The following is a 144,179-nucleotide window of genomic DNA, read 5'->3' on the forward strand; positions in this document are numbered from 1 at the left end:
GGGACTTTTAACTGTCAGTCACACAAATAAGCGAATCACAACAGAGGGCCTTTAACCCTGTCACTCTCACAAAAACAAGTGTAGAATCCCTTAGAAAAGTAAACTAAGACAAAACATGATTTAACTTTTCAAAGGAAAGCTTTTCAAAGCAACATATGAGCCCCATGGAAAAACATTGGTTTATACAGTATGTCACACAATCTCTGTCTAACCCTGGCCTAAAACATGCTGACCCTGGCCTAATACATACTGACCCTGGCCTAAAACATACTGACTCTGGCCTAAAACATACTGACCCTGGCCTAAAACATACTGACCCTGGCCTAAAACATACTGACCCTGGCCTAAAACATACTAACCCTGGCCTAAAACATACAAACCCTGGCCTAAAACATACTGACCCTGGCCTAAAACATACTGACCCTGGCCTAAAACATACTGACTCTGGCCTAAAACATACTGTTGTTGATTCTGATGTGTGACTGTATCTGAGAATCTGCTGGCTGTGTGTGTGTGTGTGTGTGTGTGTGTGTGTTGGTGTGTGTGTGTGTGTGTGTGTGTGTGTGTGTGTGTGGTCCATAGGAGAAAGCCAGGAGCCCTAATGACAGATTGCTGTCTGCAGCCACACAGAGATCACTGAACAGGAACAAGAGGTGGGGGGGTGGAGTCCTGTGGGACTGGTTAGATGGTGGATCTATAATGTGTGGTCCATAGGAGAAAGCCACAAGCTCTAATGACAGTCCTGTGGGACTGGTTAGATGGTGGGTCTATAATGTGTGGTCCATAGGAGAAAGCCACAAGCTCTAATGACAGTCCTGTGGGACTGGTTAGATGGTGGGTCTATAATGTGTGGTCCATAGGAGAAAGCCACAAGCTCTAATGACAGTCTTGTGGGACTGGTTAGATGGTCTATCTATAATGTGTGGTCCATAGGAGAAAGCCAGAAGCTCTAATGACAGTCCTGTGGGACTGGTTAGATGGTGGATCTATAATGTGTGCTCCATAGGAGAAAGCCACAAGCTCTAATGACAGTTAGAAGGTGGATCTGTAATCAAACCAGATGCCTTAATTGAATTTGTACCAGGAGATCACGCTCCTCAGCCCTGAGCCTCCAGCAACGCTCTTCAGCCCTGAGCCTCCAGCGACGCTCCTCAGCCCTGAGCTTCCAGCGACGCTCCCCAGCCAGGAGTCTCCAGCGACGCTCCCCAGCCAAGAGTCTCCAGCGACGCTCCCCAGCCCGAAGTCTCCAGTGACGCTCCCCAGCCCGGAGTCTCCAGCGACGCTCATCAGCCAGGAGTCTCCAGCGACGCTCATCAGCCAGGAGGCTCCAGCGACGCTCCCCAGCCTAGAGTCTACGGAACGGGAGCTACGCCCAGAGCCAGAGCCACCTCCGTATTGGGAGGATTTGGAGGGGGGGGGGGGGGTGTAGCACAGGGACCATTGTTGACGGTGGCCACCCTCCCTTCCCTCCCTTTAAGTTTGGGGTTGTTTTGTGGGGTTTTTGTTTAAGGTGCATTCGGGGTCTGCACCTTTGGGGGTTGGGGTACTGTCACGTCCTGACCAGTAAAAGGGGTTATTTGTCATTATAGTTGGTCAGGGCGTGGCAGGGGGGTGTTTGTTTTGTGTGTTTGGGTATTGTGGGTTTAGGTTCTAGTTTTCTTATTTCTATGTTTAAATCTAGCTTTTCTATTTCTATGTGAGTTTTGGCAATGACCTCCAATTAGAGGCAGCTGGTTGTTGTTGTCTCTAATTGGAGGCCACATTCAGTTGTGTTTGTTTTCACTTGTGTTTGTTTTCACTTGTGTTTGTGGGTGGTTGTTTCTAGTATAGTCTGTGCACCTTACTGGACTGTTTTTGTCGTTTGTTTAAGTGTTTTCTTTAATAAAATAAGATGAGCACTTTACCCGTTGCGTTTTGGTCCCCCTTCAACGACGGTTGTGACAAAGTGCTTTGTTTTGTACATTGATATAATAAATGTAGACCAATGAAAATGAATTTTAATCATGTTGAAAATTGGTATTTATCATGTAAATACCGGGCTCCAGAGTGGCACAACGGTCTAAGGTACTGCATCTCAGTGCTAGAGACGTCACTACAGACCCTTGTTCGATTCCAGGCTCTATCACAACCAGCCGCGATTGGGAGTCCCATAGTGTGGCGCACAATTGGTCCGGGTTAGGGTTTGGCCGGGGTAGGCCGTCATTGTAACTGACTTGCCTAGTTACATAAAATAAATAAAAAAATGTAGTAGCTATTATGTCAATACAATCATTAAACCCCAAACACCACACCCTGTTGTTTTCATGTGAAGGGAATCACCACACCATAACTATTTATAGTCATTATTTATTGAGAAATAAACCCATAAGAGGACATGATTTTCAAACTTCACCTTTCCCCGCAATGGACATCGCAGGGAATCATTCAACAATACTCAACAACACTAAACAATACTCAACAATACTCAACAATAGAAAATTAGGTTATAACAACATCATTTACGCATTTTGGTTAAATGGTCATTTGGAAAGAAACATATCCAGATATTGTATTTCTGCATAAAAACATGTATAAAATGATTAACCAATATTACTACACAAAAGGTTTAAAAAGTCAAGCATGAAACAATAGACACATCAATCCCTTGAATTAATGAAAATAAACCATCAGCATATGATTGGTAAACTAAAATAAAAATAAACAATTGAATAATTGTAATTGCTCAAGGAATATGCATCCATTCAATAGCAGACATACTTTTCAAATATCTGTGTAATAAAGGACTTTGTGATAAGATATGAAAATTCAGACCAATTCACTAAACAGAAAAATACATGACAACACCCAAAATTGCATATAATGTTCTGACTACACCATTTCAAGAGAGGCTTGCTATTCCAAAAGTAGAGTAAGGCAACATTTCAGAGAAATAGAATGGAAATGTTGGTAAACAGCAACAATTGGACAATCACAAGGTTAAAGTTTTTCCTCTAGGATTACATTTTCCCTCTATTTAGTAATTTATTAGGATCCCCATTAGCTGTTGCAAAAGCAGCAGCTACTCTTCCTGGGGTCCACACAAAACATGTCATAATACAATGCGTCAATAGACAAGAACAGCTCAAGGACAGAACTACTCATGGTGGCTACCACCAGAGAACAAGAGTAGCCAGTCAGAAACATACAAACTGGACTATTAATAACATACACCCTTATAGTTCAACGCATTTGTAGAAACTGGATGGCATTAAAAGTCAACATTTCAACATTAAAAGAGTAATTTATAATCACCACATTAATAGAAGTAAATGAGAAAAATGTGAAAATGCACCACCCAATCTAACGACGAAGACACAAGACATTTAAAAATGAACATGGTTACAAATTATTGTAGGACACACTACTAGGCTGAAGAAATCTGGCGTGTTTGTGATAACATTCCACTCCTTGTGGGAACGGTTGTGCATTTATCAAGAAGGCACACCAGCGCCTGTTCTTCCTCAGGTGGCTGAAAACCTGGCATGGCCCCTCAGATTCTCACCAGCTTCCACAGATGCACCATTGTGCTGCATACTGACAGGCTGCATCACCGCCTAGAACGGCAGCTGCACCGCCCTCCACCGCAAGGCTCTACAGAGGGTGGTGAAGTCTGCACAGTTCATCACTGGGGGCGAAAACCCGGGTCTACAGGATATCTACACCAGGCGGTGTCTGAGGAAGGCCCAGAAGATCACCAATGACTTCAGTCACCCTAGCCACAGTCTGTTCTCTCCACCACCATCTGGCAGACAATACCGCAGCATCAGTTCTCGGAGCAAAAGACTCTGAACAGCTTATCACTCTTCACTTGCTGTCCACCTGCAATCACTCTACACACACCACTTCACACATTCCCACACCTACATTCATTAATTCATTCATTCACACACACACACACACACACACACACACACACACACACACACACACACACACACACACACACACACACACACACACACACACACACACACACACAATCCTGTGCCAGTGATGAAAAAAACGTATATTTGATTTTGACTGATTCTTGTCATGCGATACAGCCAGACTGTTTGGCATGACAAGAAGTTTCAAAGATTGGAATGTTAGCACAAACACACTGGATTTCCAGTCTAACAAACTACTATAGCAGACAATAGATTTCACAGGAAGCTTTCACTTTAAATCATCATAGAATTTCTGCTGTCAGTCATATCTCCCAACACTCCAATGCAGATTAGGAGCATAGTGACTGTAGTATTCTGACATCCTGCTCTGGAAGAGGGACCGCTTGCTGCCCTTTGTTCAGCGGCCGAGGACCAACCCAGGCCATCCCATTCATCAGTGGTAAGCTGCTGCTGCCATTGGTAGAAGAATGGGATTAGACATGTTACTGTACATACTTCCCATCAAAATACATACGAATACACACTATAGGAATACACACTATGAATACACATATAAGAATACACTCTCTGTCCACCAAACTGCATTGAACTCTGCAACAATACCTTACAATACTGTAGCAGGAATTATCTGGTAACTGATCTTTAAATGTATTGTATGATGTTCGTAAGAAGGCAGTTATTGTTTATGCAACAAAATAATTAAGAAGTTTAAAGATCAAAGTGGGGGAAATGCAATGCACTCAATCCTGCAATACTCCAAACACGCTGAAATTAAACTCAGCAAAAAAAGAAATGTCCAAACACTGTCAACTGTGTTTATTTTCAGCAAACTTAACATGTGTAAATATTTGTATGAACATAAGATTCAACAACTGAGACATAAACTGAACAAGTTCCACAGACATGTGACTAACAAAAATGGAATAGTGTGTCCCTGAACAAAGGGGGGGTCAAAAATCAAAAGTAACAGTCAGTATCTGGTGTGGCCACCAGCTGCATTAAGTACTGCAGTGCATCACCTCCTCATGGACTGCACCATATTTGTCAGTTCTTGCTGTGAGATGTTAACCCACTCTTCCACCAAGGCACCTGCAAATTCCCGGACATTTCTGGGGGAATGGCCCTAGCCCTTATCATCCGATCCAACAGGTCCCAGACGTGCTCAATGGGATTGAGATCCGGGCTCATCGTTGGCCAGGGCAAAACACTGACATTCCTGTCTTCACGCACGGAAAAAACAGTATGGCGGTGGCATTGTCATGCTGGAGGGTCATGTTAGGATGAGCCTGCATGAAGAGTACCACATGAGGGAGGAGGATGTCTTCCCTGTAATGCACAGCGTTGAGATTGCCTGCAATGACAACAAGCTCAGTCCGATGATGCTGTGACACATCGCCCCAGACCATGACGGACCCTCCACCTCCAAATCTATCCCGCTCCAGAGTACAGGCCAGTGTAATGCTCATTCCTTTGACGATAAACGTGAATCCGACCATCACCCCTGGTGAGACAAAACCACGACACACCGTGAAAACCACGACACATCCCCCCGGCCTTCCCTGTAGCTCAGTTGGTAGAGCATGGTGTTTGCAACGCCAGGGTTGTGGGTTCAATTCCCATGGGGGGCCAGTCCAGAGAAGAAAAAAAAAATTATGAAATGAATGCATTCACTACTGTAAGTCGCTCTGGATAAGAGCGTCTGCTAAATGACTAAAATGTAAATGTGAAGAGCACTTTTTGCCAGTCCTGTCTGGTCCAGCGACGGTGGGTTTGTTCCCCTAGGCGACGTTGTTGCCGGTGATGTCTGGTGAGGACCTGCCTTACAACAGGCCTACAAGCCCTCAGTCCAGCCTCTCTTAGCCTATTGCGGACAGTCTGAGCACTGATGGAGGGATTGTGCGTTCCTGGTGTAACTTGGGCAGTTGTTGTTGCCATCCTGTACCTGTCCCACAGGTGTGATGTTCGGATGTACCGATCCTGTGCAGGTGTTGTTACACATGGTCCACTGCGAGGACAATCAGCTGTGCGTCCTGTCTCCCTGTAGCGCTGTCTTAGGCGTCTCACAGTACGGACAATTCAATTTATTGCCCTGGTCATATCTGCAGTCCTCATGCCTCCTAGCAGCATGCCTAAGGCACATTCACGCAGATGAGCAGGGACCCTGAGCATCTTTCTTTTGGTGTTTTTCAGTCAGTAGAAAGGCTTCTTTAGTGTCCTACATTTTCATAACTGTGACCATAATTGCCTACCGTCTGTAAGCTGTTAGTGTCTTAATGACTGTTCCACAGGTGCATGCTCATTAATTGTTTATGGTTCATTGAACAAGCATGGGAAACAGTGTTTAAACCCTTTACAATGAAGATCTGTGAAAGACAGGGTCCTGAAAAAGGGACATTTCTTTTTTTGCTGAGTTTAGTTCAACTTTTGATGGACAGACAAACACTTTGTGTATTCTGTGTGTACAAGCCCTAAGTGCGGGCCGTCTATATGAAATATTAGGGTTATTTTGGGAAACTTAGCAAGTTACATGGCCATTCTATGGTCTCTGCATGATTACACTTACAATATCAGACGCATTTATCCAAAGGGACTTACAGTCATGCGTGCATATATTATTACGTATGCGCGCTCCTGGGAATTTAACCCACTATCTTGGCATTGCAAGCACCATGCTCTACCAAATGAGTGAGAAAACGTCAGGGTAGCCTAGTGGTTAGAGCGTTGGCCTAGTAACTGAAAGGTTGCAAGATCGAATCCCCGAGCTGACAATGTACTAATCTGTTGTTCTGCCCCTGAACAAGGCAGTTAACCCACTGTTCCTAGGCCAACATTGAAAATAAGAATTTGTTCTTAACTGACTTGCCTAGTTAAATAAAAAAATAAAAAATGAGCTACAGGGGACAGGAGGAGTTCGATCTTACCCAGGTCCTGGACAAGATGAGGTTCATAGATTTGGAGAGAATTGTAGATGGCAGATTTCACTCTTCTTCCTCCTCTTCGTGCAGCATCAAAAACCAGTCTCATTTGCTCCTGACTAGTAGATTTACTGCGGATTATTGTGTACATTTCCTGTTGCATCATGTTCTCAGTAAACGGGTAATCTGCTACAGGCAGCACCATCGTGACCCTCTGAATGAGATCAGCCATATGTTCATCAACAAATTCTTCACCCAAGAGTTGGTTCAGGTCTGCCTCAGCACCTGAGATTCATGTCAGAAAATGCATACACAACCAGGTCTTATTATTAGAGACATAATTAACTAAAACCCTCAAGAACAACTGTGTTCTACATAACAAGCCACTAAATACAACAAAACATATTTGTCTCAATGTGTTTCTTTTAACAAATCAAATGAAATTGTATAGGTTGAATACACATATTTAGCAGATGTTATTGTGGGTGTAGAGAAATGCTTGTGCTCATAGCTCCAACAGTGCAGTAAAATCTAACATATATCTCTACACAACAATACACATAAATCTAAAAAGTAAAATAATGGAATTAAGAAAAATTAGGAAGAGCAATGTCGAAGTCCAGAGTATAAATATATACAGTATATACAAGACTGATCACTTGATGCTGATATTACAAGATCTAAAATAAAAGTTTAAAAAACAATGATGGAATCCTTTGTGTGTCACGCAAACACATTCCATATCAGACATAAAGACATTGACAAAGAAAGAGAAAACAAATCCCTACCTGGATTAGGGTTGATTGGATTGACTTGAGGTGGTTCAAAATCTGAAGACGTGGAGAAGAAAATCTCATCAGATTTATTATATCCTGTGTGTTGAACACAGTTTAAATAAGTAGGGGGTGAGGGGTGTAAAGTTTGTTGTATACTGTTTAAATAAGTAGGGGGTGAGGGGTGTACAGGGTGTTGAATACAGTTTATATAAGTAGTCGGTGAGGTGTGTACAGTGTGTTGTATACAGTTTAAATAAGTAGGGGTGTAGAGTGTTGAATACAGTTTAAATGTATAGGGGGTGGGGGGTGTACAGTGTTGAATACAGTTTAAATGTGTAGGGGGTGAGGGGTGTACAGTGTGTTGAATACAGTTTAAATAAGTAGGGGGTGAGGGGTGTACAGTGTTGAATACAGTTTAAATGTGTAGGGGGTGAGGGGTGTAGAGTGTGTTGAATACAGTTTAAATGAGTAGGGGGTGAGGGGTGTACAGTGTGTTGAATACAGTTTAAATGAGTAGGGGGTGAGGGGTGTACAGTGTGTTGAATACAGTTTAAATGAGTAGGGGTGAGGGGTATACAGTGTGTTGTATACAGTTTAAATGAGTAGGGGTGAGGGGTGTACAGTGTGTTGAATACAGTTTAAATGAGTATGGGTGAGGGGTGTACAGTGTGTTGTATACAGTTTAAATGAGTAGGGGGTGAGGGGTGTACAGTGTGTTGAATACAGTTTAAATGTGTAGGGGGTGAGGGCTGTACAGTGTTGAATACAGTTTAAATAGTTAGGGGTGAGGGGTGTACAGTGTGTTGAATACAGTTTAAATGTGTGGGGGGTGAGGGGTATACAGTGTGTTGAATCCAGTTTAAATGTGTAGGGGTGAGGGTTGTACAGTGTTGAATACAGTCTAAATGAGTAAGGGTGAGGTGTGTACAGTGTGTTGAATACAGTTAAATGTGTAGGGGTGAGGGGTGTACAGTGTGTTGAATACAGTTTAAATGAGTAGGGGGTGAGGGGTGTACAGTGTGTTGTATATAGTTTAAATGAGTAGGGGTGAGGGGTGTACAGTGTGTTGTATAGAGTTTAAATAAGTAGGGGGTGAGGGGTGTTCAGTGTGTTGAATACAGTTTAAATGAGTAGGGGTGAGGGGTGTACAGTGTGTCGAATACAGTTTAAATGAGTAGGGGTGAGGGGTGTACAGTGTGTTGAATACAGTTTAAATAAGTATGGGGTGAGGGGTGTACAGTGTTGTATACAGTTTAAATGAGTAGGGGTGAGGGGTGACTGTGTGTTGAATCAAGTTTAAATGAGTAGGGGTGAGGGGTGTACAGTGTTGAATACAGTTTAAATGAATAGGGGTGAGGGGTGTACAGTGTGTTGAATACAGTTTAAATGAGTAGGGGTGAGGGGTGTACAGTGTGTTGAAAACAGTTTAAATTTGTAGGGGGTGAGGGGTGTACAGTGTGTTGAATACAGTTTAAATGAGTAGGGGGTGATGGGTGTACAGTGTGTTGAATATAGTTTAAATGAGTAGGGGGTGAGGGGTGTACAGTGTTGAATACAGTTTAAATAGTTAGGGGTGAGGGGTGTACAGTGTGTTGAATACAGTTTAAATGTGTGGGGGGTGAGGGGTATACAGTGTGTTGAATCCAGTTTAAATGTGTAGGGGTGAGGGGTGTACAGTGTTGAATACAGTCTAAATGAGTAGGGGTGAGGTGTGTACAGTGTGTTGAATACAGTTTAAATGTGTAGGGGTGAGGGGTGTACAGTGTGTTGAATACAGTTTAAATGAGTAGGGGGTGAGGGGTGTACAGTGTGTTGTATATAGTTTAAATGAGTAGGGGTGAGGGGTGTACAGTATGTTGTATAGAGTTTAAATAAGTAGGGGGTGAGGGGTGTTCAGTGTGTTGAATACAGTTTAAATGAGTAGGGGTGAAGGGTGTACAGTGTGTCGAATGCAGTTTAAATGAGTAGGGGTGAGGGGTGTACAGTGTGTTGAATACAGTTTAAATAAGTATGGGGTGAGGGGTGTACAGTGTTGTATACAGTTTAAATGAGTAGGGGTGAGGGGTGACTGTGTGTTGAATGAAGTTTAAATGAGTAGGGGTGAGGGCTGTACAGTGTTGAATACAGTTTAAATGAATAGGGGTGAGGGGTGTACAGTGTGTTGAATACAGTTTAAATGAGTAGGGGTGAGGGGTGTACAGTGTGTTGAAAACAGTTTAAATTTGTAAGGGGTGAGGGGTGTACATTGTGTTGAATACAGTTTAAATGAGTAGGGGGTGATGGGTGTACAGTGTGTTGAATATAGTTTAAATGAGTAGGGGGTGAGGGGTGTACAGTGTGTTGAATACAGTTTAAATGTGTAGGGGTTGAGGGGTGTACAGTGTGTTGAATACAGTTTAAATGAGTAGGGGGTGAGGGGTGTACAGTGTGTTGTATACAGTTTAAATGAGTAGGGGTGAGGGGTGTACAGTGTGTTGAATACAGTTTAAATGTGTAGGGGGTGAGGGCTGTACAGTGTTGAATACAGTTTAAATAAGTAGGGGGTGAGGGGTGTACAGTGTGTTGAATACAGTTTAAATGTGTAGGGGTGAGGGGTGTACAGTGTTGAATACAGTTTAAATGAGTAGGGGTAAGGGGTGTTCAGTGTGTTGAATACAGTTTAAATGAGTAGGGGTGAGGGGTGTACAGTTTGTTGAATACAGTTTAAATGAGTAGGGGTGAGGGGTGTACAGTGTGTTGAATACAGTTTAAATGAGTAGGGGTGAGGGGTGTACAGTGTGTTGAATACAGTTTAAATAAGTAGTGGGTGAGGGGTGTACAGTGTTGTATACAGTTTAAATAAGTAGGGGTGAGGGGTGTACAGTGTGTTGAATACAGTTTAAATAAGTAGGGGGTGAGGGGTGTACAGTGTTGTATACAGTTTAAATAAGTAGGGGGTGAGGGGTGTACAGTGTTGAATACAGTTTAAATGAGTAGGGGGTGAGGGGTGTACAGTGTTGAATACAGTTTAAATAAGTAGGGGTGAGGGGTGTACAGTGTTGAATACAGTTGTTTAAATGAGTAGGGGTGAGGGGTGTACAGTGTGTTGAATACAGTTTAAATAAGTAGGGGGTGAGGGGTATACAGTGTGTTGAATACAGTTTAAATGAGTAGGGGGTGAGGGGTGTACAGTGTGTTGTATATAGTTTAAATGAGTAGGGGTGAGGGGTGTACAGTGTGTTGTATAGAGTTTAAATAAGTAGGGGGTGAGGGGTGTTCAGTGTGTTGAATACAGTTTAAATGAGTAGGGGTGAGGGGTGTACAGTGTGTCGAATACAGTTTAAATGAGTAGGGGTGAGGGGTGTACAGTGTGTTGAATACAGTTTAAATAAGTATGGGGTGAGGGGTGTACAGTGTTGTATACAGTTTAAATGAGTAGGGGTGAGGGGTGACTGTGTGTTGAATCAAGTTTAAATGAGTAGGGGTGAGGGGTGTACAGTGTTGAATACAGTTTAAATGAATAGGGGTGAGGGGTGTACAGTGTGTTGAATACAGTTTAAATGAGTAGGGGTGAGGGGTGTACAGTGTGTTGAAAACAGTTTAAATTTGTAGGGGGTGAGGGGTGTACAGTGTGTTGAATACAGTTTAAATGAGTAGGGGGTGATGGGTGTACAGTGTGTTGAATATAGTTTAAATGAGTAGGGGGTGAGGGGTGTACAGTGTTGAATACAGTTTAAATAGTTAGGGGTGAGGGGTGTACAGTGTGTTGAATACAGTTTAAATGTGTGGGGGGTGAGGGGTATACAGTGTGTTGAATCCAGTTTAAATGTGTAGGGGTGAGGGGTGTACAGTGTTGAATACAGTCTAAATGAGTAGGGGTGAGGTGTGTACAGTGTGTTGAATACAGTTTAAATGTGTAGGGGTGAGGGGTGTACAGTGTGTTGAATACAGTTTAAATGAGTAGGGGGTGAGGGGTGTACAGTGTGTTGTATATAGTTTAAATGAGTAGGGGTGAGGGGTGTACAGTATGTTGTATAGAGTTTAAATAAGTAGGGGGTGAGGGGTGTTCAGTGTGTTGAATACAGTTTAAATGAGTAGGGGTGAAGGGTGTACAGTGTGTCGAATGCAGTTTAAATGAGTAGGGGTGAGGGGTGTACAGTGTGTTGAATACAGTTTAAATAAGTATGGGGTGAGGGGTGTACAGTGTTGTATACAGTTTAAATGAGTAGGGGTGAGGGGTGACTGTGTGTTGAATGAAGTTTAAATGAGTAGGGGTGAGGGCTGTACAGTGTTGAATACAGTTTAAATGAATAGGGGTGAGGGGTGTACAGTGTGTTGAATACAGTTTAAATGAGTAGGGGTGAGGGGTGTACAGTGTGTTGAAAACAGTTTAAATTTGTAAGGGGTGAGGGGTGTACATTGTGTTGAATACAGTTTAAATGAGTAGGGGGTGATGGGTGTACAGTGTGTTGAATATAGTTTAAATGAGTAGGGGGTGAGGGGTGTACAGTGTGTTGAATACAGTTTAAATGTGTAGGGGTTGAGGGGTGTACAGTGTGTTGAATACAGTTTAAATGAGTAGGGGGTGAGGGGTGTACAGTGTGTTGTATACAGTTTAAATGAGTAGGGGTGAGGGGTGTACAGTGTGTTGAATACAGTTTAAATGTGTAGGGGGTGAGGGCTGTACAGTGTTGAATACAGTTTAAATAAGTAGGGGGTGAGGGGTGTACAGTGTGTTGAATACAGTTTAAATGTGTAGGGGTGAGGGGTGTACAGTGTTGAATACAGTTTAAATGAGTAGGGGTAAGGGGTGTTCAGTGTGTTGAATACAGTTTAAATGAGTAGGGGTGAGGGGTGTACAGTTTGTTGAATACAGTTTAAATGAGTAGGGGTGAGGGGTGTACAGTGTGTTGAATACAGTTTAAATGAGTAGGGGTGAGGGGTGTACAGTGTGTTGAATACAGTTTAAATAAGTAGGGGGTGAGGGGTGTACAGTGTTGTATACAGTTTAAATAAGTAGGGGTGAGGGGTGTACAGTGTGTTGAATACAGTTTAAATAAGTAGGGGGTGAGGGGTGTACAGTGTTGTATACAGTTTAAATAAGTAGGGGGTGAGGGGTGTACAGTGTTGAATACAGTTTAAATGAGTAGGGGGTGAGGGGTGTACAGTGTTGAATACAGTTTAAATAAGTAGGGGTGAGGGGTGTACAGTGTTGAATACAGTTGTTTAAATGAGTAGGGGTGAGGGGTGTACAGTGTGTTGAATACAGTTTAAATAAGTAGGGGGTGAGGGGTATACAGTGTGTTTAATCCAGTTTAATTGTGTAGGGGGTGAGGGGTGTACAGTGTGTTGAATACAGTTTAAATGAGTAGGGGTGAGGGGTGTACAGTGTTGAATACAGTTTAAATGAGTAGGGGTGAGGGGTGTTCAGTGTGTTGAATGCAGTTTAAATGAGTAGGGGGTGAGGGGTGTACAGTGTGTTGAATACAGTTTAAATGAGTAGGGGGTGAGGGGTGTACAGTGTTGAATACAGTTTAAATAAGTAGGGCTGAGGGGTGTACAGTGTTGAATACAGTTTAAATGAATAGGGGTGAGGGGTGTTCAGTGTGTTGAATACAGTTTAAATGAGTAGGGGGTGAGGGGTGTACAGTGTGTTGAATCCAGTTTAATTGTGTAGGGGGTGAGGGGTGTACAGTGTGTTGAATACAGTTTAAATGAGTAGGGGTGAGGGGTGTACAGTGTTGAATACAGTTTAAATGAGTAGGGGTGAGGGGTGTTCAGTGTGTTGAATACAGTTTAAATGAGTAGGGGTGAGGGGTGTACAGTGTAATAACAAACTGGCATTTGATCTAACCTGTTGGAATTAGACACTCCCACACTCTTTGGTCGTTACTTCCTCTGTCTAAAAGACTCAGTCTGATGTTCTCTGCACCCGACATGCAGTCCAAAAACACCTGAAATGTGGGGTGGAAGTTTGGGCTGTAGTCATAGTCAAACTGCCCACTCTGCAACACAAAATGAAAAATAATATTAGCCAAATATAGACAGCAACAGAGAGCTAGAATTACTGTAGCTGGTCATATAGCACATAGAACGTTTTATCCTGTGGGAACTTCATGGTGTCAGGTACATGCACATAAAAACCACCCATCATACCCAACACCACAAACCAATAGTAGCACATCACAAAGGAATACTCTGAAGGAATTACATCACTGCAAATATAGGAATATATGGTTGTATGTGATGACCATGCTTACTTTTGGCTGTATGGTAGTATTTGCCACCAGTTTACAGCAGAGACCATATTTTCCTCTAGGAGTCAATGTGCAGTTGGAGCTGGTTTGAATGAAAGTACTCCCTTTCTGTTGATGTTCCACCTTCAAAGAATAAAGGTGCATTACTTCAAGGCAAACTGATCAAATACATTCACACTAACAGTTCTGAGAGAAATCAAGTAATGGTAATGAGCCATTTTACCACCATTTATCCAGCTAGAGCAATATACTTCAGAAAGTATTCATACCCCTTGACTTATTCCACATTTAGTTGTGTTAAAGCCTGAATTAAAAATGGATTAAAACAAGTGTTTTCTCACACATCTACACACAATACCCCATAATGGCAGAGTGAAAACATTTTTAGAAATGTTTGCAAATGTATTCACACCCCTGACACCAAGGGCCTCATTTCCAGGTGAGCCCTGTGTACACAATACACAGTGTGATACAATATACACATTTAAACTATACATCCATAAAATACATGTTAAAATACACAAAAAAAGCAAAGGTCTACTAGGTCATCAATCAACATGAAATTGCCTGGGTGGCACCAGAGCATCACATTTTAATGAGATTTGCAGATTGTTTAAAACTAAAAGCAGATTTACCTAATTTGGTGGAGACCCGAGGAACCTCGAGTTAACCAACCCTGTGAACGGGTTTGGTAACTTGTGTTTTTATACTTCAACAATGAAGTTAGGTAAGTCAGAAGTTTCTCCAGTAAAGTTTTGTAAACAAAGAGGGAGTTATGAAGTGACCTATGGGACATTAATGAGGAGCAGTCAACCTTTTGATACAGGACACAGTGATGCGTATTAAACCTGTCACCTGTGATAAAGTGAAGGGTGCTTTGCTACCCAGCACCCAAAGGTTTAGGAGTAGTGGTTGCTGCTTTCCGATAAATGGGGCTTAGAATGCAGTCAAGAACTGTCAGGAAAGTTGACTGCACTGTCTGCCTCCTGCTGTCTAGAGAAAGGCATGATCTATTACTTTAAAAGACCCTACTTTAAATCTCAGCTTCTTAACTAGCCTGTCCATGTGTATTTTAATGTTAAACGTGTCACGGATCCTCTAGGCACTGAACTGTGTCTTTACGCACACCTGGTTCCAATTCCTCACTGATTGTATTTGTATAAATGTGCCCTTTGTTTCTCCATTGGGTTGTTGATTATTGTTCCAATGTCCGTTGGTCGTGTGAGTACCTGTGTCTTGTTGTTTTGGCTTTCGTGCCGCTTGTATTGTGCAGATGATTAGGGGTCTCGTCCCGTGTTGTATCATTGTGCGCTAGTGTTTTCGGGTCTCGTCCCGTGTATTTATTCGAGGTACTCCTCGCTCTTTGGGCAATGGGACAATGTTCACTGGTGCTCTCTTGGACACAATCTAGTCAGCTTAGTATCTCTAATGCAGGAAATGGGACAATGTTCACTGAGCTCGTTTGCAAAGATTCCATTGGCTGTATACTTATGAGGGGCGTTTGTCAGAATGATATCCAAAATAGTTGATTTAGGGTGTTTTAAGTTGGGGCGGGTTGATTTAGTTATATTTAGCCCAGTACAAATATATTTCAGTCTATCTGATACTGGCATCAACCAGTCCAGGTTAAAATCACCAAATATTATTAATTAGTATAGTTAGACAGCAAGTTAGACAGCAAGTCATATAATTTGCTAAGAGCAATTGGGAGGGCGATAAACTCCAAGGCCTTCAAATTAAGGACAGAGGTGGAAATACACATACTAACATTCAAGTTGTTCTTTATGAATATGGCGACACCTCCACTTCTGCCAGCTCTGTCATATCTACAAACATTATATTCATTTAGAGTCTGGCACAAACTTTTTGAAGTCTCAGTAATTGTCAAAATGTCAGAGTTAGTTTGAGAAGCCATAATTTCAATAAGATCCATTTTCTAAATCAAACTTCTGACATTTCAATACATGTTGAATCACCTTTGGCAGTGATTACAGCTGTGAGTCTTTCTGGGTAAGTCCCAATGAGCTTTGCACACCTGGATTGTACAATATTTGCACATTATTCTTTAAAGAATTATTCAAGCTCAAGTTGGTGGTTGATCATTTTCAAGTCTTACCATAGATTGTCAAGCCGATTTTAAGTCAAAACTGTATTCAGCATGTGCAAACATATTTGCTATGGTGACAAGTGGAAACATGCAGATCCCAAGAAGAGTACTAACCTAAACCCATCTGAAAATGCACCCCTAGCCTGCTGTGTGAAAACCTCAATAGCAACAGCACTTGAGTACATACAGTTGAAGTCGGAAGTTTAAATACACTTAGGTTGGAGTCATTAAAACTCATTTTTCAACCACTCCACAAATTTCTTGTTAACAAACTATAGTTTTGGCAAGTCGGTTTAGACATCTACTTTGTGCCTGACACAAGTAATTTTTCCAACAATTGTTTAGGCAGATTATTTCACTTATAATTCACTGTATCACAATTCCAGTGAGTCAGAAGTTTACATACACTAAGTTGACTGTGCCTTTAAACAGCTTGGAAAATTCCAGAAAATTATTTCTTGGCTTTAGAAGCTTCTGATAGGCTAATTGACATCATTTGAGTCAATTGGAAGTGTACCTGTGGATATATTTCAAGGCCTACCTTCAAACTCAGTGCCTCTTTGCTTGACATCATGGGAAAATCTAAAGAAATCAGCTAAGACCTCAGAAAAAAAACTGTAGACCTCCACAAGTCTGGTTCATCCTTGGAAGCAATTTCCAAATGCCTAAAGGTACCACGTTCATCTGTACAAACAATAGTACTCAAGTATAAACACCATGGGACCACGCCGCTGTCATACCGCTCAGAAAGGAGACGCGTTCTGTGTCCTAGAGATGAATGTACTTTGGTGCAAATCAATCCCAGAACAACAGTAAAGGACCTTGTGAAGATGCTGGAGGAAACGGGTACAAAAGTATCTATATCCACTGTAAAACGAGTCCTATATTGACATAACCTGAAAGGCCGCTCAGCAAGGAAGAAGCCACTGCTCCAAAACCGCCATAAGAAAGCCAGACAACGGTTTGCAACTGCACATGGGGACAAAGATTGTACTTTTTGGAGAAATGTCCTCTGGTCTGATGAAACAAAAATAGAACTGTTTGGCCTTAATGACCATTGTTAATTTTGGAGGAAAATGGGGGAGGCTTGCAAGCCGAAGAACACCATCCCAACCGTGAAGCACGGGGGTGGCAGCATCATGTTGTGGGGGTGCTTTGCTGCAGGAGGGACTGGTGCACTTCACAAAATAGATAGCATCATGAGGGAGGAAAATTATGTTGATATATTGAAGCAACATCTCAAGACATCAGTCAGGAAGTTAACGCTTGGTCGCAAATGGGTCTTCCAAATGGACAATGACCCCAAACATACTTCCAAAGTTGTGGCAAAATGGCTTAAGGACAACAAAGTTAAGGTATTGGAGTGGCCATCACAAAGCCCTGACCTCAATCCTATAGAACATTTGTGGACAAAACTGAAAAAGAGTGTGCGAGCAAGGAGGCCTACAAACCTGACTCAGTTACACCAGCTCTGTCAGGAGGAATGGGCCATAATTCACCCAACTTATTGTGGGAAGCTTGTGGAAGGCTACCTGAAACGTTTGACCCAAGTTAAACAATTTAAAGGCAGTGCTACCAAATACTAATTGAGTGTATGTAAACTTCTGTGCCACTGGGAATGTGATGAAAGAAATAAAAGCTGAAATAAATAATTGTCTCAACTATTATTCTGACATTTTACATTCTTAAAATAAAGTGGTGATCCTAACTGACCTAAATCAGGGATTTTTTACTAGGATTAAATGTCAGGAATTGTGAAACTGAGTTTTTAAATGTATTTGGCTAAGGTGTATGTAAACTTCCGACTTCAACTGTAGGCAATACACTATCTTTACTATTAGCAAACATCAATCCATCTGCTGTTTTAAACTGAAGGGTTGTTACATATACAGACATTACAAAACTTCATTTGAATGCTAACATACACGCCAAATGCTGCTATTCAAGGCGATATGGGCTGGAAACCAGTGGCGATGCCAAAATAACGTCTATGCAAGGTATTATGTGCTTGCAATGTTGCTACTGCAAAGAGATGTTATATACAGTACCATGTCAAATCCTTTTTTAACTCCATCCATATGACTCAGCTGATACAGCAATTACCGTAATGCTTTTGAATCAGCACATTTAGAAAGCTTTGAACTAAAGTGGTACCAACTGATAAACAATCCTGAAAGTAATAAAACTGTCCACCTACTGCCTGTTTTAATGAACTTTTTGGACAGAACCATATTTACATATTGTCTTATCCAAGCAATATCGAAGCTCGTATAAGAAAGGCTTGTCGATACAAAACACTCCTCTAGATAAACGTATATGTACTTTTTGTAACGATGGTTTCAATTATTCTAACTTAAATTGTCAACTGTGTCCATGAAACTAAAAGAAAATATTGCAGTTTTAAAATGAATTTCCTGCAATTCTACACTTTTTGCCATTGGACAGAGGAAAGCATTTGTTTTACAGCTAATCTCATGCTTTTGTTCACATTTTGCCATGAGGCTGAGAACATTTTGCAGTTTTAAAGCTAATTTCATGCTATTCTTTGGAGTTTGGCACCTTGATGGTAATACACTTCACAAGCGGCCAATACTGTCTTTTAAATGTATCACTCTGTGTGTCACTCCGTGTGTAACAAGTTATCTTTTCAGAGAGTTCAGCCTGCAATTGTAAAAAAGCATCATTACATGCATTGATGAAAAACAAAATATCTTAAAATAACACTTTGGCAAAAATCATAGAACCTAACAGATGTAGTAATTTGCAATCAGACCTGGTTGCCGACCTAAAATGATTTTCTTAACCATATTATTTTTTCACAAAAGCACACAATCTTCACGGAAGTGAACTTGCATGACACTAACTTACTGTGTTACATTTAAATATTTTCTTGACTGATAAATGGAACTCTGGAACTTCTCTGAAGTGCTTCCTGTCCATTAATTCTTCTAAGGTTGCCCCACTTCCATCTTTTCCATACAAAGCTGATATATTTTCATCATCATTGTCATCATCATCATCATCCATTTCCTGGTCTTCATTTCCATCCTTGTAAGATCTGTCTCTGAAGATGGATTCTAGCACCTCTTTCCATTCCTGATAAAAATGTAAAACCATAACAAATGTGTAATTGTTAAAGGAATTTTATATCTTGATGATAATAATCAATAATCAATTCGCCTTGACTAATGCCCAAGGTTTGTAAGACAATGAGTTAAAATAATTAGGCAAGGATTCAGCTTTCTGCAAAAGGTTTCTGTAGCTTTATTCAGAGAACGTTCTGAGGTCAGGATAACAAAACAGTCCTTATATATCTCTTGCTTACTTACGCACATGCATTTACACACAATCTGTTGGTGACCTGCAACCCCCATTGACTTCTCACGCTGTTTATCACATTCTGGCTCAGCCTGTTCCTTTCCTTCAAGGTTAGGAACTCTTTGAAGTTTTACTCCCTTGGCCATCTGCTTCTGTAGCTCTCTATACTAATTGCATACACACATTTCTTTCCCTCTCCAGTGGTTCCTGGACTTTCCGGAACTAATCAGACCAATCGATCCCTACATTGATCATTACATTGATTATTCATTAACCATGCTGTAAGACTAATAATTCATCATGGTTTATTGATTCATTTACCTTTATTAGATAATTATCTTATCAGTAATACATGCTGTATCTCTATTTTCCAGCTAAGTGTTACGAAACCACCTAGCCAGCAACACTAGCAATGCAATGTCTAGGGGTCCCAGGCCATATGGAGTTGTTTTTAGATGGTCATACCATGGATCATTTAGCATTCTTCTTCCTTTATTTTTTGACTGCTGTAGGTATAAAAACATTAGCTGGCACATCGGCGGTACCGACTTCAGATGAGTCCTGTGAAGCTTGTGGGGGTGGTAGAGCAAACCGGAGAACACTGTCGAGTTTTTAGCCCAAACCGTTCAGACGCTACAGACGTTTTTGAGAGAAGACCGATTTTCGGATGTCTTCTGGTATGGCTAGCACTGTTGTAGCTCTTCCACCGAAGATGCAGAAAACCGACATCGGCGGATAAAGTGGATTGAGACACAGCCCATGCATCTCTAGCTTAAACAGACAGATGTTGATGGGGATTTTTGTCATGATAATCGACAAGCCTGGCACAAGACCTGGACCCGGTTGCTACTGCACCTAGAGATGAGGTGTGAAAGTGTAGTGTTGTCATGACTCTCGCCCCTTTCAGTGGATCGGCTAGGCAGCAGAGATGTGACCAACACCCCCCCCCCCCCCCGTTAGGTGGGGGGGCAGCTTTATGACTTTACAACAACTTTCATAAGCCTACATAAATTCCTGGCAGAGACTCTCTCTCCCCCTGGACATGCAGAGAGGAGCCTTTGTTAAAACAGACCCTTCCCGCCAACTCCAACATCCTAGAATGAATGATTGAACAATATTTCCAACATAGAGGAAGTGGCAAACGGTCGGGAGGGGAGGGGGGGGGTGTTGTATGCCGAAAGGGTTTGGATGTGAGACGTCACTAGTAAACCCCTTTCCGTATTATATGTGATCCTGTTGTGCTGTGGGAACAGTATAAAAACAGCTAGCTGTGCACGAGATGCTAAAGCTAACAAAGGAATAGCAGACATTTTGTTTTCCTGTGACATTCCTGTGTCAAATTGGAACTCTTCTGCCTCTGTACTTCCGTTCGAGTTCAGCTTTGTGAGATCAGTGACCTCTAGTGGTGAAGAACAGCAAGTAATACAACAAATATATATATTCTATATATATTCTATTTGAAAGCAAAACGTGTTCTCATATGGTGTAACTACGGGATACACTTTGGCTGGACTATCATATCTCAATTGTTTGGATATCATTGTCTCATTCAATTTAATAAGTTAAATTGTCAAACATCCCTTTTCAGGTTCTTCCAATTAAATTAGACATTTTTTACTTTTCCATATGAACCTAGACGAACCTACCTCTCAGGTTAATTAAAGTTTAATCCGCAGATAGCCTACCCAGGTAGGATTAATCATTATCATTGACGTCCTACTCCCACATTACTGATGCAGTAGTGACAGTTCATTAACGTTTTGCAGCTTCCAACGACTCAAACCCCAAAACTTACATTTTCTAATAATGTGCAAGCTATCAGAGGGGGTGGTCCCCACTCCCACGCTAATTAGTGAACCCTCACTCATAAACGGATTGATTGCTGACCTCAGCAGCGATACCAACCCTAACTACCCATTCGAATAAAAACAGTGGAAATCGCGACAAACGCTCTCCAAAATCAACCATCGGGCGCAGGCCTTGTAAAGGTACTCTCCAGTTTAGCCCTGATGTCCTGCCATCCGAGATTGGATTTGGTCCAATACAGCGGTGCACAGCAGGAAATGGTACACATAAAGGGACAGGTAGAGAGAACCGGGAAGCTAATGACAAAAGCAGGAAATGCTGCTAACTGTGGAACTGAGTTTGAAACTGAACAATTAAAAGTAATTGCAAAAATGTATGACAACGAATGAGCACAAAAGCTTCAACAAAATCATCTTCTACAGGAACAAAATCGTCTTCTACAGGAGCAACTCGATTTAGCAAAAACTAAATATGACGAAATTCACACCAAACTAGATAAATCTGACGAGTTATCTACAAACAAGAGCTTGCAACTTGATAACATGCATGTAGTTTTGTTGAACGTTACTCAAAGTAACAATGTTCTAGTCCAAATGCTGCAGACCAAAGACGATCAGTTAATGAACACAGTGACCAAGTTGGATGACAAATCAGCAGAACTCATTGAAGTCGCTGACCAATTGAATGATGAGAGAACTCAGGTGATGAAGATGGAAATATTGATTTCTAAGCAAGCGGAGGAAATCTCATTACTGAATCTCTCACTCCGTACTCGAGACCTCTACCTGAAAACCATGTCAAATAAGTATGAGGCCGAATGACGCAAGTGCGACACCCGCGTGTCTGAAATAAGTACTCTAAGCGCCCAAGTGGACTCTGCTATGCAGCAGAATACCACCCTTAGGTACCATCTGGAGGAATTCCAGAACAGTTCCGCGCTACAGCATGACTACCCAACAGAGCAACCTAGCCCGCAAGCAGAGCTCGGTACTTAGAGGAGTGAAGACGACAGAAGGTTTCAGACTTTGCCTCTTGCAATTGTCCCTCAGTCTTCCCCTCTTGGCTGTTTGACCCAGGGTAATAGGGCACATCCTCGCCGTCAAAGCTACGCTTCTCCTCTTGGCCTTCCGGCCCATTAGCCTTCACAGGATGAAGTAGATGCTCCCCGCGCACTTTGCAGGGAACACTTTGACAAACTTGTCAAACTTCCGCACCTTTGACCCTGTTCCAGGCCAGCCAAACAACACTGAGACGTTCCTAGCAGACATGGAGGATGCATTGGATGGCTACCCGAACGCTACGGGTGCTGACAGACTTTACCTGTTAAAGTGATTGTTGAATAGTCACGTGATAAGGTTCATTCGTATCCAACAGCAACACGTGCAAAACAACTATTCTAAACTTGCCACAGCTTTGAAAATAGAATTCAGAGGTTCTGCGACTCGCAAACACGACAGCTCGCTGGCTAACACTGTCAAACAAGCTCGTAATGTACACCTACAAGCTTACTATCATAGGCTTCGTTCAGCTTACTTTGGCCTACTTACTGAAATAGGAATGGAAGAGCTGTTACCATTCAAATGTTTCTGTCGAACATATATCCCCACTTCATTACCTACTTGGGCCCTACAGCCCATGTTGGTTTGCCAATCTCAGAACTCAGAGAGCTTGAGAGTACAGCTTTTGAGGCATCAAAAGTGCGCAGCTCTGAGAGCCCTGACATCCCGGTTCTGAAGTTTGAACAGGAGCACTCACTCCAGTTAGAGGGTGAATTATCAGGTATTGAAGCATCGAGATGACGCACAACAACGGTTTCTATCACAAAACCACAATACCAATACCCACCGCGGTCTAAATAACTAAAGTACGTCACCAGCGAATCGACTACCGCTACAATCAACCGGATCGCTACGTTCTCGCACCCCATCCACCACAGTGTCAGAACACATCGGTGACAAAGGGTTCAATGATGACCAAAACATGTGCAAATACTCTCTAAAAGCTCTGCTAAGAGAAGTAAAGATGCAAAGAAAAATTGATAAACCAGACAAGTCACTATGACTAGACGTGGAATTGCCAGACAACAGGTCCGCCCAAATTAACACCCATAGCAAGGAAGTTAACAATCAAATCACCCCCGCTTTCACTCGAGACCCTATCCAGGGCCCACTCGATCAAGACACAAGCCCACAGGCTGTGCCTATAGAAAAAGGTTGCAAAGAAAAAGGTCAAACTTTGCAAGAGCCAATTCCACTCGAAAACCGAGAAGTCAATCTGTCTTCGCCATGAACAGAAATGACACATCATGTCATATTGAACGACCACTCCACTTTGTGGGGTATATCATAACTCAAGGCGCCCATACCTGGAAACAGTCCTGGAGGACTGCTTAACCTGTCATGCACTAATTGATTCAGGAGCTACCATGTTGCTCATCTCTCAAACGTTGTTCGATGATCTCAAAAGGGCTTTGAACCCAGCTAAACGTTTGTTGAAAACAGAACGATGTGATACTTTCCTTCGAGGTTTCACTCAGGCTACCTCGCCTCTCAATGCGACTCATGCGGAAATTTCGATTCCAAGATGTATCGCTTGTTCACGCTGTGTATGTTATCAGCCTCAAATCTGAACTACTGCTACTCGGAACAGACTTGAAGGATCGTTTGATCCCTCTGATGGATTGGAAGACCAACCAAGTATGGTCACAGGCACCTGTGCAGTCTCCACAGACCATACTGTCGTCTCCTACTGCTGACTGCAACAGTCACCCACAAGGACCATCTATCAGAAGAACCCCTTTTGAAAGAGATGTCTTGACACTTCTCAGTGCAGCATCTGACCCAAGGAGATATAACAATATCTTGTCACATTCAATCAGCAAACCTGATTGACAAGTCTTTATATGATTTCGAGCCAGCAGTCTCTGACCAACTTCCCGCCACCATGGAGTCACGCGATACTATTGCTGAGATGAACTTCTCTTGTCCTTCAGACACTTCCGCAAGCACTGCGGCTATCTCAGGATTAAAAGCATCGACGCGCAGAGTGTACTCTGGTTCCGTTGATACATTTTCCGCTTTGAGGGGGACCGCTTTGACTTTACGACAGGTCATAAATTCCTGGCAGAGACTCTCTCTCCCCCTGGTTATGCAGAAAGAGAGGAGAGAGGAGCCTTTGTTAACAGAGACCCTTCCTGCCAAAACTCCAACATCCTAGAATGAATGAATGAACAATATTTCCAACATAGAGGATGTGTCAAACGGTCAGGGTGTGCATAAACGACCATGTCAATTTTTTTTCATTTTGTGACTTCATGAAAGACAATAGGACAACATAACAGTATCTCTTAATTTCCCAGCTGTCAGGTTTACATCTGAATGTTGTATAAGATGAATGATTAAGAATACTTTTGAAAAGATAACAATGTGATTTAGTCTTCTGAATGGAAATTGGTTGTTTTATGGTAACTTATGCATAGTCAGTTGCCACGCCCAGGTGGACAAAAACATGATGAGACGGCCCCTTTTCTATCCAAATATAAAAGCCCCCGTGATGCAATTCCCACCAGACCACGTAAACCATGGTGTAAGCTAAGGTTGCAAATGGTTGAATTTCTAATTCCAGATGGATTGGAAGACCAACCAAGTATGGTCACAGATGCTCCACATGTTTGAAATGGTTGAATTTCTATTAGGCCAGTCTACACACGGTGTAAGCCGGGTGTTACAAATGGTTTGAAACTACAACTCTAACAAAATACCAGACGGTGTGGAGCGCCGAACTATTGATCACTAAAGAAGTGAATCCTAGACTACAGCCCATATCAGTCTGCAGCTGAAAATGTGCGCAAGTCTAGTCTGAGAACACTGACGACAATGCAGAAGCATCTATAAAGTGAGATGAACCTCTCACACCACTATGACCCGGAAGACTCTACAAAGGACAATGGCAAACCAGAGTCTTACCACATCGACCAGCTATTGAAGCCAGCTTCATGTAAATACATTGCATTACTTTTTCAAATGAGCGATTTATTAGTGACATATGTATTTGTATTTCCATGAGCGTAGGTTCCCCATTCTCCTAGATACCCATTCCTTTGTCTCCGTTCCTTCCCCCCTTTTCTCTCTGTTTCTACCGTGTTGTAACCAAACTGTCATGTTTTGTTAAGTCCTCTAGGGACGGTATTTACTGTATAATATTAGGATGTTTTATATATTCTGTAATTGTGTAATTAGCTAGTAAATAAATAATTGAGCCAATTTGTGTATGGATGATTCATCAAGTAAAGTCTGGGTTTGTGCAGACTACAAGGATTTACGACGTTGAAGAACAGCTGAGATAGGATAAGATTCCAAACATTGACCTTGCATGTAATTGCAATTACACCTGGTATTACTTGCAATTACAACTGTGTTCAGATCTAACTTTTCCCTCCAATTTAAGACATCTGTATGCTTGGCATGACTGTATGGGCATAGCAAACCATTGGATATTCCCTTAAATATTTTGATGTGCAACCTGGAATTAAAATTTAAGAGGACCAGTTTTTATAGCGAGATACATTGTATTGTTGTTTCTTATATTGTTTCTTCTTTTAATACAAGGTGTATATTGGGTCAATGACTCAGATTCAGATCTAAGTTTTAGTTGCATTGATATGTTTGAAAGAAGCTTTTAATTAATTTTACTATTCCTCATGACACCACTTCCAAAACATTGTGAGATTAGGAAATAAACAGATGAAACAGATGCTCTTACCTCCTCTGTCATGAACTCAATCTCTGCGATGTACTTCGAGTCTGTCATATTGGCCTCAACCTGAATCATGACCGAGGTGCATGCCCCTTGGTTTCCAGAGGGCAGCAATTTTGTCTCACCCAAGATGGTGTTAATCAAGAAGCTCTTACCAGCTCCAGTCTTCCCAAAAACACCCACTATCTCTTTTTTGTCTTTCTCCAATGTTTGGATCTTACCTCTGTTAGAAATGAAAGACGAAAACAATTAAAGCAATTTAGTGGCCTGTATGAGTCTTTCTCCATGTGTTTTCTCTTCACATTTAAAAATTCATACCTGAGGAAGTCAATGAGTTTTGTAGAAGGCAGATCATCAAGTTTGCTTTTGACACATTCCATGATCTTCTTCACCTCTGTCTTCGTTTCAGTTTCTGGAGGAGTTTAACACAGGTCACCAACCAGCTATAACCTTGTTGTGTCAACATGTTTATAAAGGTGGAAAACATATTACAAGGAAATAACAAGAGGAATGCACAGTGGCATTCAGTTCTGCTATATCATAAACTGAGAACATTTTGCTGTGTGTGGATGTTAGAAGTGTCATGGTTCCACCTGTTACCAGGGGGCAGCAGAGACCGCCCTAGAGACATTAATGACACTCCGGTGTGTCCTGTTACTCATTATGATTTCCCTGTTAAAAGAGGTGTGTTTTCTGGTTTCCTTTGTAGAAGCTAGAATTGTTTCGCTATGTGCGGTTGTCTCTTGAGTGAGTTTTTGAGACATAGTGTTAATTGTTTTTCCAGTGTTCCTGTGATCCTTCGGTTACCGGTTCTCAGTCAAGTATTTATGTTTATCCTTAACCACTGATTCCTCATCTGGTCTCTTCTCTGCACCTGGGTCCAACCTCACCATGTCACAAGAAGACTTTATAGCATGTGTTGAGTTAAAGGAGTACTCCACTCAAATAACCATATATTTACTACTGTTAGAGAGATGGCTACAAGAGCAGAGCACTGGATTCTATAACTCACTTTTGAGGTCTGAAAACATCTGAAAACTTAGATTTTGGAGTGAACTGTAATTGTAGCTTCTCCAACTGTGCAACCTGTAAACGGTGAACTGTCAGTCATGTACATTTGTAGGATTCTCAATTAGTAATGTCTACAATAAATTAACTTAAATGGTTTTCAAATTAAAATAGTTATTAGACCTTTACACTTGTACCATGTGTTGAGTTAAAGGAGTACTCCACTACATTGAAAATGTCAGATTTGGACACTGATAAGTACCTAAGTTGTATCTCAGTGGCTGTACAGTAACATGCAATACATGACGTCAGAGCTCGGGGTTTCCACTTCATAGCTCTGTAAGGGTTTTGACTGACACCCATTCTGAACTTGAGCAACAAGCGGGGCAACAAGTTTCCCCCATCCCTCCCGCTAATTGGGCAACTTTTGCAAAACAAAAGTGAGGGAAATACAGTAAATTAAGAAGACGATGCTTATTGAAAAATCAGATGTTGAGGATGATAATAAATATCGCTTTGATATCATACAAGCAAGCCAAACACCTGTGAGTCCAAATGTGCACTTCGCATTTCAGCCTTATATCATAAACCTCATTTAATGTACAGTGTCAAGGTTAATGATCACTATCTTTGATGTACAGTTACAAGAGTACATTACATTATAACCTGGGTTTTCCTGAACAGAATGAGCCTGTGTTTGTATTATGAAGAAATCTGAATGCCTAACATTGTAATATCGTATTTTATAATTAAGCTAGTCATGTTGGCAATAGAAAAAGCTTTCAAATGATGCCAACCTGACCCAGACTGTGATTTATAATGGACTGTTTTTGGATCGCGTAAACAACAGTAATTGTGTGATCATGGGGATGAAGGGCTGTTTTTCAAATCAAAACAACTACAAGTGTTGTTTCGGCACAGATAGCAGAGCAAAAAAAACACCTTATTGTTGAAGACTCTTCTTTCAGTCATAAAACGACATCAAAATTACTTCTGAACTGTGTACACTTTGGAGAGGTGTGGCCACTTGGAGACACCAGTTAGTCCTCTTAGTCATTTTGTTTGTCTTCTGTTTATTTTATTTTATTTAACCTTTTAATTTGACTACCCAAGAATAAATTCTTATACAATAACGCCTACCAAAAGGCAAAAGGCCGACTGTGAGGACGGGGGCTGGAATTAAAAATATTAATAAATTAAATGAAAATATACGACAAAACACACATCACGACGAGAGACAACACTACATGAAGAGAGACCTAAGACAAGATACTGTAGCATGGCAGCAACACAGGACAACACAGCATGGTAGCAACACAACATGACAACATGGTTATGCAGCACATGGCAGCAACACAACATGGTAGCAGCACAAAACAGGGTACAAACAGCACAGACAACAGCACAAAGGGCAAGAAGGTAGAGACAACAATACATCATGCAAAGCAGCCACAACTGTCAGTAAGTGTCCATGATTGAGTCTTTGAATGAAGAGATTGAGGTAAAACTGTCCAGTTTGAGTGTTTGTTGCAACTAATTCCAGTCGCTAGCTGCAGCGAACTGAAAAGACGAGCGACCCAGGGATGTGCGCTTCGGGGACCTTTAACAGAACGTGACTGGCAGAACGGGTGTTGTATGTGGAGGATGAGGGCAGCAGTAGATATTTCAGATAGCGGGGAGTGAGGCCTAAGAGGGTTTTATAAATAAGCATCAACCAGTGGGTCTTGCGACGGGTATACAGAGATGACCCGTTTACAGAGGAGTATAGTGTGCAGTGATGTGTCCTATAAGAAGCATTGGTGGCAAATATGATTGCTAAATGATAAAGTACATCTAGTCACTCGAGCACCCTTACCTGCCGATCTATAAATTACGTCTCTGTAATGTTGCACCTACCCCAAATTTTCCAAGACTATTCTTATCACATTATCAACAAATGCGGCAAATAGTACAGTAAATGTAAAATGCATATAAAATCAATCAGTGTAATGTTTGGATTCAGTCATGTGTCAGGTGTACTATTGTGTCATCTCCTTTAGACTAATCATTTTCCCATCATCTCCAAACTGTTTTAACCTCTTCGCTATAGGGGGCAGTATTTTCACGGCCGGATGAAAAACGTACCCAAATTAAATGGCCTACTAATCGGGCCCAGAGTCAAATATTTGCATATTATTAGTAGATTTGGATAGAAAACACTCTGAAGTTTCTAAAACTGTTTGGATGGTGTCTGTGAGTATAACATAACTCATATGGCAGGCAAAAACCTCAGAAAAAGTAAACCAGGAAGTGGACGCTCTGAGAAATGTAGTTCTTCTTTCTAGTCCCTTTCGAAACAACAGTATCTGTGCTGTTACGTTGCACTGTCTAAGGCTTCCATTGGCTGTCTAAAGCCTTCAGAAAGTGGATTGAGCCTTCTCCTGTCTCTGGGCAGAGTATAGTAGCTCAGTTTCTGAGTGGTCTGCCTGAGGACAAAGAGATTGGATATGCGCATTCACACGAGCACGCTGTTTTTTATTTTCCTCCTTGAATGACTACACTATTGTCCGGTTGGAATATTATCGCAATTTTACGTTAAAAATACCATACAAATTTATTTTAAACAGCGTTTGACATGCTTCTAAGTACGGTAATGGAACATTTTGACTTTTTGTGTATCGAATTGCGCTCGCGCGTTACCCTTTGGATAGTGACCTGAACGCACAAACAAAACGGAGGTATTTGGACATAACTATGGATTATTTCAAACAAAAACAACATTTTGTGGAAGTAGCAGTCCTGGGAGTGCATTCTGACGAAGATCAGTAAAGGTAATACAATATTTCTAATACTAATTCTGAGTTTATTGGAGCCCTAGGAATTGTCACGTTACAGCTAAGATCCTGACTCTTCAATAAACAGAAGCAAGAACAACAACACCTTGTCAGACAGGGTACTTCCTGCATGAAACCTTCTCAGGTTTTTGCCTGCCATAGGAGTTCTGTTATACTCACAGACACCATTCAAACTGTTTTAGAATCTTTAGGGTGTTTTCTATCCAAACCTGAACAATAATATGCATATTCTAGCTTCTGAGTTGGTGTAGGAGGCAGTTAAAAATGGGCACATATTTTTTCCAAAATTCTCAATGCTGCCCCCTAGCCCGTAGAGGTTAAACTTGAATTACCTGAGAGGTTGCTTCATCCAGGTTAATAATATGCAAAGTTTAAGTTGTCTCATTTAGTTGAAAGAACCTAGAAAGGTATGTTTGACAATTGAACTTATTAAATTGAATGAGACGATAATCCATACAATCTCCACTGATTGGATATCATAAGTGTAAACCATAGGTCAAATGTTGGGACCCTTCACCACTAGGGTACGCTCCTCCCTGGGGCTGAAGCCACATGGGATTCACTCCTGTCAGTAATGGGTTTTACTGAATGTGCTTTGCTAAAGAAGATTTGACTAATTAATCTATTTATGATAAATCAAACCTGTAAAGGCTATCTGGGAATTAACTTTCAATTAACCTGAGAGCCTTGCTTCATCTACGTTAAGTTTGGAAAAAGTTAATCATGTGTCATTGTAGAAGCCCAATCAATTTTGGATATTATTTAAAAGATCCACTTGAAAAGGTAAATCTGGCAATTTCACTTGTTAGTTAAATTGAATGAGACGTCAATTGCGATTGTCTGGATATCTTACCGTGATCCACGTTTGGATTTCCCCTAGAGATGTTCTGGCAATTCTTCACCACCAGGGTATAGAATGCTGAAATTAAACGGAAGTATAAAGGTCTGGACTTCCGTCACGCTAGCGGAGGAATTTTAAACGTGGTACGGGGAGGGTAACATGTTCCCTCTCTGTTAGCTTGCCCGTAATGCTAAGCTCTTCCTAACTTTGTTCAGGAGTATCACTTCCAAGCCCCAAAATAGGGTCCTCTCACATTGGAAAGGGTTGGGTTTTCTAGTGACGTCTCACCTTAACCCCATTCAGCATATTCTGCTAGCGTTTATGTTGACCGGAGCGACACGGTACTTAAATACAGATACGCACACGGTCTGCCCACACTGTCTTAGTGCGGTAGGCAAATTATTTGGCTCGGTCACCGGACAGTTATCTTCTAATTTCTAACCTTACTCTAGAAGTTAATATTGACCGACAGAAATAGTACCGTTTGGCCAAACGGACTAAATCTGGAATTTATCCCTCACTGCTATCGACGTACGACCAGAGCCACTCTAAATAGCTTCTCCCAATGGAAAGTACACACAATCACCTTTTGTATAGATAGCAGGCTGTTTGTACAATTCTGTTCGCACAATTGATATATAGAATTTCACAGCAAAGTCCAATTCTATCTTAGATTCCTCGCACGGGGGCTCCATATATGTTGTGTCTTTGGGGCACCATTAAACTGAAGACATGTTTATCAAAATAACTCCCTGTTATTATTATTAAGCGATTAACTGATTAATCGTTTAACTGTAATTAACTAGGAGATCGGGGCACCAAGGAAAATATTCAGATTACAAAGTTATAATTTTCCTAATATAAATTTCCTATATTATAACATTATATATTATATTATATTATATTATATTATAGTATAGGCCGATTATCTTCTGGTTTAAATGGTGTATTTTACCTCGCGTCCAGTCTCACTCCAAACGTCATAAATTGTTGTTTCTGCACGAATCCAGCCTTTACTAAAGTCATCCATACATCAATTGTCTTAAAATCATTTATTTACTAAACTAAGTAATTCACAGAAAGCATACAAAAAGTAATTATCGTCACAAAGAATTGGTAGAGCAATGTGCCCTAGTGGGCTAAACAGGCATGGCTGGTGTCTTGTTAAAAACAAAGGCTCATAAAGGGCAGCTGAGAAGGCACACAGAGTTGATAAATATTAACAATTGATATGCTAATCCTTTGCACATGAACGCTCACTCATTCGGAAACAATTGCAATCAATATATATATATTTACACTCAGTGTGTCGTCGTGATCTTCGTTGGAAAGGTCGTTCTGTTGGAGAGTTCTCTCTCTCTCTCTCTTGGTTAGAATGGATCTTTCAAAGAGACATTCATTAATGTCGTTATAGATTGGATGTTTCGTCGGTCTTCGCGTTCAATGATATAATTTACTTAGCTGCAGACTAATAATTAATATCAAAGACTTGTTCTTATTCTGTCGGTATCGGTAGTCTAAAAGTTAACTTTCAGTAGAGGAATTGTATGGTCAAACCTATTGGCCAACTCGCAATGGAGTGGAGGCCTGGTCTGAAGAAAGTAAATCAGGGTGGGGTTTTATACGTGAACATAGAACAGGCTTGTCACATGACACCTGGTCCTGTCTGTGTCCCTGGGGGCGTGCCGATGACTGATTTAAGCTTTGAACAGAAATACATTCTATCACATTAACATCAGTACATAGCATCTCAACGTATTACAAATAGCTTTATCCTTATTAATACATTTTATACAACCATTTAGATGCAAGTCCCATAGCTGAGGCTATTATATAAACAGTATTATGGTAATATTGTCTCTTCTGAGTATCACAAAATTGTACCAAGCGGACCAGTTCGTAGCTGGATTCTTCACCAATATTTATACCTTCTCCAGAACATAAATGTTGTTTGGTTCCCCAATTCTGTGAGTTGGAAGAATTTCCTGTGTCTCTCTATGAAACCCCTCTGTGTCTCAACTGGGCCATGCGGCAGGAGATTCTCCTCTAGAATTTTACCACCCCTTCACACAGGGCCTGGGTGGGGGAGATAGGTTGGGGGATGGTGCAAGGGGGAGGGGGTCAACTGTCCTCCCTGTACTCAAAGAGGGCAACGTCATGACATACCCCCCTGGTGGTTTGGATCTTGTTTGTCCTGCAAGTTACAAATCAACATAAAATCATGACCACATGATGTCCCGTTGGTAGATCATTGTTGCAGTCCCCTCTGGTGGTTGAACTTGGTATGCTCTCTGAAAGCGGAGCAGTCCACCACAAGGATGGGCAGTGATGTCCGGTTGGGGGTCGCTGTTGCGGTCCCCGCTAGTGGTGTACCTTGGTAGGTTCCCTGGAAGCTGCAAAGTACCCCAGGAAGGGCCAGGGGATGTCCTGGTTGGTGATCACGTCAAAAAGTTATACAGCTGCACTATTGAGAGCATCTTGAATGGCTGCATCACCGCTTGGTATGGCAACTGCTCGCTATCCGACCGCAAGGCGCTACAGAGGCCCAAAACATGTCATAGACTCCAGCCACCCAAGTAGACTGTTCACTCTGCTACAGCATGGCAAGCTGTACCGGAGCACAAATTCTGGCCCAAAAGGCTCCTGAACAGCTTCTACCCCAAGCCATGACTACTGAACAGGTAATCAAATGGCTATCTGAACTATTTACATTGAATCCTGTTATTATTTATTTATCTTAATTGTTGTTGCACTGACACTCCAACACACACATGCACACTCACACATTACATACTCATTACATACTCTCACACAAAAAACATACACACACATGCATACTGACGCCACACACACACAGTCACACAGACACACTTTCATATACTTTACATACACTGCTACTCTTTTTTATAATATATCCTCACTGCCTAGTCACTTTTACCGCTACCTACATGTAAACTCAGCCAGAAAAGAAAGACCCTGTCTGTCACGCCCTGACCTGAGAGATCCGTTTTTCTCTGTTTGGTTAGGTCAGGGTGTGATGTGGGGTGGGCATTCTATGCTATCTATTTCTTTGTTTTGGCCAAGTATGGTTTCCAATCAGAGGCAGCTGTCTATCATTGTCTCTGATTGGGAATCATACTTAGGCAGCCTTTTTCCCTCCTTCAGTGTGGGATCTTGTCTTTGTACAGCTCAGTAAGCCTGCAGAACGTGACGTTCGTTTTCCTTTGTTTTGTTGTTTTGATTTAGTGTTCTGAGTTTAATAAAATATAAATACGAACACTTACCACGCTGCACCTTGGTCTTCTCCCTATGACGATCATCACAGAAGATCCCACCAAAAACGGACCAAGCAGCGTGGGCAGGAGAGGTGGACATGGGAGGACATACTGGACGGAAAGGGATCCTGGACGTGGGAGGAGATCCAGGCCGGATGGGATCGCCTCCCATGGGAACAGGTGGAAGCAGCGAGAGAGGAACAGTGACGAGACCGGGAGTCACGGCAACGACGGAAGCCCGAGAGGCAGCCCCCCCACACGGGGAGATTGGCAGAGTCAGGGTGGAGACCTGAGCCAACTCCTCGTGCTTACCGTGGGGAGAGTATGACTTATCAGGCACTGTGTTATGCGGTGAAGAGCACGGTGTCTCCAGTGCGCAGCCACAGCCCGGTGCGCTCTGTGAAAGCTCCCCGCAGTTGCCGTGCTAGAGTGGGTATTCAGCCAGGAAGGATTGAGCCGGCTCAGCGTTCCTGGTCTCCGGTGCGTCACTTCGGCCCAGGTTTTCCTGCGCCAGCTCTACGCACGGTACCCCCAGTTCGCCAGCATAACCCAGTGCGGCCTGTTCCAACTCCCCACACTTGCCGGGCTATGGGGGATCCAGACAGGACGAGTTGTGCCAGCACTGGGCTCTAGTCCTCCGGTGCTCCTCCACGTTCCAGTGTGTCCTGCGCTGGCTCTACGCACTATGCCTTCAGTGCGCCTTCATAGCCCAGTGCGTCCCGTGCCAGCGCTCCACACTCAACGAGCTAAAATGGGCATCCAGCCAGGGCAGGTGGTGCCAGCCCTACGCTCCAGACCTCCAGTGCGTCTCCCCAGTCTGGTGAGACCTGTTCTGGCTCCACGTAAGAAGCCTCCAGTGATGATCCATGGTCCAAAGCCTCCAGTGATGATCCATGGCACGAAGTCTCCAGTGATGTTCCATGGCCCGGAGCCTGTAGTGATGATCCATGGCCCGGAGCTTCCAGTGATAATCCATGGCAAGAAGCCTGTAGGGATGATCCATGGCCCGGAGCCTGCAGGGATGATCCATGGCACAGAGTCTCCAGTGATAATCCATGGCCCGGAGCCTCCAGTGATGATCCATGGCACAAAGCCTCCAGTTACGATCCATGGTGCGGAGCCTGCAGCGACAGTCCCCAGTACGGAGCCTCCAGCGACGGTCCCCGGTCCGGAGCCTCCAGCGACGGTCCGCAGTCCGGAGCCTCCAGCGACGGTCCGCAGTCCGGAGCCTCCAGCGACGGTCCGCAGTCCGGAGTCTCCAGCGGCGGTCCGCAGTCCGGAGCCTCCAGTGGGGGTTCCCAGTTCAGAGCCTCCGGCGATGGTTCACGGTCCGGTTCCTCCTCCGACGATCCACGGTCCGTTGATACAAAAGCGGAGGGATCAGCGGGCGGAGCGGGGGCTACGCACCAAACCATAGCCGCCACCATGGGTAGGTGCCCACCCTGACCCTCCCCTATAGGTTCAGGTTTGCGGCGGGGAGTCCGCACCTTTGGGGGGGGGTACTTTCACGCCCTGACCTGAGAGATCCGTTTCTCTCTGTTTGGTTAGGTCAGGGTGTGATGTGGGGTGGGCATTCTATGCTATCTATTTATTTGTTTTGGCCGAGTATGGTTTCCAATCAGAGGCAGCTGTCTATCGTTGTCTCTGATTGGGAATCATACTTAGGCAGCCTTTTTCCCACCTGTGTTTGTGGGTAGTTGTCTTCTGTTTTGTATAGTGTACCTGACGGAACTGTTTGGCTTTTCGTTTTGTTATTTTTTGTTTGAGTGTTTTTTTGATAAATAAAATCATGAACACGTACTACACTGCGCTTTGGTCCCCTTCTTCCGACGAATGCCGTTACACTGTCTTTCAAAGATAATTCGTAAAAATCTAAATAACTTCACAGATCTTCATTGTAAAGGATTTAAACACTGTTTCCCATGCTTGTTCAATGAACCATAAACAATTAATGAAAATGCACCTGTGGAACGGTCGTTTAGACACTAACAGCTTTCAGACTGTAGGAAATTAAGATGCCTTAGGCATGTTGCAAGAAGGCATGAGGACTGCAGATGTGGCCAAGGAAATAAATTGCAATGTCCGTACTGTGAGACGCCAAAGACAATGCTACAAGGAGACAAGATGGACAGCTGATCGTCCTCGCAGTGGCAGACCACGTGTAACAACACCTGCACAGGATCAGTACATCCGAACATCACACCAGCGGGACAGGTACAGGAGGGCAACAACAACTGCACGAGTTACACCAGGATTTCACAATCCCTCCATCAGTGCTCAGACTGTCCGCAATAGGCTGAGAGAGGCTGGACTGAGGGCTTGTAGGCCTATGGGTACAAACCCACCGTCGCTGGACCAGACAGGACTGGCAAAAAGTGCTCTTCACTGACGAGTCGTGGTTTCGTCTAGGACCATTCCCCCCAGAAATGTCCGGGAACTTGCAGGTCCCTTGGTGGAAGAGTGGGGTAACATCTCACAGCAAGAACTGGCAAATATGGTACAGTCCATGAGGAGGAGTTGCACTGCAGTACTTAATGCAGCTGGTGGCCACACCAGATGCTGACTGTTACTTTTGATTTTGCCCCCCCCTTTGTTCAGGGACACATTATTCAATTTCTGTTAGTTACATGTCTGTGGAACTTGTTCAGTTTATGTCTCAGTTGTTGAATCTTGTTATGTTCATACAAATATTTACACAGTAATATTTACGCAGTTAACAGTAAGAGGACGTTTCTTTTTTTGCTGAGTTTACATGCTGTACTACCTTGTACCCATGCACAATGACTCGGTATTGGTACTCCTTGTATACAGCCTCGTATTTTTATTCCTTTTTTATTTAGCAAGTATGCATTCACTGTTAAGTCTACACCTGTTGTATTTGGCGCATGTGACTAATACAATGTGATTTGAAATTTGTGATGTATAATACATTGTGTAATAAAAATAAAATTATTGATTGGTTTTATTTCAATAATGTATGTATTATTGTACATTGCATTATTATACATTAAAGTAAAGAGATTATCACCTCAATTGTAAACACAAACACTCCCCTAAGTGTTTATTTGGACATTGAAGTGAAAACTATATTTTTTTCTCATCTCAGAGTAGGAAGATAGAGAGGCCCCCTCACTGGGAAAGAGGCTCATATTTTATAAATTATGATGATCATCAAGACTCAGATGGAGATAACTTTAGCTGTGAGATGTTACACCGCAACAGCACATGGGCCCCCAGTGCCTCCTGAAGAGGAAGTGCTGGCAGTTTCAAACTCTGACAGACTGCTACAGGAAGCTGGGTTAACGCAACCACAAGCGGTACCCATGACCACCTTGCTCTTGAGGAAGCACTGGGGGCCCATGTGCTGTTTGCGGTTTAACGTCACAAAGCCAAAGTTATCTCCATCTGAGTCTTCAGGATCATCATAATTTATTTTTATTGTTCTGCTTTTTACAGACGATAAGTGACATGTCTAATACTTTAGCACTGATAGCCCTTTATTATGATATTTTTGCTGACTATTTCACTCATATTCTTTAATTCTAACACTTTGATTGTCATTAACACACAAAAAAACCATGAAAAAACTTTTTCTTTTTACTTAAAATCCCTTTCACAGAGGTTGTTCAATCCTACGGTTACTTATTTAATTTCATGGATTTATTGTATATGGCTGAGATCGATTCATCTGCTTAGAGATATCTGATTGATTCATTGATTAATTGATTTAATTTATTACATATATAAAAGTAGCAGGCTGCTCCAGCCAGAGACAAGATTACATGCATTAAACATGAATAAACATTATCGAGGATAAAACACAATGAATCCTCTTAGACAGTGAGATGGCAGGTGTACAAGATTGACCCATCATACTCAATGCAATTAAAAACAACAACAGTATCATTAATTATGATTGATGATTGATGAAGGAGACAGGAGACAGGGTTCGTTCGAGCCAGGGTTGGGGTTGATTCTGAATTCCTGAATTTAATTCAATTATACCCATTAATTAAAATTTAATTTGAATTTGACTTACCCCACAGGAAGAATAATTTAATTAAAGGCAATTCAAATAAATTCAACTGAGACAAGAAACACGAAAGTCTCATTCCTTTGACAAAAGTTTTACCAAAACCATCTGCCACTTCTTCCTGCCAAGAATACAGATACATAAAAAAATGCTTTATTATAACTCAAACAGTATTTTTTGTCATGTCACGACTTCCGCCAATGTTGGTGCCTCTCCTTGTTCGGGCGGCATTCGGCGGTCATCGTCACCGGCTTTCTAGCTGCCACCGATCCATGTTTCTTTGTCCATTTGTTATGTCTTGATTGTTCACACCTTGTTCCCATTTCGTTATGATTATTTCCCTATTTAAACCCTCTGGTTATCATGATGTTTTGTGCGTTATTGTTTTACGGTTGGTCGTGTTAGTTGTGTTTGTCGTTATTGTTTTATCCCTGCGTGGAATTTGTATGATGAGCTTTTTCTAGAGTAAATACGTATATTTTATTCAGTTCGGTGTCCTGCGACTGACTCTATTTCTCATCTCATATACACAGACTGACAGAATAACGCACGATTTATGGAGTCAGCAGGTGCATCAGTTCCTCCTGTACCAGTCGAGGAACAAGTCCAGCAGCACGCGACAATGTTACAACATCTCGGCTCAGCCATGGATCGCGTGCTTCATCCACATCACCTCAACCAACACCACCGCTGCCCACCCCTCCGTCAAGTGGACCCAGTGGGATTAGGCTCTCGCTTCCGGGGGCTTATGATGGAACGGCTGCCGGGTGCAAGGGTTTCCTGCTCCAGATGGAACTATACCTGGCGACCATTCACCCAGTGCCCTTGGGATACGAGAGTGTCTCTGCCCTCAGCTCCTGTCTGTCAGGGAAAGCCCTTGTGTGGGCCAATGCGGAGTGGGGGAGTATAGACGCTACGTTGGTTCGCTACTAGGATTTCACCCGTCTTCGTTCAGACAGTGTGCTGTCTTCGTGGAAAGTACTGGTGGTCCACTTTGGCTAAGGACGTGAGGGTTTATGTTTCCTCCTGCTCGGTGTGCGCCCAGTGGAAGGCCCCTAGGCACCTGCCCAGAGGGAAGTTACAACCCTTACCCGTTCCACAACGGCCGTGGTCGAACCTGTCGGTGGATTTCCTAACAGATCTTCCTCCCTCACAGGATAACACCACGATCCTGGTCGTTGCGGATCGGTTTTCTAAGTCCTGCCGTCTCCTCCCTTTGCCCGGTCTCCCTAAAGCCCTACAGACTGCGGCGGCCCTGTTTACACACGTCTTCCGGCACTAAGGGGTGCCTGAGGACATAGTATCTGATCGGGGTCCCCAGTTCACGTCAAGGGTCTGGAGGGCGTTCATGGAACGTCTGGGGGTCTCGGTCAGCCTTACCTCGGGTTTTCACCCCGAGAGTAATGGGCAGGTGGAGAGAGTGAATCAGGATGTGGGTAGGTTTCTACGGTCTTATTGCCAGGACCGGCCGGGGAGTGGGCGGCGTTCATACCCTGGGCAGAGATGGCCCAGAACTCGCTCTGCCACTCCTCCACTAACCTCTCCCCCTTCCAGTGCGTACTTGCGGTACCAGCCGGTTCTGGCGCCTTGGCATTAGAGCCAGATCGAGGCTCCTGCGGTGGACGACTGGTTTAGGCGCGCTGAGTAGACATGGGATGCCGCTCATGTGCATCTTCAGCGGGCCGTGAGGCGCCAGAAAACCAGCACCGATTGCCACCACAGTGAGGCCCCGGTGTTCGCACCGGGAGACCAGGTCTGGCTCTCGACCCAAAACCTGCCCCTCCGCCTGCCCTGCCGGAAGCTGGGCCCGCAGTTTGTGGGGCAATTCAAAGTCCTGAGGAAACTGAACGAGATTTATTACAGGTTACAGCTTCCCCCCGATTACCGTATTTCGAGGCGTCAGGTGAGGGGCCTTCAGTACTTTGCGTAGTGGGAGGGGTTACGGTCCGGAGGAGAGATGCTGGGGGCCGGTGGAGGACGTGTAAGACCCGTCGATGCTGCGGGAGTTCCACCATCTCCATCCGGATGGCCCTGTGCCTTGCCCTCCGGGTCGTCCCCGAGGCCGGTGTCGGTGCGCTGCTGGAGCCGCGCGTAAGGGGGGGGTACTGTCACGACTTCTGCCGAAGTCGGTCCCTCTCCTTGTTCGGGCAGCATTCGGTGGTCGACGTCACCGTCTTCTAGCCATCGCCGATCTCCTATACTTCACATCTCTGACTGCCTCCTACACTTCACATCTCTTAATGTCTCCTATACTTCACATCTCTTACTGTCTCCTATGCTTCACATCTCTGACTGTCTCCTATATTTCACATCTCTGACTGTCTCCCATATTTTACATCTCTTACTGTCTCCTATACATCATATCTCTGACTGTCTCCCATATTTTACATCTCTTACTGTCTCTTATACATCATATCTCTGACTGTCTCCTATATTTTACATCTCTGACTGTCTCCTATACATGACATCTCTGACTGTCTCCTATACTTCACATTTCTAACTGTCTCCTATACTCCACATCTCTTACTGTCTCCTATATTTCACATCTCTGACTGTCTCCTATACTTCACATCTCTTACTGTCTCCTATATTTCACATCTCTGACTGTCTCCTATACTTCACATTTCTAACTGTCTCCTATACTCCACATCTCTTACTGTCTCCTATATTTCACATCTCTGACTGTCTCCTATACTTCACATCTCTTACTGTCTCCTATATTTCACATCTCTGACTGTCTCCTATACTCCACATCTCTTACTGTCTCCTATATTTCACATCTCTGACTGTCTCCTTTACTCCACATCTCTTACTGTCTCCTATATTTCACATCTCTGACTGTCTCCTTTACTCCACATCTCTTACTGTCTCCTATACTTTCAAATAAAGCTGTACTTATGTAACAGTTCTCCTCCAGATAGGGGAAAGTGTTCTAGGTGTCAGTACAGGACAGTTGTATACTGTCTATCTCCCCTTTCTGTCTTTTCTCTCCCCCTCAGGATCCTGAAGCCAAGTCAGGGTCAGAACGCCTCAATCTCAGGTCAGCTAAACCGACAGGGGTGAATACAGTCGCCAACCTCTCGACTTCTCCCTCTCTCTTTATTTCTCTTCCCTTCTTCTTTAATTCCTTAACTCATAAAAATGTAATGATACAACTCACAGGAGGTTGGTGGCACCTTAATTGGGGAGGATGGGCTAGTGGTAATGGCTGGAGCGGAATTTTTTAAATGGTATCAAATACATTCCATTTGCTCCATTCCAACCATTATTATCAGCCATCCTCCCCTCAGCAGCCTCCACTGATAAAACTACCCTCTTAGAAAAAAGGATACCCCTTTTGGATAACCCTTTTGGGTTCTGTAAGGAAATGTTATTCCTAGTGTATAGGTACTCCTGTATGTTTATCAACGATTAAGTCAATACAATTACTCTGTGTGCTAAAGCGCAGTTCCCATCTATGAAGTGTGAGAAAGAGACCTGAAACAGAACTGCTGTTTAAATGCACTGATGATTACTAAATCCCTATCGCGTGATGTTTTGCTTACACATATTGCTACATAGTAATGAATAACAAATGTAAAGAGCTATCTTTCTTCATTAGGGCGGCAGGTGGCCTAGTGGTTAGAGCGTTGGGCTAGTAACCGAAAGGTTGCAAGATCGAATCCCTGAGCTGACAAGGTAAAAATCTGTCGTTCTGCTCCTGAACAAGGCAGTTAACCCATTGTTCCTAGGTTGAAAATGAGAAATTGTTCTTCACTGACTTGCCTAGTAAATTATTTTTTTTTAAATACAATTAAGAAAAGGTGTATATATAATGAGAAGTTTTGAGGAACCAAGCCAGTTCCTGTTGATACTCTGTTTCAGTTTTACTTCTGCAAGCACAATAAGAGGAAGAAGGATTGGGTAACTAACTGCCAATAACACAATAAGCCGAACTCTGCCCAGCAGAGACAACTATGTACTAGCAACTGATAATTATGAGTTTATATAGTATTTAGTTACGGGACATCACCCTGGGCGGTGTGAACCATAGTAGGGGATAAAAAGGGAAAACACCAAATAGAGAACTTTGTGTGAGTTACTTGCAAATTACTCTAAGTATATACTCTGGTTTGCAATCTTTATTAACCTCTACGGGGTCGGTGACAGAAATACCCCAGAGGTCAGAGTGAGGCGTTCAGACAGCCTGAAGAAGCAGAACTGCCTGGGATAACAGGTTCCTCCCTCACTTTCTCTATGACCCCTCAAGCACTGCAATGCAATGCCTTAGACAGCTGCCCCACTCAGGAGACCCCATGTGAAAACTTTTAAAGAAACATGACAAAAGTAAAAGAAGTAGGTCCCATTAAGTTTCATTAGTCAGGGCTGTGGATTGTCTTCTGACACTGTTAGTCAGGGGTGTGGACTGTCTTCTGACACAGTTAGTCAGGGCTGTGGATTGTCTTCTGACACTGTTAGTCAGGGCTGTGGATTGTCTTCTGACACTGTTAGTCAGGGCTGTGGATTGTCTTCTGACACTGTTAGTCAGGGCTGTGGATTGTCTTCTGACACTGTTAGTCAGGGCTGTGGATTGTCTTCTGACACTGTTAGTCAGGGCTGTGGATTGTCGTCTGACACTGTTAGTCAGGGGTGGGGATTGTGTTCTGACACTGTTAGTCAGGGCTGGGGATTGTCTTCTGACACTGTTAGTCAGGGGTGGGGATTGTCTTCTGACACTGTTAGTGGCTATGGAAGCAGGCTATGGAACCCTGACCTGTTCACCGGACGTGCTACCTGTCCCAGACCTGCTGACCCAGACCTGCTGGAACACTGACCTGTTCACCGGACGTGCTACCTGTCCCAGACCTGCTGTTTTCAACTCTCTAGAGACAGCAGGAGCGGTAGAGATACTCTCAAAGATCGTCTATGAAAAAGCCAACTGACACTTACTCTTGTGTTACTGACTTGTTGCACCCTCGACAACTACTATGATTATTATTATTTGACCATGCTGGTCATTTATGAACATTTGAACATCTTGGCCATGTGCTGTTATAATCTCCACCCGGCACAGCCAGAAGAGGACTGGCCACCCCTCATAGCCTGGTTCCTCTCTAGGTTTCTTCCTAGGTTTTGGCCTTTCTGGGGAGTTTTTCCTAGCCACCGTGCTTCTACACCTGCATTGCTTGCTGTTTGGGGTTTTAGGCTGGGTTTCTGTACAGCACTTTGAGATATCAGCTGATGTAAGAAGGGCTATATAAATAAATTTGATTTGATTTAGTCAGGGCTGTGGATTGTCTTCTGACACTGTTAGTCAGGGCTGTGGATTGTCTTCTGACACTGTTAGTCAGGGCTGTGGATTGTCTTCTGACACTGTTAGTCAGGGCTGTGGATCGTCTTCTGACACTGTTAGTCAGGGCTGTGGATCGTCTTCTGACACTGTTAGTCAGGGCTGTGGATCGTCTTCTGACACTGTTAGTCAGGGCTGTGGATTGTCTTCTGACACTGTTAGTCAGGGCTGTGGATTGTCTTCTGACACTGTTAGTCAGGGCTGTGGATTGTCTTCTGACACTGTTAGTCAGAGAATGGATTGTCTTCTGACAGGTGGTGTCACTCCTTCACGCATAACCTCAACGTAGTCATTACACCATCTGACATAAGACAATGAGGGGTGTGTGCACTGCAGCAAAACACACTTGTGTTTTTTCCAGATAGAGACACACCTCAGAGATAGAGGTCATTGTTTCCCATGAAGGAAGAGAAGTGAACACTCTTCTACTGGTCCTGAGAAATGCACATGCCTTTATAACTGCCCTTTTCTCTTTCTTGCTCACACACACCCACATGCAAATTCAAGCACGCATGCACACACGCACGCATGCATGCGCACACACACGCACACAAAAGTATCCTACCCTGTTTACATAATCTTTCTGTGATGCCTAGGTTTAGACTTTGCTATAGAAGCCTTTCTGATGTCAAATAACCCTGCTGGTAGTCACATAGATAGTTGCCATGTAAAGAATGGTATTTGAAAGATAATTATTTCAAATATCGTTTTTTCAGTTGAACTTTTCAAGGCTTTTGTCAATCTCAAGTGTCGTTTTAATGCATCAATGTGTTTTGCTGAGAAACTTCAAGGCCAAATGAAACAGCATTTACTGTTGAAAGTACTATTTTTGTGTTTATTTTACACTATACCAATAGAACCATGCTTTGGTTTCAGATGGTCTGTTAACCTGCATATCTCTTTGGAGATCCTTTAGATTTGAATATCCCACACACAGAAATATAGCTGCCTTTCACAAACAAACATGACTGAGATATCTGGAATATCTGAAAGCTGCCAGTGTATATGAGAGGATTTACAGAGAAAACATTGACAATGAAAACCAAACTAACTCACCAGTGTGCAGTAGCTATAACATCCTTATCTCAAAGCAGTCTTCTTGTAGCCTGGCTGACGCACAGGTCCACGTGGTACACAGTGAGAGGAGAGCTTGTGGTATGAGCGATAGTGGTTCATAGAGATTACAGTTTCTATGTGAAGGAAGACGAAGGAGACCACTACATACACAACTTTTTAATAGATGCCAGGGATCAAATATCGCAGATTACTTATGATGGTATTGTTTTTGTGTATCTGCATACTGCCTTATGTTAGTGTCGTGTTCTTGGTTTTGTTATTTTATTGAAACGTTTCACCTGCTTCCGACTCACCGCCCCATCATTACAGAATACCAACTCAAAATATGGAAGCAGCAGGACAACCGGACATCTCCCAGACGATCAATGAACAAGGTGACCTTCTTCGTCAACACCATGATCAGCTGGCTCAACTGGGGAAGGCCATGGAAGATGTTCTCCGCAGTCTACAACGTCCCAACACTGGAGGATATTCTAGAGCCAGTCTACCCAATGAGTCAGCACACCAGCCCATTCAGCAACCCACTCAGGTCAGCGATGCCCGTCAAACCCTCACAGAGAAATATGACAAGACAGCATCCAAATGCCGCGGCTTCCTACTTCAGTGCTCCCTCGATTTCGCACATCAGATGGGAGCTCCCACCACCGAGAGGTCTAATGTTGTGTAATGGTTTTCTTAGAGAAGTGGAGGAGTCAGGCGCAGGACACAGGGATAAAGGTAAACAAAACGTGTTTACTAAAATTATCAATCAATCTTCTCATCAAAATACATAGTTTGGAGAAACACCTCCAACTACACAAAACAGACAAACAATCACCGACAAGACAAACAGGAAATGCAGAGGTTTAAATAATGAACATAATTAGGGAAAATCAAAACAGGTGTACACAATCAAGACACAACCAAACGAACAGTGAAACATCGATCGGTGGCAAATAGTAAGCCGGTGACGTCGACCGCCGAACGCCGCCCGAACAAGGAGAGGGGTCGACTTTGGCGGAAGTCGTGACAGTACCCCCCCCCCCCCCCTCCGACACGCGGCTCCAGCAGCACGCCGACACCGGCCTCGGGGATGACCCGGAGGACGGGGAGCAGGGCGATCCGGACGGAAGCGGTGAAAATCCTGGATTAACGACGGATCCAGGATGTCTTCCGCCGGTACCCAGCTTCGCTCCTCCGGGCCATACCCCTCCCACTCCACGAGGTACTGAAGGCCCCTCGCCCGACGTCTGGAGTCCATAATGGCTCGTACGGTATATGCCGGGGCCCCCTCGATGTCCAGAGGGGGCGGAGGAACCTCCCGTACCTCCGACTGCTGGAGCGGACCAGTCACCACCGGCCTGAGGAGAGACACATGGAACGAGGGGTTAATATGATAATCAGGGGGAAGTTGTAACCTATAACAAACCTCGTTCAATCTCCTCAGGACTTTAAATGGCCCCACAAACCGTGGACCCAGCTTCCGGCAGGGCAGGTGAAGGGGCAGGTTTCGGGTCGAGAGCCAGACCCGATCCCCCGGTGCATAAACCGGGGCCTCACTGCGGTGGCTGTCGGCACTCGCCTTTTGCCGCCTGATGGCTCGTTGAAGACGTACATGGGCAGCGTTCCATGTCTCCTCCGAGTGCCGAAACCATTCATCCACCGCAGGAGCCTCGATCTGGCTCTGATGCCATGGTGCCAGGACCGGCTGATACCCTAGCACATACTGAAAAGGGGTAAGGTTAGTGGAAGAGTGGTGTAGGGAATTTTGGGCCATCTCCGCCCAAGGGATAAATGATGCCCACTCTCCCGGCCGGTCCTGGCAATAGGACCGCAGAAACCTACGCACCTCTTGGTTGACTCTTTCCACCTGCCCGTTACTCTCGGGGTGGAACCCTGAGGTAAGACTGACCGAGACCCCCAGGCGTTCCATAAACGGCCTCCAGACTCTAGACGTAAATTGGGGACCCCGATCAGAAACTATATCCTCAGGCACCCCGTAGTGCCGGAATACATGGGTGAATAGGGCCTCCGCAGTCTGTAGGGCCGTAGGGAGGAGACGGCAGGACTTAGAAAACCGATCCACAACGACCAGGATCGTGGTGTTACCCCGTGACGGGGGAAGATCCGTCACGAAATCCACCGATAGGTGTGACCACGGTCGTTGCGGAACGGGAAGGGGTTGTAATTTCCCTCTGGGCAGATGTCTAGGTGCCTTGCACTGTGCGCATACCGAACAGGAGGAGACATAAACCCTCACGTCCTTGGCTAACGTGGGCCACCAGTACTTCCCCGTAAGGCAGCGCACCGTCCGACCTATACCAGGATGACCAGAGGAGGGTGATGTGTGGGCCCAACAGATCAAACGATCGCGAACATCAAACAGCACGTACACGCGCCCAACGGGACACTGGGAGGGAGTGGGTTCTGCACGTGACGCCCGTTCGATGTCCGCGTCCACCTCCCATACCACCGGTGCCACCAGGCATGAGGCTGGAATTATGGGAGTGGGCTCTGTGGACCGCTCCTCTGTATCATACAGCCGGGACAGTGCGTCTGCCTTGACGTTCTGGGAACCTGGTTTATAGGAAAGAGTGAAAGAAAAGCGTGTGAAAAACATAGCCCACCTAGCCTGGCGAGGGTTCAGTCTCCTCGCTGCCCGAATATACTCCAGATTTCGGTGGTTAGTCCAAATGAGGAAAGGGTGTCTAGCCCCCTCAAGCCAATGTCTCCACGCTTTCAGAGCCCCGACAACAGCTAACAACTCCCTATCCCCCACGTCATAGTTTCGCTCCGCCGGGCTGAGCTTCTTCAAAAAGAAAGCACAGGGGCGGAGTTTTGGTGGTAGCACAGCCCCTATTCCACCCTCGGATGCATCCACCTCAACTATGAACGCTAAGGAGGGATCAGAATGCGCCAGCACTGGAGCCGTGGTAAACAGAGCCTTCAGGTTACCAAAAGCACTGTCCGCCTCAGCCGACCACCGCAACCGCACCGGTCCCCCCTTCAGTAAGGAGGTAATGGGACCTGGCCAAAGCCCCGGATAAACCTCCGGTAGTAGTTGGCAAACCCTAAAAACCGCTGCACCTCCTTTACCGTGGTTGGAGTCGGCCAATTACGCACGGCTGAAATGCGGTCAGTCTCCATCTCCACCCCTGACGCGGACAAACGGTACCCAAGGAAGGAGACGGACTGTTGAAAGAACAGACATTTCTCCGCCTTGACGTAAAGGTCATGCTCCAACAGTCGACCAAGCACCGTACGCACAAGGGACACATGCTCAGCGCGGGTGGTGGAGTATATGAGAATATCATCTATATACACCACTACACCCCGCCCGTGCGGGTCCCTGAAGATCTCATCCACAAATGATTGGAAGACGGATGGAGCATTCATTAACCCATACGGCATGACGAGGTACTCATAGTGCCCAGATGTGGTGCTAAATGCCGTCTTCCACTCATCCCCTCCCCTGATACGCACCAGGTTGTACGCGCTCCTGAGGTCCAATTTTGTGAAGAAGCGCGCCCCGAGCAATGACTCTGTCATACTGGCGATCAGAGGTAGCGGGTAACTGTATTTCACAGTAATCTGGTTCAAACCTCGATAGTCAATGCACGGGCGTAAACCTCCATCCTTCTTCTTCACAAAAAAGAAGCTCGAGGAGACAGGTGAAATGGAGAGCCGAATGTATCCCTGTCCCAGAGATTCAGCGACATATGTTTCCATAGCCGCCGTCTCCTCCTGTGACAGAGGATACACGTGACTCCTGGGAAGTGCAGCACCCTCCAGGAGATTTATCGCACAATCCCCCGGTCGATGGGGTGGTAATTGAGTCGCTTTCCTTTTACAGAAGGCGATTGCCAAATCGGCATATTCGGGAGGAATGTGCAAGGTGGAAACCTGGTTTGGACTTTCCACCGTAGTGGCACCTAAGGAAACACCTAAACACCTCCCTGAACACTGACAGGACCATCCCTTGAGAACCCTCTGTTGCCACGAAATAATAGGATCATGAGAAGCCAACCAGGGAAGCCCCAACACAACGGGAAACGCAGGAGCGTCAATCAGAAAGAGACTAATACTCTCTTCATGACTCTCCTTCCCATAGCAATGGGAACTGTGACCTCCCTAATGAACCCAGACCCCAAAGGACGGCTATCTAGGGCATGTATAGGAAAGGGAACATCAACGGGAACAATAGGAATCCCTAATCTATTGTCCAAAGACCGATCTATAAAGTTCCCAGCTGCGCCTGAATCTACTAGCGCCTTATGCTGGGAATGCGGGGAAAACCCGGGAAATCTTATAGATAAGCACATGTGAGCAACAGGGGGGTCTGGGTGAGTCGTGTGCCTACTCACCTGAGATGAACCACCAGTGTTCCGCCTACCACCTCGACTACCTGGAAAACCTCCCCAGCACCGACCAGCAGTGTGTCCTCTGCGGTCACCTCTGGTGCATTGAACGGTTTCCCCTCCGGTCTCCCTAGTACCAGCCCCGCCCAACTCCATCGGTGTTGGGTCTAAGGGACTGGAGGATGGAACCAACGGACCCCGATCCGGACGTCCGCGGGAGGCCAGCAGGTTATCCAGCTGGATAGATAAGTCCACCAGCTGGTCCAGGTGGAGGGTGGTGTCCCTGCATGCTAGCTCCCTACGAACGTCCTCTCGCAAAACCACACCTGTAGTGATCGATCAGGGCCCGCTCATTCCATCCTGCACCAGCCGCCAGAGTTCTAAAATCCAGTGCAAACTCCCGAGCGCTCCTCATCTCCTGCTTTAAATGGAACTTGCGCTCTCCTGCCGCTTTTCCTTCTGGTGGATGATCAAATACTGCCCGAAAGCGGCGGGAGAAGTCCTCGTAGTTATCCCGAGTCGGGTCTTCCACCTCCCAGATGGCGTTGGCCCACTCTAGGGCTTTACCAGTCAAACAGGAGATGAGGGCGCTCACTCTCTCGCGTCCCGAGGGCGGCAGCTGGACAGCCGCCAGGTAGAGCTCCAGCTGGAGTAGGAACCCCTGACACCCAGCAGCTGCTCCGTCATACGCTCCCGGGAGCGAGAGCCGAATCCCACCGGATCCAGACGGCGGTTGGATAGGATCCAGAGGTGTGCCGGGCGGTGGTGTGGCTGGGTCGACGGGACATCCTTTCCTCTCCACTCTCTCCATGGTCAGCAGCACGCAATCCATGGCAGTCATAAGATCCTGGATCATATTCGCCTGCTGCTGAACGCGCTCCTCTATATGAATAGGAGAACTGGCTGCTCCTGCTGACTCCATTGGTGGTCGGTGATTCTGTAATGGTTTTCTTAGAGAAGTGGAGGAGTCAGGCGCAGGACACAGGTATAAAGGTAAACAAAACGTGTTTACTAAAATTATCAATCAATCTTCTCATCAAAATACATAGTTTGGAGAAACACCTCCAACTACACAAAACAGACAAACAATCACCAACAAGACAAACAGGAAATGCAGAGGTTTAAAAAATTAACATAATTAGGGAAAATCAAAACAGGTGTACACAATCAAGACACAACCAAACGAACAGTGAAACATCGATCGGTGGCAACTAGTAAGCCGTTGACGTCAACCGCCGAACGCCGCCCGAACAAGGAGAGGGGTCGACTTCGGTGGGAGTTGTGACATGTTGCCACGGTTATTTCTCTGTTGACTGGGCAGGCATTGGAACTGGGCTACGGCTGTCTGGGAGAGAGGAGAGGAGGAGCCCGAGTCTTATGAGGAGTTCATGGCTCTGTTTAAATGTATTTTCGATCATCCCGCAGAGAGGGAGGTGCTTCAGCTCCAGCAGGGGAATCAGGCGGCTGCTGAGTAGGCGCTTACCTTCCGGACAGTAGCAGCTTCCAGTGGATGGAATGAGCCGGCATTCAGCAAGTTATTTAGAGGTCTGCATGAGGAAGTCCAGACGGAACTGGCCGGCCAAGATGACAACCTCACCCTGGACACACTCATTGCAATGGCTATCCGTCTGGATAACCTCCAAGAGCGTCAGCATCTCCATCGCTTCTCTCCCTCATTCGGCGAGTGTTCAGAATCAGAGCTTGAACCCATGGAGGTAGGAGTCACATGTCTTCCCGCAGCAGAACGATGCAGACGGATACAGCTGGGGCTCTGTCTGTACTGTGGCCAGGGAGGGCACAAGCGCCAGCAGTGTCCGTTACTTCAGAATCAGCAATCCACTAAAGCAGAGGGACGGTCACGTGATGTTACATCCACCGGACAAGGACTGAGTATTCTATCTACTGCTCTTCCTGTTAGACTTTTTTTAGTACCCATCACTCTGGCTGACTGTCCCTCATGCCCTGTGGCTACAGCTTTAGTGGATTCCGGCGCCGCGGGGAACTTTATGGATCAGACCCATGCCTCCTCTCTCAATATTACTACCTACTCGCTCTCCTCTCCTTTTCCACTTCAAAGTCTCGACTGTCAGCCTCTAGGATCCAGAACCATCACACACATCACCCAACCACTCACCCTCACCATGGAGCCAAATCACCAGGAAAACATTCCCTTCTTCATCACCAGCGCACCAGTTCACAAGATCATCCTCGGCCTACCTTGGCTTCAGCGCCACAACCCTACCATCTCATGGTTCAGGATGAGAATCACCAACTGGTCACCTGAGTGCCGGAAGACCTACTTTCCTGTCCCCTGTGGTTCCAAATCGGTTGAGAGTCCTGTGGTTACCCTCCAGCCCAACATCCCAGAGGAATATCAGGATCTAAGGGAAGTATTCTCCAAGACCCGCCTGCGCTACCTGTCTCCATCCTCATCGCCCCGTGGACTGTGCCATTGACCTGTTTTCCGGTGCTACACCTCCGCGCAGACGCATCTACGCTCTGTCGGTGGCTGAGACCCAGGCCATGGAGGACTACATTCAGGAGGCGCTCCAACAGGGTTTCATCATCAGGTCCACACCCCCTGCATCGGCTGGTTTCTTCTTCGTGGCCAAGAAGAAGGGAGGATTACGCCCTCGTATCGATTACTGTGAACTCAATGACATTACCACGAAGTATCGGTACCCTCTCCCGCTGGTGCCGTCAGCCATTCAGTAGCACTGCGGTGCCCGGTTCTTCACCAAACTGGTCCTGCGGAGTGCCTACAATCTCATTAGCATCTGGGAGGGGGATGAGTGGAAGACGGCATTCAGCACGATGTCTGGTCACTACAAGTCCTTGGTTATTCCCTTTGGCTTAGCCAATGTTCCTTCAGTGTTCCAGGCATTCGTCAACAAGGTGTTCAGGGACATGCTCGGACTTCAGGTGATTGTGTACATTGATGACATCCTGATCTTCTCGACCAACCTGGAAGATCACTTCACTCACATTCAAGCAGTCCTGGAACGCCTCTTGGCTAACCACCTGTTCGTCAAGGCGGAGAAGTGCCAATTCCACCAGAAGGCTGTCTCCTTCTTGGGCTACCAAATCAGCCCACAGGGAGTGAGGATGGAGGACAAGAAGGGAGATGCGGTAAGGTCATGGCCAGTTCCAACCACCATCAAGGGGTTGCAACGGTTTTTGGGGTTTGCCAACTTTTACCGTCGCTTCGTCAGGAACTTCAGCGCCATTGCTACCCCACTCACATCTCTCCTTAAGGGTGTGCCTCGTAGGTTGGTTTGGTCTCCAGCAGCCGACGAGGCCTTTTGTCTCCTCATGGGGCGTTTCACTGCCCCCCTTGCAAAAACACCCAGATCCCACGCTACCTTTTGTGGTTGATGTAGACGCATCGGAGGTGGGTGTGGGGGCAGTTTTGTCATAAAGACAGGGGGACCCACTAAAATTGTATCCTTGTGCTTTCTTCTCCAAGAAACTGTCCCACGGAGAGGATTTACGACATCGGCGATTGGGAGCTCTTGGAAGTGAAGTTGGCAATAGAGGAGTGGAGAAACTGGCTGGAGGGTGCCAAGGAACAATGCGGCATCCTCAATGACCATCATAACCTTGAGTACATACGGACAGCGAGGAGACTGAATCCGTGCTAAGCCAGGTGGGCCCTCTTCTTCATCAGGTTTGACTTCACGCTTACCTATTGCCCAGGTTCTAAGAACATCAAGGCCGATGCCCTGTCCCGTATCTACGATTCAGGAGAGGGTCCTGTCCAGAGGGCACCCATAATCCCATCCTCCAGAGTCGTGGATCCAGTGGTTTGGGACATCCGTAGACATCCGCCAGACTCTAGAGAGGTAGCCCGCACCCCGGAATTGTCCTCCCACACGCATCTATGTTTCCACAGGGATAAGGGATTGGCTGCTGACCTGGGAACACACAGCTGTCATCGCTGGACATCCAGATATGTGTCCCACTATCCATACCATCACTGAGAAATACTGGTGGCCCACCTTGTGGTGCAGGATGTTACGCGGTATGTCAACTCCTGTTCCGTGTGTGCTCAAACCAAGTCCCCCCGGAATGCTCCAGCAGGGAAGCTCCTGCCGCTGCCTGTGCCTCAGCAACCTTGGTCCCATCTATCCATTGACTTTGTTACTGATCTTCCCCCTTCTGATGGTTTCGCCACCATTCTGGTAGTAGTGGATAGATTCTCCAAGTCATGTTGAGTAATTCCTCTTCCTGGTCTTCCCACTGCTCTCCAGGTCTCTGAGACAATCTTCCAGCCGGTCTTCGGTATTATGGCGTTCCGGAGGACATTGTCTCGGACCGTGGCCCCCAATTCACATCCCGAGTATGGAGGGCCTACTTGGAGAAGCTCTGGGTCACGGTTAGCCTAGCATCCGGGTATTGGCCTCAGTCTAACGGGCAGGTTGAGAGGATGAAACACGAGCTGGGGATGTTCCTGAGGAGTCACTGTCAGGATCAGCAGGGTGAGTGGTCATGATTCCTTCCTTGGTCAGGGTACGCCTAAAACTCTCTACGTCACTCCTCCACTGGGTTAACCTGTTTGGGCTAGGGGGCAGTATTGAGAATTTTGGAAAAAATATGTGCCCATTTTTAACTGCCTCCTACGCCAACTCAGAAGCGAGAATATGCATATTATTGTTCAGGTTTGGATAGAAAACACTCTGAATTTTCTAAAACTGTTTGAATGGTGTCTGTGAGTATAACAGAACTCCTATGGCAGGCAAAAACCTGACAAGGTTTCAAGCAGGAAGTACCCTGTCTGACAAGGAGTTGTGCGTCTTGCATCTGTTTATTGAAAAGTAAGGATCTTAGCTGTAACGTGACAATTCCCAGGGCTCCGATAGGCTCTCAGAACCCGGGAAATACCTGAAGGTTGACGTGGCAGCCTCAGGCTGAAGCACATTATCGCCTTTGGTAAGTGGCGGATCAGAGGACCTTTGAATGAGGCGCGTGCACGATTCGCTCCTGAGGAGAAATTTAATTCGGCTGTTTAGGCTCAATGCATATTCCCGGTCGGAATATTATCACTTTTCTACGAGATAAATGGCATAAAAATTGGTTTTAAACAGCGGTTGACATGCTTCGAAGTACGGTAATGGAATATTTAGACATTTTTTGTCACGCCAATGCGCCATGCGCGAGACCGTGATGTAGCATTCTGATAGTGTCTAGAACTCACGAACAAAACGTCGCTGTTTGGATATAACGATGGATTATTTGGGACCAAACCAACATTTGTTGTTGAAGTAGAAGTCCTGGCAGTGTATTCTGACGAAGAACAAGCAAGGTAAGAACATTTTTCTTATAGGAAATGTGATTTTGGTGGAGGCTGACCTGGGTGGGTGTCTAAATAGCTAGCCCTGTGATGCCGGGCTATGTACTTAGATTATTGCAACATGTGCTTCATCCGAAAAGCTATTTTAAAATCGGACATATCGAGTGCATAGAGGAGTTCTGTATCTATAATTCTTAAAATAATTGTTATGCTTTTTGTGAACGTTTATCGTGAGTAATTTAGTAAATTCACCGGAAGTGTTCGGTGGGAATGCTAGTTCTGAACGTCACATGCTAATGTAAAAAGCTGGTTTTTGATATAAATATGAACTTGATTGAACAGACATGCATGTATTGTATAACATAATGTCCTAGGTGTGTCATCTGATGAAGATCATAAAAGGTTAGTGCTGCATTTAGCTGTGGTTTTGTTTTTTGTGACATATGCTAGCTTGAAAAATGGGTGTCTGATTATTTCTGGCTGGGTACTCTGCTGACATAATCTAATGTTTTGCTTTCGCTGTAAAGCCTTTTTGAAATCGGACAGTGTGGTTAGATAAAGGAGAGTCTTGTCTTTAAATAGCTGTAAAATAGTCATATGTTTGAAAAGTGGAAGTTTTCGGATTTTAGAGGAGTTTGTATTTCGCGCCCCGCCCATCATTGGATATTGGAGCAGACGTTCCGCTAGCGGAACATCTAGATGTAAGAGGTTTAAACAGAGCCAAGAAGCCCAAGGAATGGTCAGAGAGGGTACTTCCTGTTTGGAATCTTCTCAGGTTTTTTCCTGCCATATGAGTTCTGTTATACTCACAGACACCATTTAATCAGTTTTAGAAACTTTAGGCTGTTTTCTATCCAAAGCCAATAATTATATGCATATTCTAGTTTCTGGGCAGTAGTAATAACCAGATTAAATCGGGTATGTTTTTTATCCGGCCGTGTAAATGCTGCCCCCTAGCCCTAACAGGTTAACCCCCTTCCAATGTGTTTTGGGTTTCCTGGTCCCGTGGACCCTGGGCCAGACCACGGCTCCTGCGGTAGATGAGTGGTTCCGGTGCGCAGGAGGTGTGGAACAATGCACACGTGAAACTCCAGCACAGCGTCCATCGACAGAAGGAGCAAGCAGACCATCACCACAGTGAGACCCCTGTGTTCCATCCTGGGGATAGCATCTGGCTCTCTACCAGGAACCTCCCACTCCACCTGCCCTGCAAGAAACTGAGCCCCCAGTTTGTGGGGCCATTCAAGGTTTTCCAGAGGGTCAATGAGGTGACATACAGGTTACAATTACCCAGTCCCTACGATTTTTACATTTTACATTTACGTCATTTAGCAGACGCTCTACCATATCTCAACCTCTTTTCATGTCTCCCTTCTCAGGCTGGTGGTTTCTGGTTGCCTAGCGTATGCTGTCACCATGACACACCTCCACCCTCCCCCCAGACATCAAGGGGAGCCCGGCATACACTGTCAGATCCCTACAGGACTCCTGACGTTGTGGGGGTCGGCTCCAGTATCTGCTGGACTGGGAAGGGTGTGGCCCAGAGGATCGGTGTTGGATTCTGGTGGAGGACATTCTGTACCCCAACATCATCTGTGATTTCCACCTTCGCTGCCCAGACCGACCCGCTCCTCTGGGTCGTCCCCCTGGTTGGCATCCCCCTGCGGCTGGAGCCGCACATCAGAGGGGGGCTACAGTCACGTCTGCTCTTGCTCCTCCCCTCCAGCGTACGACGTTGCCAGAGTACTAACCACCGGTCCTGGGATTCATCATTACGCACACCTGGCACTCATCATTACGCGCATGATTCACATTATGATTCACACCTGGACTCCATTACCTTCATCATTTCCTCCCCTTTATATGTCACTCTCCCATGTTCACCCACCAGTTGGTATTGTTCTTGTGTATTGGCGTACTGCATTATGTTAGTGTCGTGTTCTTGGTTTTGTTATTTTATAAAAATGTTTCACCTGCACCTCCTTCTGACTCACCTCCCCATCATTACAGTAACAAATTACAATTTTCTGGCCAAACGCTACTTGCAAACTCAGACAACTTGGGGGTTTCTAATCTCATGACACGTTTTATTATGAAATAGATTTACATTGTCATATTTCACCAGATTGGGTCTGCTGGATTGTTGGGATACCCCCATGTATTAGGGTGCTAACTCCCTGATCTGGTAACTCTTCCGAGAGATCGCCAGTAACATAAGAGAGTATGAAGTAATTTGGAAAATGGTTTCAACAATAACATTATGTTGTTATGCTCTTTGACATTTGTCATAGAGATAATGTTATTAAGAACATTGGGAATGTAATAATTTGTCATATAGTCAATGTTTGTCTGGATTTCCTGAATCAGAAATTAATTGAACTAAACTGTTGTTCTGATCTGTCCTCTCTTGAGGTTATCATGGAAGGTGATGTCAGATGTTGTCTTTATGCATGGTAGGAAACATTTGACCACAAACAGTGGAACCTCAAAACCCTCCCTAACAGGCTGAAGAAAGAGCGACAAAGGCATTCAATGCGACAGTGACTTTTAGCACTCCAATCTGAGTCCGAGCCGTTAACCTGGGTACAGGCTGCAGGAGTGTGCCATGAGTCCTGAGACCGCGCATGTGGAGTGAGCATGGAGAGAGATTATATTCAGACTTCTCTCATGCTGCTGGTGTACTGGTAGGGGAAATGGACCAGACAGAATGGTGGTAGCGGCTCAGGTGAGAGACTTGTGTACTTGGGAAAAACTGATTTCTTTATATTGAAATCGGGACATTATCAAGGGCCATCAAATGTGACAGGCAAGAGTTACATATATGCCATTGGGAAGGAGGGAGTGCTGGGGGGGTTATTGAGAAAGGTCTATACACTGCAAACAATTTAGACTATGAATGCATTGAGATTACAATCTTTCATTAACATGCCTCTCGAGACAGTAAAACAGGGAAAATTGAGGGTTGTAAATATATGAGTTATTACAGGCAATAAAGGTCCCGTTTATAAATGTACATTCTAACCGTGATGTGTGCCAGGTTGAAAAACTCGATTTCGAGTGATAGACTCAAAGTAAAGCACTAAAGACTGTCATTCCAAATTTGGGTTGAATAATTTAGCTAAATGTTTTAGTTATGATTCGAATACAGTGAGAGAGAGTTGCTCTCAAACTGTGAGGGGTGCACTGCTCAAATTTATTGGGCATAGGGAGGCTCTAGAAACCTTATTTTTAAGTGTCCTCCAACAGGGTAGTTATTGGTGAACTCACTAGATGATAGCTTGGGTCAACCATGATTTTTTTATTTTTTTACCATGCCATCAGAATTGTTATGTTAAATCGCATCAATACATATAGGGCTGGTTTCACAGACAGGGCTTAGATTAAGCCAGGAGTAGGCCTTACTGTTTACTAGTTAAACTAGGACATTTAAGTAGCTTTCATGAACATGGCTTAAATTTGGCTTAGTTAGTCTGAGACTATGGAGTCCTGGAGTAAGGCAAGTAAGCCTAAATAAGAACACCTGGGTTAAGCCTGATTAGGTTAAGTATGAGCACATGCTGTTGGTCTACTCGTGCTCATAAAAACCTGGAATGCAATAGAAAACACCATTATTGGTGTGAATCTTGAGACAAAACAATGGCAAAGGCAAAATAAAAATGTTCCAAAAAACTTTAGTGAGTATGAAAAAACGTTACTAAAACAAATTTTGTCAAACCATCCAGTAATTGAAAGTAAAAACCATACTGCTGCTACTGAGCAAAAGAAAAAGAGTGGTTAGGCTGCAATTTGCAGTGAATTCAATGGAAATGAAAATGTAACCACAAGAAGAGTACAACTTCAGGTGAGATGTCCTTCATTATTATCAGTATTTCACATTTCTCATATTCATATATTTGTGACATCACTTATATTGAATGATATCTGCCTGTATAGACTCTGTGGAGGAACCTTAAACTGGCTTTAAAAAGAGAGAATGCAGAGATCAGAAGAGAGCGATTTACTACTGGTGGTGGACCACCAAAAAAAGACAAGACTGATGAATTGAGTGACTTGCTGTCTGGAATAATAGAGCACCAGCAACCTCTGGATGGTTTACCAGACGATGATCATTTCAGATGAAGAACTGAGCACAAATGGTACATATACCAAAGAAAGTAAATTGGTTAGTTACTTTGGTAAATATATTCCACTGTCTGTGTCAATCTTTATTCTTCTTTCATTCTAAGACGTTCCGCTAGCGGAACACCTGCTCCAATATCCAATGATAGGCGTGGCGCGAATTACAAATTCCTCAAAAATCCAAAAACGTCTATTTTTCAAACATATGACTATTTTACACCATTTTAAAGACAAGACTCTCCTTTATCTAACCACACTGTCCGATTTCAAAAAGGCTTTACAGTGAAAGCAAAACATTAGATTATGTCCGCAGAGTACCCAGCCAGAAATAATCAGACACCCATTTTTCAAGCTAGCATATGTCACAAAAAACAAAACCACAGCTAAATGCAGCACTAACCTTTGATGATCTTCATCAGATGACACTCCTAGGACATTATGTTATACAATACATGCATGTTTTGTTCAATCAAGTTCATATTTATATCAAAAACCAGCTTTTTACATTAGCATGTGACGTTCAGAACTAGCATTCCCACCAAACACTTCTGGTGAATTTACTAAATTACTCACGATAAACGTTTACAAAATACATAACAATTATTTTAAGAATTATAGATACAGAATTCCTTTATGCAATCGCGGTGTCAGATTTTAAAATAGCTTTTCGGCGAAAGCACATTTTGCAATATTCTGAGTAGATAGCTCGCCATCACAGGCTAGCTATTTTGACACCCACCAAGTTTGGCCCTCACCAAACTCAGATTTACTATAAGAAAATTGGATTACCTTTGCTGTTCTTCGTCAGACTTCACTCCCAGGACTTCTACTTCAACAACAAATGTTGGTTTGGTTCGAAATAATCCATAGTTATATCCAAATAGCGGCGTTTTGTCCATGCGTTCAGGTAACTATCCGAAGGGTGACGCGCCGGCGCGTATCGTGACAAAAAAATTCAAAATTTTCCATTACCACACTTCGAAGCATGTCAAACGCTGTTTAAAATCAATTTTTATGCAATTTTTCTTGTAAAATAGCGATAATATTCCGACCGGGAGACCTTGTTTTCGTTCAAACACTGAAAATAGAAAATGGAGTCTTCACATGCACACGCGCGCACCCGTGTCATTGTTCTCAGAACAACCACTTTCCAAACCCCTACTGTTTTTCGCCCAGGGACTGCAGAGTCATCATTCCCCATTCTGGCGCCTTCTGAGAGCCTATGGGAGCCTTAGAAAATGTCACGTAACAGCAGAGATCCTCTATTTTCGATAAAGAGGCTATAGAAGGACAAGAAATGGTCAGAGAGGGCACTTCCTGTATGGAATCTCCTCAGGTTTTGGCCTGCCATATGAGTTCTGTTATACTCACAGACACCATTCAAACAGTTTCAGAAACTTTAGGGTGTTTCCTATCCAAATCAAATAATAATGCATATTCTAGCTTCTGGGCAGGAGTAATAACCAGATTAAATCAGGTACGTTTTTTATCCGGCCGTGAAAATACTGCCCCCATCCTAAACAGGTTAAATCTTGCTCACGCAGCAATCTCTCCTTGAGTCCATTGTCAAGTATGTCACAGACTATCCTGTCTTTCACTAGTGAGTCTTTCAGATTTTCAAATTCACACATTTTGCTCAGTGTGTTCAGCTCAGCCAAATACTAGTCAAAACTGACTCCCTGTTTCTGATCATGAGAGAAAAACGTGTATCTCTCAAACGTGACGTTCTGGCTTGGCACAAAGTACTCCTCAAATTTAGCCATTAGCACAGTCAATGTCAAGTGTGCCTTGTCTTGCTGAAAGCTATTGTAAATGTCCAATGCATCCTCTCCAATAACATGCAGAAAAATGGAAGCTTTCAATTTGTCATCATCTCCCTCTGCACCACTGGCTGCTAGGTAGATATTGAATCTCTGTTTGAAACATTTCCAATTGTCAGCTAAATTGCCTGTTAACTGCATAGGAGTAGGAGGACTAAGCCTATCCATGACGGAGAACGGAACAGTGTCAATTTCTCTTACTTAAGTATGTTGCTCATCAACTTGCTCGTCAACAGATTCCAATGCAGCCTCACTCTCGCTGCTGCGGCTCGTTGCCCTCGCTCTTGCAAGCTAGTATCTTCGACTACTCACGTCACTTGAATTGTGGAAGAATGTTCAATTTTCATCGTGGAAATTTGCAGAGTTACTCCTTTCTTTTCTCTGTCTTGTCATAGCGACTACCAATCTGACACCATGTTATGTTTGTTCCTTATATAATGACAAACCGGGTGTAGGTTTAACTACTTTTAATAAAAATATACTTCAGCTAAAAAACGCCATGTTTAGCCATGCAAGGCATTCTTCAACCACCCGCATAGCCTGCTGGGTAACGTAGTCTAAATGTTATTTTCACATAACACACTAAGTGTATTGCGTAAACACTGGAATCGATTTTTCCATTCTCCAAACATATGCTCGACCATCCCTCTCGTACGGATATGAGCTCTGTTGAATCTTTGCTTCTCAGCTGTTGTGGGATGTATGTATGGAGTGAATAAAAAGTTACTCTGACCATATCCACTGTCACCAAGTAGTAGTCTACTATGTTGTCCTCTCTGAAACTGAGCACACAATGAAGAGTTGAGAAAAATCCTTGAATCGTGAGTTGCACCTTTCCAACGGGCACCAATGTTTGAAAACTCTAAATTAGGAGTGCATACACCCTGAACATTGATGTTAAACCAGTTCTTACAGTTCCTGTACTCCTCAGCATCAGGAGTTGATGGACACTTGATGGGAACATGACATCCACCTGTGGCTCAGTTGGTAGAGCATGGTGTTTGCAATGCCAGAATGGTGTGTGCAATGCCAGGGTTGTGGGTTTGATTCCCATGAGGGGCCAGAACAAAAACAAAATGTATGAAATGAAATGTATGTATCCACTACTGTAAGTCGCTCTGGATAAGAGCGTCTGCTAAATGACTAAAATGTAAATGTATACAGAGCCAATCACTCCTGGGAAGTGTCCATATTCATAGATTTGCACTTTATAGTTGGCTTGGCTAGCAGCATCAGGAAACTTGATGTAAAGACTCCTCAGTTCACACACCGTTGCTTCACTGGCACCACACAAATCACCAGTTTCACGATGAAAGATTCCAGATGCCAAAAACCTCAAAGTGATCAGAACTCGGAGAGAATTGGGTAAAGGCCTTCCTCTTTGAGACAGACAGGAAAGTCTAGGCTCAAGCAAAGATATTATCTCAAATGCATATTCTTTGTATATATGAAAGCGGTCTTGAAAGCGATTTCATCAAAGTAATTTAATCTCACTAGGGTAGGGGGCACTATTCACCTCCGGATGAAAAGCGTGCCCAAAGTAAACTGTCTGCTACTCAAGCCCAGAAGTGAGAATATGCATATAATTGGTAGATTTGGATAGAAAACACTCTAAAGTTTCCGAAACTGTTAACTTCTTGAGGCTACCTGGGACGTTAGCGTTCCCCCCGTGGCGCACCCTATCAACTGCAGGTGCATTTCAAGAGCGGCAAATTTGAAACCAAATAAATGTACAAATTCAAATTTCTCAAACATACAACTAACTTACAGCCTTTGAAAGATAAACATCTTCTTAATCTAACCACGTTTACCGATTTCAAAAAGGTTTTACGGGGAAAGCATAAAGTTAGGTTATGTTAGGAGAGTACATTGACAATAGCGGTGTGCAATGCATTGTCGATTCAAAGACAGGCTTCACCAAAACCATACAATCAGCTAAAATTATGCACTAACCTTTTACAATCTCCATCAGATGACACTCCTAGGACATTTTGTTAGACAATGCATGCATTTTTAGTTCTATCAAGTTCATATTTATATCTAAAAACAGTGTTTTACTATGGCGTTGATGTTCAGGAAATCGTTTCCCTCCAATACCGGCAGTCAAGTCATGACGACAAAATAATTAATTAATATTAGAAAACATTGCTAAAATATTATATTGTCATTCAAAGAATTATAGATTTACATTTCTTGAACGCAATGGACTTGTCAGATTTTAAATTAACCTTACTGGGAAATCACACTTTGCAATAATCTGAGCACTGCGCCAGAAAAATACGCATCGCGATACAGACTAACCGCCATGTTGGAGGAATCTAAAATCGAAAATACTATATAAATAATCCATTACCTTTGATTCTCTTCATCAGATGTCACTTCCAAAGAGTCCCAGGTCCATAACGAATGTAGTTTTGTTCAAAAAAGCTCATCATTTATGTCGAAAAACCTCCGTGTTGTAGCGCATGATCTAAGCCAGCCGGACTTCACTTCACTTCAAGAACGGAAAAAATATATTTCCGTTCGTTCAAACATGTCAAACGTTGTATCGCATAAATCATTAGGGCCTTTTTTAACCAGAACATGAATAGGCGGACCATTGGGTTTTCTTTTAAAACGTTTCGGAATGAGAGTACCCACCATCAAATCGCGCGCCAGGGTGAATGATGGACCATCACGTTCCATGGCTCTTATTCGGTCAGATCTCACTGTAGAACACTCAAAACACTTTGTAAAGGCTGGGGACATCTTGTGGAAGCAATAGGAAGTGCCAGAATATACCTCACCCCCTTTGTTTTTCAATGGCATAGGCTCAAAGTCAATTCAACACATCAGGTATCCACTTCCTGTCAGAATCTGTCTCAGGGTTTTGCCTGCCAAATGAGTTCTGTTATACTCACAGACACCATTCAAACAGTTTTTGAAACTTTAGGGTGTTTTCTATCCATATATAATAAGTATATGCATATTGTAGTTACTGGGTAGGTGTAGGAGGCATTTAAAAATGGGCACATCTTTTTTCAAAAAGTCTCAATACTGCCCCCTATACCCTAACAGGTTAAAATACTGACTGTGAGTATAACACAACTGATATGGCAGGAGAAAACCTGAGGAAAATCCATCCAGGTAGTGGGATTTTTTAAATGTTTGTAGTTTTCTATTGAATGCCATTACAGTATCCATTGACTTAGGACTCAAATTGCACTTCCTATGGCTTCCACTAGATGTCAACAGTCTTTAGAAATTGTTTCACGCTTGTATTCTGAAACATGAGGGAGTAAGACCACTTTGAATGAGTGGACCCTACAGTGTCTCAGAGGTTTTTCATGCGCACGACCGAGAGCATGCCTTTTTTGTTTTCCTTTTATATTGACAAAGCTATTGTCCTATCAGGTGATGTGCCTATCAGGTGGCAATGGAGGAAGAAGGAGATGGGGAACAGAGTGAAAATGACATGGCCTGGGAACACCTCTTGGTGCCTGTGGCTGGAAAGGGGAAGATTGGGTGAAAGCATGAGAAGATTCTCTAGGGCCTTCATTTTTGTGGAATCCAGAAGAAATGCATCCTGGAAGCATAGCGTCAGGCGAAGAGAGAGTGGGAATTGTCATGTTATCAGACTTTGGATTTTCATGCATATATAATTATGCATTGCTTACCACATCGTTAATGCTGTTATGTTCTGTGTTTCTCGCTGCTTTTCAAGTCTTGTGCTATCACTCTCTTAAGAACCAGAAGGAGAAAGTTGAAATGGAAGAAGTCAACAGCTCCAGTGGACATGTTATTATCATCTATGAGAAATGGAAATAAGATTGTGTATGGTGTGATCGTAGAACAGAGGCCATAAGTCTCTGAGTTTGTAAACCTCACTGTGAATGTTAGTCATGTTTATTTTTTTTATTTGTGCATGTTTTATTATCATTGTTTGTCCATTAATAAGCATTTTCCAAGTTTATATAATGTATGGAGTTAAATGTTCAAAACGGGGGACTGATGGATTCTGAGTTCTAACTCCTAAAACTTGAAATGGGGTTAATTATCAGGTATCATATTGAGTGCTATGGTCTAGAGAAGGTCTACACCAGAAGTTAATGGTTATCTGTAGGAGGAATGTATATGGTAGAGGCAAATAAGCTTTCAATTGAATGTACTGAGTGAAGGAAAGACAATCACATCTTGGCAGGCACTGATATGGGTGGAGGAAGGGGGCTGAGGTCAGGTCACGTTAAGGGAGAAGGAACAGTTTATTGCCCGCGCCACTTATTTTCCTGCCTAGCAACAGAGATGTAGTGTTTGGAGAAAAGGAGGAGATTCCACCCCAAATTGGGGTACATACACCACCACTATTGGAATGTGTCTTGGTCGGTTCAGCTGTTCGACCCTCTGGGATGAATAAACTTGGTTTAAGCTTTCATGGTGTCCGTTGAGTTCTTACTGTGATAATTACAACCTAAGAGTAGTATTCATGTGAGAGAAATCAGTCTTGAATATATTCTTTCTATGGTACTTGTAAAATATTTTATTGAGGAAAGAATTAGGCAATATGACAATCAACTCAGAAACATAAAATGTAAAATTAGTTGAAGATATAATGATGATATAGAGATTACTTTGAACAAACAGAATGAATGATGATATAAACCAGGTACCATAATAAAATCAGAAGTTAAGCTACAACAGAGATAAACAGAATTCATTGGTATAATCGAGCTCACATCTAAAATAAAATGTTACATACATGATCAAAATTTTATCTTGGGTTTCACTTTACTTCAAGGCACTATTTCCACTGGTATTGTCCTCTGGTCAAATAAATTGTGACAAACGTTTCCACATACCATGATTGTATTACATACCAAATATTTAAAATAATGCATAAATCAATTAATAAGCATAAATACCACTCAACCTGTTTGTCCCTCTGTTGTCCTCAAGTATTATGCATTTACATTTTTTAACTAACATCAGATTAAACCATTTTTTGTGTTGTCCATTTTTTGTGTTTCCCTCAAACATACAGTAAGAACACTAAAGATGGGTTTGATAAAAAACAAAAACACACAAAACATTCTGATGAAAACAAAGTACAAGGCTATAACAGATTGCAAGTGCACAGATTTCAGTTAGCATAAAGCCACAACAACAAAAGAGCTAGTTGGTTATATCCCCCAACACCCATAGGGGCATTAGGAGGATAGTAACTCCGCTGCTGTCCCACAGCCGGTGAGACTGCTTGCTGCCCTTTGTCCAGCACTTGAGGCACAAGCCAGTTCTGTCATCAGGGGAAAGGTTCTGTTGCCACTGGGAAAGGAATGGGAAAATATATGTACTCTACATCATATCAAAATGCACAAGAATACACACAATGTTTTAAGGTAATCACAGGGTGAAAATAGTATCTATTGTTCTTACCCAAGTCCTTGACAAGACTAGGTTCATTAGTTTGGAGAGCTGTGTAGAAGGCTGATTTAATCAGTAGCCCTCCTGTGCGTACAGCCTGAAACAGCTTCCTCATTTTTTTCTCATTGGTCTTGGCTGCATCGATATTCGAATACATTTCATCTTGGATCATTTTCTTTCCCAGTAGGTCATCTGCTATAGCCATTACCATTGTGACTCTCTTGATTAGTGCACTCATGTGCTTATCCACAAACGCAGCATCTGGGATTTCAGGTGAAAGAGACACTTAGTACAGTGTACAGAAGAAAGCAAAAACTCGTATAGTAATGGTTGCAGAAAATATTTCATTAGAACAAACACAGCCTATAGCAAGGATGGCTTTTACCTGTAAGAACATCCTTCACACTATTCTTTCTTTTCTTTTTCTTATTTTTCTTCTCATCATTCCTGTTGTTTCTTAGTGGAACCTGTTGGTGGGAATCACACAGTCTAAAGGTAAAACTGGTGGGAGTTCCACTAACAGGACCTGTGTAGTCCTGTTAGTGGATTCTACAACCATTTAAGAGGTGAAACAGAAACAAGATATATCACTAACATCCTTTAATATACACTCTGGAGAAAATGCCAAAGAATTGTGAAAAGTTCAAAAATGACCATCAATATCATTTTAATCTCACAGTGTCATTTGATTTGAAACTTTTCTTCAACTAATGTACAGGTAACTGTCAAAATAATGGAAACACAAAGTATATTAAAAGCAGGAGCTTCCACACAGGCGTGGTTCCTGAGTTAATTAAGCAATGAACATCCCATCATGCTTAGGGTCATGTATAAAATGCTGGGCCATTATTTTGGTCATAATTTTTGGCTACCATAGCTATGTGTAAGGACAGACGCCGGGGACGAGAAGCAGGTACAGGGAGTGAACATTTAATGAATAACGGACATGAAACAGAACAGGAACAGAATACGGAGGGCGTCTGGACAGTGGAAACAACAACAATTCTGATAAAGGGAACACACCGGGAAGCAGACAGAAATAGGGAAGTCAATCAACAAATTAAAGGAGTCTAGGTGAGTCCAATGATGCGCTGCTGCGCGTGATGGTGACCGGTGATGAAGCGCAGGTGCGCGTTACGATGGTGACAGGTGTGCGTAATGAAGGCTGTCTGGCACCCTCGAACGCCAGAGAGGGAGAGTGGGAGCAGGCGTGACAGCTAGGATGACAATGCTCCCATTCATAGGGCACGAGTGGTCACTTAATGGTTTGATGAGCATAAACTTGATGTAAACCTAATGCCATTGCCGTTTCAGTCACCAGATCTCAACCCAATTGAACACTTATGGGAGATTCTGGAGCGGCCCCTGAGTCACCGTTTTCTACCACCATCAACAAAATGGAATCACTTGTGTGAAAATGGTGTCGAGTTCCACCAATAGAGTTCCAGACACTTGTAGAATCTATGCCAAGATGTTCTGGCTCATGGTCGCCCAATGCCCTATTAAGACACTTTATGTTGGTGTTAACTTTATTTTGGAAGTTACCTGCTCAGATGTCGTTTCCTTCCCCGAGTTGTGTTCTGGGATACTACAATGATAAAAAAAAGAAGTTCTATAAGTAATTTCACTCAGAATACATACAAAATAAAAGACCAGCACAAACAAAAGCATTTGTTGATATGTGTCTGTAAGCTAATTGTGAAGGCAAATCATTGAGACTCTTTATAGAGGACACTACAGACAAACAAAAAAAGAATCAGAATGGTATAAATGCCACTGTCTAGTCACTTTCCATCATCACTGAAAATCAAAAACAACAACATTATAGTTTACTTGGACCTTTGACAGCTTATGGCAAAATTCAGTCTGTATTTCGGAAGATCCGTGTTTATAGCGCGATTTAAAAGTAAAGACAATTTCAGAAAACTAGCTTTAAAACTGCAACATTTTCTCTCATCCTCATGGCAAACTTTGTAGAAAAGCAGGGAATTAGTTCAGGGACAATACGTTTTGGTGGTGCCTCCCGAGTGGCATCACTACAGACTCGGGTTCAATCCCGGGCTGTATCACAACCGTCCATGATCGGGAGTCCAATAGGGCGGTGCACAATTGGCCCAGCCTAGTCCGGGTGTGGCTGGGGGGCTTTACTTGGCTCATCTCACTCTTGAGGTGGGCCGGGCGCCTGCAGGCTGACGTCGGTCGTCAGTTGAACAGTGTTTCCTCCGACACATTGGTGTGGCTGGCTTCTGGGTAAAGCGGGCGGGTGTTAAGAAGCACGGTTTCGCGGGTCATGTTTCAGAGGACGCATGACTCGACCTTCGCCTCCTGAGCATTTGGGAAGTTGCAACGATGAGACAAGAACAAAATTGGGGGTTACAAATTACAATAATTTAAAAAAAAAAATCATAATCTCTAATTTTGGGTGATTTTATAAAGAAAATTTTGGTTTTGGGAATTTTTTTAATACTTTAAATATGATTAATTTCTGTATCATCTCAATGCCTGCAAAATCCCTTTACCAGAGCAAAGTATCCCTTTTCAAACTCTCCAAAAAAGGGGTTAAAAAAAGGTCAATAATGGATATTAGCTGAAAATGATTTTGTCATTTTGTGCAATAGCACTCTGTGACATTAAATAATATTTATCTCAAAACTTTGATTGCTAAATTATGTGTCCGTCAGATTTGTCTAAAATCCTAAATGAATCAGGAATGAGCAGGGTCAGCTATACCATAAGGACCCCTTATTCATGTCCTCATTACATGTAGTACAACAAGACCATTCATGGTCTGTAAAGTTCTCTACTTTTGATAGATTTAAACAAACAATATTGGAATCACCACAGTCAAAACCATAAACTATCAACTCCATATTCCTGATACATTAAAATAGAATATGAATTTTGGTTTTAAAATTTTACATTTACTTCATTTTACTTTTACAGTCATAAAGCAACATAGGAAAAACAACATGTAAATTGTTGCTTTGTTTACTACATGAATGAAGAAGAAAAAAGCAATTTTTGCCAAATCCGTGAAACATCAACTCTGTCAGATTTTTGTCTAACGTTAACTCCGTCACAGTGCTGAAAGATCTGATAGAATGGTGAATTTCAAATGAATTCTTTTCCCTATTTTACAATTGTTTGTATTGAACTTTTATTTTTAGAGGAAAAAATATCTGTTTTGGGTACATGCTGTGAACTCCATCAGTGATGGTTAACCCCCTTCAGATCAGATTTTTTATAGATTTTGAAAACATATTGTAATCACTGTTCTGCAACATATGCTTAAACAATTTAAGTATTTGCTATTCTGTTCATTATCCTGTTGAAAAACAAATGATAGTCCCACTAAGTCTAAACCAGATGGGATGGTGTGTTGCTGCAGAATGCTGTGGTAGCCATGCTGGTTGTATGCTGTCACGGGTGTTGTTGGGTAGAGATGACCAAAACGCAGCAGGAATGTGGATGCTCATCTTTATAATTTATTAAATAAAGAGAACCTCAAAAACAACAAAACAAAGAACGACAGAAGACAGTTTCGCAGGCTAAATAACTAGCAGTGCAAAAGATAACTACCCACAAAATCCCCAGGTGAAAACATGCATCTAATATATGACTCCCAATCAGGGACAACGACGTACAGCTGTTCCTGATCGGGAGCCACACAAACCACACAGAAATAGACAGACTACAAAACCATAGAAAACCAACACTAGAACATATACTTAAACCCCAGACTACATAAACCAAACACCCCTTTAATCCAGCCGCGGTGTCAGATTTCAAAAGGCTTTACAGGGAAAGCAAACCATACGATTATCTGAGGACAGCACCCAGCACACAAATGCATAACAATCATTTTCAACCAGGCAGGTGGCGTCACAAAAGTCAGAAATAACGATATAATTCATGCCTTACCTTTGAAGAGCTTCTTCTGTTGGCACTCCAAAAGGTCTCAGTTACATTACAAATGGTCCCTTTGTTCGATATTTTTTTTTTATATCCATAAAAACTCAGTTTAGCTGGCATGCTTCAGTCAATAATCCACTCGGTTTCCATCGGTCAAAATGCATACAAAATGAATCCAAAACGTTACCAATAAACTTATCCAAACAAGTCAATCAACGTTTGTAATCAATCCTTAGGTACCCTAATATGCAAATAAACAATACAATTTCAGATGGAGAATAGTTATTGTCTTTACTGGAGATAAATAAAAAAGAATGTGCTCTCTCGGCCATGAGCCGAGAGAGCACCCCCCACAAAAATGTTTGTGCACCCCCCACAAAAATGTCAAAATATTCCATTACCGTACTTCGAAGCATGTCAAACGCTGTCTAAAATCAATTTTTATTTTTCTTGTAAAAAAGCGATAATATTCCGACCGGGAAATCGTGTTTTAGTACAAAGAGAGAGAAAGTAAACATGGAGTTGACTTGTGCACGCGCCTCAGTCTCATAGTACTCTGACCGGCCACTATCCAAACGCGCTAATGTTTTTCAGCCAGGGCCTGCAAAGCCACCAATCAGCTTTTTGACGCCTTCTGAGAGCCCATGGGAGCCGTAGGAAGTGTCACGTAACAGCAGAGATCCCCTGTTTTGGATAGAGATGATCAACAAGGCCAAGAAATGGTCAGATAGGGTACTTCCTGTACAGAATCTTCTCAGGTTTTGGCCTGCCAAATGAGTTCTGTTATACTCACAGACACCATTCAAACAGTTTTAGAAACTTTGGAGTGTTTTCTATCCAAATAATTATATGCATATTCTAGTTTCTGAGCAGGAGTAATAATCAGATTAAATTGGTTACGTTTTTTTATTCGGCCGTGAAAATACTGCCCCCTATCCCCAACAAGTTAACAAGAAGTTAAGCTTTATTTTGACATATTGCATGTGTATTTTCAAGATTGTTAAATATTTACAATTCTGTAGTTTGAATTTGGTGCCCTGCACTTTCACTGGACGTTGGTCAGGTGGGACGTTACCGGACCCTTAGATCTTTGGGGTTTTTAACCTCTCTGGCGCATGTGGGACGAATTCGTCCCACCTACGTAACAGCCACCTGAATTCAGTGGCGCGATTTTTGAATCGTTTGAAATACTATTACTTCAATTTCTCAAACATATGACTATTTTACAGCTATTTAAAGACAAGACTCTCCTTAATCTAACCACACTGTCCGATTTCAAAAAGGTTTTACAACGAAAGCAAAACATTAGATTATGTCAGGAGAGTGCCCAACCAGAAATAATCAGACACCTATTTTTCAACCTAGCATATAATGTCACATAAATCCAAACCACAGCTAAATGCAGCACTAACCTTTTATGATCTTCATCAGATGACACACCTAGGACATTATGTTATACAATACATGCATGTCTGTTCAATCAAGTTCATATTTATATCAAAAAACAGCTTTTTACATTAGCATGTCACGTTCAGAAAAAGCATACCCCCCGCAAACTTCCGGGGAATTTACTAACAGTTTGCTAAATTACTCCCGATAAACGTTCACAAAAAGCATAACAATTATTTTAAGAATTATAGATACATTACTCCTCTATGCACTCGATATGTCCGATTTTAAAATAGCTTTTCGGATGAAGCACATTTTGCAATATTCTAAGTACATAGCCCAGCCATCACGGGCTAGCTATTTAGACACCCACCCAGTTCAGCCTTCACCAAAATCACATTTACTATAAGAAAAATGTTATTACCTTTCCTGTTCTTCGTCAGAATACACTCCCAGGACTTCTACTTCAATAATAAATGTAAGTTTGGTCCCAAATAATCCATCGTTATATCCAAGCAGCGACGTTTTGTTCGTGAGTTCTAGACACTATCAGAATGCTACATCACAGTCGTGCGCATGGCGCATGGCGTGACAAAAAATGTCTAAATATTCTATTACCGTACTTCGAAGCATGTCAACCGCTGTTTAAAACCAATTTTTATGCCATTTATCTCGTAGAAAAGCGATAATATTCCGACCGGGAATCTGCAATGAGCCTAAACAGCCGAATGAAATTTCTCCACGGGGGCGAATTGTGCACGCGCCTCATTCAATGGTCCTCTGATCGGCCACTTACCAAAGGCGATAATCTGTTTTAGCCAGAGGCCGCCTCGTCATCCTTCAGGTTTTTCCCGGGTTCTGAGAGCCTATTGGAGCCCTAGGAATTGTCACGTTACAGCTAAGATCCTTACTTTTCAATAAACAGATGCAAGACGCACGACTCCTTGTCAGACAGGCCACTTCCTGCATGAAACCTTGTCAGGTTTTTGCCTGCCATAGGAGTTCTGTTATACTCACAGACACCATTCAAACAGTTTTAGAAACTTTAGGGTGTTTTCCATCCTAACCTGAACAATAATATGCATATTCTAGCTTCTGAGTTGGTGTAGGAGGCAGTTAAAAATGGGCACATATTTTTTCCAAAATTCTCAATACTGCCCAAGCGCGGCTCATCAGTGCTACGGATTGAACCTACTTTGTTTCAAACTTTCAAATGTATGGTTGTATGTGGAGCAGTGAGTCTTTACCATTTCTCATCTTCAACATCTGTGATAGGTTTACCCATCATTTTTTCATGGGCGCTCTTCACTATCTCATAGTGCTCAGATATATCTGTAACAAAGAAAATACATTATTTTTTTGGGGGGGGGTTGAGTTGTTTTAGTTTTTCTAACCTTACCTTAACACTTACTTTAACCACTCACTAACAAGATTTTCCTTCCTTTACTACTACTGGTATGTCATTGACATTTGGCATTGTAATTGACATTTTCAGCTGGAAATTGTACATGCATAACCTGGAATATTACAGTATATATGTACTTGAACCATACAGACAGTATTCAATCCAAGATGGAAACATAGTGTATTTGATTTACCTGGGAGAGGTAGCTCATTGTGGAGTGACTGCTTCATAGCTTCCTTTAGTTTAGACCTTATTTCCTGCACAATGTATTCCTAATGGAAGTAAAAAAGAGACGTAATAAACATTTTCTTCTGTTTTTTTTTTTTTTAAAGAAGATCAGAATTTCAAGGAGCTTTTGTATTTTATAATTTTGACAGTACTGGTGTCCTTCCACAAATATATTTGATATCCTTATGACATTGTGTGTACATTTTCATTAAACATATAATTTAACAGTTTGATCACATACACCTACACACTTGCTAAACCATGCAACATATTCCAATAGTAGTGTGTTTTCATTCAAATAAATGTGTTTTCTCTAAGACAATCCCTATTTTGGCATGTTCCACATCATGTTTGTCCGACATCGAGGAAGATGTTAAGGGATGGTTCACCCAAATTACAAAATGACATATTGGTCTCCTTACCTTGTATGCAGTTAATGGACAAGGTATGACAGCAATCCATGCATTTGTTTTAATTACCACTGGCCACTGTTTCAATGCTAACGTTTTTTGCATTCGTGGCACAATGTTAGTCAATGGTACCAATATTAGCGTTTTCAGTCTTCCTGTCCGAATCATCCTAAAGTATCTAAAAATTGATTGTGTAACTTAATGAAGTTACTTATAGATGATTCAGACTTCAAGTGTGCAAACTTACATTTGTCCCTCAGTTTTAAAGGGAAACTGGATGCAAAAACTATAGAAAACGGCCTATGTGAAACATTTATTACAGTGCCAAAATTGATTCAAAAGTGTACGTTGGATATAAAGTCAGTACATTCCAATACAGAGTTTTGTGAGATTTGTGTAACTGAGGTCATCACAATTTACATTAGGGTTGGATTTGGATTAAAATAATGCCAACCTGATACTCTAACACAGGATTGTAACGCCTAGGGATAATTATCTGTACGAAGAAACAGCTGCACTGATTCACTCTATCCAATCATAGCAGCAAACCGTGAGAGAGACCTGCCCATTATGCAGCATCTCGGACTTGTTAACATAAGACAAGACATCGCCAATGTTATGTTGAAAGAACACGTATCTCCTAAGTCCTTTATGGATTGGCCACTCGCTGATGTGTTTGATAGTGACCACTCCAGTCTGCTACTGTTTTGGACAAAATTAGAATTGAGACGATGCGCACTTGCATACCAACTGCCACTTGTCAATATTTCACAATTCTAAACCCATTCGCGAGCACCTTGTGTCCCCCGCCTTCTGTTCTGTAACATGATTCGCTATGAAACTCTTACGTGAATTGAACTCTGTTACATTACCTGTTTTCAAAAGTCAAATCAATTTTTAAATGCAGGTGAGCTGGTTCTACTCTTTTTGGGAATTATCTGGTGTTTTGTTTTGGAAAACTGAGTGTGTCGAGCATAAGACCTATGGTGCCCATATTAATACTTCAATAATTGAATTGGAACAGTGACATAAAAAGTACCCTACCCTGAGCTTGGTTAGGAGCGTCAGCATATTCCCCTTCGCATCGTGGAACATGGTGCTCTTTGATGACACAATGTGCTTCTCGAGTATGTCCTGCATTCGCTTTAGGGATCCTTTCCCATGTACATTTGAAGCCTCTAAAAATTAGATAAAAAAAGTTTAGAACGTAAGTTATATAAAGTTATGGTTATGAGGTCACTGGGTCACTGCTATCCAATGATTGTTAAAGGCATAATTCAGCCAATTGACATACAGTATTTAATGATTTTTTCCCCTTACTTTGACAGCAGTCTATGGACCTTGTAACTGCAATCCACACTTTTGGTTTTGTTAAACTATCAATGGCCAACAAATTATTTAAGCATTTTTCAGACTTAAAACCAATCTCAACCATTTAGCATGTTTAAAATATCATGCCCAAATCATAATTTGCTGGCAGTGGCTAGTTGAACAGAACTAAAGTGTGGACTGCAGTCACTCCTTGTGCACAGATTGTTTTCAGGGTTAAGGGAAAAAAAATCTAAATTTGTGGAACTATTGTTTTACGATTGCTATTGACATGCATAAATATAGTGACAGAATGATACTGACAGTTAGACTGACCTGTATAGGAGGGGAGCATGGAGGTCATGATTGACTTGATGAGCGAAGAGTACATTTCCTTCTTCCTCTGGACAATCTCATGTTTAAGATCTGCCTTCAATTTGTGTTCCTTTTTGACACCAGAAAAAATACTATTATGAATATTAGTCTTCTTAACATTACACTTTACTTGACCGCCATTATTGGAAGGTCATAAATAATTACACTGGTGGCAAGCAGAGCATAGCACAGTGCATCCAAGGGCATCGTTAAGGGGGGGAAAACATGAATGATTCATGGCCTGGTAGGGGCCCCTAAATGTTTAGAGAATTATTTGCTTATCATTTTAAAAATGTTAGACAAAAAAAATCTGTGCTGAAAATTAAAATGAACAGTATAACCATAATCAGATCAGGCATCTCTTCTACCCAACCATGCCATTTGTAAGCCCCCCATAATGCACATGGTTTGGTCCATTCTCCAGGAGGAGAAAAAAATACAGCTGATCTGACAGTTGCTCTGGCATGTAGCCTAAATGCTTATGCCCCCCTCAAAAACGAAATTGGGTTTCCAGAAAAGGAAAGAAAGGAAACAGAGACAGATACATAAAAATTCAGGAAAAAAGTTACTCACTACCATTTTTCACAGAAAAAAAATGAAGAGAAGGATTTGAGTGGTAAGTCAATGCAGACCGCATGCCAAACTGAGCAGCTGAGCCAGCCAATATAGCTAGCTAGATAGCTTGCTAGCTACAGGTAGCTGCCTACCGTGGACTCACTCGGCTCGGTCAGAGCAGTAATTATTAACATGATGATGATGCGCTACCACTACCAGCTATGGCTAGCTAATTAGCTATTATTTAGGTATTATTATAACTTTATTCCCCAATATTTGCATGATATTTGTTAGCTAGCCAGACTAAAATTCAAACCTAACATGTAGCCTACCTATCCATACTGTAGATGCTGCTCCTACTACTACTGCTGTAGACACAGATCCCAACATGTGTCTACTACATGAAGTTGAAACAGCGGACCTTGGAGGTGAGGCAGTTGTTTTGTAGCAGCAGCAGCATAACTAGACCATTTTTTTATTGTAAAGTTAGGCACATGATAACTTAGACACACTAAAATATGTATTCTATTTGATATGTATACTATTAAAATATATATAAATATCAGTAGTAGATTTTTAGTATGGTAACCTTTGTAGGAGCGAACATTAAACCTAAAAGTTTACTCACTTCCTAGTGCCTAGAGAGCCCCAGGTAGGCTGAATCTCAGCAGAAATCTGTCAGACAGACTCTGATGCAGGGAGGAGGAAGAGGAGTTAGAGTAGCAGCAGTGCCAGTGAAGGAGTGACAGAAGAGATTGAACAAGCAGGTAATAAGGGAAAGGAAGAGTATGGACAGATTCAAAGTGAGGAAGATGAGGTTTTAGATGATCCAGCACTGTGGCCAAAGAAAGTACAAGACCATGAAAGGGAAGCTATTGTTCGCGGACTAGTCAACAGGTGTGGTGAGGAGGACAGAACTGTATAAAATCATGCCCCCAGACTCAGAAGGCAAGCCATTCCCCAACTATTTACAGTACCGTAAGTCAGCAAACGGAAGAGAAAAGGTGCAGAGACTGGCTTATTTATAGTAAGAGTGTAAAGGCATTATATTGCATTCCATGTATTCTTTTTTCTCATGAGCAAAGTAAACATCACACAGTTCTCTGAATAGTAAGGATGGCTATAAGATATCATTAGTGAAATGGCAGAGAATGTATGACAAACTACCAGAGCATGAGGATGGTGTGTCTCACAAGAACTGTTACTGGAAATGGACAAATCTGCAGCGTACCGTAACAACAGCTACAGGTATAGACAGTCAGCTGCAGAAACAAATCAAGTCAGAAATGTATAAAACCGAGCACTTCTAGAAAGGATTGTGGATGTGACACTGTACTGAGCATCTAGGAATCTGCTATTCTCGGGGAAATCACTCAATCTTGATGATGTGCATAATGGACATTACCTAGGCTTACTTGAACTGTTGTCAAATGATGACTCGCTATTACGTGAGCACTTACAGAAAGTCAGGGACAAAAAGAAAGGAGCACAACTGACTCATTGCCTCAGCCCTGAGAGCCAAAACAACTTCATAGGAATATGTGGTCAAATGGGTTTGAAAACAATACTTGATGAAAGAGAAGATGCAATCTACTACTTGGTTATATGTGATGCAACACCAGACATTTCCCATACTGAGCAAAATGTATCATTGGTGAGATATGTTCACAAAGATAAAGTTCAGGGAACAGGTGAATGGAATTTTTTTGAACGTTTTCTTGAATTTAAAAACTTTGCTAGAAAGACAGGCAGTGACATTTCTGAAATGATTTTGAGTGCATTGGAAGGGCATGGTATTGACATAGCAGATTGCCGTGGTCAAGGCTATGATAATGGTACAAATATGTCAGGGAAAGTGAAGAGAGTTCAAGCACACATACTGCAAAAGAATCCACTGGCCACATACTCACCTTGTACCTCCCATACTCTTAATCTTGTGGGTGTACATGCAGCTCAGCCGTACCCAAAAGTATCAACTTTGTTTTGGCTGAGTAAATTGTCTTTACAATCTGTTCAGTGCCGGCCCAGAGCGATGGGCCATTCTCAAGGAAAAGACTGGCTGCTGTCTTAACCTGTTAGGGCTAGGGGGCAGTATTGACACGGCCGGATAAAAAACGTACCCGATTTAATCTGGTTACTACTCCTGCCCAGTAACTAGAATATGCATATAATTATTGGCTGGATAGAAAACACCCTAAAGTTTCTAAAACTGTTTGAATGGTGCCTGTGAGTATAACAGAACTCATATGGCAGGCAAAAACCTGAGAAGATTCTGTACAGGAAGTGGCCTGTCTGACAAGTTGTTGTTCATCTTGGCTCTTTTTATTGAAGACTGAGGATCTTTGCTGTAACGTGACACTTCCTACGGCTCCCATAGGCTCTCAGAGCCCGGGAAAAAGCTGAATGATATCGAGGCAGCCTCTGGCTGAAACACATTATTGCGTTTGGCAAGTGGCCGATCAGAGGACAATGGGCTTAGGCGCGTGCACGAGTCGACCCTGCGCTTTTATTTTCTTTCCTCTTTTTACCTAAACGCAGATTCCCGGTCGGAATATTATCGCTTTTTTACGAGAAAAATGGCATAAAAATTGATTTTAAACAGCGGTTGACATGCTTCGAAGTACGGTAATGGAATATTTAGATTTTTTTTGTCACGAAATGCGCCATGCTCGTCACCCTTATTTACCCTTTCGGATAGTGTCTTGAACGCACGAACAAAACGCCGCTATTTGGATATAACAATGGATTATTTGGGACCAAACCAACATTTGTTCTTGAAGTAGAAGTCCTGGGAGTGCATTCTGACGAAGACAGCAAAGGTAATAACATTTTTCTTATAGTAAATCTGACTTTGGTGAGTGCTAAACTTGTTGGGTGTCTAAATAGCTAGCCCTGTGATGCCGGGCTATCTACTGAGAATATTGCAAAATGTGCTTTCACCGAAAAGCTATTTTAAAATCGGACATATCGAGTGCATAGAGGAGTTCTGTATCTATAATTCTTAAAATAATTGTTATGTTTTTTGTGAAAGTTTATCGTGAGTAATTTAGTAAATTCACCGGCAGTGTTCGGTGGGAATGCTAGTCACATGCTAGTCACATGCTAATGTAAAAAGCTGGTTTTTGATATAAATATGAACTTGATTGAACAAAATGCATGTATTGTATAACATAATGTCCTAGGGTTGTCATCTGATGAAGATCATCAAAGGTTAGTGCTGCATTTAGCTGTGGTTTGGGTTTATGTGACATTATATGCTAGCTTGAAAAATGGGTGTCTGATTATTTCTGGCTGGGTACTCTGCTGACATAATCTAATGTTTTGCTTTCGTTGTAAAACCTTTTTGAAATCGGACAGTGTGGTTAGATTAACGAGAGTCTTGTCTTTAAAATGGTGTAAAATAGTCATATGTTTGAAAAATTGAAGTTTTTGCATTTTTGAGGTATTTGAATATCGCAAGCGTCCCACCTAGCCCATAAAGGTTAACCGCCTTTCAGACACGCGATGGAGTTCGCGTATTGCTGTGGTCCGACCAGTGGCAACTCATTTACCGTCTATCATCAAGGCCCTAGACATGCATCTTGCTACCTGCAGCCTGACAAACAAAGTCAAATCTGAGGCAAAAGGTCTGAAAAGCTACTTCATGTCTTTCAAGGCAATCTTCCTGCTCACTTTCTGGGTAATTTTTTTGTGTATTGAGAATTGAAACCTAATTCTTGAGTCAGGAAATATTTCTCTGGACACAGAAGCAGCTCACATTAAGGCACCACAGGAAGAAATACAGGCTCTGTGTAATCAATGGGACGCTCTTCTGGCGGAAGCCTCCATGGTGGCAAATGAAATGGGTGTAACTACTCAGTTTCACAGTGAACAGAGAAGCCGCCAGAAAAAAAGAAAACGTTTCCCTGATGAGACTGAAGATGACATAGCAAATGAACAGACCCTGGATTTCGCAACACAGTGTTTTATGTGGCTCTGGATAGTATCATCATTCATTTGGACATGCGTTTCCACACGATTGCAGCTATATGCGAGGAGTTTTCACCAATACTTACATTTAGGAAAATGATTGAAAACCAAATTTGTGTATCTTGCCACAAATTGAGAAACAAGTACTCCAAAGATCTCACAGATGGATTTGAAAATGAAGTGTGACATCTAAAGACGATATATGGTGTCACTTTTTCAGATGGTCTTTCTCATGTAGAGCTCCTAAATGCCATCCACAAGATGCAGCTACAGAGCATTTTTGGAGAGACGTGCATTGCACTGCAAATATTCTGTACAATGCCTGTAACAGTTTCTGGAGGTGAATGTGCCTTCAGTAAGCTGAAACTTATAAAGAACTGTATGAGATCTACAATGTGCCAAGACAGGTTCAACAGCCTTGCCATCCTTTCAATTGAAAACAAGTTAGCTAGAAAATTTTACTTTGAAGACATTATAAATCAATTTGCTCACAAGAAGGCTCGATGCTGGGCTCTTGGTGCCGTGTAAACTCTGAGTTTTGTTTACAGGGAACAAACACAAGGACAAATGTCTTAGCCTGTTCTACCGAAGCCTTCCCAGGGATGGGCAAAATACTGTTTCAGAGTATTTTCTGCTACGGTTTTTGTCCTGTTGAACTTACTCAGGAATGCCCACATAATGTATTGACACTACAGTTGCAGTTTCACTGATGCTTGTTCTCTGTAGGTACCACATTTTTGCCAGCAGTCCACATAGTTCAGGAATATTTTTTATTTATTATTATTTAGGCATATATTTAGAAATGATGCATAGGGCAGAAGAGGGTTAGCCTTGTTTATAAGAAGTGGTCATAAAATATTTAATCTGAAACATGGATCATTGGTCATTTCTTAATTGAAACTGACTACAATACCATATATTAAAAAATAAGTCACCAATTGTGTTGTTATTTATAATAAAGCATCATAACAATCTCATGACACTGACAGCTTTTGTTAACATTAGGAGCCAAAAATGTTTGCAATACTGTTAATATACAATTGAAGTCGGAAGTTTACATACACATAGGTTGGAGTCATTAAAACCCCTTTTTTAACCACTCCACAAATTTCTTGTTAACAAACTATAGTTTTGGCAAGTCGGTTAGGACATCTACTTTGTGCATGACACAAGTAATTTTCCCAAAAATGGTTTACAGACAGATTATTTAACTTATAATTCACTGTATCACAATTCCAGTGGGTCAGAAGTTTACATACACTAAGTTGACTGTGCCTTTAAACAGCTTGGAAAATTCCAAAAAATGATGTCATGGCTTTAGAAGCTTCTGATAGGCTAATTGACATCATTTGAGTCAATTGGAGGTGTACCTGTGGATGTATTTCAAGGCCTACCTACATCATGGGAAAATCAAAATAAATCAGCCAAGACCTCAGAAAAAATTGTAGACCTCCACAAGTCTGGTTCTTCCTTGGGAGCAATTTCCAAACGCCTGAAGGTACCACGTTCATTTGAACAAACAATTGTACCCAAGTATAAACACCATGGGACAACGCAGCCATCATACCGCTCAGGAAGGAGAAGCGTTCTGTCTCCTAGAGAGTAACGTACTTTGGGCAAAAAGTGCAGGAGGGTCTGGTGCACTTCACAAAATAGATTGCACCATGAGGAATGATAATTATGTGGATATATTGAAGCAACATCTCAAGACATCAGTCAGGAAGTTAAAGCTTGGTCGCAAATGGGTCTTCCAAATCGACAATGATCCCAAGCACACTTCCAATGTTGTGGCAAAATGGCTTAAGGACAACAAAGTCAAGGTATTGGAGTGGCCATCACAAAGCCCCGACCTCAATCCTAAAGAAAATCTGGGGGAGAACTGAAAAAGAGTGTGCGAGCAAGGAGGCCTACAAACCTGACTCAGTTACACCAGCTCAGTCAGGAGGAATGGGCCAAAATTCACCCAACTTATTGTGGGAAGCTTGTGAAAGGCTACCCGAAATGTTTGACCCAAGTTAAACAATTTAAAGGCAATGCTACCAAATAGTAATTGAGTGTATGTAAACTTCTGACCCACTGGGAATGTGATGAAAGAAATTAAAGCTGAAATAAATCATTCTCTCTACTATTATTCTGACATTTCACATTCTTAAAATAAAGTGGGGATCCTAACTGACCTAAAACAGGGAAGTTTTACTAGGATTAAATGTCAGGAATTGTGAAAAACTGAGTTTAAATGTACTTGGCTAAGGTGTATGTAAACTTCCGACCAACTGTAGGCAAAGGATGAAGGTGGAAACTAGAATCTGCACAATTGTAGTATAGAGCAGCAGAAGCTTATAGTTAGTACATTTAATATCACATATTGTTCAGTACGTTATTTTAATCTGAAACATTCTGATTTCTATGTTACGGGCCCCATATTTTTTCTTTTTTTTCAATGGCCCCAAAATTCTGGCAACGCCCCTGGTACCATCTATGATACAATTTCACAGTTTACAGCCAACCAAATGTACATAACAAAGTTGTATTTCCACAAACCTCAGTTTTGAGGAATGCCAGCCGAGGAAACATGGTTTCTTCATCATGGCGCTCTAAGAGGATGCTGAAGTTATCAATCTTTGCAGAGAGAGATTTCTGAGATTTCCTAGAAGACACGATGATAACCATTTTATTCAAGTGGTGGATCTTTGCCCCCCAAAAATGTGTCTGTAAGGCACGTAGAACATAACTTACTTGAATGTTTTTGAAAATATATTTTTAATGGCATCGCACAGAGAGCTGCTCAGAGAAGCGTTCATGTTTGTTTTTACTCCATTTGTTGACCTGCAGAACCCCTGGCCGTTGCATACAGCTCTCAGGGTCTGGTGGTACCCCCCTCCTCCTTTTCCTTTCTGAAAAAACATAAAACATTATCATCCTTTTGTCAGATTGGAGAACAGATTGGAGTTTTCCTTATTTCATCTTGTTCTAAGAGCAGCTCTTTCCTCCATGGAAAAAAACAAATGTGATTGGCTAAGGTTTGGTAAGAAATGCATTCCAAGTAATTCCAATTAAGTTTAGAGTTAGGGGTTGGGGTGGGATACGAACCAGGGACCTTATGTGAGCTTTCATCCAACCAATCACATTTGTTCGAATCAAATTTTATTTGGCACATGCTTCGTAAACAACAGGTGTAGACTAACAGTGAAATGTTTTCAATACAGAGAGAGAGAAAAAAGAAAGAATAGAAACATAATAACACAAGGAATAAATACACAACGATTAACTTTGCTATATACACAGGGTACCAGGACCAAGTCAATGTGCAGGGGTACAAGGTAATTGAGGTAGATATGTACATATAGGTTGGGATGAAGTGACTAGGCAGCAGGATAGATAATAAACAGTAACAGCAGCGTATGTTGTGAGTCAAAAGAGTTAGTGCAAAAAGGGTAAATGCAGATAGTCCGGCTAGCTATTGGTTAACTATTTAACTATTTAGCAGACTAACAGTCTAGCACACCATTGACCTTGAGAAAGAGCAAGGTTTAATAAATTACACTCAGAACAAGATTGAATCAACTGGGCTCAGAACAAGATTGAATAAACAGTGCTCAGATCAGTGGAGACTCCATCATTGAGCACCACACTTTTAGGTAAAAAAAGTTTTTGGAGGCTTGCCTGTTTTGTTTGTTATTTTGAAGAAAGAAAATGAATTGAGTAAATAAAGCCGCATACAAACATGGCCTCTTTTTTGCTTTCTTGAGTAAGGCAGCTCCAAAATGCAGGTGTTTTAGCCTAGCTCATTGCTTTCGGTGGTGGTGGGGCTAGCCAGCAGAAAATACAGAGCATTGTGCCTGATTGGCTCAGTTTTCTGTCATGATTGGCTCAATTTTCTGTCACTCATGGGACAGTACGTCATCCCCAATTCTAAGGTTAGAGCTCGAAAATGTTAGCCCTTTGGCTTCTGCCATGGAGTTACATTAGAAGTGCCCATCCAAGAAGGCTCAAAGTCATTGGCCACAGATATAACATGATATGATGTAATTCTATCTACAATAGCTTTGATTGGACTGATCTGATCAACATCTTACTCTCAAAGTCTTAGCTAGCAGTCATCATCAGTTGTCATCAAGTCAATAATCTACTGGCAAATCCTTTTTAATCCTTGCCATATGAAGAGAAATAATGAAGAGAAATTATAGGTAAAATGTATCGGTGCTCATCGGCCATTGTACATAAAGATTACACAACAAGTTGGAAATCGCAAATTCAACAATGAGTCGTTTGGAAGGAATCAGTGGATAACTACAAGTGTTGCAAAGAAATCACTAACTTTAGCCTGCTATTCAATGGAGTGGCTGTGTGTTTTTTTCAGAGTTCCACCATAAATCCAGAGAATGCCAGACTTTGATGACAAAATTTGCCAACAAAGGGCCACCTCGCCACCTTCACAAGGTGAGTCAAAAAATGTCTTGTGTGCTGCTGCATAAATTATGTAATATGCCAGGGATAAATGTATACTGTAGCTAAGAAAGTAATACTAAGTGTATGTTGTGTGGTAAACTGTTAGTAGCCCATGTGCCTCACCCTAATAATTTGGTCTGCTTTCACCAACGCGGTATTGCAAACATATCGTTTGTGTCCAGGTGTATGCTTGTTTGGCTACTTGTTTTTGTATAGCTTTGACAGTGCTACTGACAGTATGTAGTTGTGGTGCTTGGCTTGCATGTGCAAATTCAGCACACACAACATTCTATAATGTAATTGTGTTATTTGACGTGTCAAATTAAAAGCTTATTTAACAGATATAGTGTTATATGATGTGTATCTTTTTTGACATGCAAAGACCCAAACGGCGTTCAATGTGCCTCAGCTTAATATTTTGGTCTATTTTCACCTCTTATTTTCACCTACTGTTCTAACTTGGTGGTTCGCAAATAGCCTATAACCTGTTTTAGAGAAATGTAATCATCGAAAATTGTAAGAGCTTTCATTGTCTGTTTATATGCCCCATTTATTTATCCTATGGTTCTGACGTATACAGGGTGTACACTGTAAGAACGGCCCATGTTCTGAATTCTGTCACTGTACATTTCAAAAGTGCTGAACAAATAGTTATATTGACTACGTCCGTCGTCGCTTTCTCATTAATGTCTTAAATCAAAATTATGGATTGCCTCTTATCCGCTTGTCGCCCCCTTATGCAATAGTTTGTGCATCTCAATTGTCAGTAGAAACCACATTTCTTTAAGCAAGTCTGCCATATCAGCTATATTTTATGTGTAGTGGCTTTGCTTGCATGCATCCCACTTTTTTTGTTTGTTTGCCCCACCAAGATTTACATGCTAAAATCGCCACTGGCTCAGATCAAGATTGAATAAGTAAAATTCCACTGAACCCTGCTAGAACCTTATGTTCCAGCCTAAGGTATCATTGACTTACTGGTGCAATCACTTCCTCATTGGCTCTTGTCACACATGTCTTCTCTGACTCTAGCACTCCGGCTGAAAGACACTTGTCAAACTGCATGTGAATGTCTGACATGAACTGGTCAATGTTTTGGAGCTCATCTTCCAGCCTCTGTTCTAGAAGTTTGTGCAATTTTTCTTTTCCGGTCTCCATCTTAAACACAACACAGAACAACCAATCCGTAAATATATTGAGATGGATCAAGGGTAAATGAATAAAAAAAAGGCTAATGTATTAAAGGCAATACCGATTTGGTGATCCCATGGTTTACCACGTGGACCAGGGAGAGGATCCCATAGGCTCCAATCACATAGTTTCTCATCACTTTTTCTGACCGTTGGTCGTTCAGGCTTTTCAGCAGAGCTCTCAGCTCAGGTATCTCTGAAAATGAGATGCATTTTGTCATTTTTCTGTTAATGTACAATAATCTTTAGGTCAACAATCATTGTATGAGCAAAGAAAGTTGTTGTTAGATTCATATTCAGGTTGAGTATATGACTTTAGAACAATTTATAATAACAGCCCCAACTCCAGTAGATTAGGTGCAAAGAGATGGTATTTGCAAATTGTGCCGGACACTTGTTTTACTTTCGGTCTTGTTTAATTTTTTTTTACCTTTACCATACATACACTGACACTTACCCTAATACATATTCATTATACAGTACCTAACCTTTCAAGGTTCTTGTGTCCTAGAAGTCATTTGCATGTAAATGTTTTTTCAAATGTTGTATTTCAATATTTTGCTAAAATGTATGTGAAGTTTAAAAAATATATATATTTGCAGTTTTTTTTGCTGTTTGCAACAAACAATCTGTTTGCATGTATTCCTATTGGAGGTTTTGTTGCACAATAATGCAAGTGATCATACCTGTCTCTTCTTGTCTCAGAATGCAGTGATTATCCTTCTGGAATTCTTGAGAACTAACAGTAAACACCTGCATTTCATCAATAGTCTGAATCTATTTCATAGATGAAGTGACAAAAGAAAAACAATACATCAATATAGTTAGCAATCAATCATCAGTCAATCATTGCTGAAGTAGCTGAACTGGTTCTTTTGGAGTTACTTCAGGGACATTTCCAAGTTTTTGAATAATACAAAATTGCATTTACCTATTCAATGAACTTCTGGTCTAAGAATGCTATTGCCATTTTAATGGATGTTATAGTATTCAAATTCAAGGGAACACCATTGTCTTCTGGCAGATAACATCATTCTAACACGACCACGTTGCCATGAACTATCAGCTCATTAGCATTTTTTGCATTTCATGTCCAAATCACTTTAAAGTAACTTTATTGAGCTACACAATCAATTTGAGATGCTTTCAGAGGATTTGGACATAAAACGCAAAAAAATGCATTGATTTCTGGACACAAAAGCAAAAAAGTTTGCATGTGGAGACAGTAGCTAGGTTAACAAAATAAAAGTATGGATTGCTGTCTTACTTTGTCTATACACTGCAGGGAAAGGAAACTATCCCTTTAAGTTGAAACTTTACCTTTTTCTGGTTTCAATCAATCTATATATCTGAACCAAAGTTCCTTTATAGTTTCTTATTTGGTTAAGAAAATAAAAAATAAAACATCTTACTTCATATGGGTTGCTGTAATTCTCTTGAATTTCAATCTTGGCTTGTTGATTTCGGTGCAATATGCATGCACGTTTCTGCTCCTCTGAATAGTTAGAAGAGTCCTAATTGCATGTGAAATAAGAGGAGACCATGGTTGATATGCATACAGTGACATATTTGATTCTATGAACCAATTATTTGTTTATAGTTCTGTAAACAATGTATTTGTTATATTTTGTATAGCTGTACCTCTATGTGAAGGTCTTCATCGTCCATTTCACTGAAATTGGAATTTGTTCTTTATTAGTGATGTATAAGCAGTGAAAATATATCTATATCTGGGTAGGTAATTGTAAACAAATATTTGTAAATTAATCGCAATATATTAAACTGTTAAAACAGTAACAAAATTTGAGTTTAAAATGTCTCACCGCATATAATTGTCTGGGTTGATGTCGTCTGTCTTAGTACAGATGAAGGTGATGTTCTGACACTGTCCACCAGGACCCATATTACTGATACTGTTGTCCAGTATATTCCATGCATCACTGTCAGCTGTGGCCCGGTCAATGTCAGCCACGACCCACACAGAGGAGCACTTAGTAATGAACTATTTAAAAAAAGATGGTGTTCAGAAATGTTATTTAGAATGTTAAAACAAAAATTGTAACAGCTGAGGGAAAATAAAACATTGGACATAGTGTCAAATATTTGAAGCCATAATCAACTTTTCACTCATCATTCAAGCTTTCTTTTTAGGTGTACATGATGAGTTGAATGCCAGTGGTTCTAATGCTGGAATTCAATCTAACCGCTGTAGTAATGTTTACAGTGACGTTATTTGGCGAGAAAAAATGCCCGCACTCCTACACACACACTTCTTTGAAGTAGGTTTTTATAGCCCTAACGAAAATGTAGTTAATAAACTACATTATACCTACTGAATACCTACTGTATTCATGTTACCTGATGAAATTGCTATACAATATGATCTGATGCACATTCAGATGTCATAAATCAGCACTGCAGAGCTCTCTCTGTCCTATGCTGTGCCTTGATTGTATTACTGTTGATGATATCTGGAAATGTGCATGTACACCTTGGCCCATCTATGTTGATATCCCCAATTCTGACTTGTGCTCTGATATCCGCTTCACTGATTTCTGCTCCCGTAAAAGCCTGGGGTTTCTGCACATTAACACTGGAAGCTTATTACCTAAAATGGATCAATTGAAAGTGTGAGTTCACAGCTCCAATCCAGATGTGTTGGTCATTACTGAGACGTGGTTAAGGAAGAGTGTTTTGAATACTGATGTTAACCTTTCTGGTTATAACCTTTTTCGGCAAGACAGATCTTCCAAAGGTGGGGGAGTGGCAATCTTTACCAAGGATCACCTTCAGTGCTAGGTTATCTCCACCAAGTCTGTCCCCAAACAATTTTATTTGCTGGTTTTAAGTATTAAACTTTCAAATAGCTCTTTATTGACTGTTGCTGGGTGCTATCGTCCTCCATCAGCACCGGCCTGTACCCTACCTGCCCTAAGCTCTCTCCTGGCCCCTTACACCAATTCTGAATGTGTCCTGCTAGTTGACCTAAACTGGGACATGCTTAAACCACCTAACCAAGTCCTAAAGCAATGGGACTCCCTACATCTTTCTCAGATTATCACCAATCCCACAAGGTATGACTACAAACACTCAGAAAAGGCTACTCTCCTCGATGTTATCCTCACAAATAATCCTGGTAGGTATCAGTCTGGTGTTTTCTGTAATGACCTTAGTGATCACTGTTTTACAGCCTGTTGTTCGTAATGGCTGCTCAGTGAAACGACCTGTCCTGATTTGTCATAGATGCTTGCTAAAAAACTTGAGCAAGCCTTCCTTCATGAACTGGCCTCTGTAAAATGGTATAGAATCAGCTTGATCCCCTCTGTCGAAGACGCTTGGACTTTCTTTTTTGATTTTTTCAGTGGTATTGTTAACAAACACGCCCCCATAAAGAAAATGAGAATTAAAAACAGGTTCAGCCCTTGGTTCGACCGTGATCTTACAGAGTTACTCCACCTCAACAATTGTATTTGGTGAATTATGTGTGTTTTTTTCCTATATTTCAATGTTTTGTTTTTTTTTAAATCCCAGCCTTCGTCCCCACAGGAGGTCTTTTGCCTTTTGGTAGGCCGTCATTGTAAATAACAATTTGTTCTTAACTGACTTGCCTAGTTAAATAAAGGTTAAATAAAATACATTTAAATAAAAATGAACAATACACGTCTTAAATGCGTAATTTAGCTTGAATGCAAAAAGTACTAAAATGGATTTTGCTTTTTGGGGTTCTGCATAAGCAAAAAAGAACTCCATACCTACTGTAAACTATGGTGGTGGAGCTTTGATGTTATGGGGCTATTTTACTTCAACTGTTCCTGGGACCTTTGTTAAGGTCAAGGGCATCATGAACTCTACTCAGTACGAGGACATTTTAGCCCAAAACCTGTTTGCCTCTGCCAGGAGGCTAAAACTTATATGCAAGTGGATCCCAGCAAGACAATGACCCCAAGCACAAATCAAAATCCACAAAGAAATTCTTAATAAAACATATTTTTTGGGTGAAAATTAATATACGTTTTGAATAAACTTTTTGAAAGTACATTTCTTTGCTTTTAGTTTGAAAAACATGAACTGACAATATACAATATAAAATTGACTTCATTTTGGTAAGGAAGGCCTAACCAAAACCATTCTCTGATTAAACCACATAAATACCACACACTACAGCGTACCTTCAGGTTCAATTAAACTGAGACCTACTGTAAATGCATTCAGAAATGATCACAAAAGTAAATGATTACCGATTCCCACATCTCATCTCTGGCCTTGTTGCAGTCTCCAGTTCCTGGAAGATCCACCAGCACAATGTGTTCGAGAAGATCCTTGGAGTTTGGCATCTTGATGGTCACATACTTTACAAGTGGCCAGTAATGTATCTGAGATGATTTAGATTGTTTCCCATGTATCTTTCTTTTGCTCCGTATGTAGCAGGCGATCTCTGTAGAGAACTTTGTGGCCTGTCAAATAATTTAATATTATTCTTAAGTCACACTCTGTCCCTTTACAACTTTCTGGTATATTTAAAAGATTTGATGGCTATTATGCATTTCATGCTGTTTGTCATGATGTTCTTGAAGTTCAGGGGTTCAAATGTGAACATATTTGACCCAAATTGGATCTCAGACAGCAAAAAAGACCCTGTATAAAAGAGGCTTAAAATGACTTACTGTGTCAAATGACAGGATTTTCCTAGTTGATGAGAAAAACTCTGGGATGTCGCTGAATGTCTCTGACTCCAGTGACTTCAGTTCATCAAAGCTTTTCCTGACTGCATCTTCTCCGTACAATGCCTGGATTTTACTGTATGACATATTCACCATCCTTTTATCTTTCTCCTCACCATCCATTTCTTTGATTTTCAAAAGTGATACCAGCTCCTTCTCCCATTCCTAAAAAAAAAAAGTCAAACGTTATTTTGCTGAATATATTATATATTTATATGATGGATCAAACGATTCATTACCCACAAATTATAATAAATAAATGTTAAATACTTTGTTGAGGGAAATGTACTTGATTCGACTGTGATATGTTGTTGTCTTACCTAACTATCTTAAGATGAATGCACTAATTGTAAGTCGCTCTGTATAAAAAAATCAGCTAAATCAGGTTTCCCAAACTTGGTCCTGGGTCCACCCCTGCATGCACATTTTGTTTTTTGCCGTAGCACTACACAGCTGAATCAAATAACCAGCACATCCTCAAGCATTCATTAATTGAATCAGCTATGTAGTGCTAGGGAAAAAAACTAAACGTGCATTCAGGCCGGGGGGGGGGGGGGTCGCTGTGCTAAATCACAAAAATGTTAATGTGATTATATTTGCATGGTGTCAGGACAAAACTTGGTGTCTAGGTGACTTGAACTGGTCTTCAAAATTTCACAAATTATATCTTGAGGTTTATCAACATTGCTAAACTCACCTCTTTAGAAATGAAGTGAATCTCTGCCACGTAGTTGGAGTCAGTCATATTGGCCTCCACCTGGATGATGACTGATGTGCATGCGCCAACAGTCCCTGAGGGAAGCAAGGTCTTCACCCCCAAAATGGCATTCATCAGTGAGCTCTTACCAGCTCCTGACCTCCCAAATACACCAACAACAACTTTGTCGTCAATGATAGCCTCCAAAGCTGAGATCTTGTTCCTGTAAAGAGTGAACCACAGAAAAGCAATGTCACAATAAAAATGCAATTAATTGACTTGAGGTCTATCTATACATAAACAGTAGAAAGTAGAGGGGTATAATACATAGTGGGATAGAGGAGTTAGCAAGCTAACTTTGGTCAACTCTGAATTCAACTTGGGATAACCGTTGACACTGTGGCTCACCTTTCAGCCAGGTACATTTCCATGACAATGAATCCTAAAGTTCTTGCGGTACCTGCTCCGGGGCAGGCTAACTCCAATGTATGCTAAATAAAGTTTCTGAGGATAGAGTTACATTTTTCACCGGAACAATTGCACAAAATGTGACGAGATTCAGGAAGGTGAGCGTTTGATGCTAGTTCCCACTTCACAGGAGGGACATTTAAAAATCAATTTTAAAACTACATGCAAGTGATCTGTAAATATGAGTAAAAGTGTTAAATTACGAGTCTGGATTACCAAAAGAAAAAACTAAGCTATATAGGGATCAAGACAGTATTCTTCCTGAATTGCCATGATTGGCTGAGATAATGGAGCGGCTGGACATGCCGAGAGATGAGTTCTAATTGGTCTGCCATGTTACATGCTTCTGTCTATAACAGAATGGGGGCTTCCCAGGTCAGTACATAGATCATATTTGCTACCAGATTTAAAAAAAATGCTATAGCTATTGACAACGGCAAAAGTGTTGCTATAGCTCTCAACAACATTGCTGCCCTGAATTTTACTGGTGCTATCGACAAAATTCAGTTGGAGAAAGTTGTGAGCCACTACTTTCTGGAGAACAATGCCAGACTGACTCTCTTTGACTGAGATGATGAGGAAATCCCTGACTTGGGCTGACATTAGACCTAGTTGGTTAGCTTTACCCGCAGATTCACACTGCATCATGTCATGCGTGGTGGCTTGCTAAGTGTATGACAATCAGATTGCATTCCTTTTGGCAAGGATTCAAACTCGTCACTTTTGGGAGATATTTGCCGTTGTGATCTCAATGGGAACACTTTGCCTACCCGGTATGGAGGGCAGCTGAATCAAGTGCAGGTATCGCCAACAGAGCAAGACGAATTTAAAGAACAAGGAAAGCAAGGCTTTAAAGTTGGCTTTTCTACAGACTAGGAATGCTTTGAAGATCGCAATCGACCGGTTGGTGACCACTGCTGTAAACCATAGGTTGGGATTATGGTTCAGGAACTTGTTTAGTTAGCTTGCTAAACAAAGGAGACAAAAGAGAGCCATTCACAAAGAGACCTGTTCACATGTGAATTCTTAAAGAGATGGGTGGGGCTAAGACTTAAGAGAATATGAACAATGCTGAATGGCTTTCCAAGAGGTGTTCAGTGTTCCTGAGTGGTCCCGTGTCAGTCCTGACTTAAGTTCGCTTGAAAATCAGAGACATTATTTGAATATTGCTGTCCATCAATGATTCCCAACTGAATTTACTGAGCTTGAGGAATTTTCTATATTTTTTTCTTTCACTTTGAACATAAGAGTAGGTTGTGTAGATCGGTAGGAAAACAAATAAAATGTAATCACTTTTTAGATTTAATTTTAAGGCAGCAAAATGTGAAAACTTTGGTGTGTAGACTTTCACTAGGCACTGTATGTATATTCTTGAAGAATGAATGGGAATATAATTAATTTAAATGTCAAAAATCGATGTACCAACTTTTTGAAGAATACAAGTACACTTACCTTAAATAACCAATGAAATCCATGTTTGCAAATGGAGGTGACACCTTGTCTAGCCTGCTAAGGACTTTTTCAATGCCCTCTTTGGCCACTTTTATGACATCCATCTCTACACACACACACACACACACACACACACACACACACACACACACACACACACACACACACACACACACACACACACAGAGAGAGAGAGAGATGAGGTGGACAAACAATGAGTTTACAATGTAATAATTGTATTACGCTGTGGTATAATTTTTTTAACATCGGGTTTACTGTTTGTTTCTTAAAGTAGCTATTATAACGAATATATCTTACCGAGGGTAGGTGTTGCTGCAGTTCCCTTTGCTATGGCACAAAGGCGTTTATTACCTTCCCTGCCCTGATCATTTGAAGTAGAGGGGTCATCAGACCCTCTTTTGTGGCCTGAGAGAGAATCACAATTACTCAATGTTCAAGAAGATCCATCATCTGTACTAGAAAGTCAGTATTTCTTTTATGGTAGGCTGTACACCATTTATCTCAATATAATATACATTGGACATCAAGAAGTTATTATAGACATATTAATCCTCAACTGAAATAATCTGCATCTTAGAATTTCATGTACCTTGGGTAGGCATGATTGGACAGCGTCCGGGGCTTAGACTGAAAAATAAAAAATATATTCACTGGTGATGAAAACAGAGATAATACGTTTTCTGTGGGATTAGAATGTATTATCACAGGAAACAGTCATTATCTGATTTCAGTGGAGGGTTCTCAAAGGAGGGCCATCATACTCAGTGAACTTCAGAAAACATTTAACGTTACAAAAGTTATCCTTTTTAGATAGAACTATACTAAATATATTCACGTCATCAAATACCAGATTATAACACGCTGTTTTGCAGTGAAGGTCTACAGTAGTCTCAACAACACACTCTAGATTAGCACAATAGTGTAGCCAGAGGACAGCTATTCCCCACCCTCCTCTGGCTACATTAACTTCAATACAAAACCTAGGATGCTCGTAGGCCTTATCCGCTTCCATAGACCACAAGGTAATTATGACCACTTCCAGAGGACGTCCTCCAACCAATCAAAGCTTTTGCAATATGAACTGACATGTTGTACATCCAATCATAGGATTAGGATCAGAGAACAAACTTAGTGTGGTGTATTGGGGTAGTGCCACATAATTTGATAAAATATTGAATTTGGCCTTTTCTACTATAGCCCGTAGAAAGTTATTGAATACTCATTCATAAACGGGAAAAAAAACAGGCAAAAAATAAATCATAAATCATCGGGGTTTTTTAAGTGTCTGTCCTATATATAGATGACATAAGAAAATTCAGGGAATATACAGTACCAGTCAAAATTTTGGACGTACCTACTCATTCAAGGGCTTTTCTTTATTTTTTACTATTTTCTACATTGTAGAATACTAGTGAAGACATCAAAACTATGAAATAACACATACGGAGTGTTAAACAAATCAAACTATATTTTATATTTTACATTCTTCAAGTAGCCACCCCTTGCTTTGATGACAACTTTGCACAATCTTGGCATTCTCTCAACCAGCTTTGTGAGGAATGCTTTTCCAACAGTCTTGAAGGAGTTTCCACATATGCTGAGCACTTGTTGGCAGCTTTTCCTTCACTCTGCGGTCCAACTTATCCCAAACCATCTCAATTAAGTTGAGGTTGGGTGATTGTGGAGGCCAGGTCATCTGATTCAGCACTCCATCACTCTCCTTCTTTGTCAAATAGACCTTACACAGCCTGGAGGTGTGTTTTGGGTCATTGTCCTGTTGAAAAACAAATGACAGTCCCACAAAGCGCAAACCAGATGGGATAGCGTATCACTGCAGAATTCTGTGGTAGACATGCTGGCTAAGTGTGCCTTGAATTAGAAATAAATCAGTGACAGTGTCACCAGCAAAGCATCCCCACACCATCAAACCTCCTCCTTCATGCTTCACAGTGGGAACCAAACATGAAGAGATTATCCGTTCACCTACTCTGCGTCTCACAAAGACACGGCAGTTGTCTCAAATTTGCATTCATCAGACCAAAGGACAGATTTCCACCGGTCTAATGTCCATTGCTCGTGTTTCTTGGCCCAAGCAAGTCTCTTCTTAATATTGGTGTCCTTTAGTAGTGGTTTCTTTGAAGCAATTCGACCATGCAGGCCTGATTCACGAAGTCTCCTCTGAACAGCTAATGTTGAGATGTGTCTGTTACTTGAACTCTGTGAAGGATTTATTTGGGGTGCAATCTGATGTGCAGTTAACTCTAATGAACTTATCCTCTGCAGCAGAGGTAACTCTAGGTCTTCCTTTCCTGTGGCGGTACTCATGAATGCCAGTTTCATCATAGCATTTGATGGTTTTTGCGACTGCACTTGAGGAAACTTTCAAAATTCTTGAAATGTTCCATATTGACTTATCTTCATGTAATGATGGACTGTTGTTTTTCTTTGCTTATTTGAGATGTTCTTGCCATAATATGGACTTTGTCTTTTACCAAATAGGGCTATCTTTTGTATACCACCCCTTCCTTGTCACAACACAACTGACTGGCTCAAACACATTAAGAAGGAAATAAATTCCACTAATGAACTTTTAACAAGGAACACCTGTTAATTGAAATGCATTCCAGGCGACTACCTCATGAAGCTGGATGAGAGAATGCCAGAAGTGTGCAAAGCTGTCATCAAGGCAAAGGGTGGCTACTTTGAAGAATCTTAAAGATAAAATATACACTTTTTTGGTTACTACATGATTCCATATGTGTTATTTTATAGTTTTGATGTCTTCACTATTAATCTACAATGTAGAAAATACTACAAATACAGAAAAACCCTGGAATGAGTACTGTAGATGTGTCCAAACTTTTGGCTGGTACTTTTTATATATATATCTATATTTTTTACACATATTTAAGCATTTTTTGAGGTGGGCACAAATCTACCTCAATACTTCCATAAAATGTTTTAACCGGTACTGGTTACCTTCAGATGATCCCTGTTACACTTGCGGGTGGATGTAGAGCAAAATGGATAATATCATCGTATTTGTGAGAATCTCCCCTTTCCACAGTGGGGTCATATTAATTTGTAGCCCAGATTGGACGCTACAAACAGAAGTTGGCACATTGACGGTACCGACTTCAGACAAGTTCCTTGGGGCTTGTGGAGGTTGTAGAGCAAAACTTGTTTGTGAGAAGACTGATTTTCGGGGTGTCTCATGGTCTGATAAACACTGCTGTAGCTCGGTCACCTTCCACCGCAGATGCGGATATCTCTAGCTTAAAACCTCTTACATCTAGATGTTCCGCTAGCGGAACGCCTCACCAATATCCAATGGTATAGCGTGGCGCGAATTACAAATACCTCAAAAATGCAAAAACTTCAATTTTTCAAACATATCACTATTTTACACCATTTTAAAGACAAGACTCTCCTTTATCCGATTTCAAAAAGGCTTTACAACGAAAGCAAAACATTAGATTATGTCAGGAGAGTACCCAGCCAGAAATAATCACACACCCATTTTTCAAGCTAGCCTATTAGGGATAGGGGGCAGTATTTACACGGCCAGATAAAAAACGTACACGATTTAATCTGATTATTACTACTGCCCAAAAACTAGAATATGCATATAATTTGGATAGAAAACACCCTAAAGTTTCTAAAACTGTTTCAATGGTGTCTGTGAGTATAACAGAACTCATATGGCAGGCAAAAACCTGAGAAGATTCCTTACAGGAAGTGGCCTGTCTGACAATTTCTTGGGCTTCTTGACTCTCTTTATTGAAAACTGAGGATCTCTGCTGTAACGTGACACTTCCTACGGCTCCCATAGGCTCTCAGAAGGCGGGAAAAAGCTGAATGGTGTCTTTGGAGCCCCTGGCTGAAAAACATTAGCGCATTTGGATGGTGGTCGATCAGAGTACAATGAGACTGAGGCGCGTGCACGAGGCGACCCCATGTTTATATTTTCTCTGTCTTTGAACTAAAACAGGGTTTCCCGGTCGGAATATTATCGGTTTTTTACGAGAAAAATGGCATAAAAATTGATTTTAAACAGCGGTTGACATGCTTCGAAGTACGGTAATGGAATATTTAGAATTTTTTTGTCACGAAACGCGTCAGGCGCGTCACCCTTTTTACCCTTCGGATAGTGTCTTGAACGCACAAACAAAACAGAGGATATTTGAACATAACTATGGATTATTTTGAACCAAACCAACATTTGTTATTGAAGTAGAAGTCCTGGGAGTGCATGCTGACGAAGAACAGCAAAGGTAATCAAACTTTTAGTAAATCTGACTTTGGTGAGGGCTAAACTTGGTGGGTGTCTAAATAGCTAGCCCGTGATGGCTGGGCTATCTACTCAGAATATTGCAAAATGTGCTTTCACCGAAAAGCTATTTTAAAATCGGACATAGCGAGTGCATAAAGGAGTTCTGTATCTATAATTCTTAAAATAATTGTTGTGTTTTTTGTGAACGTTTATCGTGAGTAATTTAGTAAATTCACCAGAAGTTTGCGGTGGGTATGCTAGTTCTGAACATCACATGCTAATGTAAAAAGCTGGTTTTTGATATAAATATGAACCTGATTGAACAAAACATGCATGTATTGTATAACATAATGTCCTAGGAGTGTCATCAAAGGTTAGTGCTGCATTTAGCTGTGGTTTTGGTTTTTGTGACACATATGTTAAACTGACAAAATGTTGATGATGAGCAAAACTCTGACAGCTGAGACAGAATGGCTATATAAGGAATGGAACATATAGGACCAGGGCCCCGCTACCATTTTAACCTATACAGCTGTCAGATGTGGGCGTAAACAAGCAAGAACTGAGATGTAAAGATAATGGTGGAGAAAGGTTAAGAGGAGTTCCTTTAGTATTGAGGGAGGGATTCCATACGTTAAGTAAAGACAGAATACTTCAAAGGCAGGGCTATGGGATTAGAGAATTTAGCTGTTCCATGGAATTGCTCGGCTTTGTTATGATTGTGATAAAGTCTAATTGAATCTACAAGTTCCGGTATCTATGCAATTATTTGACTCAATGTTTTTCCACAACAGATGTTACTTAGATTGATGCACCGGTGGATCAGTAGACTCTGAGGGGTTTAATCAGTTTCTTGACATGTCAGGTGGATGGATTATCTTGGCAAAGGAGAAACGCTCACTAACAGGGGTGTAATAAAAAAATAAGCTTGGCAGCACTTTACTTGAGACCAAGTGTCATAACACGTTATGACACAGTCATAACCATGCCATAGTTTGTCATAACAGCTGACATAACTTTTCAAAACCTGTTATAATATAGACATACCACTGTCATTCCACATATATTTAGACCTGTTGTGACATATATTGTGTTATTTTATGGCTGGATATGACTCCTACATAAGAGTGTCAAAACCCACAAAACCTACCACACAAGGCAAATCATTCCATTACACCATAGCCTACGTGTCAACAGTATGTTTATGTTGTATACCTTTTTTTTATTTACCATATTAAATTATAATTGTAATTGCTCACACATTGATGTCAAACAAGTAAAGTATAGTGAATTTTCTACACATTTTTTCAAGAAACTGTCAAGAAACTAAAGTGTATTTTCTACCAGTTATTTTAAAATATGATGAAAAAAACAAGACTGTAAAGAATTCATTACAACAATCAACAAAGCATTTAAGAAACAAACTTTCAAACAAATGGAAACTTCTTGGCAGGGAAAAATACTAATTTGAGTGAATGTGTGTTTTGACACTCTTAGGTAGGTGTCATAACCAGCCATAAAATAATGCAATATATTTCACCACAGGTGTAAATATATGGGCCATGACAGTACTATGACCATATCATGACAGGTTATGTCAGCTGTTATGACACATTATGACATGGTTATGACATGTTTATGACATGGTTATGACACTAGGTGTCACATAATGTTGTGTTTGCATTTTTGTTCAGTGTACGATGCACAAAGTATCATTTTTGTTTCAACAGATTTACAGTTAACTGTCAAAAGCAGGCTACCTGTCAACATTCAACAAGCCGTCGAATTTACAAACATACAACCAGTAAAATGTACCTTCTTTTTAAATAATTCATTTTGTTTATGAACTGTAAAAACCCCTTTAAATGTAAACTGGGGTGTGCATTGTCTTCTGACAGGTGGTGTCATTCCTACACTCTAACCTCAACAAAGTTGTGGCACTATCTACCATAAGACAGTGAGGGGTGTGTTAACTGTAATAGAACACCCTGGTGGCCTTTCCAATCACTGACAAACAACAGAGAAAGAGGTCATTGTTTCCCGTGTGCCTGAGAAATGACTATCCCTTCATAACTTCCCTTCCTTCTCTTTCTCTGTCACTCACACACATGCACAGTCACACACGCACTCGAACAGACACACACACACACACACACACACACACACGTATTCTTCCCTCTTTACACAATCCTTCTGTGACGCCTAGCTTTTGCCTTTGCCCTAGTAAACTTTACAATGTCAAATGACCCTGCTGATAGTCAAAGAGATATTTACATGGTTATCAAAGCGTCACTTCAGCGTTAGCCTACACGTAACACAGCCTTTATTTAAAAAATATATGGTGGAAAAATGATTGGAACCATTTCCCTGTTTGACCGCAAGGTTTTACGGGTATTATGACACCTCCACTATGGGGCTCTATTTGCTTATGGTGAAATCATAGGGGGAGGAGTTGTACCTAGTTCAGGCCACTGAGGTATGGGGTTTGAGCGGGAAGATGTCGATGTGCCCTTGCGCAAAGCACTTAACCCTAATTGCTCCTATAAGTTGCTCGGGATAAGAGCGTCTGCTAAATGACTAAAATGTCAATTTAAAATGTAAGAGAGAGAGCGAGTGAGCGGCAGATGACAAACTGTACTGGATGGGAGAGCCCCACTCTTACCAAGTTCTACCAAGTTAGCTAGCTATAGTGAACGATAGCTTTTATTGTTTTGGACAGCCCTGCCATATAGCCTGTATTAAAAGGGCAATAAAACCCTGTTGTCTGGTTCAACTTGATCTACCATCTCCAGCTAGCTGAGGAGTTGACCCAGTAATGCCACACTATGATAAGTAGCATTTACTTGGTTATTTTCTGGATAAAAATAAGTAAGTAAAGCATTGCCAAAAGTACACACAAAATGTACAGCAGTGTGAGAATCTTCATGTGTCAGTTGATTCCAACCAGAGAAACCAGTACAGATGAAAGAATAACACATTGAATAACACATTGAATAACACATGGAAATAAAAATAGATTATGTTCTTACATTGAAAAAAGGTGCTCAAGAAATGATGATACCCATCTTCGTCAATCCTTTATGGTGTTCTGCTATTTTGCCCGCTAAACTGACTAAGACTCTATCTCTTTCTCTTTTTCTCTCTCTCACTCGCTCTGTCACTTTCTCACTCACTCTCACACACAGGCACATGTGTGTTGAACACTTTTTACTTTCACTCTCGATTCTGCAAAATCAAAAGTGTATCCTTCCCCGAAGCAAAGACTGGGGGATAATGCAAAAACTTTTTGCAGTATTTTGCATTACTTTTTGCATTATTATTTTTAGTTTAGTTTAGTTTATTAATTCGACCATTTTAAAAAACAAGCACACATAAAACTTGAAAAAGCTGTACATGCACATGAATAAAATCATGGAGGATAACACACAATAAAGTCTGGGACTTATTTCCATTGTGGTCCTCTTGACACAAGATGGCTAGACAAAATCGAACACAGTATGGCAGTGAAATAATAAAACAAAAACAAAGAAAAACATCTATCTCATCATTCCAGTTACATCACAGGGGTTATTCATATGGTCACAGAAGACATCAAAACATATTTTTACTTTATTTTTAAAGCTGCCCAGAGAAGATGTTGTTTTTATGGGCAGAGGCAACTCATTCCATTCTGAGGCTCCAGTACAAGAAAGTACCTTTCCCAGCATTACTCCTGAACCTGTATAAGCACACATCAGCAACACCTCATCTGGTGCTGTGATTGTGTGTATCCCTAACACGAGGAAAGTAATCACTTAGATATTTGGGCGCAGGACCATAAATACTCCTGTAAACCAAACCTAGTCTAATCTGGGACAACCTAGCCTCAACAGGCAGCTAGATTAATTCCTGAAAGCAGCTCCTGCCTATGTGAGTACGTGGACTCACCTTCAATACTACCCTGGTCAGCTTATTCTGGGCTATCTGTAGCTTCCCCTTCATAAGTTTAGATAAGCCCTCAAACCAGGAAGTAATAGCATAGTCAAAATAGCATTGAATGAGGGTAGTAGCTAGTACTTTCATGGAGTCCTTATCAAGCAGCTTGGACTTTCTAGCAAAACACTTAGTCATGTCATTAACCTTCCCTAGCACTTTATTGGCCATGCTCACACCTCCCAAGCTTCCATCAAGGATACATCCCAAGTAGCTAACAGAGGTTTTAGTAGTCAGCACCTCACCCCCTAACTCCACTCTGATTTCAGACGACCTACACAATTTAGGTCTGGATCCAAAAATAATTTCAGTTTTCCCTAAGTGCAGAGATAGCTTATTATCTCCAAGCCATTTGCTAATGTTAGTAAGCTCTGTGCTAAGTATGCTCTCCAACATAGTTTTACTTTTGTGAGACACCAGAAGTGTAGAGTGATCCGCATAAAGAAAAAGATGGCAAGAACAAGCATCTTTCATATCGTTAATATACAATAAAAACAGCAGAGGCCCAAGCTCGCTCCCCTGCGAAACGCCACAACTCATTGGTTTTGCCTGAGACAGTGAACCATTAACTTCTTATAGGTACCTGGGACGGTAGCATCCCACCTGGCCAACCTGGCTTTATGGCAAGAGCAAACCATGCGATTATCTGAGGACAGCGCTCAGCACACAAAACATTACATACAGTTATCAGCCAAGTAGATTAGTCACGAAAGTCAGAAATAGCAATAAAATGAATCACTTACCTTTGATGATCTTCGTATGATTGCACTCACAAGACTCCCAGTTAACCTCTATGGGCTATTTAATTCTTAAAATAATTGTTATGTTTTTTGTGAACGTTTATCGTGAGTAATTTAGTAAATTGTTAGTAAATTCGTCGGAAGTTTGCGGGGGGTATGCTAGTTCTGAACGTCACATGCTAATGTAAAAAGATGGTTTTTGATATAAATATGAACTTGATTGAACAAAACATGCATGTATTGTATAACATAATGTCCTAGGGTTGTCATCTGATGAAGATCATCAAAGGTTAGTGCTGCATTTAGCTGTCTTCTGGGTTTTTGTGACATTATATGCTAGCTTGAAAAATGGGTGTCTGATTATTTCTGGCTGGGTACTCTGCTGACATAATCTAATGTTTTGCTTTCGTTGTAAAGCCTTTTTGAAATCGGACAGTGTGGTTAGATTAACGAGAGTCTTGTCTTTAAAATGCTGTAAAATAGTCATATGTTTGAGAAATTGAAGTAATAGCATTTCTAAGGTATTTGAATAACGCGCCACAGGATTCCACTGGCTGTTACGTAGGTGGGACGATTTGGTGCCACCTACCCTAGAGAGGTTAACCACCTAACCGAGGATCTAAACTTATCCTCGCTCAATACCCTAGATGCAGTCGCCACCATTAAAAACAAAAACAATGTGTACCAAGAAATTAGCTCCCTGGTATACAGAAAATACCCAAGCCCTGAAGTGCTCCATCAAATTGGAACTCTTTCGACTTGCTTGGAAAGACAGTACCGTGCAATATCGAAAAGCCCTCACTGCTCCCCGAACAGCCTATTTTTCCAACCTGATTGAGGAGAACAAAAACAATCCAAAATGAAATGTTGATGCTGTCGCAAAGCTAACTAAAAAGCAGCATTCCGCAAGTGAGGTTGACCTTCACTTCAGCAGTGATGGTTTCAAGAACTTCTTCAACAAAAAAATCATGATCATTAGAAAACAAATGACGGACTCTTCCTTGAATATGGCTATTTCTCCAAAACTCAGTTGTCCTGAGTCTGCACAGAACTGCCAGGCCTTCGGATCAATGAAAACACTAAAGTTATTTAATCAAATCAAATCAGCATGATGGTGCCCACAGACATGGTCGCCTCGCTTCGAGTTCTTAGGAAACTATGGAGTATTTAGTTTTTTATGTATTATTTCTTACATTGATACCCCAGGAAATCGTAAGTCTTCTTACATAGAGCCGGGAAGAACTATTGGCTATAAGAGCAATGTCAACTTACCAACATTACAACCAGGAAGAAGACTTTCCGGAAGAGGATCCTTTGTTCGGAACACCACCCAAGACAATGGATCTATTCCCAGTAGCCGACCCAAAACAACGGCAGGCTCCGTAGACGTGCACATCGGACACCGTTTCCAAGTATACTACACGCCAATTTCCAGTCTCTTGACAACAAGGTAGACGAAATTCGCGCAAGGGTTGCCTTCCGGAGAGACAGTAGAGAGCGTAAATTCTCTGTTTCACAGAAACATGGTTCAGCCACCGGGCTTTTCCATGCATTGCGCCGATAGAGAAACACCTCTCTGGGAAGAGGAAGGGGGGGTGTATGCTTCATGATTAACAACTCATCGTGCAATCATAACAACATACAGGAACCCAAGTCCTTCTGCTCACCTAGAATTCCTTACAATCAAATGCCGGCCATTTCAAGTCTCGTCAGTTATAGTCACAGCTGAAGTCTCGTCAGTTATAGTCACAGCTGTGTACATTCCCCCTCAAGCAGAAACCAAGACGGCCCTCAAGGAACTCCACTGGACTCTATGTAAACTGGAAACCATATATCCTGAGGCTGCATTCATTGTAGCTGGGGATTTTAACCTCCCTGGGCAAGGTGGGAGGCTTTACAGCGAAAGCAAAACATTAGATTATGTCAGGAGAGTACCCTGCCAAAAATCATCAATTTTCAAAGCAAGCCTACATGTCACAAAAACCAAAACCACAGCTAAATGCAGCATTAACCTTTGATGATCTTCATCAGATGACACTCCTAGGACATTATGTTATACAATACATGCATGTTTTGTTCAATCAAGTTCATATTTATTTCAAAAACCAGCTTTTTACATTAGCATGTGATGTTCAGAACTAGCATACCCACCGCAAACTTCCGGTGAATTTAATTAATTACTCACGATTAACGTTCACAAAATACATAACAATTATTTTAAGAATTATAGATACAGAACTCCTTTATGCAATCGCGGTGTCAGATTTTAAAATAGCTTTTCGGCGAAAGCACATTCTGCAATATTCTGAGTAGATAGCCCGGCCATCAAGGCTAGCTAATTTGACACCCACCAAGTTTGGCCCTCACCAAACTCAGATTTACTATAAGAAAAATTGGATTACCTTTGCTGTTCTTCATCAGAATGCACTCCCAGGACTTCTACTTCAACAACAAATGTTGTTTTGGTTCAAAATAATCCATAGTTATATTGAAATAGCTCCGTTTTATTCATGCGTTCAGGTAACTATACGAAGGGTGACGCGCGGGCGCATTTCGTGACAAATATTTTCTAAATATTCCATTACAGTACTTCAAAGCATGTCAAACGCTGTTTAAAATACATTTTTATGCAATTTTTCTCCTAAAATAGCGATAATATTCCAACCGGGCGACGTTGTATTCGTTCAAAGACTGAAAGAAAAACATGGAGTCCTCTCGTGGACGTGCACTCCAGTGTCATTGTTCCCTGCCTGACCAGTAACAAAAACTCCTGCTGTTTTTCGCCCAGAGACTGCAGAGACGTCATTCCACTTTCTGGTGCCTTCTGAGAGCCAATGGAAGCCTTAGAAAATGTCACGCAGAGATGCTGTATTTTTGATAGAGATGCCACAGAAGGAGAACAAATTGTCAAACAGGGCACTTCCTGTATGGAATCTTCTCAGTTTTTGGCCTGCCATATGAGTTCTGCTATACTCACAGACACCATTCAAACAGTTTTAGAAACTTTAGAGTGTTTTCTATCCAAATCTACTAATTATATGCATATTCTCGTTTCTGGGCAAGAGTAGTAACCAGTTTAACTTCTTGCCGTTCCCCTAGGATAGGGGGCGCCACAGCGCATTTTGGAAAAAAATCGTTCCCATTTTCAACGGCCTACTAATCAAAGTCAGAAGCTAAGACATGCATATACTTATTTTATATGGATAGAAAACACCCTAAATTTTCTAAAACTGTTTGAATGGTGTCTGTGAGTATAACAGAACTCGTATGGCAGTCAAAACCCCGAGACCGATTGAACCAGGAAGTGGAAATCTGAATTGTGGACTCGACTTCACAGCCTTACCTATAAATCACAACGTAAAAAAATGATAATTGAGCACTTTCCAGTGCTTCCACTAGATGTCCCCAGTCTTTACAAAGTGTTTTGAGGGTTCTACGGTAGAAACTCAGTGAAAGAGACGATGTGGCAATTGGTCACAGTCGGAGGGCCATGAGCATTGTGACGTTGGCGGCCGTGTCTGCCCCCACCTTTGGAAGTTTTTTGAAACACAATGAAATCGTCCCACTTGAATCTGATTGGCTTTCTTGTTGAAACAGGCCCTGACGATTTCTTGATACAACGTTTGACATGTTTGAACGACCCTAACTTACCGTAAACAGTCATTTTGCGTTAGACAGCTGCCGCCCACGGATCGACTTTTGATTACAGCCTTAGGACGCGCTAACAAGAGGAAGCTAATGGAACATAAAGCATGGACTTTTTCGACCGAAAATACATTTGTCATGGACCTGGGACATCGGGAAGGGATTTCTGATGAAGACAACTAAAGGTGAGGGATTATTGGCGATATTATACAATATCAGATGTTACGTGCTCAAATGTTCAAAGATGGCGCCGAGCTAGGTTTTCGAGCTCAATTTCTGGGTATCGCATCCCATTTGATCTCAAAGTGTGATTACCCTGTAAAGTTAATTTAAAATCTGTTTTGACTGGTGTTTTCAAGAGATATTCATCTATAAATCTTAGATTGACAATATATATTAAAAAAATCGTTTTCGAATAGTAATTTATAAAATTGTAGCAGTGTTTCCCGGGACGCATTATATGGGAAAATAGTTAGTCAACCTCAGGTGCCGATGTAAAATGCTGTTTTTATATAGAAATATGACCTTTATTGAACAAAAGATTGCATGCTGTGTGTAACATGATGTCCTAGGTGTGTCATCTGATGAAGTTTGTAAAAGGTTAGTGCTGCATTTAGCTGTTTTTTGGCTATATGTGATGCGTGTGCTTGGTTGGAAAATTCATATGATGCGATTTTTACAAAGTACTCCTCTAACATAATCTAATATTGTGCTTTTCCTGTAAAACCTTTTTGAAATCGGACAACGAGGGTCGATTCAAGAGAGGTGTATCTATAAAACGATATGAGACAGCCCTATATTTGAAAAAAAAAAAATATTGAATTTCGTTATGCTAATGTCGCTAGGAGTTTTCGCTGGAAAATGATCCCGCTAACGGGATGAGACATTCAAGAGGTTAAATCGGGTACATTTTTTATCCGGCCGTGCAAATACTGCCCCCTAGCACCAACAGGTTAACAAAGCAAATTTGAGAACAAGGCTACCTAAATTCTATCAGCATATTGAATGCATCACGCCCAGGAGCAATACGTTCGAACCACTGCTACTCTAACTTCCGCAATTCATAGAAAGCCCTCCCCCGCCCTCCCTTCGGCAAGTCCGACCACGACGCCATCTTGCTCTTACTGTCTTATAGGCAGAAACTCAAAAAGGATGTACCAGTGACAAGAACCATTCAACGCTGGTCTGACCAATCAGAAGCCATGCTTCAAGATTGTTTTGATCACGTGGACTGGAATATGTCCAGAGAAGAACATCGACCTATACGCTGACTCGGTGAGTGAGTTTATAAAGAAGTGCATTGGAGAAGTTGTACCCACTGTGACTATTAAAACCTACCCTAACCAGAAACCCTGGATGGGTGGTGGCATTCACTCATGACTGAAAGAGCGAACTACCACGTTTAAACATGGAAAGAGGTCTGAGAATATGGCTGAATATAAACAGCATAGTTATTCCCTCCGCAAGGCAATCAAACAAGCGAAATGCCGGTACAGGGACAAGGTGGAGTCGCAATTCAATGGCTCAGACATGAGGCGTATGTGGCAGGGTCTACAGGAAATCATGGACTACAAAAAGAAAACCAGCCACGTCACAGACACAGATGTCAAGCTTCCAGACAAACTAAACACCTTCTTTGCCCGCTTTGAAGATAATACAGTGCCACCGTCGCGGCCCGCTAACAAGGACTGCGGCTCCTCCTTCTCCGTGGCCGACGTGAATAAATGTGTTAACCCTCGCAAGGCTGCTGGCCCAGATGGCATCCCTAGCCGTGTCCTCAGAGCATGCGCAGACCAGCTGGCTGGTGTGTTTACGGACATATTCAATCGCTCCCTATCCCAGTCTGTTGTCCCCACATGCTTCAAGATGGCTACCATTGTTCCTGTACCCAAGAAGGCAAATATAACTGAACTAAATGACTACCTCCCGTAGCACTCACTTCTGTCATCATGAAGTGCTTTGAGAGACTAGTCAAGGATCATATCACCTCCACCTTACCGACCACCCTAGACCCACTTCAGATTGCATACTGCCCCAACAGGTCTGCAGACGGTGCTGAATCACTGGCTTGCTGTCGCTCTTCCATCTTTCCTGTCCTCATGCAGTGGGGAGATCTTCGTGGGCTATATTTGTCTCAGGGTAGTAAGTTAGAGGCCTGTTGATATCCCTTTGTTGGTGTAGGGGCTGTGCTTTCCAAAGTGGATGGGGTTATATCCTGCCTGGTTATCCCTGTCTCAGTCTCCTGTATCTATGCTGCAATAGTCTATGTGCCGGGGGCCTAGTCATATTTTGTGTAATTCTCCCTGTGTGATGTTAGATATGCTCCCTCTAATTCTCACATCTCTCTCACTATAAGTGTCTAGACAGGTAGTTTAACTCTAGACAGGTAGTCTATATCTTTTTCACCTGTCTCTCTTTTAGGAAACACTGTCTGTAGTATTTTCAGTTCTCTCTGCACATCAGACTGAAGTAAGGTTGCCATGGGTACTGGTTGTGGTTGCGTTAACTCAACTTCCTGTAGCGATCTGTCAGAGTTCAGATCGAAACTGCTAGCAATTCCTCTTGAGGAAGTGCTGGGGGCCCATGTGCTGTTGCTGTTTAACATCTCAGAGCTAAAGTTATCTCCATCTGAGTCATCAGGATCATCATTATGTATATAATATGAGCTTCTTTCCCGGTGAGGGGGCCTCCCTGTCTTCCTACATTGAGATTAGCAAAATGTATGTTTTCGCTTAGCTGTCCAAATAAATACTTAGGGGAGTGTTTGTGTTTACAATTGAGGTGATAATCTCGTTACTTCAATGTATAATAATACAATGTACAGTAATACATACATTATTGTAATAAAATCAATCAATAACTGTATTATTATTACACAATGTATGATACATCACAAATATCAAATCACATTTTACTTGCCACATGCGCCAAATACAACAGGTGTAGAATTGACAGTGAAATGCTTACTTACTTGCTAAATAGTAAAAAAGGAATAAAAAAGGAAATAATAGAAATATAGTATAGAATATGTCGGGATCAACACATTGAGTATAAAATATGTCGGGATCAACACATTTAGTATTGAATATGTAAAAGATCAACACCTAGGAGCTATGAGTTCTCTGAGCATCATGGTACATCTTATGCAAAGTTGAATTTTTATCAGAGCACTTGTAGACCCAAAATGTTTATCCTGCTTATACCACGTTCATCCCGCCAGCCAACATAAGATTAATAACTATGGCAATACTAACAACAACTGATTAATAAGCTACTGAAAATGGGATACATTTTTATAGCCAAGGGTTTTGAATGGTTTACCATCATGTCACTACTATTGCTTTATGACTCTTCTCAGCAGTCAGATTCAGCTTGTGCGATCTCTTAGAGCCAACATCTTGTAGATCTCCATGTTTTTCAACTGCTCACTGACATCTGTAAATCACAAGCATAACCTTCAGTCAAAAGTCAGGTAGGGGATACAGAACACAACAGGTCTAAAATAGAATAGAGGAACTTGTCATTTACCTGGGAGAGATAAACTGTTAGGGGTCTTCAGGGACCGCTTCAATGACTCCAGTAGTTTAGTTGTCAGCGTCTGCTCTATGTATGCCTATAACACATCAAATGTAGTCTGATCACTATTCCATGTGTTTTGCTGTCATTTTGTGTTGATTAATCATTTTAATGGTGATATAAAATCATCTAACCCTCAGGTTCTCAAAACCTTCCAACATCTTTTTCTGAGCATTGTAAAACATGGGTTTTTTCGATGAGTCGATGTGCTTGACCAGGAGTTCCTGAGTCTTCCCTAAGGTTCCCTTTCCAGATATGTTTGAAGCCTCTTAAAACATGAGATGATCTATTATACATGATACATACACTGAGCGTACAAAACATTAGGAACAACAGCCTTAATTAATTAGGGCATGGACTCTACAAGGTGTTGGAAACGTTTCACTGGGATGCTGGCCCAAGGTTGACTCCAATGTTTCCCACAGTTGTGTCAAGTTGGCTGGATGTCCCTGGGGTGGTGGAACATTTTTGATACACACGGGAAACTGTTGAGAGTGAAAAACCCAGCAGCGTTGCCGTTCTTGACACACTCAAACCGGTGTGCCTGGCACCTACTACCATACCCGGTTCAAAGACACTTAAATGTTTTGTTTTGCCCATTCACCCTGAATGGCACACATACACAATACAAGTCTCAATTGTCTCAAGACTTAAAAATCATTCTTTAACCTGTCTTCTCCCTTTCATCTACTGTGTGAAGTTCATTTAACAAGTGACATCAATAAGGGATCATAGCTTTCACCTGGATTCACCTGGTTAGTCTATGTCATGGATGAGCATGGAAACATTTTGTAAACTAAGTGTATGTGTTATCCGCTTCAATATAATAGCCATAATGAAAAATGGATTGCAATAAAGTAATCATCACAGCTAGGTTTAAATCATCACATATTTAATTAGAAGGTTTGGTATTACTTTTAGTAAAATGTTGCTGTCTAATGATTCTTAGTTCATCATAATCAAACTGGTGACTCACCCTCATAACATGGGCACATTATGGTCTTGACTTCGTCAGTCAGAGATTCATAAATCACTTCTTCTTCAGGAGGACATCTCGCTACAGTCTATCCTTCAAAACATTTTCCTTTTGGATGTAGAAGAGATTTAAATTCAGGCACATTTTTGTCTTATAATTAATGTGCCTTGCTTTTCTGTTATTATTATTATTCTTTGGCCCACTACTGCTCCACTGTTTAATCTCTTCAAAAATGATAGCAATTTCCTCATATGAGTTGACACTTAATAGCCATATTATGTTACTGTTAGCACTCTCACTTAACATTAAACTATTATTGTTCCTGTGTAATAAAACAAATGACTTTTGGAGCATTTTGTTATCATGTTGTTTCATAATACTTTGGTTATTGCATTTTAATTGCATAGTAATGAGCTGAAAGTTTTGTTACTACCGTACACACATTTTCCTATTTTCACTTATGTAATAAGTAATAACATTATAGGACAATTTCCAAAGCCTTATGTAACAACAACGTTGCTATACTTATAATCACAAAATGTTTACTCGTTTAAGAACTGATGTAAAATGTTACTGTATTACCCTATGTCTCATTCATTATGAAAATGTATATTTGTTAGGAATTTTGAATCTGCAAAAGTGGTTAACTGTAATGTTGAGGTGATTCCATGTCCGTTTATTGTAGGCTAAAGGCTATATTATGTTTCTTATCTAAGAGCCCTCCGAACCATGTGCTTATAATTATATAGTTAGACTTATTCAACTAACTTTTGTAGTTTTTGGTTCTTCATCAATATTTGCCATAATTGCATATATTCAAATACCTTCAAACTGTATTTGTTTGTCTGAGACCTGTATTTGAAAATCAAAGAAAATACTTTGCTTTTAGTTGAAACTCTATATAAACTATACTGAACAAAAATATAACATGCAACATGCAACAGATTTTACTGAGTTACAGTCCCATATAAGGAAATCAGTCAACTGAAATCCTAATCTATGGATTTCACATGACTGGGAATACAGATATGCATCGGTTGGTCACAGATACCCTAAAAAAAGGTAGGGGCGTCGATCAGAAAACCAGTCAGTATCTGGTGTGACCACCAAGACAGTAGTGACCACCAAGACAGTGTGACCACCAAAACAGTCATGAAGAGGGCACGACAACCTATTCCCCCTCAGGAGACTGAAAAGATTTGACATGGGTCCTCAGATCCTCAAAAAGTTCTACAGCTGCACCATCAAGAGCATCCTGATCGGTTGCTTCACCGCCTGGTATGGCAACTGCTCGGCATCTGATTGTAAGGCGCTACAGATGGTAGTGAGTACGGCCCAGTACATCACTGGGACCAAGATTCCTACCATCCAGGACCTATATACTAGGCGGTATCAGAGGAAGGCCCCAAAAAATGTAAAAGACTCCAGTCACCCAAGTCATAGACACTTCTCTCTGCTACCGCACGGCAAGTGGTACCGGAGCGACAAGTCTAGGACCAAAAGGCTCCTTAACAGCTTCTTCCCCCAAGCCATAAGCCTGCTGAACAATTAATCAAATGGCCACCTGGACTATTTACATTGACACGCCCCCCTTCCATTTGTTTTTACACTGCTGCTACTTGCTGTTTATTATCTATGCGTAGTCACTTTAACTGTACCTACATGTACAAAATAACTCGACTAACCTGTACCCCCGCACATTGACTCAGTACCGGTACCCCCTGTGTATAGCCTCGTTATTGTTAATTTTTATTGCGTTGCTTTTTATTTTTATTTGACTATTTTTACTTTTGTTAATTTAGTAAATATTTTCTTAACTCTTTCTTGAACTGCATTGTTGGTTAAGGGCTGTAAGTAAGCATTTCACTGTAAGGTCTACTACATCTGTCGTATTTTGTGCATGTGACAAGTAACATTTTATTTTATTTGATTTGCCTCATGCAGCACCACATCTCCTTTGCGTAGAGTTGATCAGGCTGTTGATTGTGGCCTGTGGAATGTTGTCCCACTCCTCTTCAATGGCTGTGTGAAGTTGCTGGATATTGACGGGAACTGGAACATGCTGTCATACACGTCGATTCAGAGCATCCCAGACATGCTCAATGGGTGGCATGTCTGGTGAAGAACTGGGACATTTTACGGTTCCAGAGATCCTTGCGTCTTGGGGCCGTGCATTATCATGCTGAAATATGAGGTGATGGCAGTGGATGAATGGCACGACATGGGGCCTCTATCAGGAATCAAGCTAAGACCCAAGTGCAGACTGTAGGAAGTAACACTGTTTATTGTAACCACCGGGGGAAGGCAAACAACAGGTCAAGGCAGGCAGGCTCAGGGTCAGGAACAGGCAGAGTTCAGTAATCCAGAGGTGGAGCAAAGGTACAGGACGGCAGGCAGGCTCAGGGTCAGGGATGGGCAGACTGGTCAGGCGGGCGGGTACAGGGTCAGAGCAGGCAAGGGTCAAAAACCAGGAGGATGAGAAAAAGGGAGGCTGGGAAAAGACAGGAGCTGACAGGACGAACGCTGGTAAGCTTGACAAACAAGACAAACAGACAAACAGAAAAAAACAGGTATAAGTACACAGGGGATAATGGGGAAGATGGGTGACACCTGGAGTGGGGTGGAGACAATCACAAAGACAGGTGAAACAGACCAGTGCCAGCCTTAGGGACAGCCTTAGGATTTCATCATGGTATCTCTGCGCATTGAAATTGCCATTGATAAAATGCAATTGTGTCCGTTGTCCGTAGTTTATGCCTGCCCATACCATAACCCCACTGCCACCATGGATCACTCTGATAACAACGTTAACATCAGGAAATCGCTTGCCCACACTACACCATGGTCTGCGGTTGTGAAGCCGGTTGGACATATTGCCAAATTCTCTAAAACAACGTTGGAGATGGCTTATGGTAGAAAAACTAACATTAAATTATCTGGCAACAGCTCTGGTGGACCTTCATGCAGTCAGCATGTCAATTCTATGCTCCCTCATAACTTGAGACATGTGTAGCATTGTATTGTGTGACAAAACTGCACATTTTGAAGTGGCCTTTTATTGTCCCCAGCACAAGGTGCACCAGTGTAATGAGCATGCTGATTAATCAGTTTCTTGATAGGCCACACATGTCAGGTGGATGGCAACGGAGAAATGCTCACTAACAGGGATATAAACAAATTTGTGCACAGAATTTTTGCGAAATAAGCTGTTTGTGAGTATGGAACATTTCTGGGATCTTTTATTTATGCTCATGAAACATGGGACCAACACTTAACATGTTGCAATTATTCAGCTAAGTAATTGAAAATATAATATATTCAAATAAACTACAAAATACAACTATGTTCTGCCCAAACTACAAAATACAACTATTTTCTAATACTGTAAACACTTTAACTTCTGACAAAAATGTGGACCACTTTCCCAACAAGTTAGGCAATAACTTAGAGACTATGAAATCTTTGTCTATTCCTCTGCTGTTCAGCAATCAGACTATACCAATCTACAAAACACAGATGTTTTAGTAACTGTGTAAAATACTGTTTTCTCTCAACCTTTAGAAACAACTGCAATTTTAACCACCTTCCCAACAACTTAGACAGACAATTTAGAGTTTACAGAATCTTTGGCTATTTCTCTGCTATTCTTATTAACAATCAGAACAGAAATATCCTGAACCAATTAAGAGATGCATCTATTTTAGTAACTCCAACCAACTATTGAAAATAATTGCCATGGAGTTTTCAGAATGTTTAAATTATAGCATAGGGAGAGTACATTATAAGACTTGATTGACCGCACAGCTCACTCCAACTCACTAAAATAACAAACCCACACTACAAAAATAACCTCTCTTACTATAGAAAACCCATATGATTACCTACTACTACACAACAGTCACTAGGCTACACAACAGTCACTAGGCTATTGCAACTACCATTGCATTTACTACAGTGAGTTTGCTACCGGGCAGCTGGCCCATGGCATATTCCCTATATTCCCACCATACTGGATGGGGTAATCAATTAACTATGTGCTGTCCATTTCTGTGAGCCAGTTGCACATCTCTCACTCGCTGTAGCATCTTGGTGGAAAAAGTCACACCCACAACACATGCTGATTCAATGGTCTGGATAAGCATAATGCCTGACATTATGATAGTAGCTAAACTTTTCACTGTGAGAGCACCATTGTAGTTACAGTAACAAGCTTGCATAAACATGAACACACTCCGAGCAAAAAACATTGGCCACCTTTGTTGCATTCCACTAAATGCTAACCGAATACTATAAAGTCACTAGAGTCACTACCTCTACTAAAACACATTGGCTTTTTTACTACCATAAAACTACTTTGACAGCTGAAGCAAGCACAACATTTTCTTCAGGAAAATTACCCTATCTAGTCAAGTAAATAATGCCACTATACCTCGGTGGTGAGAAACATCAGATACAGAGACATGGGGGTGTTCTCCCACTCCTTGACCATGTTGTCTGAGATGATGCTGAAGTTGCAAATCTTCTCATAGATTGATTCTCCTGTTGTTCCAGCATTCCTTTGAAACAAGAAATTATAACCACACCATTAGTTGTCCTTTATTCAAACAGAGATAATGGATTGACTAATGTGAAACAATACTTGGCTCTGTGAGAACAGTACTTACGGGAAAATTACAGCAAATTTCTCATTTATGGCAGTGTACATAGATTCAGCCAACGTTGTGTTGAGGTCTGTGATGTTTCCATTTGTTGACCTACAGAACCCATTATTCCTGCATAAAGATGACAGTGTACGATGGTATCCTCTGCCATCCTTTTTCTAAAATAAAAGGACAATGGAAAAATATTAGCATATGCTATCAAAAACAAGGACCAAGGCACTCTTCTGGCAATTAAACTGTAAATTATTTAGTTGTGTTGCTGACATGTTCAATGGAACAACATGCATAAAACTCTTGATTCATTCAGCATGTTTAGCTTTCATCCAGGACTCTCTGACAAAGTGTAGACAGGCCAAATTGCGTACTAAATACAATGTGATTGCTTTGAAAGGTATCATACAAGTTAAGATAACTAGCCTCTGTACATACAGTGTATAAACATGATTTTCAGTTAGTTTAAACTCACTGCCTCTGGTGTGATTACTTTGTCCTTGGCAATCTGCAAGCATGACTTTTCTGACTTGGCAACTTCCTCTGACAGGAGTTTTTTAAGGTCATTGTAATGTTTTGTCATGAGGGATGTAATGGTAGAAAGCTGCTCCTCCAGTGAATGCATTAGCAGTTGGTACATGTTTGATTTCGTCTCAACCTAAGACACAAGACACACAATCAAAGAAGGACACTTCATTCATGACTTACTTTCACTAGATAGATTTTTGCATGTCATACCATCGTCATGTCGTTGGAGTTGGCCGCTTTGATCAACAAGAGGATCCCATAGACTCCAGATACATAGTCTCTAATTGCAGTCTTTGTGTGTCTCTCATTCATATCCTCCAGAACTTGTTTGAGTTGTGGTATCTCTGCAACATTAGTGACAAAAGTTGTTACAATTTGATATACAATAAGATATACAAGATCTGTTTTTCCGTCTCTGAAACCCTAGCCTCAGGTACCAAAGTTGTAGGTAGAGTACATACATTCAATCTAGCTAGTCAATCACAGCGTAATCTCAGACACCCAGAACTAAAATCTTAAGTAATTGCGTCAGATGCTCAATTAAGTTCTGTGGGGAGACGTGTTAGAAAATACCCCTATGGGAAAAAAACATTAATTTCATGTGATCTTATATGAATTTCATATGATAACATGAAACTATACGTGAAAACATTTGAGCACGTGAAAACATGATCCCATGTGAAAACAGGGGATATATTTATTTAACATGTGATACCATGAAACTACACGTGGCAACATATGAACATTTTTTCACATGTGAACTGCAAATTTGACATATGATTCTGCAATTCCCATGAGGTGCAAACATTTTATGTGAAAAGCAAGTGTTAACAAGTGAACTCTATATTCAGTACATGTGGTTTCACATGTGAACAACTGACCTCATGTCTCTTTTTGTTTTCACATGTGAAAATTTTGGCACATGTGAAACTGCACATTTCATCTGAAGTAATTAAATGGTATGGGAGTTTTAAGGTAAGAGGTATGCTTTTCAGCTAAAATAGTGTACAAATCTTTAAAAAAAATTACAATATGATTAGATTTGACATGATCACTTAATACTGAATTTTCAATTTTTTTGAACTCACAGCCTTTAGGGCACGCTGCGCCGCAAATTCTTCGGCGTTGTCAGAAGTCCCCAACAGATTCATTACCTATAATGCATCTCTGCACTTAGCGAAATAGTGCACTGCTATTTTAGTTATCAGTTAATTTGACAAATCTCTCTATTTATTTCAGCAATTTTAAGGTTTTCTGTAGCTGTCTAATGCTGGTGGGGCATATTATTCTGTTTTAATGTTACTCCTGAATCACTATGATACATATAATAGTTTTTCTTGATTGTATTATATACAAAGCTACAATTTACTTTGAAGTCCATACTGTAGGAATACAGGTGAAATTAATTATTGACACAGCCATGGTGGAGTAGCAAGAAGATCAGAATGCCATGAACCTAGAAGCTGTGAGTTCAAATCATATGTGAGGACATGTTGAATAAGAATTACTGTATAAATAAACCTACGGTACACAATTTAGTCAAAGTGTGTCAAATATGTAAGTTGAAAGTGCTGCAGCTATTTTGTGACTTTCTGGGGACATCCTAAATACTTTTTTTAGTTTGCAGGGCATCATGTGAAAATTTGAATGCACATGTAAAAGCTTATGTTATCACATGAAAACCCACATATCCACATGTGAAATATCATTACATGTGAAGTGTTCCAAAACCACATGGTTTCACATTATTTCACATGTGAAATAACACTTTCATGTGATTTTCCAAATGTGAAATCATGTGGTTTTTCCGTGAGGGTATACTACAAAGACTAGTGAAGTCTCAACCCCCCTAAACGGAAATGTACACCCAAATTCAAAAGATGAGAGCACCTGTGAAATTGTGATTTGGCCATATGATCAATGATGAAACATCTGCATACTGGAACAAAGTTCATTGTTACTCTCCACATCCCACAGTCTGTCAACAGATGCTACTACTATTTATGTTACATACACTTGTCCAAGAGAGATTAATCACAGCACAAAACACAGTATTGTTTTTTTTAAAGGGTGAAGAGCATAGGTAGGTTCAACAATTTCAGTTGAACGAGTTGAATGAACATAGAAAAACATTGAAGGCGCAAATATCTCATTTTTGTAGGGGTTACTGTGGCATTTTAGCGTAAATGTTAAATGTTTTTGTTATTGTTGCTATTCTTGCTACATGTAATAAAAGCTTAAATCGTCACATGATTATTTGTAGTGGCAGCGTCCCATTTCGAAAACCTCCGGTGAATTTGCAGAGCGCCAAATTCAAATTAAATTACTATAAATATTAAACTGTCATGAAATCACAAGTGCAATACATCAAAATAAAGCTTAACTTGTTGTTAATCCAGCCGCCGTGTCAGGTTTCAAAAAGGCTTTACGGTGAAAGCAAACTACGCGACTATCTGAGGACATCGCCCAGCACACAAATGCATAACAAATCATTTTCAACCAGGGAGTTGCGACACGAAAGTCAGAAATAGCGATATAATATATGCCTTACCTTTGAAGATCTTCTTCTGTTGGCACTCCAACAGGTCCCAGTTACATTACAAATGGTCCTTTTGTTCGATAAAGTCCTTTTTTATATCCATAATAACTCAGTTTAGCTGGCGCGCTTCAGTCAATAATCCACTCGGTTTCCCTCCTTTAAAATGCATACAAATTGAATCCCAAACGTTACCAATAAACTTATCCAAACAAGTCAATCAGTGTTTATAATCAAACCTTAGGTACCCTAAAACGCAAATAAATGAAAACGTTTAAGACAGAGAATCGTTATTGTCTTTACCGGCGAAAAATACAAAGGAACGCGCTCTCATTCATGCGCTTGAAAACACTACAGCCAAAATGGGAGCCACCTAGAAAAACTACAATTCCTGGCTCATTTTTCCAAAAACCAGCCAGAAACTCTTTCTAAAGACTGTTGACATCTAGTGGAAGCCCTAGGAACTGCAATTGGGCACGATTTTGCCCTATTATAAAAGTGCCAGCCATTGAAATCAGTGATAGAATTTTTTTTTTTTGGGGGGGGGGTGGTTTGTCCTTTTTTGGGATGGTTTGTCATTTCGCCTGCCATTTCAGTTATGTTATACTCACAGACATTATTTTAACAGTTTTAGAAACTGTAGAGTGGTTTCTATCCAAATCTACCAATTATATGCATATCCTAGCTTCTGGGCCTGAGTAGCAGGCAGTTTACTTCGGGCACGCATTTAATCCGGACGTCAAAATACCGACCCTATCCCAAAGAAGTTTTAAACCCAAAACAGTTACTTTCGTTGCTACTCACATTCTTCTCAGGATGTTAGCTAGTGTTAGCTAATGTTCATGGGTTACAGAAAACAAATGGAATGTGTAAGCTTCTTTTAGCTAACAATGGTCTTTGTTTTTGCCTTGTTGAAAGCATCTCATGTTGGCACTTATCTTACCAGATTATTCGTGTTCCAGAATGGGATTCCCATCATTTTGATATTCCTCAGCACTCACTGTAAACACCTGGAAGATGTTTTCCATTTGAATTAAAGGTTTCTGGAAGGGTTATATGAGAAAAAGAAAATAAATGATACATTTTGCTTGTGATGCTTTGAAATAGCTCAGCTTCGCCTCGCACTCATGGCTGCAGCACAGCCGTGCTTAAACACAAAACACAAGGCATTGGATAGAATGGAGTAGATGTTTTAATTTAAAACATTAGAAAGATCTGACTTTGGTGGTTTATTATTGGATGGGTAAGAACAATTTACAAATTGCACTAATGCAGTAAGAGATGGGCTGTATTTCTGTTACATGTATTTGAAAAAAGTGTTTCAATTACTTTTGAGTATTTTGTCATTTGTATTTGAAAGGCCTGGAAAAAAAACATGTCATTTGTAACAAGATACTTCAGAAAATTGTATTTACTGTTTTCAAAATACTATTAATAATGATCTACAATTGTAATATAGTGGTTCACAAAGCTGTGGCCCCCTATCACCCCAAATGTGCAGCATGGGTATCAGAAGTTTGATGGCACTATTGTGTGAGGCCATGAGGTGTTGGTGAATGAGTGGAAGAGCTTAAAAGAAAGTTGAAGTGCAGGTTGATTTAAAAAGCAAGGACAATGCAGTAAAAAAAACATTTAAAGTGAGCTTGACTTTGAAGCATACATACAGATCTTCTATCTTAATTTGACCAGTTTCTCATAACTGGAAAATAATCCCGCAGCAACAGTAAATTACTATTATGTGGATTATATTTAATGGGCGTTTTATAGGGGTTACTATGTGTTTTGTTAGAGCAAATCAAGTCTGACATTTTAAAGTGGAAACTATAAACTTTAGAAAATTCAGGAAAATTCTCTTACAACAGAGTGATCAAATTACGATAGCAGATCTGTACACACTTCGTTATTGCCACACTATCGCTACACTCTTTCAACCCCCTTAGCGCCTCCACCTGCACCTCTGATTATGCCACACTCATGGTAAGGCACTGAATCTTATTTCTGACACTAATGCGGTTGTATGGTTGTCAATGCCTTCAATGTTGTTGTTTTTTATTGTTGAACCCTGACTGTACAACACATTTCCCATTTGGGACAATAAAGATAACGTGAACTTGAATGCAGCGAGTAATAAGGAACCACCAAGCTCTGAAGACTAACACTCTGAATTGTGTCAATTGTGTAAGATATTAGTACTGTTCACAGCATGTTGACCAAAGGCCACAGGTTATTATATAACTCATTTAAGGGCCAAATGTATTTTCTGTGTTATAAAAATACTAAAATACATGTATTTTAATTCAATGGGCAATCTGCAATTGGTACATCCATTTTTGGACTTTATGGAATGAATGATATGTACCTATTTATTCTTGAAGAATATAACATGTAAATAAATGCCTTATCAGCATAGTTCAATGGTCATACCCCATCAGTACCCAAATAGATATGATTGGTGGTTATGTTACTGGTGGTCTAAACATTGTAGATATTGAATGTAAATATATTATTGATCACTCATCTAGATATTGGAAGTTATTACCAAAATTATTTATCAATAGATTGGGTAAAGACTCACTTAAACTAAGCATGCATTTCAATGCAATCAAACACTGTCCAGATCTAACAATCATTACACCTTTCTATCAAGATGTCATACTGAGTTGGTATAAAGCAGGAGGTGGTGAAGGAGCCATGATATTAGAAATCATATAATTTGGGGATCTGAATATATTATACTGTATGTAAATGAAAGAAAAACATTCTATAAGCATTGGGGTAATTCAAGTATTATTTGCTGAAAATGGTTGTTTGGTAATGACAAACCAAAGCTTCAATATAGATTTACATTTTAGTCATTTATCAGACGCTCTTATCCAGAGCAACTTATAGTAGTGAATGCATACATTTCATACATTTATTTTTTATTTTTTTGTACTGGCCCCCCGTGGGAATCAAACCCACAACCCTGGCATTGCACACACCATGCTGGCGTTGCAAACACCATTCTGTACCAGCTGAGCCACAGGGAAGACTATACAAGACACTGGATTACTGAATTATTGACAATTCGAAATGCCATTCCAGAAAGTTGTATTTTATTGCTAAATGATACTACAATAGGATGTGGCACCAACAATTCATTAGATATAGTCCCTAAAGGATGTAGTTGTAGGACAATCTATTGATAAAAGAAAAAACAACCATATCAGTTATGCAGAATGACTGGAAGAGGGTGTTGTCTGATCAAACAAACATTTACTGCAGCAGTGTGTAACTACAAACATTAAAACTGTCTTCAGAAAAAAAACTATCAGAAAGATCTACTGAATACATCAACGTTTAATATATTGAGTCTTGCACCTTCTCCTTTTTTGTCAGAAGATAAAGAGCATTTATGTATTTCATGTAAACGCTTGGGAAACCTTTGGCATCAAGTAACCACGTTTATGTCTTACATTAATGTACATTTTACAAGCCTCATATTATTCCATACAGTGTTAATTATTAAAAAGAGCAATATTTCAAATGTGTAAGACTTTTAAAATATGACTTCCAAAAGTTTTGTAAAGTGGATAGAATGGCAATTTTGCTATCAGATTTAAAGTTTATAATTAAAGTCCAAAGGTAGACAAACATTATTGCTTACTGGAAAATAACTGATTATAGTTTAACACGAGGTACCTTCTCAATTATTTAAGGCAACTGAAGAGGAGTGAAGAATGTGACAAACTGTATTAGTATTACAAATCTGTGTTGGTTTGTGTATAATCATATCAGATTTGGATGTATCTCCTTATGGATAATGTTTATAGTGTTTTTTTAAATGTAACATAATGCTTTTTCTTGATTACAAAAATTGGTCCCGTTTTATTTTAAGTGTATCTTCTGAAGGCTTCATAAAGCACTACGTACAGTACAGTTGAAGTCAGAAGTTTACATACACTAAGGTTGGAGTCATTAAAACTCGTTTTCAACCACTCCACAAATTTCTTGTTCACAAACTATAGTTTTAGCAAGTCGGTTAGGACATCTACTTTGTGCATGATACAAGTAATTCTTCCAACAATTGTTTACAGACAGATTATTTCACTTATAATTCACTGTTTCACAATTCCAGTGGGTCAGAAGTTTACATCAAATCAAATCAAATCAAATCAAATTTATTTATTTAGCCCTTCGTACATCAGCTGAAATCTCAAAGTGCTGTACAGAAACCCAGCCTAAAACCCCAAACAGCAAGCAATGCATGTGAAAGAAGCACGGTGGCTGGGAAAAACTCCCTAGGAAAAACTCCTGAGAAAGGCCAAAAACCTAGGAAGAAACCTAGAGAGGAACCAGGCTATGAGGGGTGGCCAGTCCTCTTCTGGCTGTGCCGGGTGGATATTATAACAGAACATGGTCAAGATGTTAAAATGTTCGTAAATGACCAGCATGGTCAAATAATAATAATCATAGTAATTGTCGAGGGTGCAACAAGCACGTCCGGTGAACAGGTCAGGGTTCTGTAGCCGCAGGCAGAACAGTTGAAACTGGAGCAGCAGCATGGCCAGGTGGACTGGGGACAGCAAGGAGTCATCATGCCAGGTAGTCCTGAGGCATGGTCCTAGGGCTCAGGTCCTCCGAGAGAAAGAAAGAAAGAGAGAAAGAGAGAATTAGAGAGAGCATATTTACATTCACACAGGACACCGGATAAGACAAGAGAATACTCCAGATGTAACAGACTGACCCTAGCCCCCCGACACATAAACTACTGCAGCATAAATACTGGAGGCTGAGACAGGAGGGATCAGAAGACACTGTGGCCCCATCCGATGATACCCCCGGACAGGGCCAAACAGGCAGGATATAACCCCACCCACTTTGCCAAAGCACAGCCCCCACACCACTAGAGGGATATCTACAACCACCAACTTACCGTCCGAAGACAAGGCTGAGTATAGCCCACAAAGATCTCCGCCACGGCACAACACAAGGGGGGGGCGCCAACCCAGACAGGAAGACCACGTCAGTGGCTCAACCTACTCAAGTGACGCACCCCTCCCATGGACGGCATGGAAGAACACCAGTAAGTCAGTGACTCAGCCCCTGTAAAAGGGTTAGAGGCAGAGAATCCCAGTGGGAAGAGGGGAACCGACAAGGCAGAGATAGCAAGGGCGGTTCGTTGCTCCAGCCTTTCCGTTCACCTTCACACTCCTGGGCCAGACTATACTTAATCATAGGACCTACTGAAGAGATAAGTCTTCAGTAAAGACTTAAAGGTTGAGACTGAGTCTGCGTCTCTCACATGGGTAGGCAGACCATTCCATAAAAATGGAGCTCTATAGGAGAAAGCCCTACCTCCAGCCGTTTGCTTAGAAATTCTAGGGACAATTAGGAGGCCTGCGTCTTGTGACCGTAGCGTACGTGTAGGTATGTACGGCAGGACCAAATCGGAAAGATAGGTAGGAGCAAGCCCATGTAATGCTTTGTAGGTTAGCAGTAAAACCTTGAAATCAGCCCTTGCCTTAACAGGAAGCCAGTGTAGGGAGGCTAGCACTGGAGTAATATGATCAAATTTTTTGGTTCTAGTCAGGATTCTAGCAGCCGTATTTAGCACTAACTGAAGTTTGTTTAGTGCTTTATCCGGGTAGCCGGAAAGTAGAGCATTGCAGTAGTCGAGCCTAGAAGTAACAAAAGCATGGATTAATTTTTCTGCGTCATTTTTGGACAGAAAGTTTCTGATTTTTGCAATGTTACGTAGATGGAAAAAAGCTGTCCTTGAAGCAGTCTTGATATGTTCTTCAAAAGAGAGATCAGGGTCCAGAGTAACGCCGAGGTCCTTCACAGTTTTATTTGAGACGACTGTACAACCATCCAGATTAATTGTCAGATTCAACAGAAGATCTCTTTGTTTCTTGGGACCTAGGACAAGCATCTCTGTTTTGTCCGAGTTTAAAAGTAGAAAATTTGCAGCCATCCACTTCCTTATGTCTGAAACACAGGCTTCTAGCGAGGGCAATTTTGGGGCTTCACCATGTTTCATTGAAATGTACAGCTGTGTGTCGTCCGCATAGCAGTGAAATTTAACATTATGTTTTCGAATGACATCCCCAAGAGGTAAAATATATAGTGAAAACAATAGTGGTCCTAGAACGGAACCTTGAGGAACACCGAAATTTACAATTGATTTGTCAGAGGACGAACCATTCACAGAGACAAACTGATATCTTTCCGACAGATAAGATCTAAACCAGGCCAGAACTTGTCCATGTAGACCAATTTGGGTTTCCAATCTCTCCAAAAGAATGTGGTGATCGATGGTATCAAAAGCGGCACTAAGATCTAGGAGCATGAGGACAGATGCAGAGCCTCGGTCTGACGTCATTAAAAGGTCATTTACCACCTTCATAAGTGCAGTCTCAGTGCTATGATGGGGTCTAAAACCAGACTGAAGCATTTCGTATACATTGTTTGTCTTCAGGAAGGCAGTGAGTTGCTGCGCAACAACTTTTTCAAAATTTTTTTAGAGGAATGGAAGATTCGATATAGGCCGATAGTTTTTTATAATTTCTGGGTCAAGATTCGGCTTTTTCAAGAGAGGCTTTATTACTGCCACTTTTAGTGAGCTTGGTACACATCCGGTGGATAGAGAGCCGTTTATTATGTTCAACATAGGAGGGCCAAGCACAGGAAGCAGCTCTTTCAGTAGTTTAGTTGGAATAGGGTCCAGTATGCAGCTTGAGGGTTTGGAGGCCATGATTATTTTCATCATTATGTCAAGAGATATAGTACTAAAACACTTTAGTATCTCCCTTGATCCTAGGTCCTGGCAGAGTTGTGCAGACTCAGGACAATGGAGCCCTGGAGGAATACCCAGATTTAAAGAGGAGCCCGTAATTTGCTTTCTAATGATCATGATCTTTTCCTCAAAGAAGTTCATAAATTTATTACTGCTGAAGTGAAAGCCATCCTCCATTTGCGAATGCTGCTTTTTAGTTAGCTTTGCGACAGTGTCAAAAAGAAATTTCGGATTGTTCTTATTTTCCTCAATTAAGTTGGAAAAATAGGATGATCGTGCAGCAGTGAGGGCTCTTCGATACTGCACGGTACTGTCTTTCCAAGCTAGTCGGAAGACTTCCAGTTTAGTGTGGCGCCATTTCCGTTCCAATTTTCTGGAAGCTTGCTTCAGAGCTCGTGTATTTTCTGTATACCAGGGAGCTAGTTTCTTATGACAGATGTTTTTAATTTTTAGGGGTGCAACTGCATCTAGGGTATTGCGCAAGGTTAAATTGAGTTCCTCGGTTAGGTGGTTAACTGATTCTTGTCTTCTGACGTCCTTGGGTAGGCAGAGGGAGTCTGGAAGGGCATCAAGGAATCTTTGGGTTGTCTGAGAATTTATAGCACGACTTTTAATCTTCCTTGGTTGGGGTCTGAGCAGATTATTTGTTGCAATTGTAAACGCAATAAAATGGTGGTCCGATAATCCAGGATTATGAGGAAAAACATTATGATCCACAACATTTATTCCATGGGACAAAACTAGGTCCAGAGTATGACTGTGGCAGTGAGTAGGTCCAGAGACATGTTGGACAAAACCCACTGAGTCGATGATGGCTCCGAAAGCCTTTTGGAGTGGGTCTGTGGACTTTTCCATGTGAATGTTAAAGTCACCAAAAATTAGAATATTATCTGCTATGACTACAAGATCCGATAGGAATTCAGGGAACTCAGTAAGGAACACTGCATATGGCCCAGGAGGCCTGTAAACAGTAGCTATAAAAAGTGATTGAGTAGGCTGCATAGATTTCATGACTAGAAGCTCAAAAGACGAAAACGTCATTGTTTTTTTTTTTGTAAATTGAAATTTGCTATCGTAAATGTTAGCAACACCTCCGCCTTTGCCGGATGCACGGGGGGTATGGTCACTAGTGTAACCAGGGGGTGAGGCCTCATTTAACACAGTAAATTCATCAGGCTTAAGCCATGTTTCAGTCAGGCCAATCACATCAAGATTATGATCAGTGATTAGTTCATTGACTATAACTGCCTTGGAAGTGAGGGATCTAACACTACATACACTAGGTTGACTGTGCCTTTAAACAGCTTGGAAAATTCCAGAAAATGATGTCATGGCTTTAGAAGCTTCTGATAGGCTAATTGACATCATTTGAGTCAATTGGAGGTGTACCTGTGGATGTATTTCAAGGCTTACTGTCAAACTCAGGGACTCTTTGCTTGACATCATGGGAAAACCAAAAGAAAAAAGCCAAAACCTCAGAAAGAAATTGTAGACCTCCACAAGTCTGGTTCATCCTTGGGAGCAATTTCCAAACGCCTGAAGGTACCAAGTTCATCTGTACAAACAATAGTGTGCAAGTATAAACACCATGGGACGACGCAGCCATCATACCGCTCAGGAAGGAGACGCATTCTGTCTCCTAGAGATGAATGTACTTTGGTGCAAAATGTGCAAATCAATCCCAGAACAACAGCAAAGGACCTTCTGAAGATACTGGAGGAAACAGGTACAAAAGTATCTATATCCACAGTAAAACAAGTCCTATATTGACATAACCTGAAAGGCCGCTCAGCAAAGAAGAAGCCACTGCTCCAAAACCACCATAAAAAAATGGTTTACAACTGCACATGGGGACAAAGATCGTACTTTTTGGAGAAATGTCCTCTGTTCTGATGAAACAAAAATATAACTTTTTGGCCGTAATGACCATTGTTACATTTGGTGGAAAAGGGGGAGGCTTGCAAGCCAAAGAACATCATCCCAACCATGAAGCACCGGGGTGGCAGCATCATGTTGTGTGGTTGCTTTGCTGCAGGAGCGATTGGTGCGCTTCACAAAATAGATGGCATCATGAGGAGGGAAAATTGGGTGGATATATTGAAGCAACATCTCAAGACATCAGTCAGGAAGTTAAAGCTTGGTCACAAATGGGTCTTCCAAATGGACAATGACCCCAAGCATACTTCCAAAGTTGTGGCAAAATGGCTTAAGTACAACAAAGTCAAGGTATTGGAGTGGCCATCACAAAGCCCTGACCTCATTCCCATAGAAATTTTGTGGGCAGAACTGAAAAAGCGTGTGCAAGCAAGGAGGCCTACAAATCTGACTCAGTTACACCAGCTCTGTCAGGAGGAATTGGCCAAAATTCACCCATCTTATTGTGGGAAGCTTGTGGAAGGTTACCCAAAACGTTTGACCCAAGTTAAACAATTGTATGTTAACTTCTGACCCACTGGGAATGTGATGAAAGAAATAAAAGCTGAAATAAATACTTCTCTCAACTATTATTCTGACATTTCACATTCTTAAAATAAAGTGGTGATCCTAACTGACCTAAGACAGAATTTTTACTTGGATTAAATGACAGGAATTGTGACAAACTGAGTTTAAATGTATTTGGCTAAGGTGTATGTAAACTTCCGACTTCAACTGTAGATGTTAGACATCATCTATAACCGTATATCATGCTCTATAAAGATTCATAATGTGGCATAACTGTAACCATCAATTTATTTTTTCACATTTATTAATCTTTTTTAGAACATGAAATACATTCTAGATGATTTGTGACCCATTTATTCAGTGCTTATGAAGCCTATATGAATGCTTTATGAAAACTTCATAAGATGCACCTCAAATATTGCAGGACCAAAAATTTATAATAACACAAGCCAGTAATAATGCTTTAGTGCAACACTATTTACCCGGTAAATATTATTGGGAGCTGCTGTAAACAACACCATGATGTAGTTTGGTGTCAACTCTTTACAAATGTACTCAAGTAGGCCGTCATTGTAAATAACAATTTGTTCATAACTGACTTGCCTAGTTAAATAAAGGTTAAATCAAATAAAACTAATAATAAAACAAATGTAAACAATTAAAATAAATATACATTTTCTCTTAGAGTTTACATCTACACACAGTTAAGTCCAAATGAAATTACCATTGTCTTTGCTGCACAGGTTTGCCGAGGTGGGACCAATTCACAATTATTCAGGTCACAAGCAAGTCTCAAGTCACAAGATCCGAGTCTAAAGTCGAGTCCCAAGTAGAACGGGTCAAGACTCGGGTCAAGTCCCAGTCATACATTCTAGAGCAAGTCGAGTCGAACGTAGTCACAAGTTTTCAAGTCATGTCTCAAGTCAAGTAAAAAAAACATCTATACATGCAACTATTGTTCAACCTCAAATCTTTGTCTATTTATTGAGGCTGCCAGACAGCCCATTTGATTATTTTCTCTACAACACATTTTGATTAGCCTATGTAATTTTGTATCAGTCATAAGGGCATGAAATCAGCAGAAGGCAAGGCAGGTTGACGTGCTCAGAGCGTAGATTTATTTACAGGTCTTGGTGATCCAATGGTGAAAGTGCCATTTCATTCACAATATACAAGTAGACTGACCAAATATACACGGGCAATAGCCCAAAAGAAATAGCCTCTTTATCAGGCTTAACCTGTCCTATCTGAACAAACACAGGTAGAGGGCAAGACTGTTCAGCCTCCCCTTGAGAAACCAAATTGAATGTGTCTAACAGGAGCTCAAACAGGTAGACCTACAAAATAAAAGCAATTGGCCCCCAGGACCATACAATTACCCAATTGGCAATTCCAACTGATAAACTGGTTCTACAATGTAAAAGGAAATTTCCACATCCATTGTTACATTGGTATATTCATCTTAATCAGACAATGATTATTCATGATATTTCAACACCATGCATACATGGAACAATAATTGTCTCTTATTCAATATTCAATAGTCTATTTCTATGGTCACTGAGGCATGCGCGCTCCTATTACGCAAAACAAAAATGACAGAGACATAGGATACAGACACACGGAACTCTGACATAACCCGGAAAATATGAACAATGAAAACCATGCACCTGATCCTATAGCAAAGGCATGGGATTCTATTCGCTAGCTCACCCGACCTAGACAGTTTTCTGGTCCAATCAGAGTATAGAGTGTGCATTTCACAAGCCACTCTGTTACAGTTTTTTGTTGCAAGAATGACGCTGTGGCTACTGTCTCTGGCTGCATGTAGAATAATCCACATAGACTCTGTGCCACAAAATGAGTGACAAAACATTACAAAACCTGGCCAGATAATTTCAAATCAGTCTCAAGTCAAAGTCGCGTCTCGTCTCCAAGTCCAAGTCAAGTCTCAAGTTATTGTATTTTCCATCAAGTCAAGTCTCGAGTCATCAAATTTGTAACTCGAGTCACACTCGAGTCCAAGTCATGTGACTTGAGTCGACAGCTCTGCACCTTTGTAATGTGAACATAAAAACTAACCTTTTTCACAACTTCGTTGTTGAACCTCTCTCCCAACATTATCTTAGCTTGTTCATTTCTGTGCTGGATGCAGCCTCGTTTCCTCTCATTTTCTCCTTTCTGATTGAAAAGCAAAATATAGAACATTATCATTTACACAGTTTTGAAGGATCTTTACATCAGTTTTAACTAGTGTAGGTGTTGATTACCTTTTCAAGGTTGAGTTGCAGTTCAGTGTTCTTTAAACCTGGTGATCTAGAATTGTAGTACTTATATTAGAAATGTAAATTGCAATGTGGGTGTCACGTCCTGACCAGTAAAGGGGTTATTTGTTATTATAGTTTGGTCAGGACGTGGCAGGGGGTATTTGTTTTATATGGTTTGGGGTGTGTGTGTATGTAGAGGGGTGTTTGATTTATGTATTCCGGGGTTTGGTCATTGTTCTATGTTTGTATATTTCTATGTGTGTTCTAGGGTGTTTAGATCTGTGTTTAGGTAATTGGGATTGGGGCCTTCAATTGGAGGCAGCTGTCTATCGTTGCCTCTGATTGAAGGTCCTATAATTAGGAATGTGTTTGTCATGGGATTTGTGGGAGATTGTTCCTTGCATAGCTGTGTGTTGCCTGCAAGACTGCTCGTCGTCTGTTCATTGTTTTAGTGTTTTATTTTGTAAAATAAACATGAGCATTCACGTACCCACTGCGCCTTGGTCCATTCACTACGACGACCGTGACAGAATCTCCCACCAACAACGGACCAAGGAGCGGAGAAAGGAGCAGCAGGTGGACTATCGGGAGTTTTGGACTTGGGAGGAGATATTAGCCGGAGTGGGCCCATGGAGGAAGGCTAAAGAGGACCGGGACTGTTACAGGGGTACACGGTTGGCGTTTAAGCCTAAGAGGCAGCCCCAATAAAACATTTGGGGGGGGGGCACACGGGTAGTTTGGCTGGGACAGGATTAAGCCCCAAGCCAACTCCCCGTGCTTATTGGAGGCAGCCTATTACTGGTCAGGTCCCGTGCTTTGGAGTGATGCGCACGGCGTCGAGGCCAGGTATTCACAGGCCGGTGTGCGCGGTGCCAGCGCCCTGCACTTGCCAGGGGGAAGCGGGCATCCAGCCAGTAAGGGTGGAGCCAGTACTGCGCTCAAGACCGCTAGTGCGTCTTCACGGCCCAGTGTATCCTGTTCCCGCTCCTCGCACTAGCCCTGAGGTGCGTGTCTCCAATCTGATACCTCCAGTACCAGCCCCACGCACTAGGCTTCCAGTGCATCAGCCCAGACCAGTACGTCCTGTTCCCGCTCCTCGCACTAGCCTTGAGGTGTGTGTCTCCAGTCTGATACCTCCAGTACCAGCACCACGCACCAGGCTTCCAGTGCATCAGCCCAGTCCAGTACGTCCTGTTCCCGCTCCTCGCACTAGCCTTGAGGTGCGTGTCTCCAGTCTGATACCTCCAGTACCAGCCCCACGCACCAGGCTTCCAGTGCGTCAGCCCAGTCCCGAGCTTCCAACAACAGTACCTCATCCAGAGTGTCCGGCAACAGTGCCTCGTCCAGAACTTCCGGCAACAGTGCCTCGTCCAGAACTTCCGGCAACAGTGCCTCGTCCAAAACTTCTGGCAACATTGCCTCGTCCAAAACTTCCGGCAACAGTGCCTCGTCCAGAGTGTCCGGCAACAGTGACTCGTCCAGAGCTTCCAGCGACAGTGCCCAGTATAGAGACGGCCTACTGTCCGGAACCAAGAGAGACGGCCCACTGTCCGGAACCGAGTAAGACGGCCCACTGTCCGGAACCGAGTGAGAGGGCCCACTGTCCGGAACCGAGTGAGACGGCCCACTGTCCGGAACCGAGTGAGACGGCCTACAGTCCGGAACCGAGTGAGACGGCCTACAGTCCGGAACCGAGTGAGACGGCCTACAGTCTGGAGCTCCCAGAATCACCCTACAGTCCGGAGCTCCCAGAGTACAGTCCAGGGTCTACAGTGACATGCTTCAGGCCAAGGTATTTAGTAGGGGTGGACTGGTCAGGTGGGGGTCTAAGGCCTGAGCCTAAGCCACCTCCACTGTAGGAGGTTTGGGGAGGGGGGGAGTAGCACAGGAGCCGTCGGTGACAGCAGCCACCCTCCCTTCCCTCCCTTTAGTTTAGGGGTTTATTTTGTAGTTATTGTTTGTTGTTAGGTGCATCCGGGGTCTGCAACTTTGGGGGGGGGGTACTGTCACGTCCTGACCAGTAAAGGGGTTATTTGTTATTATAGTTTCGTCAGGACGTGGCAGGGGTATTTGTTTTATTTGATTCGGGGTGTGTGTGTATGTAGAGGGGTGTTTGATTTATGTATTCCGGGGTTTTGGTCATTGTTCTATGTTTGTATATTTCTATGTCTGTTCTAGGGTGTTTAGATCTGTGTTTAGGTAATTGGGATTGGGGCCTTCAATTGGAGGCAGCTGACTATCGTTGCCTCTGATTGAAGGTCCTATAATTAGGAATGTGTTTGTCATGGAATTTGTTGGAGATTGTTCTTTGCATAGCTGTGTGTTGCCTGCAAGACTGTTCGTCGTCCGTTCATTGTTTTCGTGTTTTATTTTGTAAAATAAACATGAGCATTCACGTATCCGCTGCGCCTTGGTCCATTCACTACTACGACCGTGACAGAGGGCACATACATTATACCTGTGTTGCTCGATTGTTCCTCTATACATTGTGTACTTTTCAGACCTGCACGTGGCATGCATCAATTTAAGAATTTGCTTATAAAAAATAAGGATAGCTGATTTATCTAAAGCAATTCTGAGGCAGCAAATACTTTCCTAGAGTCCAAGCAGGAAACATGAAAACATATTCAATACAAAATATTCATAGATGTACGTAGCACTACATTTACATTATAATTTTGTCATTCAGCAGACACTCCCATCCAGAGCAACCTACAGCTAGTCCATTCATCTTAAAAGTTGAGCTGACAGGAGTTTTGCACTGTTTCGCTATGGCTTTAGTCCTCTATCAAGCAAGAAGGAAATATTTTATTAGTGTAATAGTGTCCCCTCTTCCCTCCCTTTGACTTTCACCTAGAATAGTTTATTTTTCTGAGAATAAAACGCTTTTCATGTAACTGACATTCGCCCTCAGTGTACAAGTGCAATACGTGCTGCTCTATTTTGGACCAACTGCTACTTTGTTTATGTCCTTCTTTGCCGCATGTGATCACACAATTGGACAGTAGTTGACTAAAATATCAAGAAAGCAGAAAAACACCTTACCATCGACAGACCTCTTTCCATTTTAGTAACCATTGAGTCTAAATGTTTTGATCATGATAGCTTGCTATCTAGGGTGACATCCAGCAGTTTAATCTCTTCAACTTTCTCAATAGCCACATTTTTCAATAATAGATCCAGATGAGGTTTAGGGTTGAGCGAGTGATTTGGCCCAAGAATTATGCTTTTATTTTTTTTTATATTTAGCACCAGCCTGCTGCTAGTTACCCATTCTAAAACTGACTGGATCTCTATGTTAAGGGTGACAGTTATTTATTTTACTGTTGTAGCTGACGTGTATCCATGGGCACACAGGCTTTATTCAAGGTCAGTGGAATGTCATTAGTAAACAGAGAAAACAATAATGGTCCAAAGCGGCTACTCTGCGGTACACCACACTCAACCGAATTTGCATTAGAGAGACTTCCATCAAAGAAAACCCTCTATGTTCTATTGGCTAGGTAACTCTCCATCCATGATAAGGCAGAGGATGTTTAATCCATATCAACTAAGTTCGTTCAGCAATATGTTATGATATGCTATTATATCAAAAGCTGCACTGAAGTCTAACCAAACATCACCCACAATCTTATTATTATCAATTTGTTTCAGCCAATCATAAGTCATATGTGGCAGTGCTGAGCATGTTGAGAGCCCTTCCCTACTAGCATTGTTTGGAGGTTTGTTAACTTCTCTAGGGTAGGGGGCAGTGTTTTGATGTCCGGATGAAAGGCGTGCCCGTAGTAAACTGCCTGCTACTCAGGCTCAGAAGGTAGGATATGCATATTATTATTATTAGATTTGGATAGGAAACACTCTGAAGTTTCTAAAACTGTTTGAATGATGTCTGTGAGTATAACAGAACTCATACTGGCCTATCCAGTATACAGTGACTTATGGTTTATTTTGCACTTCATAAGGCTTCCACTAGATGTCAACAGTCTTTAGAACAATGTTTCATGCTTCTACTATATATATTGAGTGAACAAGAGGTCCTGGAGTCAGATGACTTTGGGAATGACATGAGTTCAGTGGTGCGCACTCACGTGAGATTTAGCTCTGTTCCATTTCATTTTTGAAGACATTGGAATCGTCCGGTTGGAATATTACTGAAGATTTATGTTAAAAATCTCCTAAAGATTGATGCTATACATCGTTTGACATGTTTCTACGAACGTAAATATAACTTTTTTAGACATTTTGCGTGCGCTTCCTGCATTTTGAGTAGTATACTAAACGCATGAACAAAACAGAGGTATTTGGACATAAATTATGGACTTTATCGAACAAAACAAACATTTATTGTAGACCTGGGAATCCTGGGAGTGCATTCTGATGAAGATCATCAAAGGTAAGTGAATATTTATAATGTAATTTTTGTCATTTCTGTTGACTCCAAAATGGCGGGTATCTGTATGGCTTGTTTTGATTTCTGAGCGCAGTACTCAGATTATTGCAAAATTTGCTTTCGCCGTAAAGCTTTTTTGAAATCTGACACAGCGCTTGCATTAAGGAGAAGTGTATCTATAATTATTTGAATAACTGTTGAATATTTTAGCAACGTTTATGATGAGTATTTCTGTAAATTGATGTGCTCATTCACAGGAAGTTTTGGGAGGCAAAACATTTCTGAATATTACACGCCAATGTAAAATGGGGCTTTTGGATTTAAATATGAACTTTATCGAGCAAAACATACATGTATTGTGTAACATGAAGTCCTATGAGTGCCATCTGATGAAGATCATCAAAGGTTAGTGATTCATTTTAGCTGTATTTCTGGTTTTTGTGACGCCTCTCCTTTCATCCGGTGAAAATACTGCCCCCTATCCCGAAGAGGTTTTAATGTTTTTTCTCATAATCCTGGACTATCGGACCACCATTTTATTATGTTTGCAATCGCAACAAATAATCTGCTCAGACCCCAACCAAGGATCATCAAATGTCGTGCTATAAATACTCGGACAACCCAAAGATTCCTAGATGCTCTTCCAGACTCCCTCTGCCTACCCGAGGACGTCCGAGTACAAAAATCAGTTAACCACCTAACTGAGGAACTCAATTTAACCTTGCGCAATACTCTAGATGCAGTCGCACACTTATAAACAAAAAACATTTCTCATAAGAAACGAGCTCCCTGGTATACAGAAAATACCCGAGCTCTGAAGCAAGCTTCCAGAAAATTGGAACGGAAATGGCACCACACCAAACTGGAAGTCTTCCGACTAGCTTGGAAAGACAGTACCATGCAGTATAAAAGAGCCCTCACTGCCCTCACTGCTGCTCGATCATCCTATTTTTCCAACTTAATTGAGGAAAATAAGAACAATCCAAAATGTATTTTTGATACTGTCGCAAAGCTAACTAAAAAGCAGCATTCCCCAAGAGAGGATAGTTTTCACTTCAGCAGTGATAAATTCATGAACTTCTTTGTAAAAGATCATGATCATTAGAAAGCAAATTACGGACTCCTCTTTAAATCTGCGTATTCCTCCAATGCTCAGTTGTCCTGAGTCTGCACAACTCTGCCAGGACCTAGGATCAAGGGAGACATTCAAGTATTTTAGTACTATACCTCTTGACACAATGATGAAAATAATCATGGCCTCTAAACCTTCAAGCTGCATACTGGACCCTATTCCAACTAAACTACTGAAAGAGCTGGTTCCTGTGCTTGGCCCACCTATGTTGAACATAATAAATGGCACTCTATCCACCGGATGTGTACCAAACTCACTAAAAGTGGCAGTAATAAAGCCTCTCTTGAAAAAGCCAAACCTTGACCCAGAAAATATTTAAAAAACTATCGGCCTATATCGAATCTCCCATTCCTCTCAAAAATGTTAGAAAAAGCTGTTGCACAGCAACTCACTGCCTTCCTGAAGACAAAAAATGTTTACGAAATGCTTCAGTCTGGTTTTAGACCCCATCATAGCACTGAGACTGCACTTGTGAAGGTGATAAATTACCTTTATAATGGCGTTAGACCGAGGCTCTGCATCTGTCCTCGTGCTCCTAGACCTTAGTGCTGCTTTTGATACCATCAATCACCACATTCTTTTGGAGAGATTGGAAACCCAAATTGGTCTACACGGATAAGTTCTGGCCTGGTTTAGATCTTATCTGTCGGAAAGATATCAGTTTGTCTCTGTGAATGGTTTGTCCGCTGACAAATCAACTGTAAATTTCGGTGTTCCTCAAGGTTCCGTTTTAGGACCACTATTATTTTCACTATATATTTTACCTATCAGGGATGTCATTCGAAAACATAATGTTAACTTTCACTGCTATGCGGATGACACACAGCTGTATATTTCAATGAAACATGGTGAAGCCCCAAATTGCCCTTGCTGGAAGCCTGTGTTTCAGACATAAGGAAGTGGATGGCTGCAAACTTTCTACTTTTAAACTTGGACAAAACTGAGATGCTTGTTCTAGGTTGCAAGAAACAAAGAGATCTTCTGTTGAATCTGACAATTAATCTGGATGGTTGTACAGTCGTCTCAAATAAAACTGTGAAGGACCTCGGCGTTACTCTGGACCCTGATCTCTCTTTTGACGAACATATTAAGACTGTTTCAAGTACAGCTTTTTTTCCATCTACATACCATTGCAAAAATCAGAAACTTTCTGTCCAAAAATGATACAGAAAAATTAATCCATGCTTTTGTTACTTCTAGCTTAGACTACTGCAATGCTCTACTTTCCGGCTACCCGGATAAAGCACTAAACAAACTTCAGTTAGTGCTAAATACGGCTGCAAGAATCCTGACTAGAACCAAAAAATTGGATCATATTACTCCAGTGCTAGCCTCCCTACACTGGCTTCCTGTTAAGGCAAGGGCTGATTTCAAGGTTTTACTGCTAACCTACAAAGCATTACATGGGCTTGCTCCTACCTATCTTTCCGATTTGGTCCTGCCGTACATACCTACACGTACGCTACGGTCACAAGACGCAGTCCTCCTAATTGTCCCTAGAATTTCTAAGCAAACGGCTGGAGGTAGGGCTTTCTCCTATAGAGCTCCATTTTTATGGAATGGTCTGCCTACCCATGTGAGAGACGCAGACTCAGTCTCAACCTTTAAGTCTTTACTGAAGACTTATCTCTTCAGTAGGTCCTATGATTAAGTATAGTCTGGCCCAGGAGTGTGAAGGTGAACGGAAAGGCTGGAGCAACGAACCGCCCTTGCTGTCTCTGCCTTGCCGGTTTCCCCTCTTTCCACTGGGATTCTCTGCCTCTAACCCTATTACAGGGGCTGAGTCACTGGCTTACTGGTGTTCTTCCATGCTGTCCATGGGAGGGGTGTGTCACTTGAGTGGGTTGAGTCACTGACGTGGTCTTCCTGTCTGGGTTGGCGCCCCCCTCCCCCTTGGGTTGTGCCGTGGCGGAGATCTTTGTGGGCTATACTCGGCCTTGTCTTAGGACAGTAAGTTGGTGGTTGTAGACATCCCTCTAGTGGTATGGGGGCTGTGCTTTGGCAAAGTGGGTGGGGTTATGTCCTGCCTGTTTGGCCCTGTCTGGGGGTATAATTGGATGGGCCCACAGTGTCTTCTGATCCCTCCTGTCTCAGCCTCCAGTATTTATGCTGCAGTAGTTTATGTGTCGGGGGGCTAGGGTCAGTCTGTTACATCTGGAGTATTTATCTTGTCTTATCCGGTGTCCTGTGTGAATTTAAATATGCTCTCTCTAATTCTCTCTTTCTCTCTTTCTTTCTTTCTCTCGGAGGACCTGAACCCTAGGACCACGCCTCAGGACTACCTGGCATGATGACTCCTTGCTGTCCCCAGTCCACCTGGCCATGCTGCTGCTCCAGTTTCAACTGTTCTGCCTGCGGCTACGGAACCCTGACCTGTTCACCGGACGTGCTTGTTGCACCCTCGACAACTACTATGATTATTATTATTTGACCATGCTGGTCATTTATGAACATTTTAAAATCTTGACCTTGTTCTGTTATAATATCCACCCGGCACAGCCAGAAGAGGACTGGCCACCCCTCATAGCCTGGTTCCTCACTAGGTTTCTTCCTAGGTTTTTGGCCTTTCTAGGGAGTTTTTCCTAGGGAGTTTTTCCTAGCCACCGTGCTTCTTTCACATGCATTGCTTGCTGTTTGGGGTTTTAGGATGGGTTTCTGTACAGCACTTTGAGATTTAAGCTGATGTACGAAGGGCTATATAAATAAATTTGATTTGATTTAATACGATGTTGGGGGGTAGACAGGAGACACCGTCCCTAGCCAGGGTATTAGGATGTTGGGGGTAGACAGGAGACACCGCCCCTAACCAGGGTATTAGGATGTTGGGGGGTAGACAGGAGACACCGTCCCTAGCCACGGTATTAGGATGTTGGGGGGTAGACAGGAGACACCGCCCCTAGCCAGGGTATTAGATGTTGGGGGGTAGACAGGAGACACCGTCCCTAGCCACGGTATTAGGATGTTGGGGGGTAGACAGGAGACACCGCCCCTAGCCAGGGTATTAGATGTTGGGGGGTAGACAGGAGACACCGCCCCTAGCCAGGGTATTAGGATGTTGGGGGGTAGACAAGAGACACAATTCCTAGCCAGGGTATTAGGATGTTGGGGGGTATACAGGAGACACCGCCCCTAGCCAGGGTATTAGGACATTGGGGGTACACAGGAGACACCGCCCCTAGCCAGGGTATTAGATGTTGGGGGGTAGACAGGAGACACCGTCCCTAGCCACGGTATTAGGATGTTGGGGGGTAGACAGGAGACACCGCCCCTAGCCAGGGTATTAGGATGTTGGGGGGTAGACAGGAGACACCGCCCGTAACCAGGGTATTAGGATGTTGGGGGGTAGACAGGAGACACCATTTCTAGCCAGGGTATTAGGATGTTGGGGGGTATACAGGAGACACCGCCCCTAGCCAGGGTATTAGGACATTGGGGGTACACAGGAGACACCGCCCCTAGCCAGGGTATTAGGACGTTGGGGGGTGTTCAGGAGACACCGTCCCTTGCAAGGGTATTAGATGTTGGGGGGTAGACAGGAGACACCACCCCTAGCCAGGGTATTAGGATGTTGGGGGTAGAGAGGAGACACCGCCCCTAGCCAGGGTATTAGGATGTTGGGGGTAGACAGGAGACACCGCCCCTAGCCAGGGTAATAAGATGTTGGGGGTAGACAGGAGACACCGCCCCTAACCAGGGTATTAGGATGTTGGGGGGTAGACAGGAGACACCGCCCCTAGCCAGGGTATTAGGATGTTGGGGGGTATACAGGAGACACCGCCCCTAGCCAGGGTATTAGGACGTTGGGGGTACACAGGAGACACCGCCCCTAGCCAGGGTATTAGGACTTGGGGGGTAGACAGGAGACACCACCCCTTGCCAGGGTATTAGGACGTTGGGGGGTAGACAGGAGACACCTCCCCTAGCCAGGGTATTAGGACTTTGGGGGGTATACAGGAGACACCGTCCCTAGCCAGGGTATTAGGGTGTTGGGGGTAGACAGGAGATACCGCCCCTTGCCAGGGTATTAGGATGTTGGGGGGTAGACAGGAGACACCGCCCCTAGCCAGGGTATTAGGATGTTGGGGGGTAGACAGGAGACACCGCCCCTAGCCAGGGTATTAGATGTTGGGGGGTAGAAAGGAGACACCGCCCCTAGCCACGGTATTAGGACGTTGGGGGTATACAGTAGACACCGTCCCTAGCCAGGGTATTAGGGTGTTGGGGGTATACAGGAGACACCGTCCCTAGCCAGGGTATTAGATGTTGGGGGGTAGACAGGAGACACCGCCCCTATCCAGGGTATTAAGATGTTGGGGTTAGACAGGAGACACCGCCCCTAGCCAGGGTATTAGAATGTTGGGGGGTAGACAGGAGACACCGCCCCTAGCCAGGGTATTAGGATGTTGGGGGTAGACAGGAGACACCACCCCTAGCCAGGGTATTAGCATGGTGGGGGGTAGACAGGAGACAGTCCACATAACATGGAGTGGGGAACAGGGGCACACGGTATTCTTAAAGATCCAATGCAGCCGTTTTCATCTCAATAATAAATTATTTCTGGGGAACAAATAAGTATCTTACTGTGATTGTTTTCAATTAAAATGGTCAGAAATAAACAAATCAAATCATAGTTTATTTATCACGTGAGCAGAATACAACAGGTGTAGATCTTACAGTGAAATGCTTACTTACAGGCTCTAACCAATAGTGCAAAAAAGGTATTAGGTGAACAATAGGTAAGTAAAGAAATAAAAACAACAGTAAAAAGACAGTGAAAATAACAGTAGCGAGGCTATATACAGTAGCGAGGCTATATACAGTAGCGAGGCTATAAAAGTAGCGAGGCTACATACAGACAACGGTTAGTCAGGCTGATTGAGGTAGTATGTACATGTAGATATGGTTAAAGTGACTATGCATATATGATAAACAGAGAGTAGCAGTAGCGTAAAAGAGGGGTTGGCGGGTGATGGGTGGTGGAACACAATGCCGATAGCCCGGTTAGCCAATGTGCGGGGGCACTGGTTGGCCGGGCCAATTGATGTAGCATGTACATGAATGTATAGTTAAAGTGACTATGCATATATGATAAACAGAGAGTAGTAGCAGCGTAAAAGAGTGGTTGGTGGGGCACACAATGCAATGGCTTGGTGGTAAAAACTGTTGAGAAGCCTTTTTGTCCTAGACTTGGCACTCCGGTATCGCTTGCCATGCGGTAGTAGAGAGACCAGTCTATGACTGGGGTGGCTGGGGTCTTTGACAATTTTTAGGGCCTTCCTCTGACTTTGCCTGGTGTAGAGGTTGTTACGGCTGTCGAAAGGAGAGGACCAAAGCGCAGCGTGGTGAGTGTTCATTATATTTATTTAGACAGTGAAAACACTATACCAAAGAAACAAACCAAAAACAGCCAAACAGTTCCGTCAGGTCACAGAATAACAATTACAGAAAATAACTCCAAAAACCAGGTGGGAAAAGGCTGCCTAAGTATGGCTCCCAATCAGAGACAACGATAGACAGCTGCCTCTGAATGGAAACCATACCCGGCCAAAACATAGAAATAAAATACATAGAATGCCCACCCCATATCACACCCTGACCTAACTAAACAGAGAAAAACGGCTCTCTCAGGTCAGGGCGTGACAGAGGTCCTGGATGGCAGGTAGCTTAGCCCCGGTGATGTACTGGGCCGTACGCACTACCCTCTATAGTGCCTTGCGGTCTGAGGCCGAGCAATTGCCATACCAGGCAGTGATGCAACCTGTCATGATGCTCTCGATGTTGCAGCTGTAGAACCTTTTGAGGAACTCAGGACCCATGCCAAATCTTTTTAGTTTCCTGAGGGGGAATAGGCTTTGTCGTGCCCTCTTCACAACTTTCTTGGTGTGATTGGACCATGATAGTTTGTTGGTGATGTGGACACAAAGGAACTTGAAGCTCTCAACCTGCTCCACTACAGCCCAGTCGATGAGAATGGGGGCGTGCTCAGTCCTCCTTTTCCTGTAGTCCACAATCATATCCTTAGTCTTGGTGAAGTTGAGGGATAGGTTGTTATTCTGGCACCACCCGGCCAGGTCTCTGACCTCCTCCCTATAGGCTGTCTCGTCATTGTCGGTGATCAGGCCTACCACTGTTGTGTTGTCTGCAAACTTAATGATGGTGTTGGAGTCGTGCCTGGCCATGCAGTCGTGGGTGAACAGGAGGGGCAATTTCTCAAGCAATAATTTTGCTAGGACTGTCTGGGAGTGGTCTGAGTGGGGAGGTGAAAACTGAAAACTAGCTGTTATTGACAGAGAGGTTTGGAACTTGTTTTCTTATTGGTATATTAACAAATGTATTGCCAGGTTATGTCATCAGGCATGCCAAAACTCCATCCCACCAAAACAGTCTGAAATTTCAGGCAGTCTTTTCAGACAGCTCCTATACTAAAATGGCATTATTATAATTTTCACAATTTCACAGTATTATTCCAACTTCATATAAAAAAGTCACATTTTTGACTGCTCTAGGCCTTTAACATAGTGTGTGGGGTAACAACATAGACAACTCTCTGCTAATATCCCATCCTACCTGGTGTGGCCTCTAGCATGATCTGTAGTGGGCACACACACTCTCTGGAAGAACACACACTCTCTGGAAGAGCACACACTCCCCGGAAGAGCACACAATCCCCGGAAGAGCACACACACTCCCCGTAAGAGCACACAGTCACATTGAGATAGATGTGTTGGTGTGTGTAGGAGAGCCAGGTGGAGCAGCAGGCAGGAGGAGGAAAGCAAAGCCCATAATTGGCTCTGGATGGGATGGTGTAATCCTGAGGTCTTAGGGCCAGGAGGACACAACACACACAGGCCTGGGGATTGACTGATGGAGGAGGCCTCTACAGCCAGAGCCCCTGTTTATATGTTGGGGGCCTTTAGAGAAGGAGTGGTATCTGAGAACAGCCTGGCTGTGTGTGGGACCCACCCCCTGTTCTTCCTTCGGTGTTGCATTGTTTTAAATGGCTGCCACATGTTGTTCAGAATTTTGTCTTATGGACTCTCACTGTTGTGGTTGCAACATGAATGAGACCATGTGTTTGTGCTTACATTTTGTTCCTGCCTCCCATCTCCATTACAGGAAGGGAAGTTCTTGAACACAGTCAGTCAGCTAAGATGCTTTTCTCCTCCTCAACTGCCCTGCTTGTCTGTCAGGGGGATTTAGATGACTGACATACAAAGGAGAGGAGTCCCAACCTACTGTAGGATAATATTACCCTACTGCTGTGTGTTTAACATCAAATCACAATTGCTAGTACATGTGTGTGTGTGTGTGTGTGTGTGTGTGTGTGTGTGTGTGTGTGTGTGTGTGTGTGTGTGTGTGTGTGTGTGTGTGTGTGTGTGTGTGTGTGTGTGTGTGTGTGTGTGTGTGTGTGTGTGTGTGTGTGTGTGTGTGTGTGTGTGTGTGTGTGTGTGTGTGTGTGTGTGCGCACAAGCAATAGACAAGACTCAAGTATACTCTGAAAGGATCTGTTTCTAAGAGCCAATGTGGCAATAATGATTTAGATGTTCTATGATGGAATGTTGGTGCTGGTCTTGGCCCTGCCTGCATACTCAGCCAGGGGGTGTGGTCTGGTATGAGTGAGTGCAGAAGTGTCCAATTCTATATTCACAATATTTACATTCTGTCTCCACTCCACATCTTATATTTACATGATCTTTTCCAAAAGGTACACACATTTTCATACTGGTCCCCAATGGGATATGAACCCACAACCCTGGTGTTGCAAACAACATGTTCTAACAACTAAGCCACGCAGGACTGGTATATGGTGTCCTTTTCCATTATCCATCTGTCTGGGCCTCTCTCCTCTTTCACATACAGTCCTTGTTCTTTCTCCATTTCTATTCTTTCCTCGTGTTTATTGGGTGAGTCATTTCCAGAGAGCCCAGTGTTCAGCTCCAGGAACAGTTCCTATGGTAACATTCTCTCCCAACTGAGCTGCTACAGCTGTCCCAATGCTGTGTTGCTGTTGTTTACAAAACAAAGTGTCTCTCTCTAGTTTATAGGTGTGACTAAGATACAGTCAATGGATGGGAGGAAGTTGGGAATGTCCGTATTAATCATGTTGTGCTAACTAAGCCCTGGGCCTGCATTAATAAAGCTCTTAGAGTAGGAGTGCTGATCTGGGATCAGTTTAGCCTTTTAGGTGATAATGAATAAGTTAACTGTTATGAATACTGGCCCTGACTGACTCAGAGGGAGAGGGTTGTTGATTTCATGTTGAGGTAAGCTGAAACCACAGAAGTGCTGATCTGATTCAGACCAAGGCCTCTGTCTTACAGCAAATTATAAGAAGCTCAGGCACTGTGACTGAGTCATACAGTACCTAAATTCACCACACCTCTCTTTCTCTCTCCCTTCCCCTCCCCCTCTGTTTCTCTCTCTCCCTCTCTTTCTTGCCATCTAATTTCTTCTCCCTTGCTGTCTCTCTTGCCATATCACACTGTATCATCTCTCTTCCCCTGTCCTCGCTTTCCTCTCTTTGCCATATCACTATCCCACTCTCTTGCCATCTCCTCTCTTCCTCTCATCTCTTTCTCCTGCTCTCTTTCTTCTCTCTCTCTCTTTCCCTATCCTTCTGTCCTTAGCTCCATCTACTCGACTGTGGCCCTAGAGTTTGAGAAGGCGCATCAGATCGCTCCCGTGTTCAACTCGCCCAGGATGTCGCGGCGGAGCCTGCGTCTGCAGACCACTGGTGGTCTCTATGGCAACGACAGCCTGGCTGACTTCTCCTCCCAGAACCACAGCAGCGGAGGGTCCAGTCAGACAGAGTCATGGTAAGACTACACAGGGTCCAGTCAGAGAGAGTCACGGTAAGACTACACAGGGTCCAGTCAGAGAGAGTCACGGTCAGACTACACAGGGTCCAGTCAGAGAGAGTCACGGTCAGACTACACAGGGTCCAGTCATTGAGAGTCATGGTCAGACTACACAGGGTCCAGTCAGAGAGAGTCATGGTCAGACTACACGGGGTCCAGTCAGAGAGAGTCATGGTCAGACTACACAGGGTCCAGTCAGAGAGAGTCATGGTCAGACTACACAGGGTCCAGTCAGAGAGAGTCACGGTCAGACTACACAGGGTCCAGTCAGAGAGAGTCATGGTCAGACTACACAGGGTCCAGTCAGAGAGAGTCATGGTCAGACTACACAGGGCCCAGTCAGAGAGAGTCACGGTCAGACTACACAGGGTCCAGTCAGAGAGAGTCATGGTCAGACTACACAGGGTCCAGTCAGAGAGAGTCATGGTCAGACTACACAGGGTCCAGTCAGAGAGTCATGGTCAGACTACACAGGGGAAGGGAGTCAATGGACACACACACACAAACGCACTCAGGCAGAAACAAAAGTTAGAAACATTAGCCTTATATTAACATTAAACATGTACACACAGAGACGGCTGGAGGCAGATACACACAGAGGCAGATACACACAGAGGCAGATACACACAGAGGCAGGCACACACAGAGGCAGCTGGAGGCAGATACACACAGAGGCAGATACACACAGAGGCAGATGCACACAGAGGCAGATACACACAGATGCAGATACACACAGAGGCAGATACACACAGAGGCAGGCACACACAGAGGCAGCTGGAGGCAGACACATGCAGACTTATATAATCTCTACCTATCTCTCTCCTGTCTCTCAGGATGGTGAGGAGCAGAAAGCAGCAGCAGCAGCAGCAGTCTGCCTCCAGCTCCCGGTCCCTGAACCAGTCCCTGTCCCTGAACCTGTCCCTGAACCAGTCCCTGTCCCTGAATCAGTCCCTGTCCCTGAACCAGTCCCTGTCCCTGAACCAGTCCCTGTCCCTGAACCACTCCCTGTCCTTGAATCTGTCCCTGAACCAGTCCCGGTCCCTAAACCAGTCCCTGTCCCTGAACCACCCCCTGTCCCTGAATCAGTCCCTGTCCCTGAACCAGTCCCGGTTCCTGAACCAGTCCCGGTCCCTGAACCAGTCCCTGTCCCTGAACCACTCCCTGTCCCTGAATCAGTCCCTGTCCCTGAACCAATCCCGGTCCCTGAACCAGTCCCGGTCCCTGAACCAGTCCTTGTCCCTGAATCAGACGCCACACAAGACCCTCTCCTTCTCCACTACCAACACTCCCTCTACGTGCTGCACGACTGCCAGCGATGCCTCCCTGTTATCCTCCATCCTGGACCAGTCCAGCCTCCGCCAGCGATCCACCACCACTACTACCACAGACGGCTACTGGGGTCAGTCCAAGAGGAAAGGGCAGGGCATGGGTCATACGATCAGAGGAAGGGTTACGTTTGATAGAGAGGATACATCAGCTCTATTCTGGTCCCAGACCTGTACGGTATGTGCATTAGCCAACTCCTCCGAATATTGTTGGCTTAACATGACAGGTATGGTCAGACAGTCTGTCATACAATGGCTAAAGCACAGGTCTAGGACCAGTCAACCGCATTAGAATATAAGAGGTTAAACTAGGACTGTAGCAGTTTAAGCTAACTAGCTAG

At 42.1% G+C, this 144,179-nt stretch overlaps 3 protein-coding genes across 5 annotated transcripts; 1 reads left to right on the top strand and 2 right to left on the bottom strand.

Annotated features, from left to right (window-relative positions):
- Nucleotides 1-4,053: 4,053 nt before the first annotated feature.
- LOC115206374 (uncharacterized) lies at nucleotides 4,054-44,289 on the bottom strand. Its single transcript, XM_029773239.1, has 9 exons — nucleotides 44,216-44,289; nucleotides 26,158-26,251; nucleotides 25,846-26,062; nucleotides 18,829-19,056; nucleotides 13,857-13,976; nucleotides 13,451-13,601; nucleotides 7,630-7,713; nucleotides 6,848-7,126; nucleotides 4,054-4,376 (listed from the first exon to the last, which is right to left on the bottom strand). The coding sequence occupies exons 2-9, from the start codon at nucleotides 26,217-26,219 to the stop codon at nucleotides 4,360-4,362; spliced, it is 1,158 nt and encodes a 385-aa protein (XP_029629099.1). The 5' UTR covers nucleotides 26,220-26,251; nucleotides 44,216-44,289; the 3' UTR covers nucleotides 4,054-4,359.
- A 10,482-nt stretch (nucleotides 44,290-54,771) lies between these two features.
- On the top strand, nucleotides 54,772-64,211 carry LOC115206378 (uncharacterized). Of its 3 annotated transcripts, none has more exons than XR_003880789.1 (3): nucleotides 54,772-55,131; nucleotides 55,243-57,999; nucleotides 63,196-64,211. XR_003880789.1 is itself a non-coding variant. In XM_029773263.1 (2 exons), the coding sequence occupies exons 1-2, from the start codon at nucleotides 54,904-54,906 to the stop codon at nucleotides 55,460-55,462; spliced, it is 459 nt and encodes a 152-aa protein (XP_029629123.1). In that variant the 5' UTR covers nucleotides 54,772-54,903; the 3' UTR covers nucleotides 55,463-56,876. The 3 variants fall into 3 exon arrangements, 1 of the variants encoding a protein (XP_029629123.1); XR_003880790.1 differs by having other exon boundaries at nucleotides 55,243-56,588; XM_029773263.1 differs by lacking the exon at nucleotides 63,196-64,211 and having other exon boundaries at nucleotides 54,772-55,142; nucleotides 55,243-56,876.
- An 83-nt stretch (nucleotides 64,212-64,294) lies between these two features.
- LOC115206360 (nuclear GTPase SLIP-GC) lies at nucleotides 64,295-99,212 on the bottom strand. Its single transcript, XM_029773213.1, has 23 exons — nucleotides 99,051-99,212; nucleotides 92,338-92,375; nucleotides 92,046-92,153; nucleotides 91,728-91,833; nucleotides 89,808-90,030; nucleotides 89,054-89,275; nucleotides 88,628-88,843; nucleotides 86,213-86,391; nucleotides 86,031-86,061; nucleotides 85,802-85,903; nucleotides 85,076-85,166; nucleotides 84,452-84,585; nucleotides 84,178-84,357; nucleotides 81,487-81,644; nucleotides 81,292-81,397; nucleotides 74,188-74,296; nucleotides 73,588-73,721; nucleotides 72,099-72,177; nucleotides 71,748-71,832; nucleotides 66,745-66,787; nucleotides 65,585-65,666; nucleotides 65,212-65,460; nucleotides 64,295-65,100 (listed from the first exon to the last, which is right to left on the bottom strand). Exons 2-23 carry the CDS (start codon nucleotides 92,348-92,350, stop codon nucleotides 65,078-65,080), a joined length of 2,673 nt encoding a protein of 890 aa, XP_029629073.1. The 5' UTR covers nucleotides 92,351-92,375; nucleotides 99,051-99,212; the 3' UTR covers nucleotides 64,295-65,077.
- Nucleotides 99,213-144,179: the final 44,967 nt, after the last annotated feature.

This window comes from Salmo trutta, chromosome 1 (assembly GCF_901001165.1).
Source record: "Salmo trutta chromosome 1, fSalTru1.1, whole genome shotgun sequence".
Lineage (NCBI taxonomy): Eukaryota > Metazoa > Chordata > Actinopteri > Salmoniformes > Salmonidae > Salmo > Salmo trutta.

What these genes read in the sequence shown, in the direction of transcription:
- LOC115206374 (XM_029773239.1), bottom strand. Translation starts at nt 26,219, where the DNA reads ATGGAATGTGTCAAAAGCAAACTTGATGATCTGCCTTCTACAAAACTC. An exon ending in TTGAGTTCATGACAGAGGAG is followed by an intron (nt 19,057 to 25,845) that starts GTAAGAGCATCT and finishes CATTTTTATCAG; the next exon opens with GAATGGAAAGAGGTGCTAGA. An exon ending in GGAGTGTCTAATTCCAACAG is followed by an intron (nt 7,714 to 13,450) that starts GTTAGATCAAAT and finishes TTCAACACACAG; the next exon opens with GATATAATAAATCTGATGAG.
- LOC115206378 (XM_029773263.1), top strand. Translation starts at nt 54,904, where the DNA reads ATGAGTGGTTCCGGTGCGCAGGAGGTGTGGAACAATGCACACGTGAAA. An exon ending in GTCAATGAGGTGACATACAG is followed by an intron (nt 55,143 to 55,242) that starts GTTACAATTACC and finishes CTCCCTTCTCAG; the next exon opens with GCTGGTGGTTTCTGGTTGCC.
- LOC115206360 (XM_029773213.1), bottom strand. An exon ending in TTCACTTCATTTCTAAAGAG is followed by an intron (nt 89,276 to 89,807) that starts GTGAGTTTAGCA and finishes TTTTTTTTTTAG; the next exon opens with GAATGGGAGAAGGAGCTGGT. An exon ending in ATATTTTCAAAAACATTCAA is followed by an intron (nt 81,398 to 81,486) that starts GTAAGTTATGTT and finishes CGTGTCTTCTAG; the next exon opens with GAAATCTCAGAAATCTCTCT.